The sequence below is a fragment of the Perognathus longimembris genome, chromosome 7 (assembly GCF_023159225.1).
Source record: "Perognathus longimembris pacificus isolate PPM17 chromosome 7, ASM2315922v1, whole genome shotgun sequence".
NCBI classification, from domain to species: Eukaryota; Metazoa; Chordata; class Mammalia; order Rodentia; family Heteromyidae; genus Perognathus; species Perognathus longimembris.
Genome location: NC_063167.1, coordinates 62,203,973 through 62,348,151, shown reverse-complemented (window position 1 = coordinate 62,348,151; position 144,179 = coordinate 62,203,973). Strand labels below are relative to the sequence as shown.

Below are 144,179 nucleotides of genomic sequence, written 5' to 3'. Positions count from 1 at the left end.
TTTTTTGCTCAAGACTAGCACTCTACCTCATGAGCCCTAACTCTCCTTATGGCTTTTTAGTAGGTAACTGAAGATACATGTCTCAAGGATTTTCTTTTCTTTTCTTTTTTTTTTTTTTTTTTTGGCCAGTCCTGGGCCTTGGACTCAGGGCCTGAGTGCTGTCCCTGGCCTCTTCTTGCTCAAGGCTAGCACTCTGCCACTTGAGCCACAGCACCACTTCTGGCTGTTTTCTATATATGTGGTGCTGGGGAATTGAACCCAGGGCTTTATGTATATGAGGCAAGAACTCTTGCCACTAGGCCATATCCCCAGCCCCAAGGATTTTCTTTTCTTTTCTTTCTTTCTTTGTTTTTTTTTTTTGTTTGTTTGTTTTTTTGTTTTTTTTTGCCAGTCCTGGGCCTTGAACTCAGGGTCTGAGCACTGTCCTGGCTTCTTTTTGCTCAATGCTAGCACTCTGCCACTTGAGCCACAGTGTTACTTCTGGCCTTTTCTATATATGTGGTGCTGAGGAATCGAACGTAGGGCTTCATGTATACAAGGCAAGAACTCTTGCTACTAGGCCATATTCCCAGTCATCTCAGGGATTTTCCTGCCTGGTAAGCTTCATTGGATAGTGATTCTCAGATCTCAGCCTCCTGAGTAGCTAGCATTACAGGCATGAAGCACTAGCACCCTACATAGTTCATTGACTATTTGTCACCATCTGGGCACAGAAAGAACAATATTTGAACTGAAACTTGAAAACTAAGTTCGCTTCTATCTAGTTTTAGTCTAACTCCCTCACCTTCCCTTTTAGAGATCACAGCCTAGTGGGAGAGATAGACAGTAAACAAGTAAAATACATCAATAAAGAAGACAATTATAGTTCGCAATGTGTATTTTAACCAGAAACTCTTTGCCACAGTGACATTTGTGTTGCTACATGAAAGATGAAGAGCTTGTCCTGAATTCTCTGTAGAGGAATTTTTGTGCAAAGTCCCTGAACAGGAAATGCCCTGGCGGAACTGAGCAATGGAAAAGGTATCCAGTGTGTTTAGAGGATGAGGGGAATGCAATGAATGCTAAGATCTGTCTGTGTATCTATCTCCCCTTAATCCCTATGATGAAATCCCCTAAAATGATGATGGTACTAGGGAGGTGGGACTTCAGAATAGGATCACAGTCCTTAGAAAAGGAGGACCAAAGGCCAGGCATGATGGTACATGCATAGAATTCCAACACTCAGGAGGCTGAAGATGAGGCTCATGAATCTGATGCCAACCTAGGATACAGAGGAAGACCATGTCTCAAGAAAGGGCCTTACCCTATCCACCATGTGAAGACATAGGAAGAAAACACCATTTTGAGCCAGAAACTAGTCCTTTAACCAAACACAAATCTACTGCCACTTTGATAATGGACTTATAGCCCCCAGAATCATGAGAAATAAAATTGCTGTTGTTTATAAGCCACCAACTAATGACATTTCATTATAGCAACTAGAATAGATTAAAGCTATGAGGATGATAAGACAGACAAAAGTCCTGTCATATAACCCCTTGTAGGCTGAAAAAGGGAGTTTCAAAAAATATACAAGAAACAAGACCCAAAGGTCTTGAACTAGGGAGTTTGGGTGAATCTGGAAAGAAGTGTTCAAGATCAAATGACACCAGAACTAAAGGTGTGGAACTCAAAGTATGGAAAAACTGGCAAAATTCACCAACCCCCCCCCCCACAATCCAGGTACAGAGTTTTGTACAGAAATAGATAAGCAACTCAAATAGCTTTTTGACAAAAAAAAATCTGTTGCTAATTACAAATTAAATCACAGCCCCTGATGGCTAACATTTTGGAACATTATACTATGCCAGTGAATTCAAGAACATATTTTCAAAAGGGATTTTAAGTGATCTAAGTGAATAACTTGTAAACTGTGTGCATGCACATGTGTGTGTGCTTGTATGTGAGTGTGCTGGTATTGTGGTTTTAACTCAGGGCTTCTCACTTTCGCTTGGCATTTCATGCAAGGTTGGTGCTCTACCACCTGAGCCACAGCTCCACCTCTAGAGTTTTGCTGGTTAATTTGAGATTTGTATTTTCTTTTTCTTTTTTTTTGCCAGTCCTGGGGCTTGGACTCAGGGCCTGAGCACTGTCCCTGGCTTCTTTTTGCTCAAGGCTAGCACTCTGCCACTTGAGCCACAGTGCCCCTTCTGGCCATTTTCTATATATGTGGTGCTGGGGAATTGAACCCAGGGCCTCATGTATACAAGGCAAGCACTCTTGCCACTAGGCCATATCCCCAGCCCTAATTTGAGATTTGTTTGCCCAGTCTGGCTTCCAACTGTAATCCTCAGATTTCAGCATTCTGAGTAGCTGCAATTACAGGCCTGAGCCACCAGTTCCAGGCTGGTTGCTTCCTTAAAGGACTCCATGCAATACAATTCCTTTCTTTTTCTCTGGTCATGGGGAATCAAGACTCATTAGTGATTATTATTTTTGTTTTTCAGAGGTTTAAAACTGACTTGCTGTATAAAAGAAATAATAAATATATGGTGAAAGTAATATTTGCATGTGTAGGCACTGTCCCTGAGGTTTATTACTCAGGGCTGCGCTCTACCACTTAAGCCACAGATCCACTTCTACCTTTTTGGTGGTTAGTCAGAGATAAGAGACTTCCCTGCGTGGTCTGGCTTCGAACTTTCATGTTTGGATTTCAGCTTCCCGAATAGCTTAAGATTACAGTCATGAGCCACTGCTACTTAGTGAATGTAATACTTTATAGTGTAATTGCTCATTTCTATGTATCAAAATTATTTTTATTTTTTATTTTTTTATTTTTTTTTGGCCAGTCCTGGGCCTTGGACTCAGGGCCTGAGCACTGTCCCTGGCTTCTTCCCGCTCAAGGCTAGCACTCTGCCACTTGAGCCACAGCGCCGCTTCTGGCCGTTTTCTGTATATGTGGTGCTGGGGAATCGAACCTAGGGCCTCGTGTATCCGAGGCAGGCACTCTTGCCACTAGGCTATATCCCCAGCCCCTCAAAATTATTTTTAAAGGATGAAATTTTATATATTTTTAGGATTTTTAAGTAAATAGATAACTACGATATATTTCTAGAGACCTTACATTAAAATAGGAGTTGAATTTCAATTGCTTCTGCAGTTAATCTTGCTCAGGATTTCCGTGAGCGCCTGCTCCATATTTTCTGGAGGGGAGGAAGAGTTCTGTTGGACTCCTCTGGTGGCCTTTGTAGATACAACTCATCTTCCTACCTCCACTTTATATTTCTTGGGTGGCCCGTGATTGACCTCGTTCATATATTTTCCCAAGTCTTTTAGCATACCAAGCTCTGTTTCTCCAAGAGCAGTTTTGGAATGTTTACACGGAGAATTAGTTTATACTTTGGCTCATTCTTTTGTTAACATAATACGATGGAATGAAATCCTTGCATCTCTTCAGCCTTGACAGGTCTTGGCAGTAATTGTAGCTACTTACTACACTGTGATTTCCATTACAGGAAAAAGAACTCGCTCCTATTTTCATACACAGTCTTGTTCGGCTATTCTTCCTAGCCAGAGAATAAGCCTCCTCTTTTTCTCCCTCTTACCCAACAGTCCAACAGTTGCCCCCCTGTGATTGCTTGAGCAGACCCTTGGACATTCCTAAGCCTATTCTGTATTTTTCCACCTCTGTGCCTTTGCTAATGCTCTAGAGTGGAACTAATGTGGAACTTCCCACTCATCTCTACTCAGCCAACGTTTTGTTCTTGTGTTCACCAAGTCTTTTTGGAACCCTTTAATTAGAAATCTTTGTTTGCTTTTCATTGGGCATTTTTCCTAACATGATGATGTAACCTCTTCAGACTTTCTGAAGTCCACAGCTAGGTGCCAAGATTTGATAAAGGGTTCAGCCTATGGCTGGAATGGGGAGAAAGTCTGCTATTTGGGGAAGAAGTAGGATATAGACAGAAAGACAAAAGTTTAGAAAGCAATTGTAGTTTCTGATTGACATGAATTCTTTTTGTTGTTGTTGCAGTGTTAGGACCTGAACTCAGGACGTAGGTGCTATCTCTTAACTTTAGTTCTCAAGGATGGTGCACTGCCACTTGTGTTATACCTCTACTTCCTTTTTTTGCTGGTTAATTGGAGAGGAGTTTAATCACAGACTATCTTCCCAGAGTGGCTTTGAGCTGTGAATCTTCAGATCTCAAACTCCTAAGTAGCTAGCATTACAGGCATGAGCCACTGGCATGACATAATTTGTGTGTGTGTATGTGTGCCAATCCTGGGACTCAAACTCAGGGCCTGGGTGCTGTGTCTGAGCTTTTTATGCTTAAGGCTAATGCTCTATCACTTGAGCCACAGTCTCACTTCCAGCTTTTCTGGTGATTCACTGGAGATAAGAGTCTCAAAAACTTAGCCTTGGCTGCCTTCAGATTTCAGCCTCCTGAGTAACTAAGATTATAGGTGTATGCTATCAATGCCCAGCTTGACATGAATTCTAAAAGTCACTTACCAGTTCTGTGACATTCTATGCAGAACCTCAGGTTTCTCTTCTTTGAAGTGGGACAAGTCTTATTTCTTACATTTATAAGATTAAAGGATATGATAAAGAATGCTTGTTATAAGAGTAGAACCTCCAAAGAACAGTAGTTTTCCTCCATTGCTTTGGAAGGGAAATCAGGATTGTTCTAGCTTTCCTAGTTACAAGCACAAACCTACATGAGAGTCCAGTGTGTGTAAGGTGGGGAACAATACAGCAGATCAGGTAGTAGGAGAAGTGTGGAAACACTTCCACGTTTTGCAACTGTCCAAGGGAATTCAGAATACCAGGCAATATAAAATACAGATAATAGAATCTGATGAAGACTAAAAGCAGGACAGTTAATGGAAACTAATAACAAAAATTCAAAGCATAGGGATTCAAAAGGTTGAATATGTGTGTCCTTGGTCTTGGCCTTGACATTTCTCTTGGTCAATGGAGTGTGGACAGAAATAACATGACAGGTTCAAGCTTTGGCCTCAAGAAGCATGCTACACTATACTAGGCACTGTGTCTATTGTCAAGCAGCAGAATGGGGCATAGATAACAAAGATGACTTATAGCCTGCTAGCAAAGCTGCCCAACTGATCTTCAGACTAGGGAGTGAAAAGTATTCATTGTTGCACACTCCTAAGATTTTATGATTGTTCATTATTCAGTCTTATGGCAGCAACAGCTGACTGCTACACTTCTTTTCTTATCTCTCCTTCTGTGGCATAAGGAGCCCCAAATTGTTAGGCAGTAATTTTAAATTACAATTCAATGCAGCTCCAATAAATGACCTTGATGGATATAGTCTTCTCATTTGGACTAAACTCTCTAAGCCAATTGAGCTCTAACAAACAAGAATTTTGTGAGGCTATCATTAGACAAAACAATAAAAAGACAGCCCTTCCTCCATAAATCTATTCTTATATTCCGAGACTTATATTTTTCTATCAAATAAACAAGATCATCTATTGGCTGCTGATACAAAGTATATGTAAGATAGACCATTATCCTTTCTTACAGTGTGGTCTCCCAGTTGGCATCACAATTGGAATACAAGTGAGCCACTCCTCCATCTAACAGGCAACTTCTGCTTAATGGGATAAGAGCAGAAACTATAAAACTGAGAATGTATTTCATGTATTCTATGTCACATTCTTATGATTTTAATCCCTTTCTTACCATGTCTATTGCTGTACAATAAATTTCCTATGTGGAATCAAAGTTTAGATAGAGAATAAGGTATTCTGTAAGCCCATGGATAATGGTACTGGCAGAATTTTTGTTAGACTTTCATTGCTTTGACAAAATACCTGAGAGAAGGGGGCTAGGAATATGGCCTACTGGTAGAGCGCTTGCCTTGTATACATGAAGCCCTGGGTTTGATTCCTCAGCACCACGTATATAGAAAAAGCCAGAAGTGGTGCTGTGGCTCAAGTGGTAGAGTGCTAGCCTGAGCAAAAGGAAGTCAGGGCCAGTGCTCAGGCACTGAGTTAAAGCCCCAGAGCTGGCACAAAACAAAACAAAAAGTACTAGAGACCATAAAAGAAGTACTGCAGGAAGGGAAGGCAAGTTCACGTGAACAATCTTGACTTGAGCCAGTGCTGGTGGCTCATTCCTATAATCTTTGTTTGGAGTCCTTTAAAAGAAACAACCAGCCGAGCCTAGTGCTGGTGGCTTAGGCCTGTAATCATAGCTATGAGGAAGCTTAGATATAAAGATTGCAGTTCAAAGTCAGCAGGTGTGTGTGTGTGTGTGTGTGTGTGTGTGTGTGTGTGTGTGTGTGTGTGTGATCTCCAATTAACCAGCAAAAGCCCAGAAGTGGAGGTGTGGCTCAAGTGGTAGAGGGCCAGACTTGGGTGAAAAAAGCCAAGAGAGAGCATGTGGCCCTGAGTTCAAGCTTGGGTACTGGTTAAACTGCTTGCTATGGTTTGATGGTATTTTTCTCCATTAAAATACATGCCAAGAATGGAAGGTGAACTTGAATCAATCTGGCATTCAGTAGGTGATAACAAATAAACACAAGCCATACAAAAAAGGGCCATACTAAAATACTTGCCAAGGGCTGGGAATGTGGCTTAGTGGCAGAGTGCTTGCCTAGCATGCATGAAGCCCTGGGTTCAATTCCTCAGTACCACATACACATAAAAAGCCTGTGACTCAAGTGGTAAAGCACTAGCCTTGAGCAAAAGAAGCTTAGGGACAATGCCCAGGCCCTGATTTCAAGCCCCAGGACAAAAACAAAACACATGCCAAGCTTAACTCTTCAATGAAGCAGTATTAGAAGAGATAGGGGCAGCTAGTGAGAGGTATATGAACGACAGAATGGAGCCCTCATGATAAATGCCATTTTGCAAATGTGAATGAATTCTTCTTCTCAGAGGATTAGCTTGGTTACCATAAGAGTTGGGTGTTCTGAAACAAGCTCAACTTCCTTGGCTTTCTCATGCTGCTTTCCACTTGCTCCTCTACTTTCCCTTACCAGAAGCAGAGAAAATAAGTCTTCTAGTCCTGATAACAACTATAAATAAGCACATTTAAGGCCAAACATCAGAGAATGAAGAGAGAGAGGTGGGAAGGGAGGGAGGGAGAGGGAGAGGGAGAGAGGGAGATAGAGGGAGGGAAGGATGGAGAGAGAGAGAGAGAGAGAGAGAGAGAGAGAGAGGCAGGCCTGACATGGGTTAATTGTACCCTCTCGATGACACAGCCTCCCCTCTTGGACCCTTGCTTCCTATAAATTCACTTTACTATCACCTTAGGACTTGATTGGAATGCAGAGCCTAAGAGAACAGGGAAAAGAAAACCCCTGTGGGGCTCTGCATTTTCTCTGAGCATCAGGAGTTCCAATGGAAAGAACTGTGAGAAAAAGTTTGAGAACTTCCCTGGGAGCATCACCTTTGGGGACACTAGTGTCTATTTCCAGATTTGCAGCATTATTGCATTTAGATCAGGGGCTACTGAAAGAAAAAGGTCCTTTAGACTCTGGTTTTCCCCAAGCTACTATTCTTTTTAATTCAGAGTCTGCACAGAGGGGCTGCATGCAACCTGCCTCTGTTTTGTAACTGAGAGATTGAGAGAATCAGATCATTCTGAAACAGAGCCTGCATTTTGACTTCACAGTTATTTCATATTGTGCTTCTGTGACTGCATTTTGAAGGGAAGAACCTAAATCTGTGGGTGTATATTCAGTTTTCATTAATACATTTCTATCTAAGAAAGAATTCACTTCTTTCATCCCATCTGTAGTATATGAACTAAATATAACTGTGATTCACATTTTAAATATGCATCCATTTAATTTACTCCTGGAATAAACAAAGACATAAAACTTCTTATATCCCCAGGCAGTCTTGACTTCAGCATTGAACTTGGTTAGAAGCTTTGTTCCCTTTTTATTTGAACAATCTTTGGTCATGTAATTAGGAGGTTGCTGACTGGTATGCTTGGAAAAGAAAAAAAAAGTTTTATGATTTAGTCTTCTTCATTTAAAGAAAAACACCCCCAACAATGTAATGTCACGGAGATTTTGTTAGAAAAACATCCCTAGTGGGTCCTTTGAAATCCTTGTAAAGTAAGTTATTTTCCTTACTTTTTCTATCTCAGACATACTAGAGCAAATATACTAGCAAATACTATGCAGATGCCAGGTGCTGGTAGCTCACACATGTAATCTTAGGTACTCAGGAGGCTAAGATATGAGGATCAAGGTTTGAAGCCAGCTAGAGCAGAAAATGAGACTCATCTCCAATTAACCACTCCCAAACTGGAAGTGGAGCTTTGGCTCGAACTGGTAGAGCACTAGCATTGTCCATAGAAGCTCAGAGACAGCACCTAAGCCCCGAGTTCAAGCCCCAAACTTATTTGGAAAAAAATGCAGATGTTTATAATAAAATATTATGTTGGAAGATAATTGTTCTGTATTACCAGATTATTATTTCAATACTGCTAGTGAACTAATGATGTTGTTGAAACACTAAAAATCATGGTCTCCCCACAGCCACTATTCATAGGAACCAGAGCACTGAATTCACTTTAATATCTGTGTATGTGTCTGGGGTGGGGAGGTTATATAAGATTTTTTTGTGTTATCTATGACTTTAAAGGAAACATCACTTTATCAGATGATGCTTGCACAAATGATGGAATGTGTACTGGAAACTTGGAAAAATTTGCATTATCATTGTCTGCTTTCTTTCTTTCTTTTTCTTGATAAGATCCCTTCTGTAGCCCAGGCTGGGGTTCCTTCTGCTTTAGCCTCCCAAGTACTGGAATTGTAGATGTGTATTACCATATCCAGCCTCCAAAATGGGCTAGATCTTCTTCAAGCCTGAAGAGCCATCCCAAATTGGCTTCGCCCTCTCTCCAAGACTCAGCGGTCTGATCTCAATGCCATTACAACAATCTCTGATCTACTTATTGACTCCAAAAGCTTGTCAATGAGAATTACAAGAGGAAGTAAAAATGGTTTATTTGTTCATAAAATTCTGTGCATATGTGAACATCATACTGATACAAATATTATAACGAATAAAATAAGACAAAGAAAATTTGATAGTCACCATAGATGCTTAGCTCTGTGGTCTGAGGAAGACATATTATTAAAAATTATATGTAATTGGCTAGAATCATTTATTATTTATTATTTTATTTTGATGCCAGTACTAGAGTTTGAATTCAGGGACTCATGCTTTCTCTTGGCTTTTCTGCTCAAGGCTGATACTCTACCACTTGATTCACAGCTCCACTTTCAGCTTTTTGCTGATTAGTTGGAGAGAAGAGTTTCATGGAGCCAGAAACTGCTGGTTCTTGCCTGTAACCCTAGCTACTTGGGAGACTGAGATCTGATGATCACGGTTGGAAGCTAGCCCAAGCAGGAAAGTCTATAAGACTCTTATCTCTAATTAATCACAGAAAGAGTTGGAAATAGAGCTGTGGCTCAGAGGTAGAATGCTAGCCTTGAGAAAAAGGAGCTCAGGGACAGTGGGCAGGCTCAGCATTCAAGCCCCAGGACCCACACACACACACAAAAAGTCTCATGGACTTTAATGCCAACCTGGCTTCAGAATGAGATCCTCAGATTTCCATCTCCTAAGTAGTTAGGATTGTAGCCATGAGCCACCACCAGTGCTCAGCCCTATACATCACTTTAAAAAATGTAAAGCATGTTCTTAGCAAAAGGGTAATGAAGGAATGTAGGGTAAGGTTGAGCTGGCTTTTGGTAGTTGTGCCTTTCTTTGGCTGAGGAAGCCGAGTATCTTTCATTGCTCCCTCAAGTTACTACACCTGGACTTGGACACTTACTGGCTCTGGCCCCAGTAGGCATAGACTTTGGGATCCTCTTATAGATATGTAAATCAAGTTGTGCTTGTTTTTTGTCTGGCTGCTTTTCAGGGCAAATGCTGAGTTTCCATAAGGCTCTTGACCTTTCTCTTGCCTATCACAGTGTCATTCTGTAGGCTCTCATTGACTTAATTAAGAAGACTGTATTTGTTGAATATGTAGAATTGAAGGTTCTATTGAAAAACCCAGCAATTCTGAAAGCGATTGCCCAATGAAGCATACTTTGAAAATTGTTATTCCCATCTCTAAGTGTCTCTTGGAAAACTGTCATCATGCTTCATCTTAAGTGAGTCACTAGAGATGGTGATTTTTATCTACCTAGATGACAAAATCATCTTATTTTTCATTCTGGATTCACTCCTAATGTGTGAAAGAGTCCTGGATGAACTTGCTAGTAGAAATGGTTAAGAAGGTATATTTTATGAACAGGTATATTTTATGTGACTTGAGACTGGTTTCCAGAGTTCAAAAGATAGGCAAAAAGTGGAGTACTAAGCCCATACTTTGTTATTCTAAAATGATAGGTAATATGCAGATCTTTACTCTCATCTTAGAGAAAATCCTCCAGTGAAAGAATATAATATGCTAAAGATGTAGTTATTTCTGTATCTCTTTCAGTGTTATTATGGTTTTTCACCATAGTTTCTGGCTTATAAGAATGATGCACTTCAGTTTTGTTTAACTATGTATTTCTAGCAGTAAGTGAATGGAAGGTCTGCCTAGCTGTCTGTCTGTCTGTCTCTTTTTTTCCTGTTTTGGGACAGGTTGTCCTGGAACCCTGTCTTCCTGCCTCTGTCTCAAGTGCATGCCACATATTCAGAGAAAGTTTTTCTTTTCTTTCTTTTGTACTAGTTCTGAGGCTTGTACTCAGGGTCTGGGTGCTCCCCCTGAACTTTGTTGTTCAAGGCTTGTGCTGTACCACTTGAACCACAGCTCCACTTCCAGCTTTTTGGTGGTTGATATGAGATAAGAATCTCAGACTTTTCTGCCTGCTTGGGCTGGCTTTGAACTGCAATCCTCAGATCTTAGACTCCTGAGTAGATAAGTTTCCAGGTATGAGCCACCTGTGCCCAATTTTAGGTTTTTATTTCTAAATGCAGAATGCTTTTGCTGTTGTTTGGTGGTGAAAGTGAGTCTGAAATATCTTGTTTATTTAATTTTGGAAGCTGATATTTGAATTCTTTGGTAACTGGTAGAAAAAAACATTTTTAGATGCTATTGGTATGTACTTGTTGAAAATTAACTGCTTATGTAAAAACTAGGATTTAAGATTTAGAAGCATTTCTGACAGCCACTGCTCAAAGTTGCTTTTTAGCTACTCATGATTGCAACTGAAGTCCTAAAGTTTCTTTTAAAACATTTTTATATTGAAATTCTAATGAATACTAGTATAGCTAAGGATAAAGAGGCAAGAAAATCATCCTTAAATTGAGATTATAATATACTATAAAATTCACCATTCTAGTATATTTACTATGATTACCTAAATCTAATTCCACTATATTTTTCATCACCCTGAAAAGAAACTATGCCCTTTAGCGATCGTTCTCCATTTCCCCATTCTTCTAAACCCTGGAAACTACTAATTAACTTTATTTTTCTGGTGCCAGTATTGGGGCTTGAACTCATGGCCTCAAACTTTAGCTTGGCTTTTTCACTCAAGGCTGATATCTTACCACTTGAGCCCCACCTTCATTTCCAGCTTTTTACTGGTTAATTGGCAACAAGAGTCTCTTAGATTTGTCTGCCTGGGCCTTTCAACCTTGATTCTCAGATCACAGCCTTTTGAGGAGCTAGGACTACAGGTGTGAGTCACTAGTGTGCAACCTAAGTATTTTTTATATTATTGTGGTGAACTTGAGCACATATATATGTATATGTGTAAAATATCAGTAAATGTTCTAAAACTATATATTTCCAAATGTCAGAAAATACATTTGCATTTAGTGAAAGTCTTCTTTATATTACTTTGGCTGATGGTGAGGTGAGAGAAGGAAGGTTACAAACTGCCAGACATTTAATTACAAAACAGTAAAACCTGTTGCATAAAGATTCTGTTATTTATGAGACTGGAGCAGTGTGTATGAGGTCAGCTTTAGGCTGAAGTGCTTTGTACTCAATCCTGATGCAGCTGCATGGCAGACCAGTCAGCTGAACACCACAGGATTCCTACCAGGCAGTTCAGGGAAGAGACAACTGGGCAAATGCCAGAGCTAAATTTGCCTTTGGTTCCACTAAGAGTATAATGGAAGAGTGAGCACCAGTGAGACAGAAACATACTCCAAATCGAGTAGAAAATAACTGTAACATACATACTTTCCTTCTAGTACTGTTCAACTTAGCCCTTTGCCTCAACCTGTCCTGCTTTTCCCCTTCTCCCAGATTGAGTCAGTGCTACCCCATTCCTACTTTGGCTCCCTGCCTTTCTGGAGACCTATCTTCTCATAGTTGTATCTTTTGTGACAGTGCCAACACATAGTTGTTAATTCATGGGGCACCAAAATGATTTCCAAGCCACTGAGAAACAAGTATAAACACTGAAAGAGGCATCAGCCTGATTTCCATGTGAATCTATAGAGATACAAAAGTTGAGATAAAGGTATATGGTCTACACTTAACACACACACACACACACACACACACACACACACCAACACACACAAAATAGCTTATCATTATATCTTGTTACTGCAAACTACATTCTTTGTAAGTTCTGTGAGCATTATCATCTTACAATTACACTCTACAAATTTATTTTGTGTAGTCCTGCAGCTTAAACTCTGGACCTGGGTGCTGTTGCTAAATTTCTTTTGCTTAAGGCTAGTGAGGCACAGCTCTACTTCTGGCTTTTTACAAGGTACTTTACTGGAGATAAGAGTCTCACAAACTTTCCTGCATAGGCAGGCTTCAAACCATGATCCTCACATCTCAGCCTCCTGAGTAACTAGGATTGCCGATGTGAGCCACCAGCACCTGGCCTGGAAATGTTTTCTCTGTGCTGGCAGTGGGGCTTGATCTCAGTGCTTGGAAATTATCTCTTCTCATTTCACTCAAGGCTGGCACTATACCACTTGAGCCACAACTCCACTTCTGGCTTTTTAATGGCTAGAGACGAGTCTCCTGTATTTTTCTGCCCCAGCTGGATTTTAACCCTGATTCTTCTGAGTAGCTAGGACTCAATATGAGCTACTGGCACCAGACTCATTTTTACTGTTTATGTGTGTGTGTGTGTGTGCGTGTGCCTGCACTCACCAGTACTGGGACTTGAACTCAGGGTCTGGGTACTGTCCCTGAGCTTTTGTGCTCAGCTAGCACTCTACCACTGGAGCTACAGCTCCATATATATATATATATGTATAAATATTTGGTAGTTAACTGGAGGTAAGAGTCTCAAGGACCTTCTTGCCTGGGCTGGTTTCCAACCAAGATTCTCAGATCTCAGCCTTCTGCCTATTTAGGATTGTAGGTGTGAGCTACTGGTACTTGGCCAAACTTTTAATCAAATATAATAAAAAACTTTTTTATTAAGAAAAAAGTTATTTTAAGGGGCTGGGAATGTGGCTTACTAGTAGAGTGCTTGCCTGGCATGCATGAAGCCCTGGGTTTGATTCCTCAACACCACAAGAGAAAAAGCCAGAAGTAGTACTGTGGCTCAAGAGGCAGAGTGCTAGCCTTGAGCAAAAACGAAGCCAGGGACAGTGCTCAGGTTCTGCATTAAAGCCCCAGGACTGGCAAAAAAAAAAAAAAAAAGTTATTTAAAAAAGCTTAATAAGCTTTCTATTTAAATGTAGCATAAATAGAAAAAAAAACATGATTTACTTTATTTAAGGTGATTAAACAGTATCACATGGCCATGACTGTCTTAGTCTTGATTTCTTTTGTTAGCCCCAATATAATTAAAATTGTGAATTGCTAGAATATACTATTTTAAAGTATTCTACTGTGGTGTTCCACATCAGACTTAATTCTGAATAATAAATAGAACAATGCTTAGTATTTTGTATTGACCGACTGTCTTATATCCCCTGAACAAGAGTGAATTAAGGATGAAATTCAACCTTGACTTACTCATAAATATATAAACAGATGCAGCATATGCTGTTCTTAACAACTCTGCTTACTACAAAGAATAAAAAGATTTTGCAACAGAGTTGGAATGGAAACAATTTCTGAGATAAAGATCAAGTTGTGTTTATAGACACCATTATTGGCAGCTTGCTATCAGTCATTTCCTGTGGGAATATTTCACTGGGAAATAATTTTATGCCTTGAGTACTCATTAAATAGCCTTGGGTCTATGGAATGAAAATATGGTATAAATATTAATGAATGCACACCATAATGTAGCAATTCGTAGTAAGAATTGATTACTTAACTTTTGATTAATCATGGGAAGTATTTTAAAACAACACTAATATAGTATGGTCTAGTGGAGAGTGAGGCAATGGACTGGAAATTAAAACCATTTGCTTTGTCTAAATTAAAATTACTATAAGAGTGCTTGCCTCATGTACATGAAGTCCTGGGTTAGATTCCTCTGCACCACATATATAGAAAAGACCAGAAGTAGCGATGTGGCTCAAATGGCAGAGTGCTAGCCTTGAGCAAAAAAGAAGCCAGGGACAGTGCTCAGGCCCTGAGTCCAAGCCCCAGGGCTGGCAAAAAAACAAAATTCATATGCAATATTTAAGGTGATACACATATGGAGAATGCGTGGTCTCTGCTTTTAAGGAGGTGTGTATGTGTGTGTGTGTGTGTGCACGTGCGTGTGAGTACTGGGGCTTGAACTCAGGGCCTAGGCACTGTCCCTTCTTCTTCTTTAAAGGTTAGCACTTTACCACAGTTCATTTATGGCTTATTGGTGGTTAATTAGATGAGACTCATGGATTTTCCTATCCAGGTTGGCTTCTGTCTTAATCCTCAGATCTCAGACTCCTGAATAGCTAGGATTACAAGTGTGAGCCACTAGCACTCAGTTTATAAACTGTCTTATAAGGGAGATAGAGTATACAGGCAAACTGTATAAAACAACAATAAAAAACCCCAACAAAACCCCAATAAATGTAAGTAAAAATACACTACTGACGAGTGCGCGCACACACCTTTTGTGGGGTTGCTGGAATTTGAAAGAATTTGAGATCATGGCTATCTGGGAGATGACTTCATAGTGAAGAAGGCAATTGAATATAACGAATGGGCAAGAGTTCTACAAATGTAGATAGATGTAGGATAAATTATTCCAGAATGCAGAGAGATTAGGTACTAAAAGGTAGTACAAATCAAAGCAAATTTTGACTAAAGTCTTTGATGCAAACTGAACCACATCTTTCACAGGGAAATACCACTGGAAATTAGTTTAGGGCTAAGCTGTTTCCTTTTGTTCAGCAAATACTTTTTCTGCATTTGAGTACCTACTAAGTGCAGATACTGAGCTAGTTGTTGGTTCATTATGAATAGTTCACAGGTCCTTTTAATATAGGAAAAAGTAAAAAAAGTAGTGTAACTATGAAACCAGACAGGTTTTTTTTTTTTTTGTCAGTCATGTGGCTTGAACTCTGAGCCTGGGCAACTGTCAGCTCAAGGACAGTGCTCTAACACTTGAGCCACAGCACCACTTCAGAGATGGTTCTTATACCAATTCACATCGGTCAGTGACATACCAATTAAAAAGTGACAAGATAGCTTTTTTTTTTTTTACTGCTATAAAGAACATAGGATTTAATATTTTTGGAAGAGACTTGGTATTTCCAAATTACAGTTTCTTTTATTAATTTTAGTGCCAGTGTTGGGGCTTGACCTCTGGGCCTGGGCTTGATCTGGTAGCTCAAGCCTGGCACTCTAGCACTTGAGTCACATCTTCACTGCTGTATTTTGGATAGTGAATTGTCCTGTCTCAGGGACTTTCCTGCCCTGACTAGTTTTGTACTTCGATCCTAGATCTCACCCCCCTCCATCCCTCCCCTCGTCCTGGGCTCTGTTTCTCAATTTCAATTCACGAGTTAACATTTATATTCGAAAGCTGCAAACTTGTATTTTTAATTTAGCAGTTTTATGGGCAGGCTTATGAGAGACACTGTTGTTTCAGGCTCTCTTTCGCAAGTGTTGGTGTTAACATAAACTGAGTGTACAGCAGAGGGGTAAAAAGACTTTCTTTTTAAAAATAAGCAGTGGTTTCTGCACAAAAGAATTCTTCCTTCTTGAAAAGGAATCGCAGCAAATTTCCTTTTAGTTTTGCGTGCGGTTAAAATGATTGGAACACTTCTAGAACACATTCACTACTGAGATTCCACCTGCACTCACACTCCGTCCGTCAAAACAATGTTTTCCCTCAAGCTAGGACTCGCCGTACCGGTGGCCCCGGGGAGGAGTTGAAGGTGCTAGGGTGGCGGCCCAGAGGACCCTTTCCCTTTCTCCCACTGTTTAATCACAGCCCTGCAGCCGCTAAGCCCAGGCTCACTTTCCAGCTCCGTCCCTTTCCCGCGCACCCCAGCGCCTCTCAGCCCCCCGCCCCCCTCCCCCCCCCCCCCGCCTCTACCTGAGCCGCGCGCCCACCTCCGGCACGCACCCGGCAGGCGGCCCGGGTCTGCGGGGCATGCGCACTGCGGCACCGCCCCCCCCCCCCACCACACCAGACGCCTTCCCGCGGTAGAGTTATGCCAAGTATGTGAGGAGCCGGCGAGGGCCAGCACCCGTCATGGGGAGCCGGAGCCGCCGCCGCCAGCGCCGCTCTCTCCGCCGCCGGGCTCCGACCTCTCCCCGCGGCCCGGCCCAGCTTAGGTGCTGAGGCCGTGGGCGATGGCGGACCCTCTGAGGAGGACGCTATCCAAACTCCGGGAGAAGCGGGGTCTCCGTGGCGCTGCGGAGCTCGGGCTCCCGGCGGCCGCTGCCACGACGGCGGCGGCCTCCTTCGGGGCTGAGGGAGACCCCCGGGGCTCCTCGCAGTCCCCGCCGCGCGAGCTCGCGTGCGGAGCGACGCCGAGCCTGCTGCGGGCCCCGCCGTCACCTGGGGCTCCGGGCCGCGGAGGGCGCGCCGCGCAGTCGGGGGCGCTGGGGCCTGGGCCGCGTGGAGGGCGGGAGGCCGCCCCGCCGGGTCCCGAAGGCTGTGGGATGGAGGACGACGACCGCGTCGACGCCGACTACTACGAGAACCTGCCCGGCGGCGGCTCCAGGCGGGCGGCCGAGCCGGAGGGGGCGGAGGCGGAGCGGCGGCCCCCGCCCTCCCCGGACGCGGGCTCCTCCCCGGGGGCGGAGGGCGGACGCCGGGAGACCGGCAGGCTGCAGACCCAGTTGCGGGAGGCCTATTATCTGCTGATCCAGGCCATGCAGGACCTGCCCCCGGACTCGGGCACGCGGCCGGGCGACGGGGGATCGGCGTTGCGCAGCTGCCCCGCGGGCGCTCCGGCGCGCGGCCTGGCACCGTCCCCCTGCCGCGCGGCTGGCCGCCGAGCCTGCCCCGGAGGCTGGGAGCGGGGCGGCAGCGACCGCCCTTCGCAGCAGGTGTCCCCGCCCTGGACGCCTCCTAGGGAGTCTGGGGGAGGCCGTTTGCCGACTCCACGGAGGCAGCTCCCCTGCAGCAGAAGCCTCGAGAATCTTGAGGTGGGCGCCAAGCCACCTCCGTTCCAGCGGTGGCCGAGCGACAGCTGGATCAGGTGCAGCGTGCGCGGGGACCCGCACGAGCCCTCGCCACGTGGAGGCGGGATGGACGGCCCCAGCCGCGCCGCCGCGGCCACCAGCCGCCTGCCTCTCGGCCCCAAGGACCCCATCTGCTCCTCCGGTAGCTCTTTCGGGACTCCTGCGGGCTCAATGGTTAGGCGCGGCGGCAGAGATCGCCAGGAGGACCCCCACTTCCTCAAGCCACCTGCGGTGACCGTGAAAAAGCTGCAGAAGTGGATGTACAAAGGGCGCTTGCTGTCCCTGGGAACGAAGGGTCGTGCCCACGGGGGAGCCCCCAAAGTCCCGGGCGCACAGGCAGCCTCTCCAAATCTGGGCACTTTGAAAATTCATGAAAACCACGTCCTGTCGGTGCTTCCGGACCAGAGAATCACACTGACAGGTAGGTGGTTTTGCAGGCAATATGCTACCCGCCAGCTTCGGCGTCTACCGGCGCAGAAGCAGAGGGTGAGGCGTGTTTTTGCGGATAGATAACGCGACAAAGTGTCAGGTCGGTGGCAGTTGAAAACTATTTCTTGATAGAATGCATTTGTATTCCGTCGTTTTCCTTTCTCTCGGTTAGGATAACGGCTTGAAGAATTGTTTTTGCTTTAATTTTACTTTTCATTTAGCACGGACGTGCTGGCTTCCTTAGCACAACAGTGGGTAAAGGTTAAGTTCACTGAGCGTTGTTTTGGTAAGGTTTGAGATGGGCGGTGCTGCCTTGATTAGTTTCTGTAGCTTTAGGCAAATCCGGAGACTTTTAGTTGAGTTTGTGAATTTGAATTTGATCCAAGGTAGATTTTACGGGCTTCATAAACTGTCATTTACTCATTATACCTTTTTTTTTCTTCTTTTTCCCGGATGCTCACATACACAGATGCTCACACATGCTGTACACAACACAGACAAATCAAAGATGTAATTTTTTTTCTTATGGAAAACCAAAGGTAGTGGTATTTTAATCAAAAGAAACAGGTCCCTCGTGTGCTTTCTTAAAAAGTACAGTTACCTAAGGTCATTTGTAAATTTGAAGAAATTATTTGTAATAGAACTAAATTAAATTAGCTTTAAAAAGTTAATTTCCTCTTATAGTTATGTTCCTTATTTTATATGTGCATGATTCTTAATCATTGGATGTTTAGGCTCTCGATTTTTGAAATCTCTTGATTGTTTTGTAGATATCAAAAATTCTTTGTGAAAGAAACTGAGCCCAAACAATGTGCTCTTTGAACTACATTCTTAAATATAAAATCTTTTAGCGAATATAAAGACTTCCATGGACCTCTCTGTACATCAGTTTGAAAAAAAAAAAGACTTCCATGGTAGTAGTTTAAAAATATTAAATGATAAAATATAAAAAGGACGTGGTGACATCTCTTGCCAGAACTACAAATCTCACTGGATCTGTTAATACTAACTTGTTTAGCTAACAGACTCTACAACAGTTTGGAGAAACAAAAGTTCACAAAACATCTAATCAAATGATGAAGATGAATCAATGATTCATATGAAGCATATGCAAAGTGTTTTGAAAAGTTTCAAAGCATGTGAAATTATTTTTTTGAATCTGTAAATCTCTAATATATACTTGCCAAGTTTTGTCCTCAGGTTCATTCTGTTTCTCTTGAGAAAAAGAAAGTAGAATGCCTATATGAAGAGATTGTATCTTGTATTAAGATGTTAAAAATATGTTTTTACAGGAGTAAGGTGCTTGTAATTCTTTACTGTATTTATTGTTACAATATTTTATTTCTTTTGAGCTAGGTTAATTTAACTCTTTGAAAATAGCTGAATTTCAGCCACAATAACTTCTGTATACAACTTTAACCCATTTCTTTTGCCCATTTGCCATCCAATGGCTTTTAATGCCCTCAGTTATAGTGTAAATATCCAAGGATTTAACATACAATAATAATTCTCTGAGACTGAAATTATTAATTTTTCCATTATGACATCAACTATGAAACTTCTAACAACTTTAAAAGAAATTAAAATAGGGGTTATAGTTACTATGTGGTAGTTTATTGTAGAAAACATCTAATCAAAAGCTACCATGTCTTTGATCTAAGCAACATTTCCCTATATTACTTCCTTTTATATCATAAATTCATGTTTCCAAAAATAATTTGTGGAGTGTTTATGTATGTAGTGTATAGATTTGGAGAAAACTTTAAAATTTTTCACAAAGGCTAGTTGGTTTGGCAAAGACCATTCTGGATATCTTTTGTGTTTCTTTTTTTTTGGCCAGTCCTGATGACTGGACTCAGGGCCTGAGCACTGTCCCTGGCTTCTTTTTGCTCAAGGCTAACACTCTGCCACTTGAGCCATAGCGCCACTTCTGGCCATTTTCTATATATGTGGTGCTGAGGAATCTTCATGTATAGGAGGCAAGCACTCTTGCCACTAGGCCATATTCCCAGCTGCCTCTTACCTGTTTCTTAAGAGATAATTATCCTCCTCTATGTGACAACTGACAGTTAACAACAAAAGTAACATAGTTCTTAAGTAGTTTGTGTGAGGTCTCTCAGCTGATCTATGGACACAGACTACTTTATAGATTTAACCTTAGGTCTCATGATTCCCAAATCCCTACTCATCTAGGTCAAAGAGAACCCAAAGTTCTTTAGAGGTTTGATCCAAGTACTTCTGTTTGAATGGTTGGACTGAGATGGATAAAGTTTGAACAAGATTTTGTGTGTGTGTGTCTGTGTGTGTATGTGCGCGCACACACGCGCCGGTAGGCTTGAACTCAGAATCAAAGTGCTGTCCCTGAGCTTTTTTGTTCAAATCTAGTATTCTACTACTTGAGCCACAGCTCTACTTCCAGTTTGTTTTGGTAGTTAATTGGGAAATTAGAGTCTCATGGAAAAAAAACAACCTAAAAACAAACAAAAAACAAAAAAGATTCTCATGGACTTTCCTGCCCAGGCAGTCCTCAAATCTCAGCATCCTGAGTAGTTAGGATTGCAGACATGAGCCACTGGCACCCAGCTCAACCAAGTTTTGTTTGAGAGGTAAAAATCTTCCTTAAAGCTAGAGCACAAAGGGCAAATCCTAGAATAGATTTGAACACTTAATAAATTTAATTGCTATACTTACTTTAGATTTAAATGTTTACTTCAAATTTGTGTTACTTGGGTAATACTTTTATATTACTCTTGGGGTAAGGGGTATCACTGGGGTTTGAACTCAGGATCGCATGCTTGCTAGGAATACATTTTACTATTTGAGCCACATCCCTAGCTTCTGGGCTGCTAGTATAGTACAGTGGTGGAGTGTATAATAGCATACTCAAGGCTCTGAGTTTATCCCAGCATTGAGAGAAAAATCATTGGCAAGGCCTCAGGTGAAACAATTCATTCTTGGTCGTGAAAAAGTTAAATGTCCTAAAAAAGGTTTGTATCACATTTTATGAATTATTATTCTCTCAAAGTAAACTTGTATTTGAAATTTATTATATAGAACACCTATAGAATGAGATAGAGATACCTACTATAGTTAGGAATTTACATTTTTTGAGACTTTATGACAAATGAAAGTGAAATGATTATTTTGATATCTGGCTCCTATTAAGAACAATTAAAACTCTTGATGGCAGTGATTTGATGCACTTAAGTACCTCATGTGCACAGATTGGCCAATTTGTTCTTAATTGAGATGATTATTTAAGAAATCTAAAGTCATTACCATAATAAATATTATCAAGTTTCTGCAAGCCTTAAAATTATGAAGGAATCATAATTTATTTGCCAACTGTACTTCATTATAAATCTTCCTAAGTTTTAATTAGCATATACTTCTCAAAAATATATTCAAGACACCAGATTGAGCTATCTAAGCCTTTTATTTAAGCCTCTTTTTTAAAATTTAATTTTAAAACATAGCCTCTTTTGACCCTTGGATGTGACCTATGAAAGAAAAATATTAGGTTGTATAATCTGTTACCATTTTATTGAAAATTAAGACAATTTTTAAGGTAGTGTTAATTAGCTGGTATGATCTTAAACCATCTTCAGTGAAAAGGACAATCATGCAAATTGCCCTATTCTGCTTTTCTTAAGTGTTTGAAGCTCCGATTTCTTTATGAAATGCAGTATATTTTCTGGATTAGCCCCCTTCAATAGTAAAAGCAATAGTGCAAACTCTCAGAGATTTCGAGTTTACTATTCTAGAAGCAAAAATAGTTGCTTCTTTTGGTTTGTTTTTGAAATGTGCCATGAAAAATTGGAGTGTTTGGTAGCTGGAAAAACTTTGAAAATTTCAAGTTCAGCAGAAAATTGTTGATTTGGAAGTAGTTGTTCTAGATCAGTAATTCCCAAAAGATACCTATTTTTTTTTTTGAGAACTATTTATACTGTTTTCTAGATCCTTGCCACTGAAAGAGTGCTTCACTGTTTTAGAGCAGTGTTTTTTGAATGCCTAGGGATTTCCAAAAATCTTGTTGAAATGCAGATTCAATAAATGGGGACTGGGCTTGAGATTCTGCCTTCTGATAGTCAGTGTAGATAGGTACTGCTGTTAGGCAGACTGCACTTTAGTGAGTAACATGGTCCTAGAGTGCTCACATTCTGAACGTTTTCAACAATTCTCTACCTTATTCTAATACTTGTTAGACTAACTCCTGTTGGAACATAGCATTTGAATTTTCCCCTTCAGTTTTTAATCTATGAATTTATATTTGCTGAGTTTCAGCTGTTCGATCATATTTGTTTTATCTTGTACCAATGAATATTAGTGAAATTTTAGAATCTGCAAGAGAGGAGGCCATGTAGTTTTTGGTGGCAAATAGAATAGAGATTCTGGATTTCTGGTCAGACTATCACTTACATTGTGACCCACCCTGGACAAGTTACTCAACCTCAGTCCTCAGGTTATTGTAGGGATAAAAAAAAGATAATCAGTTTAGTTCCCTGCCTGGTGTTTAGCTGAGTACTGCCTTGAACAGGCCATTAGAATTCTGGATGGGGAATGAGAAGATCCAGAAGTTTGAGGAGTGCTGCTTTGTGGAGCCTTGGGAATTGAGCTAGAGAACTATGTATTCTGCTCATCTTTTGTGCTTCTTTCGCTTGCTCCTTCCAGTCACTTTTGTGGAATTGAAAACAGACTCAAAGTTTTCTTTCTACATTCCTGTCTCAAAAGCAAGTACAAAGCTTGCTTAAGCGTTTTTATTGGTAGTCACAATGGAAGAAAAAGAAAAGAGAGAAAAAGTGCTTCTTTCCTTTTCATTCTATCCCCTACCACCTCCTTTTAGATTTATCTGGGAGATGAATATATGTGTATATATGTATATGATACATGTATAATTTTTATATAATTTATATATAATATGAAACTAAAAATTAAAACAAATTAAAATATCAAATGCACTATTCATTAGAATATTATTTTATACTTCAAAAGAGAGGTAGGAAAAGTAGTAGCTTATTTCTGCAATAGTTTTTAAATAATGAAAAAGTATAAATCATTTGCTGATGTTTTTTAGCTCAAGGCAGTAGTTAAATGCTCAGTAACAATAAGTCATATAAGTCTATTACTAAAAAAAAGAAAAAGATTGGTTTTTTGTTTTTTTTTGCCAGTCCTGAGGCTTGAACTCAGGGCCTGAGCAGTGTCCCTGGCTTCTTTTTGCTCAAGGCTAGCACTCTACCACTTGAGCCAAAGTGCCACTTCCGGCTTTTTCTATATATGTGGTGCTGAGGAATCAAACCCAGGGCTTCATGTATACAAGGCGAACATTTTACCACTAGGCCATATTCCCAGCACCCCGCCCCCCCCAAAAAACCCCAAAAGATTGAAAAAACAAAATTGCCCCGAGTAATTCGCTATGTAGAATATTTTTCTCAGTGAAGATCCTTGCAAAAACAGCCACTTCTGCCTTGTTTTATAGATTTTCAAAATATGACTTTAATTAGAATCCAAAAATTGTAACATGTGCAGCTACAAGACAATAAGCACTTTCTTGCTTTGCAGCTTTGCATATTTATTTTTTGGCATTATGGTACTGGTGTTTGAAGTTAGGGAACTTACAAGGCAGGTGTTCTGCTATTTCAGCTATGTCTCTATTCTTTTTTTTTTTTTTTTCTGGTCCTGGGGCTTGAACTCAGGGCCTAGGTGTACTGTCCCTGAGTTTTTGTGTTCAAGGCTAGCACTCTGCTAGTTAGTTGAGCCATAACTCCACTTTCAGCTTTTTTGGTGCTTAATTGGATATTAGGAGTCTTATCTGTTTTCATAACTGGGCTGGCTTGGAACTAAAATCCTCAGATCTCAGCCCCCTAAGTAGTTAGGTGTGAGCTAGTGGTACTTGGCTTGCTTGATTTTTGGGGGGGGGCGGGGGTGTGGATAGGGAGAGGTAGAGTTTCACTTTTTGCATGCATATACCAGTCCAGACCATAATTTTAGTATTGATGCTTCCTGACCTAGCTAGGATGAGAGAATAGTGCCACTTTGCTCAATATTTTTCTTTCTTTCTTCTTTTTTTTTTTTTTGGCCAGTCCTGGGGCTTGGACTCAGGGCCTGAGCACTGTCCCTGGTTTCTTTTTGCTCAAGGCTAGCACTCTGCCACTTGAGCCACAGCGCCACTTCTGTCCGTTTTCTATGTATGTGGTGCTGGGGAATTGAACCCAGGGCCTCATGTATACGAGACAAGCACTCTTGCCACTAGGCCATATCCCCAGCCCTCAATTTTTTTCTTTACACATGGGGCATTGTGACTTTTTTGCCTAAGATTTGGCCTTGAACTGATTTTCCTGATCATGGTCTCCTCAGTAGCTAGGATTACAGATATGAGCCACTATGTCTGCCTTATTTTTGTATTGCTTATGCCTTCAACACACACACACACATACACACACACACACACACGAAAAGTTAACTCAAATTTATGTAAAATGTGATAAGTAAGATGAGTATTAATTTTAGCATAAAAAGGGAGGAAAAGATTTGCAAATAGTTGTCCATTCATGTGAATTTATATTCACAGAATTTGCATTTACATCTGTCAGGTTAGCTGAGATAAAAATTCAATGATTGATAAGTAATTATTTCCAATAAAGTTTACTGCATTGAATAATGTGCTAATTCTATTTCAGTAACAATTTGGCCTTTAATCCGAAATGATAGTATAATGATTCATAAGTTTAAACTTCAACATTAAATCTTTTTTTTTTTTTGGCCAGTCCTGGGCCTTGGACTCAGGGCCTGAGCACTGTCCCTGGCTTCTTCCTGCTCAAGGCTAGCACTCTGCCACTTGAGCCACAGTGCCACTTCTGGCCGTTTTCTGTATATGTGGTGCTGGGGAATCGAACCTAGGGCCTCGTGTATCCGAGGCAGGCACTCTTGCCACTAGGCTATATCCCCAGCCCTCAACATTAAATCTTGAAATATAACAATAGTAATCAGAATATACATTTAGAAATTAAATCACTTCCTTGAAATGTAGTATAATAGAAACACGTTTCAAGAATCATTTATAGGAAGTGGCGCTGTTGCTCAAGGTACAGTGCTAGCCTTGAGCAGAAGAGCTCAGGAATAATACCTAGGCTCGGATTTCAAGCCCCTATGACTGACAAAAAACCCAAAGAAACTATGTTTTCAGAGCTGGACATTAGTGGCTCACACATATATTCCTAGGTACTCAGGAGGGTGAGATCTTAGCATCACATTTTGAAGCCAGCTGGGGCAAGAAAGTCAGTGAGATTCTTATGTCCAGTTAATCACCAGAAAACTGGAAGTGGCACCGTGGCTCTTAGTGGTAGAGTGCTAGCCTCATACAAAAGACCTCTCAGGGACAGTGTCCAGGCCATGAGTTTGAGCCCCACAACTGACAAAAATAAACAAAGAAATAAATAAAATTTGGGTGTTCCGAGAGACTGGGAATAAGATACAACATGACTCAGTCATCATGAATTACATAATTTTATACTTTTGCTTCACATTTATAACTGTGTTAAAACTATATTGTCCTATATGAAATGCTATTAAATAATATGAAAATTGGAATTAAATGTAAAATAGGAGTTTCAGTGCCCTTAGCAAATGCTGTTGTCACTAAGAGTCCAGAAGTCCCAGTGATTGCAGAGCATGTGGTTGATTTTTCAGTTGTTAACTTTAAATGTAAAGGAGATAAAGAAAGACTCTTGAATCTTTAGGTTCTTTAGTGAAATGAAATAAATGCAAGCTATTTATATAGTATTTGTTACATGTTCACATGGTAAATCCTGGAAAGAAGATATAATAAGTAATATGATTTAGGTATATACCTACACAGTTTGGAGTTGGAAGAGTTTGAGTCCTGCCTCTTCTAGTTACTAATAATGTGTCTTAGGAAATTATTTTACTTTTCTGTGTAGGACTTCATAGTTTCCAATGTATCACCAGTCACCTTATAGGATAAAATGGGATGATACTATTCTAAATTCAGAGGGAGGTGCCTATTCCCTATTCAATGGTAGCATCATCTGGGACAGTGCTAAGTGTTTTTTTTTTATGATTATAAACAATTAATTTTGAGTACTAAATCCTTGGCCACATACTTTTTTGTGCCTCATGATGATAATCATACATGCCTGGGACTGTTGAAGAGCTTAAATGAAGTTAGGGGCTTCCTTACTGCTTTGTGTCTCCTGATTGGCCACTCACTTACTAAGTAAATAAATATCTGGCTTAGTAGGAGTTCATAAGAGTTTCATTCTCTCCTGAACTAATTAAACAATGAACTCAATCTACATTTTAGATACATACTTGTCTCAATACTGGGGTTAAAAGTCAGGGCTTCTCCAGGTGCCTGTGGTAGAGTACCAGCTTTGAACTGAAGAGCTCATAGGACATCACTCAGGCCCAGAGTTCAAGTCCTTGAGCCACAGCACCACTTCTGGTTTTCTGGTGGTTCATTGGAGATAACTTCTGGTTTTCTGGTGGTTCATGGACTTTCTTGCCTGGGCTGGCTTCAAATTGTGATCCTCATCTCAGCCTCTTGAGTAGCTAGGATTACAGACATAAACCACTGGCTAGCAGGATGCCTGTTTTATTTTTATTTTATTTTTATTTTTTGTCAGTTGTAGGGCTTGAACTCTTGGCCTGGGTGCTGTCCTATGAGCTCTTCAGCTCAAGGCTAGTGCTCTACCACTTGAGCCACAGCTGATGGTTAATTGGAGATAAGGATCTCATGGACTTTCCTGCCCAGGCTGGCTTTGAACAGTGATCCTCAGCTCTCAGCCTCCTGAGTAGGTAGGAGCATGAGCTACCGATGCCTGACTTTTTTGTTTTTTTTTTTGACCAGTTCTAGGCCGTGAACTCAGGGCCTGAGCACTGTCCCTGGCTTCTTTTTTGCTCAAGGCTAGCACTCTGCCACTTGAGCCACAGCGCCACTTCTGGCCATTTTCTGTATATGTGGTGCTGAGGAATCGAACCCAGGGCCTCATGTATACGAGGCAAGCACTCTTGCTACTAGGCCATATTCCCAGCCCTGCCTGACTATTTTTAAAAAGGATTTTTTTGGGATTGGGAATGTGACTTAGTGGTAGAGTGTTTACTTAGAATGCATGAGGCCCTGGGTTCAATTCCTCAGTACCACACAAGTGAAAAAATAAATTAAAAGGATTTTCTTAAAAAACAAATTTATACTTTTCAAAGTTTTTTTTTATTACAGGGAGGGTATGGAAAAGCTTAACTATACACGAACCTAATATTTTGTTTGACGTTAAGCTTCTCATAGCTTAATGTGTTCCATCATAACATGTTGCATCATTTTTTTATTTGCTGTAACACTAAGATGAATCAACCCACCCACACTCAAATTTATAAACATGACGTGATTTCTATAAATATGGTTTTATTTTAATTATGTATGTATACTAAGTTATTATAGGTACATATGTAGCTTATTCACTGCCATTGAAGCCTATTTAATTCACTTCTTTGGAAGCATAAAACTTTTCTACTTAGATGAAGTAATGTTATATGTACATTCTTAAGAATTTTATCACATTGTATTAACAAGTACATTTATGTAAGTGTCTTCCAGTGGACTTTGAATTTATAATAGTTGTGTTATACTTACTGTGAAATAGAATGCTCCTGCTTAGGAAATTTCTTACTTTTGTTTATGTCTTAGATATTTATAACTCAAATTCTTCATAAGCTAATAAACTGTATGATTAGAAAACGGGTTATCATGAAATTTTATTAATTACTAAGAAGTGGCATTTTTGTTACATTGTTACAAATATATTTGAAAAGAGTCCAACATTATTTGTGCTTTCTAATGATTTCTGGAGCTTTGTAGGGGGCAGGGGAAAGAGGCTGGAGCTGGGCTTGAGCTTTTTTGCTCAAGTCTAGCTCACTGCCACTTGAACCACAGCTCCACTTCTGTCCTTTTGGGTGCTTAATTGGAGATAGAGTTTTTCAGACTTTCCCACCTGGACTAGATTCGAAACCATGAGCCTCAGATCTCAACTACCAGAGTACCTAGGATTGCAGGTGTGAGCTACCAGCACCCAGCATGGTCCTTTTAATAGTGAGTTGAAAACAAAATGGGCAGACTATAAAAAAGCATTCTATTGACTTTTTATAAAGCCTGTTTTGCCTTAGGTTAAGCAGTAAAGTTTTTCTTTGTAAAGACTGTCCATATATTCTTTTTAGAATTCTATGACACTTTAGCAGTCTGATCGCTAACTAATGGGAATCATATTCACATGGAAAATCCAAAATGTTTTCTGGTTTGGGTTTGTTCTCCAAATGTGATAAATATTATTTTTCTTTTTAGATATTTAAATAACTGGTGTGAAGTGACATGGTTTTCCTGTTATTCTAGGCATTGCATTCCATTTTGTTTTGGTCTCCAAATGTGATGAATATTACTTTTCTTTTTCTTCTTTTTAGGATTTTAATAACTGGTATGAAGTGACATGGTTTTCCTGTGATACCAGACATTATATTCCATTTTATTTTCTTTTTGAAGCAGATTTATTTGAAAATGTCTATGGGTCATCGATGAAGAGAAGAGAAATTGAAGACCTGAAGGATAATATTGAGTTCAGGGATGCTAGGCCGCTTAACAGCATTACTGTTTCAAAGAAACGCAATTGGCTGTATCAGAGTACTCTGAGATCTCTTAATCTAGAAGAAAATAAGAAATTCCAGCATAGAAATCCTTTTTCCATCCCTCCTGTGTCTCTACCTAAACATCAGCTATTGCAGCATTCCCTCAAGTCATCTGAGGAGTACTGTACATACATGGTTTGTGATACTACCACCCCTTCATTATCAAGAAACTGTTCTCTTGACTCTAATGAGGAAAACGATGCAGATGATGAAGGAGAAATCTGGTACAACCCTATTCCTGAGGATGATGATGCCAGTGCCTTGAATTTCCGTGAGGCAAATCCTACTGTCCTGAAGCTTCCTGCTCTCAGACTGAGCATATTGTCTGACAGTGACCCAATGAAAGCAGAACAACATACTGAAGACTTGCTATGCTCTGTGGAATACACAGGTGATACTCAGAGCTTGCAGTCAAATGGAATGAGTTCCAGAAATTCCACCCATTCTACAGAATTTATGCAGCAGTACAAGCAAAGGCTAGGACGCAAAACCCAAGAAAATATAATGGCAGAGAACAGTCTCATGTTGAAATCTGCTTTTTCAGGTAAAATAATTCTAGGCCTGCCGTTTCTTTCTTTTTCCAAGTCTTTGATAATTGCTGAAGCTAAATTTAGATGTCTGTTGTATTTTGTATACTTCTCAAGTTTGTTTTCTTTATAAAGAATTTGTTTTCATAAAAATAAAACTCAAGTTTATATCGATCTTTTTCTCTCCTCCCTCTCTTTTTCCCTTTCTCTTCTCCCCCCTTCCATCCTTGCATTCTTTTCTCCCTTTCCCTTTTGTGCTCCTGTAGATTGAATCCCTGGGCTTTGTTAGGCAAGCACTCTACCACTGAGCTACACCATTAATATTGTACTGTACTGTATTGTACTGTAAATATTTTTATATACATGGTGTTTTTTTTTAATCACAGACTTAGTTTTATAAGTGTCCTCTAGTATGTAGATTCTTTCTTTGAGACAAGAGTTGATTTTCTCTTGGTTTTAAGATTCTCATTATGTTATCTAAGCTGGGCTAGAACTTGAGAGACTCTTCCTCAGCCTCTCAACTACTGGGATTATAGATGTGAATCAGAATTCTCAAGTAGATATGTTTTTTATGTAAATGTTGTTTTGCTTCATATATTCAGTGTATCTTCAGTATACTAAGTCATTTGCCTAAGTTTCCTCATGAGCAAAGTAAAGGGAGAAAGAGAAATGTGTAGTAGAAGTAAAACAAAAGAAAATTTAAAAAACTTTGCAAATAGTAAGTACTACAATAGTTACAGAACCATAAAGGAAGCGATTGAAGTTTAATCATTATGTTGAACTATATGAAACTGCTTATAGTGAAGTTCCCCCCCTCCTTTATTTTTCTTTGTTGAAACAGTGTTTGGCTGTGTAGCACAGGCCAACCTCAAACTTTTCTTCCTCCTACTTCAGCCCTCTGAGTATTTGGATTACAGATAATCAGCAGGTTTTTGTTTTGTTTTAAATCCTTTTATTTTTTTAAACTCAGGCACTAGGTACTGTCCCTTAGCTTTTTTGCTCAAGGCTAGTGTTCTACCACTCGAGCCACAGCTCCACTCCTGGGATGGGGCTAAGAAAATAGAAACGTTATAAAGATGAGCTAAGTTAGTTAATTGGAGATAAAGAGTCTTAGGAACTTTGCTGCCCTGGCTGGCCTTGCACCATTATCCTTAGATGTCAGTCTTCTGAGTAGCTAGGATTACAGACATGAGTGAGCCATTGGTACCTGGCAGCAACAGTGTTTTTTTTTTTTTTTTCTGTTAAGGAAAAAAAAAAGAACAATTTGTGTACTTTTATTTTGTTTTTCCTTGTTTTCAGATATGCTTATGTCCCAGGAAACAGAAAAGGGCACATTTGGTAGTACAAAACACACGTAGAACAGAAATCAATTCTGTTTTATAGCACTGTAATTTATAGAACTTCAAATGATGTGGAATATCCAGATATGAGGTGCAGCATATGCTGTCAGTGGGTTTTATTACCTACTGCTTAAATGGAGGATGGAGGAAGCCCATTTCTACAGTCCAGTATCAGTATCTCTGCTGAAGATGGTCTCTGAAGTCAGGGAATCTCTGCAAGGCAACCTAGGTATGCCCCGTAATCAGTTACTTGCAGGAGCTAGTAGTATATGACTGTCTTCTCCATTGTTTTTGAGAGTTTTCTCTTTAGTTAAATTTTCCATAAGTGGGAACAGGTTTTGAATTTTGAATTTTCCCCTGAAGTTTTGTAATTTGTTGTTGGCATTTCTGTACTTTGCAGATAAATGATTTGAATTTAAATCAATTTATAAGAGATACTGGCAAGTAGAGTAAATATTAGATTAAGAGAAATAGTATCAGGCTTGGTGGTACATGCATGTAGTCCCAGCACTGAGGAAACTGAAGCAGGAGGACTTCAAGATTGAAGGCAGCTTGTGTTACCTAACCTGAATCAAGAAAAGAAAAAAACAAATGATGGTGCTACTTGCTCACTGGTAGGACACTTGTCTAGTATTTTTAAGGCCTTAGATTGGGTCCCATTGTCTGAAACAGTTTGTACTATATGATGCCAATTTTGAAGGAAATGCTGAAAACTATGTTTTTGTTTTCTTGGGAATGAAAGTCATTAAAACGTTTTTCTTTGTGCTGTTTAATTGTAGACATAATTTCTTTTATAATCTGGATAAGGAAAAACATAGTATATCATATGGTGGTTTGGCTGGGTACCAGTGGCTCATGCCTTGTAATCCTAGCTACTCAAGAGGCTGAGATCTGAGGATCGAAATTCAAAGCCAGTCTGGGCAGGAAAGTCGGTGAGATTCTTGTCTCTAACCACCAGAAAACCAGAGGTGGCATTGTACCTTGAAGTGGTACAGCACTAGGCTTAAGTGAAAGCTCAGTGACAGCACCCAGGCCCTGAGTTCAAGCCCCACAACTGATAAAAAACAAAACAAGCCCCCAAACTCCCTTGGTTTAGAGATGGTAATCAGGAGAATGATACAGAAGCCATCACAAATAGGGATGAATATGGGATGGGGCTGAGAAAATAGGAACGTTATAAAGGTGAGCTAAGTTAGAAAGTGAACATCTCCAAGTGACATTTTGGTTTAAATTACTTTCATTAAACGTACTGTTTTTTATTTGGGGTCAATTGTGAATCTAATAAGATTAACAAACATTTTAATTTTTTTTAAAGTATAGAATGACTATCTCTGTGTCTCTGTTTCTCCCCTTCTTATTTGGAGACAGGATCTGTTACATAGCTCAAGCTGGCCTCAAACTCAGAATACTCCTGCTTTAGCTTCCCTAGTGCTAGGATTACAGCAGTATACCACCAGGTATACCTCCTTTTGTCTCCTTTCTTATTCTCTTAATAAGTATATAATAAGTGTAATCCTGAAGTGACCAAAGGAAATATAGTTTATTTGTATGTGCTTTTGTGTTATTTATTGCTTTTCATTTGTTTCACTAGTTTTTTTCTTTTCTCTTTTTGTAGAAAGTAATTGATAATTCCTATACTGTATTTCCTAAAAGGTCTACCAGTTTATGGGGCAACTAACAATTGTTTGGTTCATTTGTGCAACAAATGTCAGGGTGCTGCAAATATGCTATTTACTGTTTTACGTGTTACAGTTTTATTTGACTTTAATCTGGTACATACATAAATTTGTATTTAAGGATTTTTGTTTCTTTCTTGACTTATTACAACTATTACATAATTTGATTAGTGTAGTTCATTTTAATTAGTGTAGTTTAATTTTAAACGATTGTGAAATTTGGTAATATTTCATTTCTTGCATCTAATAGAAACAAACATTTTTGTTTGAATAAATTCACTCTTGTCTTCATTAGCATTACAAACATACACAATATTTAATTTTAGGGACTGGGAATGTGGCCTAGTGGCAAGAGTGCTCGCCTCGTATACATGAAGTCCTAGGTTCGATTCCTCAGCACCACATACATAGAAAAGGCCAGAAGTGGCGCTGTGGCTCAAGTTGGCAGAGTGCTAGCCTTGAGCAAAAAGAAGCCAGGGACAGTGCTCAGGCCCTGAGTTCAAGCCCCAAGACTGGCCAAAAAAAAAAAAAAAAAGAAACAATATTTAATTTTAACAGTTTGACTTCAGAGGAGATTATTTAGTTACAGTGTATAAAAATAGTCATCATGTCAAATTTAGTAATGATTTAATGAAACTAAGAACAGTTTAATACATGGGTAGCTTTTCTTGGCTGTGGCAAAATAGATCATTTGTACACTCAAGCAGTCACTGGTATAAAATGTTTTTGACTGGTAAGCTAGAGGAATTGTACTATGATTTGCAAGACAAGGCGATGCTTTGTCCAGTTCATCCAGCATTCCATTACTTATTAGTTGTTTCCAAGAAAAGCCTAGTATACATACTCCCTCTATAAAATAAATACTTCTTTGTCATTAGGACACATAGAAATGGGTGGAGGGAGAGTACTATATTAATACTTTAAAGAAAAGTCATTTAATCTACTGATTTAACAATGAATGCAAATATTTTTCATTTAAATTGTGAAATGTAGTTTTACATAGACTGGTTTCGGCACTTTTTCCCTTCCTTAAGCTATTTATATTCTTAAGAGAACTGTCCAATTCACTTGCCCTTTTATTGATTGGGTTATTTGTTCTCTTGCTATTTAATATTTTGAGCTCTTCCTAAATAGTAATCCTTCATCTGTTAGCTAAAATTTGCTCTCATTCTATGGGTTGTTTTGTTGTTCTGGTGATTGTTTTGTTGTGCAGAAACTCCTTAATTTGCTATAGTTCTCTTTCTCACTTATTGCTCCCAATCTTTTGGGTAGTTGGAATCCTAATCAGAAAAAAATTACCTCTGCCTATAACTTCCAAGGGTTTCCCTACATTTTCCTATAGTAAATTTTAAGTTTCAGGTCTTACTTTGAGCTCTTTGATTCAGCTTTTGTGGTTTTTGTCCAGGGTGAGATTTCACTCTCTTGTAGGTACTCTCAGTTTCCCACCACCATTTGTTGAAGAGACTGTCTTTTGTCCACTACATGTGCTTGGCTCCTTTGTCAAAGATTAGCTTAATTGAAATGTGACATTCTGTGTAACTATTCTGTACAAACTATACAGGAAAGAAGTACATTAACATCTCTGAAAATTATCAGTTTGATTTATGATATTCAATATTCAGTTATTCTTGATTGACTAGAATTCAGCCTGTTTTGGGTGGTATTATATTACAGTAGAATTTTAGAGCAAGGAGGGGCTATTCGTTGCCAAAATTATAAACAAATTTATTTTTTTAACTTGCTTTAAAACCAGCAGTTCTATGTGATAAGAGGATGATAAGCATGGAAGAAAAAGTCTTACAATTAGTGTTTTTAATTAGAATAAACATATTAAGGTGGAAAGCTTTCCTCATTTTTTGGAGAGTAAACCACTGTTTTAAGGTTATAATATAACATACTCACTAGAGTATATTTCACTGGTAAATGTTAAAAATGGGACCTTCATTACCCTGTCACATGGAATAGCACATGGAGATCTTTCTTTTTACTATATACCTGCTGGAGATTTTTGATACTCTGAACATGGAAAAAGATTGGCCTAAACTTCTAGCTAAATCTCCCCATTTAAATGAAACAAGGGAACTATTGCTGTCCGTTTGAGAAATGGATAGTTTATAAAAATAGGAGTAAAAGAAGAAATCAATATGTGCATATCATTTTATAACCTTTCTTTTTTTTTTTTTTTTTAAAGGTCCCAAGATGTTAACTACTACAAATAGAACTGAGCTGGGGGTTGTGGAACCTTCCTCTCCAAGCCCTGTGAAAAAAGGCAGTTCAATTAATTGGTCTTTGCCAGATAAAATAAAATCTCCACGAACTGTAAGAAAACTCTCTAAGAAAATGAAAAGGTTGCCAGAATTTAGCCGAAAGCTGGGTGTTAAAGGAACCTTGAATTATATAAATGGTCCAGATAATTCCCCTTCCTTGTCAAAATGTAACTGTCAAGAAATTCATCACACTGTTATTCTACCTTCTGGGAACACAACCACAGCTGCTAAGAGGAATGTTATAAGTCGATACCATCTTGATACTACAGTATCTTCTCAGCACAGCTACCGGAAGAAAGCTTCTATGAGTTCAAAGTATTCCTGCAAAGGTGGTTACCTCAGTGATGGAGACTCACCTGAACTTATAACTAAATCTACCAAACATGGATCTGAAAACAAATTTGGAAAATCAAAAGAAATACTTCCTAACAGTTGTAGCAAAAATGAAATAGACATTGATGCTTTTAGACACTATAGCTTTTCTGATCAACCCAAATGTTCACAGTACATATCTGGGCTTATGAGTGTGCATTTCTATGGTGCAGAGGACTTAAAGCCGCCCCGAATAGATTCAAAGGATGTTTTCTGTGCAATTCAGGTAGATTCAGTAAACAAAGCAAGAACAGCATTGCTTACATGTCGGACAACATTTTTAGATATGGATCATACTTTCAATATAGAAATTGAAAATGCACAACATCTGAAACTCGTAGTGTTCAGTTGGGAGCCCACTCCGAGAAAGAATCGAGTATGTTGTCATGGAACTGTTGTTCTCCCCACCTTATTCAGAGTAACAAAGACACACCAGCTGGCTGTCAAACTTGAACCTCGAGGTCTTATTTATGTAAAAGTGACTCTTATGGAACAGTGGGAGAATTCTCTCCATGGACTAGATAAGAATGAAGAATCAGTGATATTTGGTGTTGACATTCAAAAAGTTGTAGAAAAAGAAAATGTAGGATTGATGGTACCACTCCTGATACAGAAATGTATTATGGAAATTGAAAAGAGAGGCTGTCAGGTATTATTTCACTGTGTTTCTCTACTACCTCCTTTATTCATTGGTTAATTGATTGAATGTAAGTCTTGGGAGAAAGAATTCAAGGTAAGGTAGATATTTTCCCATTCCTATTCTATTTTTATTCCATTACTCTTTAGGGCATAATTCATACCTTAACCTATGTTGCCCATGACTTGATCCCATGATTGATAGTTTTACCATCTATGTGGTAAAGGAGACTGCATGGGATTTATAACTAGAGATCAAGGTTGATTTACAATGGCATTCCATAGAAAAGCAGATCAAGTAGGCAAAGGCTAATTGATCTAAAGAATGTTTCTTCATGCTTTGACATCCTATGTGATTCCTGTAGCTCTGTTTCACTTTCAGAATGAACTCCCTGTCTCTCTGTCTCCCTGTCATGAGCTAACCTATCTCTACTCTGGGATAGCATGTTGAATGAGGAGAGGTACAATTAATAAAGTATCTCATTCCCTTTTAGATTAGAAGGCAAAGGCAATTATATTTTGTTTGGTTTTGTTTTTGTTGCCAGTCCTGGGGCCTGAACTCAGGGCCTGAGCACTGTCCCTGGCTTCTTTTTGCTCAAGGCTAGCACTCTGCCACTTGAGCCACAGCGCCACTTCCAGCTTTTTCTATACATGTGGTGCTAAGGAATCAAACCCAGGGCTTCATGTATACGAGGCGAGCACTTTACCACTAGGCCATTTTCCTAGCCCAGCAAAGGCAATTATAACAAACAAAAATCCTGGTGTTATTTGTAATAAGATATGTGCTTGTTGACCAGTCATTAGACCTTATCTTTTTTATTATGATTAATACACGTAGATTATGATAATGAAAAACAGCATATCACTGAGGAAAATATAGAGATATAACATGTGCTATACTCATTCTTCTAACATATAATAGGCCTAAAACTCATTGTACTCTGTGCATTTCTGTTTTGGTGCTGTCGGATTTGCAACATTGATTTAAAAAGACAAAAGAAAATGTGAGTAAATATCACAAAATGTGTAGTATTTGCTAATTTAAATATTTTACTTTGAATTTAATGAAGAAACTATAGAAAGAGTGTAGGTTAATGGAATTTTACATTAAGATCTAGAAACCTGGACACAGATGTCTTCTCTTTTACTACTTATTTATGTGATGTTGGATAAATCTAAATGTGTCCAGTAGCTTCCTAAAGCTACAAGTTAACACATCTAAACCACCAGCTCAGACATGTGATTTGGTGTCTAGTTTATGTTGTGTTGAGTGAGGCCTTTGCTTCCAGTCAACTTGTTTGGTGAGTTACTTTTCTTTATTAAGTTTCTGTTTTTTGTGTGTGCCAGTCCCGTGGCTTGAACTGTGGCACTGTCTCATATAGCTTTTGTGCTCGAAGCTAGCACTCTACCATTTGAATGCCTTTTGGGTAGTTAATTGGAGATAAGAGTCTCACAGACTTTCCTGCCTGCACTAGTTTTGAATCATAATCCTCAAATCTCAGACTTCTGAGTAGCCAAAATTACAAGCATAAGCCCTTCTAGCACCTGGTTTAAATTTCTCCATCTTTCTTCCATTTTAACTTAAAAAAAATTTAAGATAGTGTGTAGAGACTTCAGGGATTAAGAAACTTTAAAGCTAATTACTAAATGGAAACTTTTATAGTTGAATACTCAAGTATCTCAAATGGCACTGTCATGTTTATTTTTTGAAATATTTAAATTATTATGCAAAGACTTAATTATTTAAACATTTAATATTTAATGTCAATATTTAAACATTAAAACTTCAATAGTAACTACTTAAATATTTCACTTATGTAAAGGCTGTTAATCAGTTTAGTGGAGTGTCAAGAAAACATTTTTCAGCATTGTTTTTTGTTGGTATACTTAAAGCTTAGGACTGTTTAAGAAAGATCTCCTGCAGGGCTGGGGATATAGCCTAGTGGCAAGAGTGCCTGCCTCGGATACACGAGGCCCGGCCAGAAGCGGCGCTGTGGCTCAAGACTGGCCAAAAAAGACTGGCCAAAAAAAAAAAAAAGAAAGATCTCCTGCAAACTAAAAAGATTTACAGTAGTGTACTTGGGATTGTTCTTTTTGGAAACCTTTGCTGTTTTGTCTTATTTGTTCCCTCCTCTACTTATACATGCACAAATATTTCATTTGTGTTTTCTATCTTCTAGGATATTTATAACATATTGAAATGATTCACAGTTCAAACTTTTTTTGCCAGTCCTGGGGCTTGGGACTCAGGGCCTGAGCACTGTCCCTGGCTTCTTTTTGCTCAAGGCTAGCACTCTACCACTTGAGCCACAGCACTACTTCTGGCCTTTTTGTATATATGTGGTGCTGAGGAATCAAACCCACGGCTTCATGTATACGAGGCAAACATTCTTGCCACTAGGCCATATTCCCAGCCCCTAGTTCAAACTTTTGAGTATTGTTTTTGCCTGCCCGCCCTCCCTCCCTCCCTCCCTCCCTCCCTCCCTCCCTCCCTCCCTCCCTCCCTCCCTCCCTCCCTTCCTTCCTTCCTTCCTTCCTTCCTTCCTTCCTTCCTTCCTTCCTTCCTTCCTTCTTCCTTCCTTCCTTCCCTCTTTCTCTCTTCCCTCCCCCCTCCTTCCCCCTCCCCCTCCCCCTCCCTTTCTCCCTCCCCCCTCCCCCTCCCTTTCTCCCTCCCCCACCTCTCTTTCCTTTCTTTCTCCAGGCCTGGGGCTTAAAATCAGGGCCTGGGCACTGTCCCTGAGCTTCTTTTGCTCAAGGCTTGCACTTTACCACTTCAGCCACAGCACCATTTCTGACTTTTCCTGTTTATGTGGTACTTAGGAATCGAACCCATTACCCTGTTTCTGACTCTATGATTTTTGTACTCAATGTGACTGAACTTCCCAAATAGTCCTTGATTTGGAAGTAGAGGTGACATATTTTATTCTCCTAAATTTTCTGGTTTGTCCTTTGAAAGGACTCTGACAGGTTAATAAGGTATTGTGTTTTTTTTTTTTCTTCCCAGAGACCATCTTGGTTTCTTTCTGTGAACTTATTTAAAGTGAGCTTATTAAGACTAATAATTTAGAACCTTTATGTACTAGTAATATTTAATTTCATTGTAGGTAGTTGGATACTTAATTTCATTGTAGTAGCAGTGAGTATGTGACATTTAATTTTCAAATAGAGGCTTTATTTTTACTCTTGGTATAGCATTTTAAATAGAACTCTTTTATAACTTTACAACTATTTGCTTTTATTTCTTCCTCAGAATCTTTTTTCTCCTAAGGAGTTTTATGAAAATCATATGCAGGGTCCTTGTTTCCACTCTGCTTATTTTATGGATAAACTAATTGAGGGTGTTTTTTGTTTGTTTGTTTTGTTTTTGTTTGTTTTTGCCTGTCACGAGGCTTGAACTCAGGGCCTGGGAGTTTTCCCTGAACTCTTTTTGCTCAGAGTTAGTGCTCTACCAATTTGAACCACAGCTCCACTTTCAGTTTCCTGGTAAGAGTCTCATGGACTATCCTGCCTGCGCTGGCTTTGAACCACATTCCTCAGATCTCAGCCTCCTGAATAACTAGGATTACAGGCATGAGTCACCAGTGCCCGGGCAGTAATTGTGTGTGTGTGTGTGTGTGTGTGTGTGTGTGTGTGTGTATGTGTGTGTGTGTGTAAGAGATTAAAAAACTTGCTAAAATTTACCAAGTTTACCAAATTTACTCTCACACACAGAGAGAGTTTATGATTCAAATGCTTGCTTAATTACTGTGACATACTACCTCTAAGAAATGTTAGGTTCATTTTAGGACAAAAGATGTGATGACATAATCTTAGGTATGGAGATACTGATTAAACATATAAATATAAAGAGAAGGGATTCTGTCTTTTTCTTATGAGAGCCAAGACTATGGAAATTATATTGTATTGTTTGAATTGAAATGAAATACTCGGGTATTTTATTAAACTAATCAATTTAGTCTATAGTGAGACTTCAAAAGCTGTGTTTGAGGTATTGTCATTAGATGCCATTAGAACATATTTGATTGCCAAGTTCATATGATTTATATTGTACTCTTTGTCAAATTTATCATAATGTGCCTATTTACTTCTAGGTAGTAGGCCTATATCGATTGTGTGGTTCAGCTGCAGTCAAGAAAGAACTTCGAGAAGCTTTTGAAAAGGATAGCAAGACGGTTGGTCTGTGTGAAAACCAATATCCAGATGTAAATGTAATAACAGGTAATAAATAGATTTTGTTTTATATACTCATTTTGGAAAGGTAACATCTATAGAAAGTAGAATTGAAACACTATTTTATAACCTTGATTTAATTTTATTTGAGTCTTGTCTAACTTTCCTTCCTTCAAAAAACCTCTTTTGCTATTTTATATAGGGAGATAAGATATGATCCTTGCAGTTAACAGATAACAAATGATGAGAGAAGTAAGGCCTGCCACTAAATTAGCTATAGTAGCTCACAGAGAGAGAGATTAATATAATGCTATGAGAGTTCAATTTGTGTCTTAGGTTATGAGAAGGGCATTGACTGTTTGACTAGAGAATTTAGACTATTTACTAGGCAAAATGACTCCATTAAAGATTTTTGAGTAAGGAAGTCATTAAGATTGTTTTTAGGAATATTAATCTGGCAACTCTATTTGATAGATTTGAATAGAAGAGACCAGAGAAAGGAATCTCTCTCTCTCTTTATCTATTTCCTATCTATCTGTCTGTCTGTCTGTCTGTCTGTCTGTCTAGCATTCCATCATGCCAAGCCTGCTTTTTTGTTTCATTTGCACCATGGGCCTTTTGCTCAGCTTTTTCACTCCCAGCTTGTGTTCTATTTGAGCCACACCATTTCACTTCTGACTTTTTACTGGTTAATTAGAGATAAAGAGTCTCTTGGACTTGTCTGTCCAGACTGGCTTCAAACCTGGATGCTCAGGTCTCAGACTCCTGAATAGGCATGAGCCATCAGGGAATTGCTGACTTTTTGCCCCAGGGTGATTTCAAACTGGGATCTCTTGCCTTTGCCTCTCTGTGATAATGCTTTTTAGTTGTTGCCTTATTGTTTTCAGATTACTGAAAATGCACTGCAGTACATTAAAAACATTTACTATAGTTTATTTCACTTTGAAATATGATTAACTTGTTTCTGATTTGTTTTCTAAAGGTGTTCTTAAGGATTTTTTAAGAGAACTTCCTTCTCCTCTGATATCAAAACAGCTCTATGAAGCTGTGTTAGATGCAATGATAAAAAGTCCTTTGAAAATGTCAGCACATGGTTGTGAGAATGACCCAAGTGATTCTAAGTATACTGTTGACCTGTTGAATTGTCTGCCAGATGTGGAGAAGGTAAGCACAATTGCAATACATTTCCTGAAAGCTAATAAATGAAATATATGTTTAGTTCCAGAGCTATAAACTATTCTTACGTCTTTGTAATTTGTGGCACTAATGAGTTTAAGCTCTGCCTTTATCACTGAAATAAATTATCTTCAAATAATTGTAACAAGGGGATTTTAATCTAGTATGTCCATTTATGTGTATTATGTACCTTGATCAGTCACACAAGCCATCATTCCTGCTCCATCGCTATAAGGTTTGCTGGAAAGGAAACTTGCCACATGCTTCAGGCAGAAGAGTTTATTAGGGGGGAGAGCAAACTGCCAGCTTGCACAAAATTGAGGTATATGGAGAGAGAGGGGAAGGAAGAGGAGAAAGAGAGCAAGGACTCACATTGATTATATAGGGAAAGGCAGGAGACTGGACCACAGTGGATAGGAAATGATCTCAGAGACTGGAGAGACTCAGAGACTGTCCAAGGAAGGTGTGACCAGTACGGGCCAGGATGTGACCTCAGTAGATGAGGAAGTGATCCCAGAGTCTGGGGTCCTTTGTTGACTCACAGGTGATTGTCTGTCAGTCAGTCAGGTGATTGACTGGTTTCAGGCAGGTAAAGAAGGGGGGAAGGGCTGTTGTCAGGGCAGACCTAACATTCCAGGCTTCTGATAGTTACAGATAGGTGATGATTCTCTTTGGCTACTTCCTGCTGGCAAGGGGCATGGACATTAGGGGTAGAGGCAGAGTTGTTGTCTGGTCGGGGAGAGGGCAGCAAGTAACAACTGTTCCTTGGTGGTGAACATGTATATGTGTCCTTGGATAAAATCTGAAAGAAATCTTACAAGGCAGAGACTAAGCAATAAGAAAAAAATTAACTGGCACACAGACAGCAGAAGGATGGTTCAGGGAAGAAAATTAGAAATTGGATGATTTGGCTAGTTCCTATCTCTTACATTTCAGGCAGTACTGAAGTTGGTTGAAAATGTCACACATATATTCACATTTTCTGCTACAAATTGGCCCTTGTATTTGCCTCAGTATGAATATATTAAGTGAGATTTCATTTAATGTAGGCAACTCTAAAGATGTTGTTGGATCATTTAAAATTGGTGGCTTCTTACCATGAAGTGAACAAGATGACCTGCCAGAATTTGGCAGTGTGCTTTGGACCAGTATTATTAAGTCAGAGGCAAGAGACTTCTACCCATAACAACAGAGTCTTCACTGATTCTGAAGAACTTGCAAGTGCTTTGGATTTTAAAAAACATATTGAAGTTCTTCATTACTTGCTCCAGCTCTGGCCAGGTAAGTGATTCTCTGGAAATTGTTTTCAGTGATGAGCTGTCTGAATTAGCCTAAATATGCCCTTATATGAATGAAGAAAATTGTTTCTAGATGTTTTGCCTTTTCAAATAGTTATGAAATTGATACCTTCCCTTTGGGTTTTTCCATTTGCGTTTTCTGCCTTTGCTGATAACATTGTGTGTGTGTGTGTGTGTGTGTGTGTGTGTGTGTGTGTGTGTGTGTGTCAATGTACATATTTTTAATTTAATCAGCTCTGGGTCACAATCCCTTAGCAATCTGACCTTAGGCAAATTTCTTAACATTGTAGACAGGATTTTCTTTTTTTTTTTTTTTTTTTTTTTGGCCAGCCTGGGGCTTGGACTCAGGGCCTGAGCACTGTCCCTGGCTTCTTCCTGCTCAAGGCTAGCACTCTGCCACTTGAGCCACAGCGCCACTTCTGGCCATTTTCTGTGTATGTGGTGCTGGGGAATTGAACCCAGGGCCTCATGTATACGAGGCAAATACTTTTGCCACTAGGCCGTATCCCCAGCCCCACAGGATTTTATTTTGATGAACTTAATGAGTTTATCAACCTTATATAAGGACAAAATAAAAACTTACCTAGGTTAGGTGCTATCTTTTTGTGTGTGTGTGCCTGTATTGGAGCTTGAATTCAGAGCCTGGACACTGTCCTTGAACTTTTGTGCTCAAGGCTACTACTCTACCACTTAAGTCATAGCTCCACTTCTGGCTTTTTTGTGGTTAGTTGGAGGTAAGAGCCTCACAGACCTTCCTGTGTTGGCTGGCTTTGAATCGTGATCCTCACATCTTAGCCTCCTGAGTAGCTAGGATTATAGGCAATGAGCCACTGGTACTTGGCTCAGCACTACTTTTAATTAATACTCAGTTAATAGCTTTACATGGTTATTCAAATTATCCCCACTTAAGTATTTTTGAGGTTAGCCTCTTTCTTATCCATTCATTATTACACTAAATGACCAAAGGCCAGCATTCGTTTCCCAGTATATCTCTTACCTATTTCAGAGGTCAAAGAAATTTATATTTAATTAGGTGTTTTTAAAAAAATGAATCCTGTTTTTAAGTTCCAGATTAAAAAATAATCTCATCCCATACTGCATAGGCATACACAGAACCGTTCTTAGATGCTTAGAATCTCACACAGGGGTGAAAATGCCTGGGCCCACAGTTAGACCAGATTCACATCTGGTCTATGGCACTCGCTTGCAGGGTGGTCTCAGGCAACCACTATAATTTCTCTAAGTCTCAGTTTGTTTCTTTACGCTTAGCACTGACCTTGCATTTGTTAATTATGAAGTTTGAGGCAATTATGAAGTTTAAGGCAATGAGCAAATTGGTAGTATAAAGTGATCCCTCAGTAAGTGTTCTTTGATTCTTTGTTACTCTTATTAAAATACTGTAAATCAGAATGATCAAAGCACAAAGGAATGTTCTAGTCTTTTTTCAATAAATTAATTTTTAAAATTAATTTTAAAATTAATAAAAATTTCCGTTTTTAAATTTACCAAGTTAGAATTTTATACAGACCTAAAATTATTTCCAATTTATATTTTACTTACCATTGTAATGCAAATTGTTTTTAATTTGTAGTTTTTATTTTACTGTAAATTAGTATTTTTAAAAAGTTGACTCACAAGTCTTTGATAAATGACCTAATTTCTCATTTTGGAGCCCAAACTCATGTCAGAATTTTTTTTTTTTTTTTTTTTTTTTGCCAGTCCTGGGCCTTGGACTCAGGGCCTGAGCACTGTCCCTGGCTTCTTTTTGCTCAAGGCTAGCACTCTGCCACTTGAGCCACAGCACCACTTCTGGCCATTTTCTGTATATGTGGTGCTGGGGAATCGAACCCAGGGCCTCATGTATATGAGGCAGGCACTCTTGCCACTAGGCCATATCCCCAGCCCTCATGTCAGAATTTTAAATGTGTGTTTCTTAATTTTTTTCTAGAACTTATTTAATTCTAATAAACATCAGTAATTGGGAAAATGTTCTTATCATAATCACAAATGAAAATTAGCCTCCCTTGAAGCAATTTAGTTCCTGAGTTTTTGTTATTAAATATATATCAGAAATTCATTTCATTTCATTGTTATGGCATAGGAGGCAGAAATTTAAATTATATTCTCTACCATAGGAAAAGCAGATTCAGATTTCATATTGACTGTTTCAATGATGAACCTTAAACAACTCATTCATTCTGGATAGCTTCTTATTGCAAAGATTTGTGTGTTGTTGGTTTAGAAAACAACTACATTTACTGCAATCTTGTTTTTTTTTTTCTTTAAAGTATCTCAGATAAAGAACAGAAAAGGGCAAAAAGATGAGAGGAAGCAATAGCATTACCTTCTAAGTTACCTGCTACTAGATTTAAGAAAAGGAAGAAATTGCCAGGTGCTGGTGGCTGAAACTTGTAATCCTAGCTACTCAAGAGGATAAGAACTGAGGATCCAGGTTTAAAGCCCTCCCAGACAAGAAAATCTGTGAGACTTTTATTAAGCACCAAAAAAGCTGGAAGTGGAGCTGTAGCTCAAATGGAAGAGTTCTAGTCTTGAGCAAAAACCCTCAAGAACAGTACCCAGGCCCTGAATGCAAGCCCCAGACTGGCACAAGAAAGAAAGAAAAAAGAAAAGAAAGACAGGGAGAAAGGGGGGGAGGGGAGGGAGGGAGGGAGGGAGGGAGGGAGGGAGGGAGGGAGGGAGGGAAGGAAGGAAGGAAGGAAGGAAGGAAGGAAGGAAGGAAGGAAGGAAGGAAGGAAGGAAGGAAAGAAAGAAATCAAGCAGTTACTAGATGAAAGAATTGATGGTGACTTGGAGAGTGTATGTGTTGGGGCCACGGCATGTTAACTCTGAATGCACATCCCAGGTAGTCACAGAACAGATTTCCTTTCTACACACATCTTTTTTTATTTTTTTTTTTATCTCCAGAGTTGTAAAGAAGCATAATTTTCCCCTCTTCCTTTCTACTGTCTAAACTTTCATGTATTTATTTTTTTTTCATTTTGGGCAAGAAGATGATTTGTACTTGAAATATCATGCCTTCAAAGTTAGAATCCTACCATATCAACATTAGCAGGTCCTGCTAGATTACCACCCACCAAGCACTAAGGTTGTCTGGAAGTAGCTTTGGGGATGACAGATTGGCAAGGGCCCGATTGAGGAACAATGGAAATGTACTTCCCTTTTGTCTTGAGATTTCACAGAACTTTTTCCTTTAAAAATAGTTTGCTGTGTAAAGAAAAGTTACTTTATAGATGGGGAACTAAGTATAGAGTGAGTGCAAGTCCTAGTTCTTTGTTATATAATGAATGGAGTTGAGGCAGATTTGCTTTTTTTTTTTTTTTTTTTGGCCAGTCCTGGGCCTTGGACTCAGGGCCTGAGCACTGTCCCTGGCTTCTTCCCGCTCAAGGCTAGCACTCTGCCCACTTGAGCCACAGCGCCGCTTCTGGCCGTTTTCTGTATATGTGGTACTGGGGAATCGAACCTAGGGCCTCGTGTATCCGAGGCAGGCACTCTTGCCACTAGGCTATATCCCCAGCCCCAGATTTGCTTTTTTATTCTCTCTCTACACTCTATTCTTAGGATTGAATTCAGGACCCTCTAGCTTGCTAGGCAAGTGCTCTACCACTGAAGCCACACCCTCAGCCCTTAAGTCTTTTTTTTTTTTTTTTTTGGTACTGGTGCTTGAACTCTACCTGGGCATTGTCCCTGAGTGCTAGCTCAAGGCTAGCACTCTTACCACTTGATCTACAGTTCCACTTCTGGCTTTTTGGGGGCTTCTTTAGTTCAATAAGTTGGGATCTAAACAAAGATAAGAATGAAATATTCTAACTACCAGATGTTAATTAATACAGATTATAATAGAGACAACATTATGATCTTGTAAGCTATGTTCCTCAAATAGAAGGATCTCTACCCCCTCTCTCTTTGGTGCTAGTACTGGGGCTTGAACTCAAAGCCCAGGCACTGTCCCTTAGCTTTGTCACTGAAGGCTAGACCTCTACCACTTGAGCCACAGCTCCACTTCCAGCTTTTTTTGGTGCTTAATTGGAGACAAGAGTCTCATGGACTTTCCTGCCTGTGGCTTTGAACCATAATCCTTAGATCTCAGCCTCCTAAGTAGTTAGTTAGCATTGCAGATGTGAGTCATTGGTACCTGGCAGCAATAGGTTTTTATGAGTCACAGGCCCACTTTTGACCTTTTGGTGGGAACTGGAGATGAGTCTTACTGACTTTCCTTCTGGCTTCACACCACAATTCTCAAATCTTAACCTTGCTGAGTAGATAGGATTACAGGTGCCAGCTACTAACACCCAGCTTTTAGTTTGTTTCCGAGACAGGGCCTCATACTAACTTTGCCCAGGCTGGCCGCATACCTGAATCCTTCTATGTTCACCTCCTGAGTAGCTGGGATTACAGTGTTTGAAATACCTCAGTGCACATACTAAAACATGAAATTTAAGTTAAAAAAAGATATAAGTAAAAATTATGTCTTTGAAAAATGTAGTAAATATTGTTATTCACTGAATATCACTTTGTCTTCTTTTGTGAGAAAGACCAGCATTCATCTTATAAGGTCTGCATGTTATTACTGATTTGTATCCTTTATCTTAGAGTAGGAAGTATAAAAAGAGAGACATTAATTAACATAATAAACAATAGAAAGAAAAAGGAATTATGGATAATCTTTACTACCTTTGTCTCAGTGTTTTAAATGAAGCCTATTTTATATACAGAAGGACCTTAGACAATATTTAGTAATAAGCAGGAAAACCTTGATCTGCTATGAATTTCTGTGGTAATCTTCTACATGATCACTATAATACCAAAAGATATGATATGTTTTATCTGAGAAGAATATAACTGCCAGGCACTGGTGGCTCATGCCTGTAATTCTAGCTACTAGGAGGCTGAGATCGGAGGATCAAGGGTCAAAGCCAGCCAGGGCAAGAAATTTCATGAGATTCTTATCTCCAGCTAACCACTAGGAAACCAGAAGTGGCACTGTGGCTCAAGTGGTAGAGTGCTAGCCTTGAGCACAAAAGCTCAGGGACAGCACCCAGGCCCTGAGTTCAAGCCCCATGACTGACTTTAAAAGGGGGGCACTGGGAATTGGCTTAGTGGTAGAGTGCTTGCCTAGTATGCATGAAGCCCTGCATTCGATTCCTCAGCACCACATAAACAGAAAAAGCCAGAAATGGCGCTGTGGCTCACGAGGTAGAGTGCTAGCCTTGAGAGAAAAAAAAAAGCCAGGGATAGTGCTCAGGCCCTGAATACAAGCCCCAGGACTGCCCCCCACACACAATGAATATAAATAACATGAGGAATATTATTGGGGTTTTAAAATATGTAACCAGAATGGGAAAATAAAATATCTGTACTATTTCCAGGCAATAAATGAAGACTTAGTAGCTAATGCTGTATAATCAAACTCAGGTAACGACAAATGGTAAACTAGTATTTATGCATTTTATCAAAGTGAAATTTGGGCTGCTTAGTAAATTATGACACTGCTGCTAATTGCAAAAAGCCCACTAAGATCAGAACTTTAGAGTAATCCCTTTAGATGTATTTGCTTCATTTAGATGTTTGCAGACAAATGGAACTGTTTGTTTTCTTTTGTTTGTACACAAACATGCCTTGCCTGCTTTTTGCTCTAGCCTTTAATTTAGGAGAAGCTACTAGCTTAGCTGTTTGAATTATAGCTAGATAATAATTAACTTGCACAGAAAGTTAATCAACATTGAAATTTCTTTTTATTTGGGGATGTTATGATGCAGCATGAATTAGCACCACTGAACATTCTTCTAGCTTTTATTCCTAATCTTAATTATGTCTGATGACAGAAAAATAATTATGGAATGCTGACCTTTGATAGTGTGCATGTTCTGTTTTAATGCATGTTTGTAGTTGATTATTAAATGGCTTATCTTTAACTTTGTTTTTTTAAAGACCATTTAGATCACTATCACTAAAGTCAATTTATTGTTCATTTCTAGTGCAAGGTGTAACTATCAAAGAATCAACAGACAGTTTGTTCCCAGAGCAGTCATCTTCCCTGAATTATCTGAGGCGGAAGAAAGAACGACCTTACATGTTAAATTTTCATAGTACTGATTCCCCAGGAATACTTAGACCAAAGCAGACCAAATTAGATAGTCCACTTAGCAATCGGTATGCAGGCGATTGGAGCAGCTGTGGAGAAAACTACTTTGTAAATACAAAAGAAAATTTAAATGATGTGGATTATGATGATGTACCTTCAGAAGACATAGAAGATGGAGAAGATTATAGCAAAATGGATGCAACAGAAATGATGATTGAACAGCCAGTTCCCATGTCCAAAGAGTGCACATTTCAGACATATTTGACGGTGCAGACAATTGAGTCTACAGTCAATCAAAAAGTTAATCTCAGAGATCTACAAGAAAGCATTGACACTTTAATTGGCAACCTGGAGCGGGAGCTTAACAAAAACAAGCTTAATATGAGTGTTTGAGACTGAAGGGTTTTCTTTTTTCTTTTTCAAAAATAATGTCAAAGTTTCAAATTAGCCTTCATTTTCTTCCTCAGGCCTCTTAAAGTTTTTTTTTTACTCTTGAAACCTTCATTTAATTTTTAATAAGTTCATATGATTCAATTTAAAACATTGTTCATTAATATAATTTTGACTAATTTTGTTACCAAACTTGTAGGGGTGAAGGTAACTTGAACATTTGGGGATGTTATAAGGAACCTTGCCAGTTTTGTGGTGGTGACTTTCACATGCACTTAGAAGGTTCAGGGAGGTCATTTGTTCCTCCAGGTTTCATGCTGTATTGAGCACTCTCGTGTAGCTAGGGAAAGATGTCTCTTTTAGAGGAACATTGAGCTGCTCAGACTGATTTGCAGTAGCAATCTTGTACACTGCAACATTATTTGGTCATATTTCATTTGCAATGCAAATGCTGCTATAAGAAAACCTTTTTATAAAAAGTAAAATTATACAAATCTTAATGTATTCTGTATTAACATTCAGTAACTATTTAAACTTCAAAGTTAAATATTTTTATAATCCTGAAAAATCTGTATATATTTATAAGTGCATATATGTATAGGTACTAGAGTTGGGGGGAGAAGGGGAATTAGACAATCACACACATTTTCTTTTTTTTTTTTTTTTTTGGCCAGTCCTGGGGCTTGGACTCAGGGCCTGAGCACTGTCCCTGGCTTCCTTTTTGCTCAAGGCTAGCACTCTGCCACTTGAGCCACAGCGCCACTTCTGGCCGTTTTCTATATATGTGGTGCTGGGGAATCGAACCCAGGGCTTCATGTATACGAGACGAGCTCTCTTGCCACTAGGCCATATTCCCAGCCCTAATCACACACATTTTCTAAGGCATATATGTCAGCAGGCTAAAATGATTAGCTTGCAGATGGCTTTTTCAGGGAAAGAACATATAGTTAAAGGAGAAGTTACACAAAACCACTTGAGTAGAAACACTTTAGAAACATCTGAGTAGAAAGAATAGATTTTCCTTTTTGATTAATAGTCATGATATCCTCTGTGAAAATTAGTCATTTAAATTGAAATCCTCTAACTCCTTAAGAGATATCAAGTGCCTTCTTCTGCACTAATGACTTGGATATTTAAAATTTGGTCTGTGCATTTTTTTTGTGTGTTCTGTGATGTTGTATTCATTTGTAATAGCACAGTTAGAACATTGACTTTATAATGACCCCTACTTGTTTTGAAAGAAAATATCTGGGCTGGGAATATGGCCTAGTGGCAAGAATGCTTGCCTCATATACATGAAGCCCTGGATTCGATTCCTCAGCACCACATATATAGAAAAGGCCAGAAGTGACACTGTGGCTCAAGTGGCAGAGTGCCAGCCTTGAGCAAAAAGAAGCCAGGGACAGTGCTCAGGCCCTGAGTCCAAGCTCCAGGACTGGCAAAAAAAAAAATTGAAAGAAAATATCTTGCCAGCATACTACATTATTGATTTTTAAAAATTAACTTATTTTGGCTAAGTATATGTATAAGCTAGCTATTATAACAATTGTAGTAGTGTTTGAAAATGTAAATTTAGAAGGTTTTTAAAAATTAAATTGAATATTTAAAAAAATTTATGCCTGCAGAATGTATACTTTAAATTTTTTATAAAAATTGACTTACCAACTTTTAGGTATGGCAGCCATTAAAAACTGGCTTTCTTTCTGGGGCTGGGGATATGGCCTAGTGGCAAGAGAGCTTGCCTCGTATGCATGAGGCCCTGGGTTCGATTCCCCAGCACCACATATACAGAAAACGGCCAGAAGTGGCGCTGTGGCTCAAGTGGCAGAGTGCTAGCCTTGAGCAAAAGGAAGCCAGGGACAGTGCTCAGGCCCTGAGTCCACCGCCCAGGACTGCCCCCCCCAAAAAAAAACCCCAAAAAACTGGCTTTCTAATAAAGTATTTAATGTAACTACTTCTATGCAATATACATTGGCACACAGAACAGTCATCTAATTTGAGAACCCTGATTTTTAAAAAGCCAAGTTTTTATAGGAAGCATTTTTTTTAAGGCTTTGTGTAACAATTTAGAATACCAAAAGAATGTAACAGGTATCTGTCATGAATAAACAATGAGAACAAAGTACTTTTAGGTGTTTTGTAAGGAAGCTGCCTATAATCTTCCCTTTGCTGTCATGTAAACTATGTATTATTGAATGAACTGTTCCAGAAATGTAAAAATTGTATTAAAAGATTATAACTTTTAGTGTCCTGCTATTATAATGATTTTAGGGGTCACTTACTTTAATATTCTTACATGTATTATCCGTAAATATGTATAATAGCATTTATTTATCCCAAATTTAATTTTCTAGAATCTGAATTACTTTAAAGACCATGCTTATTTTATTTTGGATGAGAATTGTTTTAAAGTTCATCTCTGCAACCTTAAGCAGAATATTCTGTAGACCTATGTTGTCTAAAGTACTGAGTCATAGCTACAAACTTTCTTGAGTGTGTTGATACAATTCAGGGCCTGGTCTTGTGCATGCTAGACAAGTGTTCTACCACTGAACTACATTTGCAGCCACTACACTTTTTATTGAATCTTCTGCTTCCAGAAGTGTGGAATAAATTCAAGTGCCTTTACTTTTAGTGGCCTGTTACTTCAAATCAATAATTAGAAGTGGTACTAGACAATTTAAAAGTATTTACAGGTAAGTCAGGAGAGTTTCCTCATCTGCCTATCCAAGTTACATCTTTAAAGAAAATAGTCCAAGCAACAAGGAATGGATTTTTTTTCTCATAGCTATAATTCCCTAAATCATGTTATGTGCTATTTGCTTTGAAATTGGCTCATAGCTTTTGTAGATTTTTATTATTTTTCCTGTAATGTGTAATTGCTTTAATACTTGACAGAAGAGAATTTAGTACTATGACTTTTAAAATCATACTTTTGAAATGCCACACTTGTTTAGGGTACTTGTACTTCTCATCCAAGGATTCTTAATGTATATTCATTATTTTCCTTTAATAATAAAAATGTCTTCATTATAACTCATCATTTTATATGCTTCTTAATTAGTTTTATCAAATTAGACTAAGTTTTAGCAGTCATCTTGGGATGATAAGCCTGCCTTGTTTGTGGATTTATTGTGTGCAGTTTTGACCAAGGATAGTCCAAAGTAAATTAATAAATCAAAAAAATTCAAAAAGGAAAAGGTTTAACTTTCTGCATGTACATCATGCAATTCTATAGGTACTAAGGGTCTACTGTATTTTCTTGGTATTTCTGTGTTCTACATTTTTCTGATCCTGTTCTTTCTTAACTTTGTTGTCTCTGCTGAGGTATTTTTTGCAAATGCTTCCCATTTACACTTTTCCCTCCTCAAAAAAGTACATGTAGATAAACTTCAAGGCCTTACAGGTCTGACCAGTCAGTCCTTCATTTCATCTCCATTCTTCAGTTTAATTGGGCCTGTGTTTAATTGCAGTCCTATGTTGAAACTCATTATCCTTTAAAATTTGAAGACATTTCACTATTAGATGATAATGTATATAGAAATGCCTTCATTCAGATCAGAGAAGCAATTAGAGGTATGGGAAGTAGTTGGACTCCCAGTGGACTGCAAAGAATAAGATGTGATTAGTGCAAGGGAGTGGCCATCAAATGAGATTCAAAAGAGTTCTTCATATTTATGAAATGAATTCCTTGTATTAGTTGCTGTTATGAACACTGCAGTTATCAAAATGCTTTACGGTGTTCTGCTCACTGGCAGTAGAATTACTCTGTGTTGGGTGATGATACTTGTAGAGTCACTACTAAAGACAAAGCAGAAAGACTTGATTACATTATCTATCAAAGTAATACCATGTACCAGATTATAAATCTTTGGGACATTTCATTTTTATTAATTAATTAATTAATTTTTTGCCAATCCTGGGCCTTGAACTCAGGGCCTGAGCACTGTCCCTGGTTTCTTTTTGCTCAAGGCTAGCACTCTGCCACTTGAGCCACAGCGCCACTTCTGGCCATTTTCTATATATGTGGTGCTGGGGAATCGAACCCTGAGCTTCATGTATACAAGGCAAGCATTCTTGCCACTAGGCCAGATTCCCAGCCTATCTTTGGTCTTTGGGACATTTCAGATTGTATCACTTTGAATTATGAGCCCTAAAGAATCAGTACAATGGTTCCTTAAAGCAATTTAATTTTCAAACCAAGGGTGACTTTGAAGGTTGGAATTTTTTTTTTTTTTTGCCAGTCCTGGGCCTTGAACTCAGGGCCTAGGCACTGTTCCTGAGCTTCTTTTGCTCAAGGCTAGCACTCTGCCACTTGAGCTGCAGCACCACTTCCAGCTTTTTCTGTTCATGTGGTACTGAGAAATCGAACCAAGGCCTTCATGCACGCTAGGCAAGCACTGTACCACCAAGGCACATTCTCAGCCCCTTGAAGGTTAGAACTTTATGACTTAAAATCCTATTTTTTTAGGTACATTGAAGTGATAAAGTTGTATTATGTTTCAGAATGACAAGTTCTAATTTAAATCTTGCTTACCTGGTTACTCTGGTATATGGAGAAATGCTCTTTTATCCTTTCTATCCAATTTTGAATCCATTAAAGTTTATTTGTTGAAAAATGAAGTAATACAGGGAGTTCTTGACTGCATTCTGACAGTGAAAAACTGGCTAACTTGGACTAAAAAGTGATGTCAGAGAGAAGGGGGCATCTTGATCAGGGGATGGTTTCACGGGTGATTATTATGTTTCATAGTTAAGATCTGTGGCTTTTTATAGTAATGCCTCAGGTTTTTGTTTGTTTGCCTTTTTGTTTTTTCCCTGTAGGTTGTGGGGTTTGAACTCTGGGCCTGGGCCCGTGTCCCTGAGCTCTTTAGCTCAAGGCTAGCACTCTACCACTTGAGTCACAGCACCACTTCTGGTTTTCTAGTGGTTAATTGAAGAGTCTCACAGACTTTGCTGCCCAGGTTGGCTTTGTGCAATCCTCAGATCTCAACCTCCTGAGTTGCTAGGATTACAGGTGTGAGCCTTAGTGTTTGTTTTGTTTTGTTTTTTTGTATTTTTTTAAAAGTTGGCAAGCTGAAGAAGTAGACTTGGAAAACAGTTTAGGTGATCAGAATGGTAGCCAAAGAGACCTATAAAGACAGACCACATTATTTTCTAGGCACTCTCTCGTCCTCTTTTCTGACCCTGGAACCTTCCATCTGAATATCTTTGCACTTGCCACCTGTTTGGAAAGCTCTTTATCCACATATTACTGAAAATGTTTTTTGTTTTGGTCCTTCACTTTTCTGCTTAAATACCACTTCTAATAGGCCAATCATAAGCCAATCATAAACTTGTTCATAATTGGGGAAAGAAGATGATTATTTTGTTGTTGTTTCTTGTATCCAGAACTAAATAGCTATGATACTGTTTGACTAAGCTGTAGACATAATTTGGTAAATGTTTACATTTAAGCTAAAATTAAGAAAACCTTAAAAACCATCTCTATACCCATTGTCACAATTTGTCAGCTTGTCTTAGCGCATTTTCATGGAGGTTTTATTTGTTTATTGTATCCACATATTTAGAATGTCAGCCCCAGGAACCTTGTTTATTTGGCTTGTCATGTGTAGGTAACTATCACATAAAAGATTCAACTAGCTGCTAAAAAATGAATGAGTGTAAAGAGATACTTGGAAAATAGGAAGACTGAAGGCAATAAGATACAATATGTGATTTGCAAAATAATCACCCCGAATAATAAACTATTAAGAAAGTAATCTTAATGATTTATCTTTCTTTTGGCACTAGAGTGGTCTTGTGGAAATAATTAACTTAAATAGTTGGTGACTTGGTAAGTTTGGGGTTGATTTTTAGTAAGTTTTTGCTCAAGTACAAATAATTAGCTAAATGATACCAGGATGAAAATATATACCTTGCCATAAGAAAGGAAGGTATCAAGAAAGATTTTACTAAGATGTATAATTTATTTCTTTATAGAAATTGTGAACAGAAAAAGTCCTCTTAATTTTAACTTGGTTAACTTCATTATCCATTTTTTCTAGAACTAGAAAACTTTTTCATTTTATTAAAAGAAACACCTGAAAACAAACCCTGAAAGCATTCTTTGTTAGTCAGTTTCAGACAAGTGACATTGGGATGGGTACTACATTTAATGTTTGTATTTTTCTTGTTGCTCCTGGGTTGGATTAAATTCATCCTTATTTGTTTGGTAAGGTCACCTGACATACTTTTAGATAATTTGTAGTAATCTACAAAGATTTTTTTTTTCCCTGCTTAGTGAAGGGAGAAGTATATATATGTGAAATCTTGGTGTTAATTTCAATAGTCTATATACTTTGGAAATTCCATTCCAAAATAAATTCTTCCATAGAAGTTTCAAAGTTCAGCTTATTGGGTACAATGGGTGTTAAATCAAGAAGGGAAAAATCCTTCGACTTTTTTTTTTTTTTTTTGGCCAGTCCTGGGCCTTGGACTCAGGGCCTGAGCACTGTCCCTGGCTTCTTCCCGCTCAAGGCTAGCACTCTGCCACTTGAGCCACAGCGCGCTTCTGGCCGTTTTCTGTATATGTGGTGCTGGGGAATCGAACCTAGGGCCTCGTGTATCCGAGGCAGGCACTCTTGCCACTAGGCTATATCCCCAGCCCCGACCTTTTTTTTTTTTTTTTTTTTTTTTTTGGTAGAGGTCATGAGCATGCCTGCAGCTTGTTTTTTCTCATAGCTTCTGATATTGAAACATGACCTCTTGTTCTTTACCTTACTTAGCTCAAGCAACAGATAGTTTTTTCTTTCGTGAATTTTTTTAACATACAGTTTTTTCAGCCTGTTTCCATCTGTTCTTGCCTTTTCCCACCCACTCTAGCCATTGTAAAACTTTAAGAGCACACTTGAGTAAGCTCATTTGAATAAGATAACTGAAAATGGCTTGTCTAACTGGTAGATTATGTCAGCCCAAACTGTGTCCAAGGTATGAATCTGTTCGGTCTGTGTTGTGCATCACCTCTTACTGAAAACTAAGCAAACTTTACCTAATAAAGCAACTGCATTAGTCTTTTTCTCTTAGCATTTTACTATAGACATTTTCAGATATGAGGTTAAGCATGTTGTGCCAAGTCGCGAAAACACCACCAAGAAGACCACCGAGACTCAGACATTCCGAAATGCAAAAGCAAGGCAAGGCTTTATTTAAGCGAGCTGCAACTCGGGCCTCGTCCTACCCACCGACACAGCGGAGGTTAGGAGGGAGCCCTGAGCTGTGATTACACAGGGCTTATAAAGGCAAAGAACAAAGTTACAACAATTAGGTGTTCAAGCAAGCAAGATTAGGATACAGGTACAAATCTGATTGGCTCAGGGTTCGATTCTAGGGCTGGTCAGAGTTAAGCATTCCCAGCGGTTAGAGTTCTAGACCGACTGGGCCCTAATGGGCTTGTCCTGGGTCTGCTTACAGGGCCTGCTTATCTCAGGTTCGCGTGGTAAAGTGGGGTTCGCATGGTAAAATGGGGTTCACGTGGTAAAATAGGGCCTGACTTCAAAGTCTGGCACCTCAGCACTCAACACACTATTGCATCTACCACCTAGAAATGTCTTTTCTATATTTGCTTAATCAAATGCTTTCCCACTATCTGTTGTGGTTAATCCTGACCATCAATTTTATTGGACCCAGACTCACTTAGTAGTACAGCACATGCCTGGGTGTATTTGTGAGGGCATTGTGAGGGCATTTCCACAGATGATTAGATTATGAGGGATGTGACCCAATCCCTTGATGGATTCAAAAATATTGGGAGGTGGTGAAAAATAGCACCTGCTACCTTTGAGGAAATGACTGGGTGTGTGTCCTTGGGAGTTATGTCTTGCCTTGTCCCCCTCTGTATTATCTTTCTCTGCTTCCTCTGCACCCTATGGTGAAGAAGCTCATCCACTACACAGTCCCTGTCACCATGGTGTTCTAAGCACATGAAGTCAAGCAGTGGGCTGAAACCTCTGACCATGAGCAAAAAAACCCTCTGCCCTCCCTTAGGCTGTTCTTTCGGTTATTTTGGTCATTGTGATGGGAAAAATAACTAATACATGATCTTAATTTTTGGTGTGTGTGCATGTGTGTATGCTAGCCCTGGGCTTGAACTCAGGGCCTGGGCACTGTTGCTGAGCTTTTTTTGCTCCAGGCTAGTGATGGTTAGAGATAAGCATTTTATGGACTTTCCTGTCCAGGCTGGTTTTGAGCCATGGTTTTCAGATCTTAGCCTCCTGAATAGCTAGGATTACTGGCATGAGCCACCAACATCCAGCCATATCTTAAGTAAACTCTAGGCATCAGTATACATGATAAGTCTCATTGGAAACAAATAATATTTAGTAATTTTTGTTGATGGTGACTACTCTCTAGGGCTGGGATATAGCTTAGGGGCAAAGCACTTGACTAGCAAGTGCAATGTCCTGTGTTCAAACCCCAGTACCAAAAAAAAAAAAAAAAAAAAGACACTTAAAAAAATCACAAATGGGCTGGGAATATGGCCTCGTGGCAAGAGTGCTTGCCTGGTATACATGAAGATTCCTCAGCACCACATATATAGAAAAGGCCAGAAGTGGCACTGTGGCTCAAGTGGCAGAGGGTTAGCTTTGAGCAAAAAGAAGGGACAGTGCTCAGGCCTTGAGTCCAAGCCCCAGGACAGGCAAAAAAAAAAAAAAAAAAAAACAAAAAACAAAATCACAATAACCTCTAAAAAAAGTTGCATAGTAAACTTACCATAATTTTAGAATTCATTGCTGTTAGAAAGATCCAGTGTTGCTATTTTCTTTCTTTTTTTTTTTTTTCTTGCCAGTCCTGGGCCTTGGTCTCAGGGCCTGAACACTGTTTCTGGCTTCTTTTTGCTCAAGGCTAGTACTCTGCCACTTGAGCCACAGCGCCACTTCTGGCCGTTTTCTATATATGTGGTGCTGGGGAATTGAACCCAGGGCTTCATGTATATGAGGCAAGCACTCTTGCCACTAGGCCATATTCCCAGCCCTAGTGTTGCTATTTTCAGACGAGATCAGGCGCGTTCAGGAGGTATGGCCATAGACACTATTGCTATTTTCAGTATCTCTCAAAACGAATTAGTGTTTGGGGAATTCTGTGGTTCTTTGTGTTAATCACAACTCAGTAACACTTAAAAGTTTGTGCATGTGTGTGTTACACCTATGAGATTTCTGTAGGAGCATAATGTGGCAGATGAGGATATGTACCTGTGACACACAGCTTTGGCTTAGGCTCTGCTCTATAATTTAAAGACATTGCAGTCTTGAGCATGTAACTCATTTTTTCTGTGCTTGAGTTTTTTAAAAGTAAGATAGTAAGATGGGGTAATCACAGTACTTCAAAGAATTGTTGAGTTGGTTGAAAGAGTTAATATGTTTAAGGCATTTAGAATAGTGCCCTCTAAGTGCAAATGAAATGTTAACTAATGTCATCTGCTAAGAGATTCTAGCATGGAGCCAGGCATGGTGCTTGCAGCTTGTAATCCTAGCTTCTAGGGAGAAGCTTGAAGATTGTAGAATTTATCTGAGGCCAGCACTCCCCTTCTTCACTTTCTCAGAGGAAGCATAATTCACATGTTGATGGCTTTACCTCCAAATACAGAGAAATATCTACACATGAGCAAGCACACAGTTTTACACAACTGAGGTCTTAGCACACATACACAGAAAAAGTCCATGATTTTTTTTTTTTTTTTGGTTGTGGGACATGAACTGTGGACTGGGCATTGTCCCGGAGCTCTTCAGCTCAAGGCTAGCACTCTACCACTTGAACCATGGCACCACTTCTGGTTTTCTGGTGGTTAATTGGAGATAAGAGTCTCACGGACTTTCTTGCCAGGGTTGGCTTTGAACCTCGAACCTCAGATCTCAGCCTCCTGAGTGGCTAGGATTACAGGTGTGATTCACTGATGCCCAGCTACGTCCATGATTTTTTTTTCCCTGGATACATTGTGGGACTTCCCTGTCATAATGGACATTGCTCACCACAGCTCGAGTAGTTCCCTTTCTGAATGAACATAATGCATTTGGCTTCTTTCCTGTTAATGATGACACATGATTTTGTTCTGAGTAATATTTACTCTCTAGTACCAGAAATCAGCCTTTCCTTCACACTGTCTACTCACTGCTTCCTTTGATGCTCTGAAGACCAATGTGTCCTTCCAATCCATGAGCATGACCTGAATGCAATTAAAGTAAGTTTCTCCTAGTATTATGTTTAACTTAGATTGGGAATATGGCCTAATGGTAGAGTACTTGCCTCCTATGTTTAACTTACTGTGCAAGCAGTTTTCACTTGAGCATAGGTAGATCAAGGAATATATTTTCAAGTAGAAACTTCAACACACAACAACTTCAGTTCCTCCCCCACCCACCCCCACTGCTTTCTAAATCATACTTTTTATTTCTTTAGAGGTAGACTTCCTATGTGACCTTTTACTTCTGGTTTAGCCTTTCTTTCAGGTAAGGTAGCAAATTAATATTTAAATTCTGTTAGAATTCCCCTCCAACTTTAGGATCTTTTAATGAGTTTGAGGTAGGCTAAATAATGGTTCTAAAGCTACCACCCACACCCTAATCCCTGGTGCCTACGACTATTTATTTAGCAAATAAAAAGATTTGATAGATTTAATGAGGGACCTAGTTAGTGATGAAGAGCTTTCCCTTCATTATCTGAGCAGGCACATGACCACATTGCTGGTTTCTGTGGTATGTGTGGACAGATCAATACATTTCACCTGGGATAGTCACAGGTACTCTTCTGCTTTCCTTCAAGACCCCATGGTGCTCCGGAGGACATCTACAGGGCTTCTGGGTGCCTTGCATGCACTCTCGGCCAGGGAGTTTTTCTCCTGTTAGGCCAGGCGCTCCTGCTAGAGAAGGATCCGGAGCCGTGAGGCGTGTGCCTCTCTCTAGCTTGCACATCCGGACTCACCTCAGCACATCAGGTTCCCAGAGCCCAAGGCATGGGGCCAAACAGGGAATCAGCCCCCACCCCATGGCGCCAGCCAGAAGGTCTCTGAGCACAGCTCTAAAATGGCCTTTTGTGATATAAATTGGGAGTCGATTATACTCTAAACTCACCTCCTCCCTATCTGTACCCAACGCCCAGGTCTTTGCTTGGCCATGGTTCTAGGTTCCTGCAGTGTGGCTCTCCCTCCCAGGGGATTATCATTCCATCCCAGTGGTTCTCGGAAGTGAGGGGAGGAATTTTGTCCCCACAATGTCTGAAGGCTTTGCTGTTATAACTGAGGAAGTGCTTCTGGCATGAAGCAAATAGAGGCCACTGCAAAGAATTAGGCAGTTTCAAAGATCAAAAGTACAGAGGTTAAGGAACCCTGGCTCATCTCCATCTCCAGCTCTGCTTCACCAGACTGACTCCGGCCTCCAGCCTGAAGACTCTCCCTAAGAAAGCAAGTTAATAGCCACCTTGGAATTGTTTGTTCTCTCTGCCTCCCCCTTCTGACCAATGATTCTTTTTTTTTAATTTTATTTATTAATTGAACACTAATTTTTTGACAAGTTGTTGTACAAAAAGGGTACAGTTACATAGAAGGGCAGTGTGTACATTTCTTGTGATATCTTACACCCTGTTTTTCTTTCCCTTCCCTAGGTCAGGTAGACGTATATACAATACACAATGTATCAAGAACATATACAGTATCCACGTGGCCAAGCCCAAGAAAATTCACCTAGGGCTTTAAATGTAATGTCAGTATTAGACAATATGTCAACAGTAGTCTTATATGAACATACATACATAGGTTTTGGGCTATTGTATTTCACTGAGAGGTCAATTTTTGACCTTTATATGTTGAGTAGTTGTTTGGTTTTAGTTACGTACTGTTGGGTCGCTGCCCCAATCCTGTGGGAAATACCATTTGACAAGCAGATTTTGGTTTCACAGACCTGGTCTCTACTGTCTCTCCGTCTCCCTTTCTTAACAGTCATATATTAGGGAGATCATGCCCCTTTGTTTTCTGTGTTCTAGGCTTGTCTCGCTCAACATTATTTGTTCTAGTTCTGACCATTTCCCTGTGAATAACAATATTTCACCATTCCTAATCGCTATGTAGTATTCCATTGTGTACAGGTACCATATTTTTTGGATCCATTTGTCTGTGGAGGGGCATCTGGGTTGTTTCCATATTTTGGCTATTGTGAATTGTGCCACGATAAACATGGAAGTACAAATGTCTTTTTGATGTCTTGGGGTTTGCTGTTTAGGGTAGATGCCTAAGAGTGGTATGGCTGGGTCATAGGGTAGGTCTATATTGAGCTTTTTGAGAAACCTCCATACTGTTCTCCAAAGTGGTTGTACTAATTTGCACTCCCACCAACAATGGAGAAGGGTTCCTCTTTCCCCGCACGCCCTCCAGCATTTGTTGTTTCCTGAGTTCAGAGTATAGGCCATTCTAACTGGAGTGAGGTGTTATCTCAGGGTTGTTTTTATTTGCATTTCCTTTACTACCAGGGATGTTGAACATTTCCTCATATGTTTCTTTGCCATTTTTATTTCTTCTCTTGTGAAGTCTCTCTTTAGCTCCTTTGCCCATTTCCTAATAGGTTTATTGGGTTTGGAGGGGCTTAGTTTTTTGAGTTCTCTGTAGATGATAGATATTAGGCCTTTGTCTGTTGCTGTGCTGGTAAAGATCCTTCCCCATATGGTTGGCTGTCTTTCTAGTTTGGTGGCTATGTTCTTAGCTGTGCAGAAACTTTTTAATTTGTAGTAGTCCCATTTGTCGAGTCTCTCCCCTATTTGTTGAGTCTCTCCCCTATTTGTTGTGCCCCTGGGACTCTATTCAGGAAGTTCCTTCCTGTGCCTATAAGTTCTAGCGTCTTTCCTACTCTGTCCTTCAGTAGTTTCAAGGATTCAGGTCTTGATATTGAGGTCCTTGATCCATTTTGAGTTGATCTTGGTGCATGGTGATAGGCTTGGGTCTACTTTGAGTTTTCTGCATATGGCTGCCCAGTTCTCCCAGCACCAGTAGTTGAAGAGGCTATGTTTATTCCATTGTATGTCTTTAGCTCCTTTGTCCAATATCAGCTGACTGTAAGAGTGCAGTTTTATTTCTGGGTCTTCAATTCTAATCCAATGGTCTTCCAATCTGTTTTTATACCAATACCAGGCTGTTTTTGTTATGATGGCCTTGTAGTAGAGCTTGAAGTCTGGTATCGTGATACCTCGTGCACTGCTTTTTTTGCCTAGAATTGCTTTGGCTATTCTAGGTCTTTTGCTGTTCCATATGAATTTATGGATTGCTTTCTCTATTTCAGTGAAGAATGTGACTGGGATTTTGATAGGGATTGCATTGAACTTGTATAACAATTTGGGCAATATGGCCATTTTCACTATATTGATTCTGCCTACCCATGAGCATGGGAGGTCTTTCCATCTCCTGTGTCTTTGATTTCCCTTATTAGATTTTTATAGTTCTCATTAAATAGGTCCATCACGTCATTGGTTAAGTTGATCCCTAGGTACTTTATTCTTTTTTTGGCTACTGTAAATGGAATTGTTTCCATAATTTCCTTATCTGTTTGTACATTGCTGGTGTACAGAAAAGCTGCTGTCTTTTGTGGATTGATTTTGTATCCTGCTACGTTGCCAAAAAGGTTTATTAGGTGTAGGAGTTTGGGGACTGAGTTTTTCGGGCCCTTCAGATATAAGATCATGTCATCTGCGAATAGGGATAACTTGATTTCTTCCTTGCCGATGTGGATCCCTTTGATGTCCTCCTCTTGCCTTATTGCTATGGCTAGGGATTCCAGCACTACGTTGAAAAGAAGTGGGGAGAGTGGGCATCCTTGTCTTGTTCCTGAGTTTAGGGGGAATGATTTAAGTTTCTCCCCATTTAATATGATGTTAGCAGTTGGTCTGTTGTATATGGCTTTTATTGTTTTGAGGAATGTTCCATCTATTCCTGTTTTCTCCAGTGCTTTTAATAAGTATGGGTGTTGTACTTTGTCAAAGGCTTTTTGGGCATTGACTGAGATAACAATGTGATTCTTGATTTTAGTTCTGTTTATGTGGTGAATTACGTTGATTGATTTACAGATGTTGAACCATCCTTGTGACTGTGGGATGAAGCCTACTTGGTCATGATGTATAATTTTCTTGATCAGTTTCTGGATCCTGTTAGCTAATATTTTATTGAGGAGCTTTGCATCTGTGTTCATTAGTGATATTGGTCTGTAGTTCTCTTTTTTGTTGGGTCTTTGCCTGGTTTGGGAATGAGTATGATATTAGCTTCATAGAATGAATTTGGGATTTCTCCCTCTGTTTCTATTTCACGGAAGAGTTTGAGGAGTATTGGTATTAGCTCCTGACTAAAGGTTTTATAGAATTCGTTGGTGAATCCATCTGGGCCTGGGCTTTTCTTTGTTGGGAGGTTCTTGATTACCCCCTGTATCTCACTGTAAGTTATTGGTTTATTTAGTTGATTTATTTCTTCTTGGTTCAGTTTGGGCAGTTTATACTTCTCTAAGAATTGATCCATTTCTGTAAAATTATTGTTTTTTACTGAGTAGAGGGTCTGGAAATAGCTCCTTACGATTGTTTGAATATTGTGTGTACTTGTTGTAATTTTTCCGGTGGGGTCCCTGATTTTACGTATATGAGTCTCTTCTCTTCTCTTCTCTTCTTTTCTTTCTTTTTTTTTTTTTTGGCCAGTCCTGGGCCTTGGACTCAGGGCCTGAGCACTGTCCCTGACTTCTTCTTGCTCAAGGCTAGCACTCTGCCACTTGAGCCACAGCGCCACTTCTGGCCATTTTCTGTGTATGTGGTGCTGGGGAATCGAACCCAGGGCCTCATGTATAGGAGGCAAGCACTCTTGCCACTAGGCCATATCCCCAGCCCCTCTTCTTTTTTTTGTAAGTCTTGTGAGTGGTCTGTCAATTTTATTTATTTTCTCAAAGAACCAGCTTTTAGTCTTATTTATTTGTTGAATGGTCTTTCTATATTCAGATTTATCTCTTCTTTAATCTTTGTGATATCTCTCCTCCTAGTCATTTTAGATTCGATCATTTCTTGTTTCTCCAGTTGTTTTAGTTTCATCGTGAGGTTATTCACCTGCTCTGCTTCCATTCTTTTAATGTGAGTGCTGAGGGCAATGATCTTGCCCCTCAGTACTGCCTTAGCTGACCATGATTCTTGACCTGGGTTGTGCTTTTCATTTTCAGTCACTATTCTCACATGCAGCCAAGATCAAGGATTCTGCTCCAAGGTTCTTTGAGGGTTGTTAATGGCCCAAGTAAAGCAACCTAGGTGCCTTCAAGTTTAAGACACTGTTATGCTTTCCCATTTTCAGTCCTTGCCAAGGGACCTATACTTTAACATGAGTTATAATGGCATAAAATGCCCAAATCCATCAGAAATATTTCTCTATTATCATTTACTTGGTATTTGCATTGTATTTACCTGTCTCTAATGAATTTTTATTAGTAGTAAAGAGCTTTAAACTCAGGACCTCACACTTTGTAGGCAGGTGTTCCACCACTGGAACCACCCTACCCATCCACCACTCCCCTCCTTTTCCTACTTACTGTATGCTGCCCTTGTAGCTTTTTTTTTTCTCAAATTTTTATTATCAAACTGATGTACAGAGAGGTTACAGTTTCATACGTTGGGCATTGGATACATTTCTTGTACTGTTTGTTACCTTGTCCCTCATGTCCCCGCCCTCCCCCCCTTTCCCTCCCCCCCCCAGGTGTTCAGTTCACTTACACCAAACAGTTTTGCAAGTATTGCTTTTGTAGTTATTTCTCTTTTTTTACCCTGTGTCTCTCAAATTTGGTATTCCCTTTGAATTTCCTACTTCCAATACCAGTAAACACGTTTTCCAATATACTCAGATAAGATGCTTTTTTTTTAAAGTAATTTTTATTTGGTTTTGGAATGTTTCAGTACATAGAGTGTAATATGGGTGGCTAGTAATCTATATAAAATTACAAACTTCAAACAAAATAATGTACTATGAAGAGTTAAGAAATTGTCAGCTGTTCTCAATATTAAATTTATTCCTTAGTCTTTGTTGTTGGGCACTTGAGAAAAGATGCTTTCATATGCACTTGGAATTTTTCTCTTGTCCTTTATGTCTAATGTCTTTCCTAAATCAGGAGCATATTTTATTTTAAATTAATATGTATAGGTATTTTATTTAAATTTCACATTAGATTACAGAATGAATAGAAAAATTAAGCTAAACAAAGAGCCAACCTACAGTAACCCCACAACACACATCACAGTGCTGGTTTATGTACTATCACTTTCCACAAACTATTAAACATGTTGAGGACTATGACCTATCCTAGTACCTAAACAAAACTTGACTGAATGCATGAATAAATGATATGAGTCAAAGTGGAAAACAAAACTTAAGAGAACTTTGATTACTGCAAAATCTCAAAAGAGATTTAAGTCATAAAATGTGTATTCAAACTTATATCATCATAGCAAATTATGCAATTTTGAACTCTACCTCAATGAGGCTGTTTTTTATTTGAATAAAAGGGAACACCTGACATTTTATATTTCACCGTATCTGTAAAGGTAACTTGAGATGACATATTCTCAAGGTCTTTGTAAGCTCCTAGCAGATGTACACTGTATATACATGTAGAAAATGTGTCTATAAAAAATTTTAAGGCACAATGTGACAACTGCCATTGAAAACATATGCCACTTTCTCCAAGTTATATATAGCTTAACTTTTTTTCTCATTAGCTTCCAGAAAATATAGAAACTTTGATCCAAAAAAAAAAAATCACTACTTTCCGTAGATAGCCCCCAGACTTTTCTCAAGAAAATACCATCAAAAAGCCAACACCTGTTCATTGTTTTCTTTTTTTAAATTAAATTTTATTGACAAGGTGTTGTACAAAGGGGGGTACAGTTACATAATAAGGCAGTGAGTAGCCCTTGTAGCTTTGATTACAGCTGCATGCAAGCACTTTAGGCTTGTTTGTTGAGATAGAATGTCATTATCTTGTTGCATGGTATAGCTTTAGTTCTAAGTCCCCACTCATTCCCCCCGCCCCTTTTTTTTTGTTTTTGGTCATGGAGCTTGAATATAGGGCTTGGGCACTGACCCTGAGCTTTTGTACTCAAGGCAAGAGCTGTAGTACTTTGAGCCACAGCACTTCCAGTTTTCTGGGGGTTAATTAGAAACAAGAGTTTCCATGGACTTTCCTGCCCTGGCTGGCTTGAAACTGTGATCTTCAGATCTCAGCCTCCTTAATAGCTAGAATTATAGGCATGAGCCATCAGCACCCAGTCTGCAGTCCTTTTGATTTTGGTCTGCTAAATAGTTGGGATTACAGATTTGTACCACTATGCCTAGTTTGTAATGGATGTGTGTGTGTGTGTGTGTGTGTGTGTGTGTGTGCATGGGTGTGTGTATACCACTCCTGGGGCTTGAACTAAGGGCCTGAGTACTGCCCCTGAGCTTTTGTGCTCAAGGGTAGCACTCTATCACTTGAGGCGCAGCTCTACTTCTGGCTTTTTGGTTGTTAATTGTCAATAAGAGTCTCATGGACTTTCTTGCTTGAGCTAGCTTTGAATGGGGATCTTTAGATCTCAGCCTCCTAAGTAGCTAGGGTTGCAGGCATGAGCCACCAGTGCCTGGATCTATTGTTCTATTATTATTATTATTAACATTAAATAGTTGTATAAAGGGCTTGCCATTCAACATAATAGTTTATGAATACAGTGCATCTTGATCAGTGTGACCCCTTTTTATCATTTTCCCCATCTCAACCCTACTCTTTTTTTTTCTTCAAATTTTTATTATCAAACTGATGTACAGAGAGGTTACAGTTTCATACGTTAGGCATTGGATACATTTCTTGTACTGTTTGTTACCTTGTCCCTCATACCCCCCTCTCTCCTCCCCCTTTCCCTTCCCCCCCCCCCCCCCGGAGTTCAGTTCACTTACACCAAACAGTTTTGCAAGTATTGCTTTTGTAGTTGTTTGTCTTTTTTTACCCTGTGTCTCTCAAATTTGGTATTCCCTTTCAATTTCCTAGTTCCAATACCGTTATACACGGTTTCCAATATACTCAGATAAGATTACAGAGATAGTGTAGGTACAACCACAGGAAGGTGATACAAGAACATCATCAACAATAGAATCTACATATACACATGGGATGTTGAAAGTAGTTACAACTGTGATATAACAATTGTTTCCATAACATGGAGTTCATTTCACTTAGCATCATCTTATGTGTCCATAAGGGTATAGCTATTGGGCCTTGTGATGCTCTGCTATGACTTGCCTAAACCTGTACTAATTATTCCCAATAAGGGAGGCCATAGAGTCCATGTTTCTTTGGGTCTGGCTCACTTCACTTAGTATAATTTTTTCCAAGTCCTTCCATTTCCTTACAAATGGGGCAATGTCATTCTTTCTGATAGAGGCATAAAATTCCATTGTGTATATGTACCACATTTTCCTGATCCATTCGTCTACTGAGGGGCATCTCACTATGACAAATTGTGCTGCGATGAACATTGTTGTGCTGGTGGCATTACTGTGATTTTGTTTGTGGGCTTTTGGATAGATACCCAAAAGTGGGGCTGCTGGGTCATAGGGGAGTTCTATATTTAGCCTTCTGAGGAATCTCCATACTGCTTGCCAGAGTGGCTGAACCAGTTTACATTCCCACCAACAATGAAGTAGGGTTCCCTTTTGGCCACATCCCCTCCAACAATTGTTATTGTTAGTTTTCTTGATATATGACATTCTTACTGGGGTGAGATGGAATCTCAATGTTGTTTTGATTTGCATTTCTTTTATGGCCAGTGATGTAGAGCATTTTTTCATATGTCTCTTGGCCATTCTCATTTCCTCATCAGAGAAGTCTCTTTGTAAATCTTTAGCCCACTTGATGAGGGGGCTATTGGTTCTTTGCGGTTTTGTTTTGGAAAAAGGTAATTTTTTTAGTTCTGCATATATTTTAGATATGAAGCCTTTGTCTGTTGAATGGCCAGTAAAGATCTTCTCCCAGTCTGTGGGCTTTCTGTTTATCTTATGAGCTATGTCCTTTGCCATGCAGAAGCTCTGCAGTTTGATGCAGTCCCATTTGTCCAACCTTTCTTTGATTTGTAGCCTTTCTGGGTCTTTGTTAAGGAAGTTCCGTCCTGCGTGTTTCTCCTACTCCTTCCTTTAGTGTTTTCAGGGTGTCTGTTTTGATTTCGAGGTCTTTAATCCATTTGGAATTGATTTTGGTGCATGGTGATATATGAGGATCTAGTTTTAGTTTGTTGCATGTGTTGAGCCAGTTTTGCCAGCACCACTTATTAAAGAAGCTATCTTTCTGCCAGACTATTGTTTTAGCTCCTTTATCAAAGATTAAGTATGCGTAGTTCTGTGGGTTCATTTCTGGGTCTTCAATTCTGTTCCATTGGTCTTCAGGCCTATTCCGGTGCCAATACCAAGCTGTTTTTATTACTATAGCTTTATAATACAGCTTAAAGTTGGGTATTGTAATTCCTCCAGCACTGTTCTTTCTGCTTAGGATTGTTTTTGCTATTCTAGGTCTTTTATTGTTCCATATGAATTTCTGGATTGCTTTCTCTATTTCATTAAAAAATGTCAACTCTACTCTTATCTCAATTTTGTAGTATATGCATTGAAGTTTATGACAAAGTGCAAGGTAAAAGTAACAACTAATGAAAATAATTGATAAGATTACATGTTGGTAACACTCTTCAGACATTTCACAGATGATATTTATGTACTTGTAGGGATGACATCTTTAAAATGAGATCACATTTGTACTGTTCTGAAATTCACTTTCTAAAACAACACTATATCTTAATGTCTACACAGATCTACATCATCGGCTTAATAATAAATCAGCAGTATTGCCTTTTATATCCCTCTAATGCGCAACACAATCAGTTCCCATTGATGGACGTTTAGGTGGTTTCCAAACATTCATAATCACTTTGTTCAGAAACTCAAGTGTGGCATTTCTAGGCAGGGATAGCTTGTCTCTGCTCCACTCAACATTGGCTGGGAGTATTTGAAAGCTCAGGGCTGAATCATCTGATCCACATGAACTTATATGTCAGGTGATTGACACTGGCCATCAACTGAAGCCTTAGCTGGCCTTTTGACCAGGATACCTACACCTACTTTCAAACAGCGACTAGTGCCAAGGAAGGGAGAGATAGAGAGAGAAGGAAGAAGCTATGTCACCCTCAATGTTCTGTCCTCAGAAGTGATGCAGGGCTATTTTTACTATATTCTGCTTCTCGAGGAAACCACAAAACATGGCCAAATTTCCAGGAAAGGAGGACCAGTGTTATGCCTTGGTGATCCTGTGGTCATAAGAGCTACTGAACTTCTCTAGCCATCATTGAGAAGTTTTTCAGCTTCAGCAAAATCATGTCCTGGTTTAATTACTAAAGCTTGTAAGTGGCTGAGTACTCAAAAGGTTCAGCTCCAAAGCTCTATGATCTAGCTAAGATCTTTACAATGATGAACATTTTCATTTTTTAGTATCCTCTAAACAAATTCTTAGAAACACCAGTTTTGCATAGGAAGGCTATAAATAAATTAAGATTTTCCAAATGTATACAGAAAATTGTGCTGCATTAGGTCCTAAGTCATTTTTAGAGCATTCTTGAATTCTTAGTTTCTTGTTATATAAGGAAAGGGATTCACATGTCCCTGGAAGCAGAGGTAAGAGAGCACTGTGTGGACAACAGTTGGAGCCAAAGTAGGGGAGGACAAAGTGGCCACATGAGTTGAACGCTCTAGGGAAGGAGAGCCCACTGAAAGGTAAGAGAAAAAGAGATGAACTCAAATTTTGAATTGTATTTATTTTTATTTTTTCTCAAATTTGAGGGTTCTTTTTTTGGGAGGGGGATTAGTTGTGGGGCTTGAACTCAGCATCTGGGTGCTATCCAGATTTATGTTCAAATTTGAATTTTAAGCAATCACTTCAGCTTTAGTGTTGAGATTCAAAATGTTTATATTCTGCTTCACCTAGTTACTAACTGTATTATTTGGAATTTGCTTAGAATATTATATACTCCTTCAAATTGTAGACACAACTTGTAATTTTCAATTTAGGAAAGGATTTTGTATTTTTCTGCTTTTGATATCTTTGTCTTTGCGGTGTTTTGTTTTGTTTTTTTCCTGATGTATTATTGTGAATAGGTTTGAGTCTAATTCCTCGTTTGTATATGTGTTTGTGTGTGTATGCACACATATGCATGTGCACACATGCATGTGCACCAGTACTGGGGCTTGAACACTTGACTCTTGCTCTTACATGACTTTTTTTTTTTTTTGCTCAAAGCTGGCTGACTGCCACTTGAGCCACACAGCCACTTACAGCTTTTTGGTGGTTAATTGAAGATATGAGTCTCAAGGACTTTTCTGCTTGGGCTGACTTTACATCTCAATCCTCAAAGCTCAGCCTTCAGAGTAGCTGATTACAATTCCCCTAACCTCCAGCTTTAGTTCTTGGTTGTTGTTATATTATTTATTTTGTTTTTGTGCCAGTCCTAGGGCTTGAACTCAGGGTACTGTATTAGAGCTGTTTTTGCTCAAGGCTAGTGCTTTATCACTTGAGCCACAGCTTTGGGCTTTTCAGTGATTCAGTCAAGGTAAGAGTCTCAATATACTTTACTGTACCCCCTGGCTTTGAGCTCCAATCTCAGATCTCAGCCCCCTGAGTAACTAGGATTACAGGCATGAGTCACTGGCTGGGGTGGGGGGGAGGGAAGAGAAGAGCAGGAGGAGGAGAGAGGAGGGGAGTGAAGCAGAGAGGAGGGGAGTGGAGCTGAACTAGATGGGCAGGAGGAGCTGAGTGGTGAGCCGAACCTGGCTGGCGGGAAGAATGGGGTGGAGCCGAACTGGAGCCTGAGGCCTAAGTGAGAGTCCGGAGCCTTAGACCCTAGGAGGAGTCTTAGGCCTGAGGCCTGAGGAGGAGTTTTAGGCCTGAGGCCTGCAGAGAGGCCTAAAGCCTAAAGGCTTGAGGCTTAAAACTTGAGGAGAGGCGAGGCATACAGGAAGGAAGCTTGCTCCTCTGGAGGCTTGGAGATTTGGAGGACGGGAGGCTGAGGTGGTTAGAAATTAAGGTGGAGATTCCGGAGTTCAAGTCAAGACAGGTCTCAGGTCTGGGTTCTGGGTAATTAACCCAGGACAAGGTAGTCGCAGGCAAGCATTAGGAGGTGGAGGGTAGCTCTGGTTCTAAGATCCCTTTGTAAATAAAACCTCTTCCCACCTTAAAGTTGTGCCTTGATGGATTATTCTCCGTCTTGGAATACAACATGGTGCTGAGGAATTGAACCCAGGGCTTCATGCATGCTAGGCAAGCACTCTACCACTAAGCCATATTCCTAGCCCGAGTTCCTGTTTTTTAACTGAGAGTTCTTCATGTGTATTTGAATGAAGTGGAATTTTCTTTAATCTACCTGAAAGCATGAGGGTGGGATTAGCTACGATGTAACAAATAATAGATAGCTTAATGTGATAAAGAGTACCTTCCATTTCTGAGAAGTCTGATACAAACTGAGAAACTTACTTTTGTTTCTTTGTGCTCTGTGGAACCCATGGAAGGTACATTAAAGTTTGAGGATTCCAGGAGGCCTGGAGTGGCTTATGTCATTTCCACACTATCCAGATGGCTAGATACCATGGGGAGGCTGTAGTGTAATTGCTGAGGGCAAAAAAATACAGAAGCACAAAGGAATGGTTCATTTCTGCCACCTTATTTTTTACCCAGTAAAACCAGGATTCTCAGAATGAATGCCTCAATGCAGAGGCTTTCTGAGGATGAGGCTACTCACCAGTTTTCCCCGTTAAGCCTGAGTGTGGGTTTGCATTTCCCTAATGTTGTGCTAAAATTACTTCCTGGAGAAACACAAAATTTCAGTCTCAAAACATAAAATATGGACTAGGAATGTGGCTTAGTGGTCAAGTGCTTGCCTAGCATGCATGAAGCCCTGGGTTGGATTTTTTTTTTTAATAGAAATGTACCATTTTACTACAAAGAGTCACAAAAATGAAAATGGTATCTCAAAAAGAAAGCTAGACTACCAACCACCTACAGAATTGGGGAAGACAGGGCAATATGAGATTGGATTCTTCAGTACCACATCAACAGAAAAAGCTGGAAGTGGAGCTGTGGCTCAAGTGGTAGAGTGCTAGCCTTGAGCAAAAGGAAGCCAGAGACAGTGCCCAGGCCCTGAGGTCAAGCCCCAGGACTGGCAAAAAGAAAGAATAAAGGAAGGAAGGGAGGAAGGAAGGAAGGAAAGAAAAAGAAAAAAAATACAATTGATAGTTATAGAGTTCCCTGTGGACAGCAAAATGTCTTCATACCTTTTAAATATGTGGCTCTTTTTTGTGGTTTTAATAAGATGTTTCATCCCCCCCTTTTTCTTAATTTCAGACTTCAGAATCTGAAATCTTTAGTACTTTTTAAACTACTAACAAATGTAAAGTATTTATTTGTCCAGTGGGATAAAAGGTGGGACCATTTTGATAACTTGCTTATCAGGAATTTCACTACTGTATATAAATTATAGCCAGGTGTCAGTGGCTCATGCCTGCAATCCTAGCTACTCAGGAGGTTGAGATCTAAGGATCTCAGTTCAAAGCCAGCCCAAGCAGGCAAGTCCTTGCAATTCTTATCTTCAATTAATTACCAAAAAAAAAAAAAAAAGAAAAAAAAAGCCAGAAGCAATAGAGTGCTAAAGCCTTGAGTGAAAATACAGCTCAGGGACAGTGCCCAAGTCCTGAGTTCAAGCCCCAGAACAGACAGACAGACAGACAGACAGACAGACACACACACACACTATGCTACAGTATATATGTCAACTTACTTTGATGATGTAAGTCCACTCAGAATCTATAGTAGTTCAGTGTTTGCTATTATTATTACCTATGAATAAATAAACAAACAAACAAACAAACAAACAAATAAATATTTTTGGCCAGTCCATGCAGGGGCTTGAACTTGAGCATCTTTTGTTCAAGGTTAGCACTCTATCACTTGAGCCACAGCTCCACTTTCTGGCCTTCTCTGTTTATGTGGTGCTGAGGAATCGAACCCAGGGCTTCATGCATGTTAGGCAAGCACTCTACCACTAAGCCGCATTCCTAGCTTCATATTATCCATGAATATATATTCTATGATTTTCTAGACTCACTGTGCATTTTTTTTCAAATTGTGTTTGTGAACAAAAAAATTATTTGAAAGCAATCGTACTTAAAAATAAAAAAACAAATATATTTTCCTCAATAAACTTCCATTGTTGGTTTGATTGGTGTGTGGATTTTTTTTAAGTTTCTTTGTTTTGTTATAAAGGTGATGTACAGAGGGGTTACAGTTCAGAATTCTACTATGATAGTGTGCAGTTGTTTTCCACCAGCCTATGACCCTCACACAACTCATCAGCCATGCAAGGAGTGAATTTGTCAGATAGGCTTTAATCTGCCTTTCACTGAGAGATTTAATTTCCTGGTGGGGACCTAGCTGTTACATGATGTCTGGTTTGCTAATGGCAGCCTAGCAACCAGGTAGATGTGCCTGTCCTAGGCAGTGCTCTGGGGTACAAGGGCACTGGGAGATGTTAATTATTTACAGTGGCAGATTAGCAGAGCTGTGGAAGAGCACATGGGCCCCTGTCCTGGGGAATGAATTGCTTTCTCTGCTCAAGTGCCCACAGATGATGTGTTTATCTGACGACTTGAAAATAGGATGGTTCAATTATGCATTTCTTGGTGAGTCAAAAGCAATTTGTAGAGCTGGATGAATGATCATTAAATTTAATCCAAGTAGTCAAACATGACTAGAACTTTTTGAGTAGTATTTTGAATTCTGTAAACAAGAAAGCACTAATTCAAATTTTAAACACTGCATCCAACATTTGTAGATTAAAACAACCAGAGCCCTAATACTAAGCCAGGTATTCAAAGTCTTTATGCCACAATGAAGAGTAGAAGATGTTCCCATTGTTAATGGTAACAAAAGTATTAACAACACTGACAGTGACCATAGGGCAGAGAAAATACTATGGTTTCTCTGGTTGAGTGTAGATGTATCTGGGAAAGAAATGGAGGCAACATTTAATAAGTGTTAACCTTGCCAGGTATACACACTGGATTGGCATGAGGTTGGGTAGGTATAATTAGCCCCATTTTCCACACAAAATAACTGAGAGAAGACAGTGCAGCTTGCCCAGAGTGATGAACTTTGAACTCAGGTCTACTAGGATCTAAAGCTCCTTTTCTTCTTACTAGTCTGGCTTGAGGCTAGACTAAAGGACTGACAGTAAAAGATGGAACTGATGCACAGTACAGCTGAAGAGGAAAGGGCAGTAGGGAGAAGGGGCAGGGCTGTGGAGATTGGAAGGAGGCCCAACAGCTAACTCCATTTTTCTTCTTGTTCAACATGCCTACAGTTTCTATTACAAGTGGTTCACTTCCTAGTGTGATGGGGAAACTGAGTCACAGCCATCCGTTGCCTGGCCAGGTGCTGGGAGCTGTTGCTTTCATAGACATCCTGGAGCCTACCAGGAGATGGGGGGCTCTTCACCCAGCTCCAAGGCCTAGAGGTAAGACAAACCCATTTTCAATTGCAGATGCCTGGTTCAAAGGGTAGGGTCAAGAGGGCCCAGCTTTGGGAAATAGTAGATACACTGTTGTTTAGCAAAGGTGGGCTCAGCTCCTGTGCTGTGTTTATGTATAATGCTTTGCTAAGGCTTGATTTCCACCCAACATGTGACTTTTGTCTTTAAAAGCTTGGTGGCCTGCAGACTACTAGTGTCTCCATAAAAACTCCAAAAATTACAACTCTCCAAGTGTGGCTTCTCTATTTTCTCATGACTGGTTTTGTATCTGATTTAAGGTATTTACCACATAACACTAGCTTGGTCTCAGATGGGTTTTTGCTGGGATTCTTATCTGTCAAATGGAGAAAGGGATGTCAGCTTGCTGGTCGAAGAGCCTCAGAGAAAACTCATCCCATGGGAGGAGTTTTTTGAATTTGTGGGATTTCCGAAGTCCTGGTGTTAAAGAGAAGTACAATGTGTAATTAAAGCCATGCTGACTGGCTTGAAGCCATCCTTCAGCTCCCTTATATCCTGTGTCCTTTGCCAGGTCCAAGTCTGCATGAGATCATGAGGTTCTCCTTTATGTCTCCTGCTCTCTGCCCCCTACAGAAAACTTCTTGGACATTTAGTCTTACTTGGGAATTGCTTCTTTCTAGACTTGAATCCAGAGCATCAACCCAGCACCATTCTCCCAGGATAAGCAGCTCTAGCATTCGAGTGCTTGGTGGTCGTTAGCTTGCTTTTGAACATAGGAGTCTCTACCTTTATCCCAGGTAGTCCTGGACTACCTACAGGCACTTTACACAAGTCTGAGATACCTGATAAGCAAGAGAGGCAAGATTCAACATAATGGGCTCTGGCTGTCAGTGGTACCCCAGCAGTGGCTGGCCACAGGGTGGTCAGATGATAAGATCTAGTAAAACCAAGGTTATGACACAAGGAAACAATATATTATTCCTTGACAATTAGTACATAAGAAACATGACAAACCCTATGTTTAGTTTCTACAGCAAGAATGTTATAATCATTTTGTATTTGTAAATTAGGCAAGATAATAACACATTTACTGCTTGCTCTATGCCAGTCACTATACTAAGGGCTTTTCTTAGTAACCCCGAGCCAGACACTTACTCAGTACCCTTTGTGGTTAACAGAACCTTGCTTTTGCAGTTGAGGCCACAGTGTATTCAGCCACAGGTAGTGTTCATGGTTCACAGTCACAACACACCTCTTCTCTTGTATCCCAGCCACTGCACCAAGGGGTGTGAGACTGGATCATGAAACACACTTCTAGAAAACTACAGGAGAGGGCTGGGAATATGGCCTAGTGGCAAGAATGCTCGCCTCGTATACATGAAGCCCTGGGTTTGATTCCTCAGCACCACATCAACAGAAAACTATAGGAGAAACCCCTCACTCCCTCTCCCTTCAGCTCTTTGCTCCCTGATCACCCCTAGCACATAGCAGGTACATAATATATTCCTGTGAGTGAACACACACCAATAGGAAAGCCCTACAGAAAGTGCAGAACAGCAAGCGTGAATGCCCTCAGGTGGGAGGTTGCCTGGCATGTTTGGTGAATAGGAAGCCAGTGTAACTGGGCCAGCATGATAAGAAGATGCATGATAACAAGACCAGATGACTAGTGGGAGCCTGGGCTCAGGAGGATTTGCAGGGCATAGAAAAGCCTTTGGCTCAGACGAGTGATCCAGGAAGCTGGGAAAGGACGGTGTGCAGAAGAATGGCAGCCTCTCTGTTTAAAACTACTGTGTGGGAGCCAGGTGTCCAGTGGCTCACAACTATAATCCTAGCTACTCAGGAGGCTGAGTTCTGAGGATCATGGTTCAAAAAGAGTCTGGGCTAGAAAGTCTGTGAGACTCTTACCTCTCCAATTAATCAACAAAAACCTGGAAGTAAAACTGGATCAATCGATAGAGTGTTATCTTCGAGCATAAAAGCTCAGGGACAGTGCATAGGCCCTGAGTTCAAGCCCCAAATAACAACAAAAGCCCAAACCAACTACTAGCTTGATGCCGTTGAAAGACACTGAAGAGAGAAACATAAAAGAAGAGAGAACAGGAGGGAACTGCAGATCTCCAAGCTATTGATGATGGTGGCTTGGTCGATAGCTCAGACCATCAAAGAGGGAGGAGAAAGGTGATCAGGTTTTGAATGCATTAGATGATGTAGTCAAGAGGCTTTGCTGACAGATGATATGGATTGTGAGAGAAATAATGGGTGATGGACGGACTTGAAGCCTTTGCCTCTAGCAGATGGGAGCAGGATGGCTGGCAGGAATGTGAAGGAAGGTGTGTTGGGGATCAAGGCAGATACTCAGTGTTGGACATGTTGGAAATGCCTGTTAAACATCCAAATGAAAGGTCTGGTCAAATAGATATATATCTATATCTATCTATCTATCTATCTATCTATCTATCTATCTATCTATCTATCTACCTACCTACCTACCTACCTATGTAACTATGTATGTATGTATGTATGTATGTATGTATCTATCTATCTATCTATCTATCTATGTTATGAGAGAAGTCCAGGTCAGAAATATAGGTAGTATTTGAAGCCATAAGACTTGGTCAACTCACCCAATATATGTGTAGAAAAAGTAACAAAGAAAAAGATTCAATTACAAGAATGAGCTTGAAGATACCCCCAAAATGATAATATATATCTGGGTACCAGATCTTACATGTAGGTGCTCATTTATGCCTTATATAAATGCTACATGGCCAGCTACGGGGATGTCTGCCTATAATCCCAGCACACCACAAGCAGAGGCATGGGGATAAAGAGTTCAAAGCCAGCCTAGACAACATTAGCAATACCCTGTCTCAAAACAAAAAACCATGAACACGAGTGCTGAGAGGTAAGTGCTTCCAGACTTCTTTGCTGCAGGGGAATCTGAAGTCTTTCTATGGCCTAGTGTACACAGGTGTCTGACTGCATGTTTCTTTCTTCTACAAACCTAATTAGCAGACTTTGTATTCATGCCCTCTGTCCTCCCTTTTTCTTTTTATCACATAAAGTTTAATGCACACAACATTCTACTCTTTTCATCTTAAACTATTATCATTGCCTCCTAATAGAATTTCCTGCCAGGAGGCTCTTTGAATTATTATTTTTTGCCAGTCTTGGGGCTTGAACTCAGGGCCTGAGCACTGTCCCTGGCTTCTTTTTGCTCAAGGCTAGCACTCTACCACTTGAACCACAGTGCCACTTCTGGCCTTTTTTTCTATATATGTGGTGTTGGGGTCAGCTGTGCCTTTAAGAGGCCACAGCTGGCCTTGGCCTGTCCCTCCCCTTCCTCCTTTAACAGGAAGAGAAGCCCCAGGCTCCAGGGGCGAGCACGTGTGCAATGGCAGAGGGCACCCCAGGAACACAATCCTTGGGGGGCTGGGCCTCCGCCCACAAGGGAGGTCCCGTGACATCAGTTGATGGACAGTTCTCGTGGCCAATCTGTTCTCCCTTTCCTGTGCCCGCCTTTGGGGTATAGCTTTGTGGCTTCTTATCTGAATAAATTAGAATCGTCCCAGAGACGGTCTCTGAGACCCCACGCGCCCGTGTCTTCCTTGGGCTGGTGGGCAAGGAGTTCTCGCACCCACACGTGAACCGAGGCACCTGGGACCCCACTCCGGCGTCTGTGCCCTACCGGCCAGGGGGACATGAGAGAGTGAGTAGGAATCCCACGCGGAAGAGGTAGATAAGCCCAGGACCCCTCCCCACGTGGATGGGGAGGAGTAGAGCGAAGCCCGGCAATTTAAAGCCCAACCAGCACCTAGCTTGTATTCCATTTTTTATCTTCCTACAAATAAAGCTGACTGGGTCACTTTCCTGCCTAGCCCTTCTAGGAATTCTCCATATATTATAATCCAGCTTCCTTAGTAGGGTTTATGGAAACCTTCACAATGTGTCTTTATTCTGTTCTGCAACTTGGTTTCCTGTGTTGATGCTTCCTTTTTGTGCCTAAGTTGTTGACCACCCCCCCCCCCGAAGTATACTATATATATTTTTTAAATAATTAATTTTTTATTTTTTGCTGGTATGAACTCAAGGTCCTAGGATTACTGGGCTTGCTTGCCTGGCTGGTGTTCTACCACTTGGGGCACACATCCAGCCCTGCTTTTTTTATTGTTATTTTGGAAATGGCATTTCATAGACTTTATCTCCATGGCCTGGCCTTGAACCTTGATCCTATGGATCTCAGCCTCCTGCGTAGCTAGGATTACAGGTGTGAGCTACTGGCACCCATTTGACTGACTTCCAACAGTATTGCTTAGAAGATGTGATGGTAGGCACCAGATTCACTGGCATATCTCAAAGGAAAGTTTATAAACCAAGTCAGATAAAAGAATTTCTCTTCTTTATGTAGTTGCTACGAATTTCTTGCTATATTAGTGAATGTTCAATCTTATCAAACATTTTTCTGAATCTACCTGGTATCATAATGTCTCTCTTTAGTCAATTGTTGGTTTATTTTCTTTATTTTTAATTGTGATTATTAAAATTATTTATTTTATTGTTTTTATAAAAGCGATGTACAAGTGATTAATTTTCTACTGTTAAATTAACCTTCTAGTTCATAGATAAGCCTACTTTGGTCTTTATGTTTTATTCTTTTTTATTTTATTTTTTATTATTATTACATTTTATTGATAAGATGATGTGCAGAGAGGGTATAGTTACATAATAAGGTAGTGAGTACATTTCTTGTTATATTTGTTACACCCGCCTTCATTTTTCTTTCCCTTCCCCAGTTCAGATAAGCATATATACAATATCCAGTGTACCAGAATCATATACAGTGACCACAGGGGGTACGTCAAAGGAAATTCACCTAGTACATTAAACATTGACAACAGTAAAATCCTCCTGTTTCCATCTCTTGGAGTTCATTTTGCTTAGTCTCATCTTATATATATGTATGTAGCTGTTGAGACCTTTTTATGTTTATTTAGTAATTGTTTGGTTTTAGAGAGATGATGTAAAGTCGCTGACCAAAATATGTAGAAATACCATTTGAAAAGAAGTTTATTGCTTTACAGACATGATCTCTACTGTTCTCCCCTCCCCCTCCAACAACCACATATCAGGGAGACCATGCGCCTTTGTCCTCTGTGCTCTAGGCTTGTCTCGCTCAATATTATTCGTTCAAGATCTGATCATTTCCCTGTGAATGCCATTATTTTATCATTTTTTTGCCATTAAGATTACCTTTAAGTACACATTAAACAAGAGATTGATTATCTAAAGTCAAATGTAACACTTTTGAAAAAGACATATTCTAAAATAACTGATTTCAATGACAAATTAAAAATTTACTGAGTAGTCTGATTTCTAAGCTTATCTTGCTGTTAATTTCATTAAACATATTGACTATTTTTTCAGTAGGCAGACAATTATGTTTACTTTAGAGACAATGTTTTTTGTTGATTATTCAGTAGAATTCATTATGTTACCTAATATTCACAGAATGGACTTTTCAATGAAATTATGTAGGATGTCTTGTTATCTTCTCCATATTAATAACCTAATTGTATTTTCATATGTGCAAGTAAACTTTATGAGCAATATTCTTTGTTAGCTCTCTCTAGTTGCTGCTCACCACACAATCTGAGCCTGTTTTAAGAGTTCTTTTTTAAAAAATGGATTTACATTCACAAGGCTTTTATCCTGTTTGGGTTCTCCAATGCAAACTGAGTTTTCTTCCAGGTGAAAGACATTCCATATCTATTACATTCCTAACGTTTCTCACATGTGTGAATTCTCTTAGGCCTGCTAAAGTGAGTTTTGGTTGAAAGACTTTCTATGTTGACAAGGTTTCTCACCTGTGTGAATTCTATTGTCCATGCCAAGGTCTGTCCACATTTGTTGTATGCATAAGGTTTCTCTCCTGTGTGTTCTCTGATGAACATGAAGGTCTGTCCCACTTCTAGGTGAAAGAATTTCCTCATTTGTTACCTTCAAACTTGCCGCTTGTGGTCCATCGTTCCTCCTCCAGGCTGGGAATCGGCTGAAATGATCCCAGGGGATCGCAGACACCAGAAATCTAGGCCTTATGGGTAATGATAATATTATCCCATGAGCTCCGTGTGCACTTTGGACATGCCATAGATGGTCCTGGGCCTCCGAACACAGAGGTCCGGGGTTGATTTCCGGGGAGACCCCCCCAGACGGCCAGCTGGGGTCCCCAAATGACCTGCGGGTGCAGCTGCCCGGGTCGCGGAGCCGGGTCTCGGGAGCCGGGAGCGAGAGCGAGAGCGAGAGCCAGGGCGCGGGAGCCAGGACGCTAGGCCAGGACATGGAGCCGGGGCGCGGGAGTCCTGGCGCAGGAGCCAGGACACGGAGCCCGGACATGGGACTCGAGGTGCGGGAGCCAGGATGTGGAGCCGGGCCATGAGGTTTGTTTTCATAAGTTCCAGTCATAGGTTTGAACTTGAGGTGTTTTTCTAATGGCTACAGCTCTATTACTTTCTGTTTGCTGGTGGTTAATTAGAGATAAGAGTCTCAGGGACTTTCCTGCCCAGGCTGGTTTGTACCAGGATGCTCAGATTTCAAGCTTTCTGTGTAACACTCCGGTTTTCCATGGGACACTTATCTCCTGGATTGAGTAGATAGGCCATTACAAGGCAGAGGATCTAAACTGGAAATGAGAATGAGAAAGAGAAAGAGAAAAAGAAAGAGAGAGACAGAGAGACAGAGAAAGAGGAGAGAGAGGGGAGGGAGAGAGGGCGGAGGGAGAGAGGGCGGAGGGAGGGGGAGGGAGAGGGGAGGGGGAAGAGAGAGAGGAGAGGGGGAGAGAGGGGAGAGAGAGGGAGAGAGGGAGAGAGGGGAGAGAGGCTATGTTTCTATCAGGCTGGTTGCCTGTGATTTTCACTCAGGAGGCTGAGATCTGAAGGTCATGGTTCAAAGCCAGCCCTGGCAGATGGCTCTGTGAGATCCTTAGCTCCAGTTAACCACCAAAAAGCCAGAAGAAGAGCTCTGGCTCAAGTAGTAGTCAGCCTTGAGCAAAAAAAAAAAAGCTCAGTGACAGTGCCTAGGTCCTGAGTTCAAGCCCCCAGTACTGAGGCTGTCTATCTGGATTTGGCTTACTAATAGTGTGTTTAGAACAAGGCTCTACAATTTTTCACCGGCTCAGGGGAAGCACACTTTTTGATAGTTGACCAAAAACAACATGTTGGTCAGAGTAAAGTTTGATGTCCACTTCTGCCTGGGATTAGGGTTTCTGCATGAGCGACAAGGACCAGAGTGGAAGAAATGTCAAAATTTCTGTAGTACTGTAGGACAAGGAAATCTTATTAAAAACTTTCACATTTGACACAAAATCCAGTAAATAGTCAGTATAAAACAAAACCATACTGTTACAATTCAAATCTTTTATGAATAGTGAAATAAACAACTACACTTACAAATAAACTTACATATGTTGAGTTTGATAGTTCATCTTACATGAAAAATAACGAATGAAGAGAGAAGATCTTTGTAGTCTCTCAAACGTCCCAATCAGAAATACTGTTACATGTCTATGTATGACACCTTCTCTGTGACTTTGATTAGGCCGAGATTGACAAGGACCGCCTTTTCCAATTCCAAATAACTCTCATAATCCAATTTCAGTTCAGCTTCCATTTGTTCTTTTGACTTCTGATATATTTTCTAGGGAGAAATAAAGTAAGACATCCCTATAAATCAATGATAGCTGATATACATATATATGTATAACATGTGCACATGTATATGTATACATATATATATACAGAGAAAGAGAGAGAGAGAGAGAGAGAGAGAGAGAGAGAGAGAGGCTATGAGAGGCTAGGAATGTTAGGAAGGCAGTCTGTTGTGCCTGGAAGTGGCTATCTCTTATACTTCTCACCAGGAGAAAGGGAAGGCAAAAGAGAGAAAGGGAGAGAGGGAGGGAAGGAAGGAAGATTCAGTCTTCTTCTCTATAGCTTTGCCTTCCTTATGTGTCCTGAAGGGTGAGTAACTGACTTGAGGTTGTAGAATTGTTTTGTTATTCTTTTTTTGTCAGTCCTGGGGCTTGAACTCATGGCCTGAGCACTATCCCTGAGCTTTTTACTCAAGGCTAGCACGTTACCATTTGAGCCACAATGCCACTTCAGCCTTTTCTGTTTATGTGATGCTGAACAATCGAACCCAGGGCTTCAGCATGCTAGGCAAGCACTCTACCAGTAAGCCACATTCCCAGCCCCTGTAGAACTGTTTTGAAGCCCACTCTCCTTGGTCCCACGTAGATGGGTTCATAAGGCAATGACTAGCTTCTCTAGCTTTGGTTTTCAGGTATAATTCCACTTAGAAGCTTTTCTATCCTCTGTGCTGTTTGAGCTGTAATTACTGTTATCCTCTTATTAAGAGATGAGCTGCATCCAGATGTGATGTTTATAAGGGGCGGGGTTATGATTTCCCTGGGGTCTGTGGGTGAACGCCTTAGCCCAAGCACCTGCAGGTTGGTCATAAAAACCAACCTTAATGGAGGGCTGTGTAATCCTCCCAGCCACTGCAATCACTCTAATAATGAACCCTTGCTAGCATTTTCCATGTGCTAGTTACCTATGAAGTGCTGTAAATATTTCGACTCACTTAATCCCTACCACAATCCTCTGAGGTTCTAAAAGTTATTGTTCTCCTTTCCCCTTTATATGGAGACATTTTTGATTAATGTTAATTGTTTTTCCTTAGTGACCTTTCTCATGTTCCAAATGTAACAGAGGAGCTCTTTTCAATCCAATCATTTACCCATGGTTTAGTTCCAGGAGAAATTATGTAAGTAGCAGCTGTACTTAAAAGAAGGTATTGTGTTCAATGGAAATGACGTGACAACAAGGAGCTGGAAAGTTTTGGAAAGTAAAAAGCATGACATAGTTTTAAGACAGGACTATTGTAATTCTCAGTCATCTGAAAAAGTGCTTCATATAAAATTCTTTTTTAGCTTATTCACAATCCCACATGAATCCACTGAGAACAATAGCTAGGAGCTGTTGCTATGTATGGGATTTAACATCTGTAACCATTGTGGATAAATTCCTGGAAGGCAAGGGTGTACCTCCTGATACAGAATTTCAGCCATAGTTTGTAAGTGTGGAAAACAAAGCCCTCCACTCTCCAAACTCCAAAACCAAGACCAATTTGTTTGTGGCAGAGTGACACAATGAAAATTAATTGAACAATGCTTTTGAAAAGAGTGTTCTTGCTTTTACTGCAGTGATAATGTTAATCTATTTGTGAACTTCGCATGTTACACTATTTCTATACATTGATGCTTTTAATGGAGCTCTAGTGTCTTGCGTAATCATTGGGGGTGTATTTGTAGATCAGAAGGGTTCTGGGATAGAACAATGAAGACAGGTGGGCAAAGGAGAAGTGAACAGAAGAGAAATAGAAACATAACTGACATAACTCCAGTGAGAAGGCGAGAACTAAACTCACAGAATATTCAAAGCCAAATTGTAGCGGGCAAGAGAACACAACACCACCCTAGGACTTACATATATTAAATAGCAAGAGGGCAGAGAAAAAGGAAGTTACAGGCTTCAGAGGTTCAGGCTCCTTTTTGGTTGAATTGAAAGTTCATGTTTCTTGACCCCAGCTCTCCTCTTTCACCCGCCACAGTGCCAGTACGTTACCTTGTGCTAAGACTCATCTCTCTGACCCACAGAGCATTACAGTTATGCTAGCTAGCTCCCATTTGGTGATAGTTGACTATTTGTCATGTTTTCTAGCTTCACAGTTGTCATCAATGGTAGCTCCTAAAGCTCAGCCAAGATTGGGATATTATTATGGGTCTCATAGCCTCTAAGTGGCAGAGTAGGGCTTTGATCCCCATAGTACTAGTCTGCATAAATGCATTATTCATTAGCTATAAAATTTCTATAGAATGCAGACACAGCTTTTGAATTACTATAGGCATATTAAAGAACTTTGAGTTAACAATAATTTATTGGAACTAGAATAGAGTTGAATTTCATTAAACTGGTAGTTCTCACAGTTGGTGAGCTAGGAAATCACTCTCTTCACTCTCATAAAAATAGGAGAAAAGCTGGGCATCGGTGGCTTATGCCTGTAATCCTAGCTGAGGAGGTTGAGGTCTGACCAAAGTTCACAGTCAGCCCGGGGAAGGAAAGTACATAATATTCTCCGATTAATCACCAAAAGGCTGGAGCTGTGGCTCCTAAGTGACAGAGCACTAGCCTTGAGCACAAAAGCTCAGAGATAATGCTTAAACCCAGGGGAAGGATGTGAACACGTACAAACTCATAGGCTAAGACAGACAGGCACATGACATGGGGAAGGCGAGATAGCACATTGCTTTGCTGAACGTTGAACTTACAACTTTTTTCTTCTCCATTTCTAACTCCATTTCAATCTTTTCTTTCTCGCGAATACTTTTGCGCTGCTGCACATATTCCAGATGCTTCAGTTCTCTTTCAAAGTAGTAGTTAACACTTGATAACTGTTAGAAACAGAGGCAGGATGACCTACAAGGATGCCTTTCCATTCCACCCCATTCCTAATGGTCTTCATGAGGCTCTGTTTGAATCCCTGCTGCTTGTAATTAGGCAGGTTACCACTTTCCCAGTCCACAGAGTGTTACTTACTGACCTTTCCTATCTTGAGGTAACTTCACCTACTTGAAGTAATTTTTTTTTTGTTGTTGTTCCTTTTGCCAGTCTTGGGGCTTGAACTCAGGGCCTGGATGCTGTCTCTGAGCTTTTGTGCTCAAAGTTAGTGCTCTACCACTTACAGCCACAGCTTCACTTTCAGTTTTCTGGTGGCTAATGGGAAATAAGAGTCTCGTGGCCTTTCTTGCCTGGGCTGGCTTCAAACTGAGATTTTTAGATCTCAGCCTGCTGAGTAGCTAGGCACCTGGCTTGCTTGCAGTATTTCTCTCTCTCTCTCTCTCTCTCTCTCTCTTTCTCTCTCTCTCTCGTGTGTGTGTGTATGTGTGTGTGTGTGTGTGAGAGAGAGAGAGAGAGAGAGAGAAAGAGAGAGAGAGATTTGGAAACTCCATCCACAGGCCCCACTTCCTGAGAAACTAGCTCCATTTGGGAAGTGGGAAAAGCACTGTGCTTAAATGTAGTTGTGACTTGGAGATTTCCAGGAAGGAAGGACAACTGGTAGTAGAAAGCTAGAAAAGCCCTGTAATTTTGAAGTCAAAATATGGCCCCTCCCTACACTTTTCTTTCTTCCTCCTTCTTCAGCTGAACTTGGGAAACCTCAACTAAGAATATCTATGAAGATCCCAAAGGCATTAGCAGAGCTGGGTTTCTGAACCCCTGGAGGGCCTAGTACACAGGCATAAGAATAGAAGCCAGGAGCCAGCCAGCCACCTTGGGGGAAGGCATCTAGAGATTTGGGAGGAAAACATGTTGCTTGCCAGTAACTGGGCTGACGTTGAGATTTGAAAGAGATTACAATGTATATATTTAATGTGGGTTGTATATATGCCTAGGTATTTCTATTCATTGATCTTTTTCTAACATTATTTACATTACTTGAACACTTGGGCCGGAGGAAATGGGGGTGGGAGGATGGTAGAAAGAAGTAGAAAAATCTTAACTGGACCCTCAGGGAGAGACCCTGGAACTATGGCTCTATAATTCAGTTACACTCTAAAAATAACATGTTATAATTATGAATCCCCAAATGGATTCTTTTCTCGGAATCTGGGCTTCATTTATTGGCTTTCTTCCCAGTTTATGTTTGACATATCTTCTAGCTTCAAACTATTTAATTCACACAACAAATACAAATACATCTCATTCCCCCTCCACATCCCTTTTGTAGTACTGTGGATTGAACTCAGGGCCTCAAAAGTGCCCTACCACGTGAGGCACACCCTCTTTGCTTTAGTCTCATAGACTTTCCTACCTGGGCTGTCTTCAAACTGTGATTCTCAGATGTCAACTTCCTGAGTAGCTGGAATTACAAGCTTGAGCCACTGGCATAAACACACTTTTAAAGACATTATCTAGATGACATACATCCTCAAAACCAAAAATTACTGACCTCATTGGTAGATGGGCGACTTAATGTCCAAGGAATTTCGAATATATGCAATGTTCCGTAATAATCAGCGATGGCTAGAAAGTGTTGCTTAGCTGAAAGAGTTAAAAAACGGGGAGAAAATTCAGCAAACATTTCATAAGTGCAATATGAAACGTAATGTGTTTTGTTGTTTCCCGAAGGACTTGCTGTGGTTACAATGCTTTTGGCAAGTTGGTCCCCGGCATATGATTGGCCCATGGAAACATTTAAGTCATCATTTTTTTCCAGGGGATGAGATGAAGCCTAGGGCTCTGAGCCTTAGTCACTGTCCCTGCCATTCAAACCAGGCACTGTTGGTGTCTGTCTAAGGAAGTGGTGGAGAGCTCAGCCTCTCAGTGGCTGGGCCTACTGGCTGGCCTTGAGAAGAAGCCAGAACATACAGAAAGATTTTCTTCTTTTATGCCAGTCCTGGGTCCTGAACTCAAGGCCTTAGCAATTTCCATGGCTTCTTTTTGCTCAAGGCTAGCACTCTACCACTTGAGCTACAGCGCCACTTCTGGATCTTTCTGTTTATGTGGTGCTGAGGAAGTGAACCCAGGGCTTCATGCATGCTAGGCAAGCACTCTGTAGCTAAGCCACCTTCCCAGCCACAGAAAGATTTTCTAAGACACTTCATGAGACACACTTTACCAGTGCAGCCAGAGATACTAATTACATTATGCACATGCTGCTGAGGCCCACAGGACCACAGTTTTCAAATGGGAAAATACACAAAGCCCTTCAGAATTGTAATTTTCTCTCTCATCCTAGAAGATGATATGTTCCCATTTTCAATTTTGGAGGGTTCAAACTGATGAAACCTGAACTATAGGTACAAAGACTGTGTTTTGTAGCAGAGATTAAAAAGAGACACTTCGATGACACATATAACTAGGCATTCACTAGAATGTGACACTCTAGAAACCTTCAAGACAGAACTTCCACATCTAATATTTCTTTTTGTTGTTGGGGGGCTTGAACTCAGGGCCTGGAGGCTGTCCCTGATCTCTTTTGCTCAAGGTTAGTGCTCTACCACTTTGAACCACAGCTGCACTTGAAGTTTTGAGAGGTTAATTGGAGATAAGAGTCTCATGGGGACTTTTCTTCCTGGGTTGCCTCCAAACTGTGATTCTTAGATCTCAGCCTCCTAAGTAGCTAGGATTATAGGTATGAGCCACCGGTGCCTGGCCACATCTAATATTTCTAATGAAGAGAATGACAGTTTCGCATCTGGAAGCAAAGAATAACCTCTTTAAGAAAAAGCAGAAATTTTGGGGTTGACAGTGGAGAAACAATTTGGGAAAAATAGAAAAATGGAAACCTAAGAAGTAATGTTTCCATCACATCTGTGAATGAATGCTGTATTGTCATGCCATACTTACTCTTCTCCTTAATCAAGATAATTAAATTTTAGATAGCTATAGAACCCCAGAGAACCACCTGTCTCATGAGGAGAATTGTTTGATATGCCACTAGAGGAGCTACAAAGTGAGGGAATATTGAAAAAAGTTGACTTACAATGAAAAGCTAAAGAAATAAAAATGGTTCTTTATGGAAAAGAAACAGCAAAGATTTAGGTGTCCCTCTGACTTGGAGATGGTAAGAAAGATGTTAGCAGTGTGTGGCTCAAGCTCAGCCTCTGCCCTACACACTAAACATGCTCCATGTTTAGTCAAAACAGAGAGAGAAGCTCAGGGTATAGCCAAGATTTGAGAGCAAGGAAGAAGAGGAAAGAACAGAAGTGAAGAAGAAAGGACAAGGAAGGGGAAGAGGAAGGAGAAAGAAAAAAAGAAGGAAAGGAAAGAAGAGAAAAGGGTGGGGGAAACACAAAACTCTCAGAAAGAAATATTGCAGTCTTTCTAGAAGATTGTCAAAATGTTCCCAAGTTACCCAAAATGATATAGTTCATTTGATTAGAATTAACATACGAGCATAGGTGCAGGGTTTGATGTACGTGATCATCGTTATGCAAATACTTTGTGACTGGGCGGGTTCATGAGTTTTCTCCAGTAGGTCCCAGATATCGACATTTCCATCTTCTCGGCCAATATAGAAAACTCCGGGCCTTGTCAGAGACCAATGTCCTGAAGTGTACCTTTTTGGAGCACAGCATGACTGAAGGAGGGGTCCGGTCTTTAAACAGAAAAATTAAAAGCTTTATTATTATCTGAAAGAAACTCTTGATGATTTTCTGTAAGTGTAACTCAGAAGGCCATGGTTATTTAACAACAAATTTATTCCTCTAGGAAGTCTTACCTCTATCTATCTATCTGTCATCTATCTACCATGCCAGTAGTGGAATTTGGAATTAAGGTCTTACACTCTTTCTCTCAAAGCTGACATTGTACCATGTGAGCCATACCTCCACTTCTGTGTTACAGGTTTTTTTTTTTGTTTGTTTGTTTGTTTTGGCCAGTCCTGGGGCTTGGACTCAGGGCCTGAGCACTGTCCCTGGCTTCTTTTTGCTCAAGGCTAGCACTCTGCCACTTGAGTCACAGTGTCACTTCTGGCCATTTTCTGTATATGTGGTGCTGGGGAATTGAACCCAGGGCTTCATGTATATGAAGCAGGCACTCTTGCCACTAGGCCATATCCCCAGCCCGTTACAGGGTTTTTTGATTCTATCTTTTTTTTCTTTTTCTTTTGCCAGTCCTGGGGCTTAGACTCAGGGCCTGAGCACTGTCCCTGGCTTCTTTTTGCTCAAGGCTAGCACTCTACCACTTGAGCCACAGCGCCATTTCTGGCCTTTTCTGTTTATGTGGTACTAAGGAATCGAATCCAGGGCTTATGCATGCTATGCAAGCACCCTACTGCTAAGCCACATTCCCATCTGGGGTTTTTATACAAGGAAAACTCCAATTTGTTTCCATAAGATATACACATTTTTTTTCTTGTTTTAGTTGCTTTGTTGAAAAGATAATCATCCCATTGAACTGGTAATGATACTAATGATCCAAATGCTTCTAAGTCAGTTGCTGGTTTTGTGATTCATGAACATTGAAAACAAGAAGATTATAAGGAAATTTCACTTACACTTTGCTTTCAAACATAAGTTTCCCACAGAAACAGCTATGTTTATCAATAAAGCTAAAAAGTTTGTCAGTTCCATCTATGAGTTATGTGTTGCAAATCCACTGCAATTCTCAACACATAACTTCAAGTGGGTGTATCCGATGGCTTCTAAATATATCTAACACCGTGTTGTTGGCTAACTTTGGGAGGTTCCCACTGAAAAAAAAGATTGGAGTTTGCTTTCAATCCAGTGTGCTTCCATCTACCCCCAGGGTGGGTCCAAGTGTCTGCTTACATCTGCAGCAACTTATCTAAACACTGGAGCTGGCTCCCTCCCTTCTCCCCGCAACTCCCATTAGAAAGGTGGAAACTTCCTTGTGGCAGAGAAGAGTTCTGGACTCATGAGAGGTGCCAGACAGACTTTCTGACCACTTCTCCTAACTCATTCAATTTCTACAAGGAACCAGGTTTTTGGCTACTGCATAGTCTTTGGACAAATTTACCTGAACTGATTTTTTTGTTTTCTTAACTACAAAGCTTGCTCCTCTCTCACATACAAAAGAACATACAGAAGCACATCGATAGTCTATTTCTTAAAGGGTATGTAATTTCCCAATTTTGCATGACACATATGTACTAATATTCACACACACACACACACACACACACACACACACATTTTTTTTTTTTTTGCCAGTCTTGGGGCTTAAACTCAGGGCCTGGGTGCTGTCTCCGAGCGTGTGTGCTCAAGGCTAATGCTCTAACACTTTGAGCCAAAGCGCCATATTCAGCTTTTTGGTAGTTAATTGAATATAAGAGTCTCAAAACCTTTCCTGCAGGGGCTGGCTTTGAATCATGATCCTCAGATCTCAGCCTCCTGAGTAGGTAGGATTACAGGTGTGAGCCACCAACACCTGGCCAATTCTTCTTCTTCTTCTTTTTTTTTTTTTTAAATCAGAGTAAGTTAGAGCTGCAGAGAGGAATGAGTATGTATATTCCAGCTGAGAAACATGTACATGCTTATATGCTTTAGCTTTTGATAATCTCAAATTTCTCACCAAAAGGATATAGCAGCTAATACTGCTATGGAAAGCACTGCTATTCCCACACCTTTGCTTCATTGGATTTTGCCATTCCTTCTTTCTGTTTTTTGGTAGTTTGGCTTTTATTTGCCTGGATGTAGGCCCTCTCCTAACTTTAACTGTTTCCTAGCTCTCCCTAAGCAGACTTTTCCTCCTGCTCTCTTTTCCCATGTACACATCTCCCCAGCTATGATCTACCTGGTGAGGAGGCTTCTCATTTCCTCTTTTTAACTCTGCAAACATGTTCCCAGTGTAGAAGAAAAGATGAAAGACCAGTGTTTCCTCTTGGATTGCATTTAGTAATCAGAATCCCATCTTGTATTTTAAAGGGAGGCAAAACAAACCCCACAAGTCAAGTCAACTGCCCACAATATTTATTTTCAAGAAAAGATTATGGGTTTAGAAAACAAGGGACTTCTAATGTTATTTACTTCCCTTAGGAAAGAAAAGCCAATGTTTGTGTTTTCTAGAGGCTTACACAGTGGTTCTGCTGTCAAGCTGGAGTCTAGACCATCTGTTCTAAATTCTCTTAAAAAAATATACCTGATGGCACTGTTCTATGGGGACACCCATTGTTCTTACAGTCTTTCTAAATAACAAAGGACCACACCTACTCCTTCGACTTGCAGTCCACGTACCATAACATCTTCTTTCCAGATGGCCAAGTTCCACCCTCCGACTGTGAGGATAATGTCATTGTAGAAAGGCGATCTCTGAACAGTGTGCACAGCTCCGTCATGGACAGCGTTCAGGCTCACTGGCTTCTTTGCTGTTGGAAAGGCCATGTTGGCATGAATGGATCTGTCAAGGGATGGCTCTTTTTCTTTCTATGGGGAGTCCAAGGCCACTTTTCAGGATTGGGATTGGAGGGCAGCTCAGGCAAAGAGCTCATGCAACCCTTTCTCAATTAATACCTGGGTGTCGTCCTAGCTCCATGGGAAGCACAAATAAGAGAATTATGGTCCAGGATGGCTGAGGCATAAATGTGAGATCCTATGTGAAAAATAAAGCCAAAAAGGTCTGGACATAGCTCAAGTCTTTCTGTGCCTGCCTAACAAATACAAGGTCCTAAGTTCAAACTCCAGTATTGAAAAAATAAAAATAAAAAAGGTTACAATTGTGAGTCTCATGTGTCTCTACCACAAAGTTTTGTTTTTAAAGCACCTAAGGCAAGAAAAATACATTAAAAAAGTTTAGCTCTTCTTGACTAAAAAAAAAAAAAAAAGTTAATTTTCCTTCCATCAGTTCCTCTCCTGGAAGAGAGCATAGAAAAATATACTTTGAAGATTTTCTTCAGTGATCCTGAAAGTTCCTGGTAAGGCACAAGGTTGCCCAGAAACCAGCAGCTCTCTTGCTGCTGCTGCTCCTGTTTCTCAGAGTCTAATGTTAACCTCGTGTCAGTGGCTTTCCAAAGACACCCCCTTAACTCAGCAAGCAGGGCTGCCTGGAGTTTAGAAGCCCTCTGTGAACTGTATGGGTTACCATTGATAGAAGTATGGACAACTATAAGGTTTATTCTGTAAAATAATAGCCCATAAGCTGGGTACCTGTGTCTCTTGCCTATAATCCTAGCTATCAGTCCTGAGATCTGAGTATTATGGCTTGAAGCTAGCTGAGGCAAGAAAGTGCATTAGACTCTTATCTCCCATCAACCACGAAAGCCAGAGGTACGGTTGTGGTGCATGTGGTAGAGTGCTATCCTTGAGCAAAATAAAGCTGGAGGACAGTGCCCAGGATCTGAGTTCAAGCCCCAGGATTAGTACAAAAGAAATAAAATTAGCACCCATAATAAGCTTTTCTTTACTTTGTCCTTTCAAAGATTTGTGTGCTATCCAGAAGTGAATGGAGCTTTCTTTATTAAATGGATTCCAAAGCATCTAGGCCAGATTGTTATAAGAAACTATGGTAACAGTCAGTTTGCCAGTCATTATTTAGTGCGGGCTTCAGCATGGGTGGCTAAGAGCACAGCCCTGGCGGCAGAGCGCCTGGGTTTAGCTGCCGGCATGGCTGCCTGTGATGATTCTACCACAGGAATTCTGTGAGAATCCGTGAGTTAGTCTACAGAAAGTGCTTGAAAGAGTACCTGACACGTGACATACCCTCATGTGAAGATTTGAGAAAAGATGAAATAATTGTTAACTGTCATCACTCAGACTGCATTTCTTGGCTTATCACTCAGATCATCTGGAAATGTTGATCTCAGCTAGGGTAATGTGTCTTTCAGAAGTTTCTCCTAAGAAGAAAAATGTCTCCTTCCTGCTTGGCTGATCTTCCTGGAGATCAGCCTACCACAAGGAGTCAGGTCATAGTGATTGCCTCTATGAAAGCCCCAGGGGCTGGGTGCTCCCAAAGGAGAACACTGCCAGCCCATGGGAAGTAAGCTGGCCATGAGGTCACAGTTCAGAACACTGACATTCCCTGAACTTCAACCATTACTCAGAAGCAATAACAGGGATGTTCAGCTTTTCATGCTATAAAATATATCTCTGTTGCTTTAAAGTATGATGATAATCAAGTAGCTATTAAAGCCATTTCTTTTCTTTCTCTTTTGTGGAATGAATTAAATGCCAAGCAATTAAAAGCAATTCTTGTTCATCCTGGCCACCAGCATCACATTGGCCATGAAGTCTGGGCCTACTGACTCCTATGTTTCTCATTCTTATGTTGAACTATACTCATCCTTGTTATTTTGCTGGTCTTTCGATTTCACCACCTTTCATCTGGGCGAGAGCAACTGCCATCCTTTCGCTACTATCAGTCCTATCAAGAGATGCCTCTGCCTCTGCTCCCCTGAAAGTGAGACTTTCTGATTAGGTGGACAGTTTGTGGAGAAAGTCTAAAGCTCTTCCTTCTTAGGGAACTCGTGACTCTGCCAACTGAACCAAATTGTCCTTCCCATCACTTTTTCTGCTGCTGCTGCTTTTCCTATTGCTTGATTTTCCGATGACTTTTCCTTGTTTCCTGATTGCTTACTGCTCTTTTGGGTTTCCCCCTTGTTATTCTGGTGTGTCTGACCCATCTGATGAATGCCAATCCACCCTACAGGGCCCAAATCAACTGTATGTTTTTTCCTCTTCAACACCACTTTCTGTTTCCTTACAGTCACAGCTTGGATAATATGCTATGATTGTTTATTTGTCTGACTTTTCCCTCATATCGTGGAAGGCCTTCGGAAATATGCTAATCATCTTCATATCATCATTGCTTGGTACACAATAGGTTCTTGATAATGATTTGTTGGATGAATGAAGGAGTGTAAGAAGAAATGAAAAAGCCAACATCTGTGAGTTTTAAACATAAAGTGCTTGGATTTTAAGATTATTGTCACTGGTTATCATATAAATGGAATAAAGTTCATCTTGTTTGTCATGGGCCTCCTCTTCTCCCATGAAAGCAGGTTAAGAAGCTGTCTATAGGAAGAGATGGAGCCTTAGGAAGATCTCAAGAGACGGAGAGGACATAAGAGTCTGCCTGTGGTGTAAGCAAGCTATGCTATCAGGTGCTCAGCTCATGTCCCAAAGGTGTTAGAAAGACAAATGTCGTGCTATGTAGTGCATAGCATCAAATAGTCATGGATTATTGAATAAATGACTTCATAAGTAAGCATAGAAGTTAGCTGTAATTCATCTTACCCAATATCTAATTGTGAGTTCAACTTTAAGTGATAGAATTGGAAAATGGAAAATCAGTCTCAATTCTGTGCATCCACGACCCTCCTTGGGAGTCATATCTATATTTCTTTTGACGTGGCCGTTGAGTTTGTAGCTAGTTTGTGTGTTTGCTTCCAGATTAAAATGGCTACCCTGAAGGTATGACTGACAAATTGTCTCACATCAAGGGCAGACTTTAGTCTCTGAAGCCAGGCTCAGTCAAGTGAGGCTGAAAGTGAAGAAGCCAGCCCCCACAGCTGTCTTTGTAAGGCTGTGGCTCTGGCCACAGATTCCTGTGGGCCATGTACTTTCCATTCATCCAATAACTCCCAGGCTGACTCGGTCCCTTCTGCAAACCAAGTGGATATGCATGCTTTCATGTGGTACTCTACTCCTGAATTCTTACAGCCTTGTCTGCCTGGCAGTTCCCAAAGCTACTTCTTTTTCTCATATGGGTATCCTGAACTTCAAACTGTAGTTAAATATATTTTCATGCCATGGTAAAATGGTTGTAACTGTTATGAACTCCAAGGCCTCAGAAGCTATTTTGCATACTGGAGTCTTGTGTTCCTGGGTATGACCCTGTATACATACAGTCAAGTGCCCAGATGCTGGGAGTAGATCTGTCAGTTATTTTGGAAAGAAATGTAAAGTGTCACATTGATTCAAACATCAGACAAGTTAGTGGCCATCAAAGTTTGGCGTGAAAATATATTAGCAGACTAATCATGTTTGTAGGTTTTTGTTATTATTGTTTTTTGATAGTACCAGGAATTGAACTTGGGGCCCTCACTCTCTTGCTTAAGCTCATGGCAGGCAGAGTACCAGCTGAGCCACATTCATTGCCATTTTGCTGGTTAATTGGAAATGAAGTTTCCCTGGGCATTTTTGGTTTGGGCTGTGATCATCCAGGTCTCAGACTCCTGAGTATCTAAAATTACAGGTGTGAGCCATGGGTACTTGCCTTACCTAGCTGATGTTATAATAAAAGCCAGAGTCAAGTTCAGTAGGATCCAGGATTTTTTTATGCATTTCTAGCAAGCTCACAGGTGACAAACATGCTGCTTAGTAAAAGCCCTCACATTTTTTCGGTCTGTGGTTGTGGGCTTGAACTCAGAGCCTGGGCACTATACCTGATTTGGTTTTCTTTCTTTCTTTTTTTTCCTCGCTCAAGGCTAGTGTTCTACCGTTGTAGCCCAGTGCCACTTCCTATATTCTGGAGGTTAATTGGAGATAAGAATTCCATAGACTTCCCTTCCTGGGATGGCTTTCTGAGTAGCTAAGATTACAGGCATGAGCCACTGGCACCCAGCAAAGCCCTCATGTTGTGTGAGTGTGTACTAGTTAGAGCCAAAGGTACTCTCCTTGCCACTAGCAGGACCAGGACCAAGACCAGAGCTATGTAGGGTCTTAAAAATTTCTTTTGGATGGTTTCAGTTAAAAGAAATATCTAGGGCCTGAGAATGTGGCTTAGCGGTAGAGTGCTTGCCTAGCATGCATGAAGCCCTGGGTTTGATTTCTCAGCACCACATAGATAGAAAAAGCTGCAAGTGGTGCTGAGGCTCAATTGGCAAAGTGCTAGCCTTAAGCAAAAGGAAGCCAGGAACAGTGCTCAGGCACTGAGTGCAAGCCCCAGGACTGGCAAAAAAGAAAAAAAATATCTAATTTTGTTTATTTATTTATTGTGCTAGTACTGGGGCTTGATTTCGGGCCCATAAGCTCTCACTTGACTTTTTCATTCAAGGTTGGCACTCTATTACTTGAGCTACCTTCACTTTTGACTATTTTAATTGCAGATAAGAATCTTACAGAGTTTTCTGCCTTGCTAGCTGCAAATCTTGATTCTCAGATATCAGCCCCTCTCTCTCTTTCTGGTCCTGGGACTTGAACTCAGGGCCTGGTCACTGTCCCTGAGCTTCTTTGTGTTCAGGGCTAGTGTTTTACCACTTGAGCCGTAGCACCACCTCCAGCTTTTTTCTTAGTAATTTATTGGAGGTAAGAGTCTCCCAGCCTTTCCTGTCCAGGTTGGCTTCGAACCGTGATCCTTAGATTTCAGCCTCTTGAGTAGCTAGGATTACAGGTGTGAGCCACCAGCACCTGGAAGAACATCTTATTAACAACACTTACATGCTTACTTCACAAGACTTACATATCAGTCGGCCAGTATCAGGATCTCTTTCCAATCTCCAGTCTGTATACATCACTTCGCCTTCCTGGAAATATTAGTTTTCAGGTGACTACAATGACAACTTCAGAGATAAAAGACCTCATGTCTTTTGACACAGTACAAAGCAACAGGTCAATTTAATCACATGATAATCTAATGTAACAGGATGAGAAAAGTCTCAGAAACATTACTTTACTTAATTTTATGCTGACTAAAAAAATGAAAGATGAGGAGTACATTGTTGGTTATGGTGATGGGACATGGTTATGCAAGGGCCCCAACTGATAGGACTTCAAAATGTTGATGCACAAGAGGGACCTGCCTCATCTCATTCAGTGATTTGTTCTCAGCATGGAACAATGTCAGGACTTGATAAAGACTGTAGGATTGGAGGAAGCATGAGAATGCATGTGTACTATGATAGTAGTTTTCTTTTAAAGTTGAGAACAGGAAACATGAAACTTCATCTCAGATAAACATGTACTATAAAGTCTGGTCCTGCCTTATGATCATTTTAGGGAAAGAGCAAGCAGAAAGATCTGATGTAAAGAAACAGAAGAGCAAGCCAGAGAAGGGGGTTAAAGATGGAACCAATGAATGACAGAGGTAGGAGAGGAAGCAGCCTCACATCATCATCTTAAACAGAACACAGAGACTCAGAAAGTTAAAGAACTGACTCAAAGTCACTCAGTAGTAGAGTCCTAATTCTCTTTCTCCCTTTATACCGCCTTGCCCCCCTCCCCCCCACTCCCAGTCAATAAGAGAAAAACATGAGATTGGGACCACAAGGAGGGAATGAAGCAGGATGTGAACATATGGAGGGGAGATGAGAACACACTGATTCATGAACAGTGAAAGATGAGCTCAGTGGTGGTGCCATGAGCCAGAGAAGTGAGAGAATAAGGAGTTGCTGTTCCAGTTAAGATGATAGAAAGTTCTGGACCTGGATGATCATAATACCTGCCTAACAATAGTCATGTACTTAATACCCCTGATTTTTTTTTTTTTTTTGCCAGTCCTGGGCCTTGAACTCAGGGCCTGAGCACTGTCCCTGTTTTCTTTTTCCTCAAGGCTTGCACTCTGCCACTTGAGCTACAGTGCCACTTCTGGCCATTTTCTATGTATGTAGTGCTGAGGAATCAAACCCAGGGCTTCATGTATACGAGGTGAGCACTCTTGCCACTAGGCCATATTCCCAACCCCTACTTAATACCCCTGAATGGTATACTTGAGAATAAAAATGTTATGATTGGGCATTGGTAGCTTATATCTGCAATCCTAGCTACTCAGGAGGCTGTGATACAAGGATTGTAGTTTGAAGCCAATCCAGGCAGAAAAGTCCAAGAGTCTCTTATCTCCAATTAACCAGAAAAAAAAAGAAGATGGAAACAGAGTTATGGCTGAAGTGCCAGCCTTGAGCAGAAAAGTCAAGTAAGAATGTGAGGCTCAGAGTTCAAGCCTTAGCACTAGCAACAAAAAAGAAAAAAAAAAAAGGAGAATAAGGAGAAGGAGATAGAAGAGGAGAAGTAGGAAGAAAATGAGGACGAGGAGGAGGAGGAGGAGGAGTTTGTATATTGAAAAATATTCCAAAACCTCATTGTGAAGTCCAGGTTATAAAACATATCCATTTGAGGGCTGGGGATATAGCCTAGTGGCAAGAGTGCCTGCCTTGGATACACGAGGCCCTAGGTTCGATTCCCCAGCACCACATATACAGAAAACGGCCAGAAGCGGCGCTGTGGCTCAAGTGGCAGAGTGCTAGCCTTGAGCAAAAGGAAGCCAGGAACAGTGCCCAGGCCCTGAGTCCAAGGCCCACGACTGGCCAAAAAAAAAAAAAACACAAAAAAAAAACATATCCATTTGGTAGTGTCCTGTTGTTTACTAAATGACATTCTAATTGTCTAAAAGCTGATGGCAAAGGGTCTTCTGTATAGGCCTGTAACTCAGCACTAGGCATACCTTCTGCTTTGGGCTGGGCTCTTCCTTTATCTCTGGACAAATCCTCGACTTTCATAATTTCCAACTGTTGTTGAAGCTATTAGTAGTTCTGCTTGTAACTCTTCTCTCCCTCTGACTTTTCTAGTCTCATCTCAACTTCGAGTGTCCAGTCAACACATGGGTCAATTTTCCCAACCTCCCACTTCCTGTCCTACTACCATGCCAGTGTTGCCATTTATTATGCTGCTAATGTTTTGTTCCTTAGCTTGGGAAGAATGTGCCTTGAGAGTGAAGGGGTTGTGTTATTTGTCTCTCATGCCAGGGCTGAGTCCTGTGCATGGAAGGTCCTATGCTCTCCAGAGTTGTGGCATTGATCAATAGCAAAGGGAATAAACATTTTTTTCTACAGTTAATTTATTTGATAAATATTTTTAGATTGACTGATAAGTTATTAGTGGAAAGCATCACTCATTTTATAGCTTTTTCCGTATTTGTTAAAGAAGTATGTGAATCTATGAAGTAGTGTGGTGAAAACTGTTAAATGCAAATTTACCTTCCAATAGCAAGTATGAACAATAGATGTTATAACAATCTACTTTCATGTGAGGAAGTATTGATTTTAGAAGCAGATAATTCTGTTCACCTGTGTTCCCACAAAGAATTTTGTGCAGAATTCTTCTACTGGCTTGAGAATATTGGCCAATCCTGCTTCTAGATTTTGGTATGGCCTTGTTTCTTCTATCTTCATTATTTTACTCTGGGTTAACATTTTGTCTTTCAGAAGAGTATAGATTAAAAGAAGCATGTTATTTGCGGTAAAAGATCTTTCAAATATAAATTATATAGATTATGTACTTTCTGTGTACACACACACACACACACACACACACACACACACACACACACGCACCCTAGCCCATTCTTTTCCTTCCCAGTTTGGCCGGCTTAGATCCAAGCATTTTTTTTTTTTTTTGGCCAGTCCTGGGCCTTGGACTCAGGGCCTGAGCACTGTCCCTGGCTTCTTCCCGCTCAAGGCTAGCACTCTGCCACTTGAGCCACAGCGCCGCTTCTGGCCGTTTTCTGTATATGTGGTGCTGGGGAATCGAACCTAGGGCCTCTTGTATCCGAGGCAGGCACTCTTGCCACTAGGCTATATCCCCAGCCCGTGATCCAAGCATTTTTAAGCTCCAATCTAGCAGAACCCTTTTTTCAAATCTAACACAACATATATTTTAGCTAAACAAGCAGCACAGGAACATAGTTAATCTGGGTATGGGAATGCAAACACCTTCAGGAATTTGTTGATTTAAAAATATTTAATGTCACATTATCATTATTATTATTGTATTGTTCCTGTGGTGTGCATTCTGAGCCTGGGTGTTGTCCCTCAGACTTTTTGCTCAAGGCAAGCACTCTACTACTTGAGCCACAACTCCACTTCTGGCTTTACGGGTGCTTAATTGGAGATAAGAGTCTAACCAACTTTCCTGCCCAGGCTGGTTTCAAACCATGGTCCTGAGACCTTAGCCTCCTAAGAAGCTAGGATTACAGGTGTGAACCACCGGTGTCACTTTATTTTAACACGAAAGGTTTTGTGAACTAAAGTGAATAGACATTACTTATTTAAGCTTTGGAAAACAGAAAAAAGTATTAGTAAATGGAGTGTGTGTGTGTGTGTGTGTGTGTGTGTGTTGGTACTGGGGCTTGATCTCAGGGCTTGGTGCTGTCTCTGCTTTTTTTTTTTAATACTCAATGAACAAGCTAAAATGGAACTAGGGAAATTGAGGAAATGGGTAGGGTTGGGAGAGATGGGGGGAGAATAAGGAAATGGGTAACATTGATCAGGATGCTTTGTTTTCAGAGACCAACGTATTGAAATGAAACCCTTTTGTTCAACTACATAATAATAATAATAATAATAATAATAGCATGAGTAAAAGAGCACAAATGGCCAGGCACTGGTGTTTCATCCCTGTAGTCTTAGTCACATCAGAGGCCGAGATTGGCAGAATCAGTTTGAAACCAATTCAGACAGAAAAGTCCTCTAGACACCTTCTACAATTAGTTAGCAAAAAGCCAGCTTTGGAGGTGTGTTTTCTGTGGTAGAGCATCAGCTATGGAAGCAAACTGAGTGAGAGCTCTAAGCTCTCAGCAAACAATAAAATAAAATGATATCTCTCCCAGGGTAAAGTATTTTCCCTCTAGTGACTTATCTATGAATATGCATGAACGTATTTTATTTATTTTATTATTTAGAGAATGCTTTACTAGTTCCTGCAATCAAACCCATTTAGTAAGACCCTACATATTTAATATAGTGTATTTATCCCTGTACAAATGGAAAAAAATTAAGTTTAACGTTTCTAGACCAATATGGCTGTTAATTGCTGTACAATGCCAACTCAACATAGTAAACTAGGATACTTTTTCCAGAGTTAACAGCAGAGCTAAAGTTTCCAAAAATTCAAATTATATATAATTATAATGTATATCTATATTTATATGAAAAGACCAATAATAACAGTATTTTATGCATCAATAGCAGCAACAGCTTATCCAGGTTCTGCAGTCATCTGAACAAAACTAAAAACCTAGTACACTCCATTAATTTAAACAAATGGATAAAAAACAAAACCCCAATAAAATATGAAGTTCTATTTTTGTGGTGGTGGTACCTGGTACCAGTTTGTTTTTCTATTAGCTTCTCAATCATCATCTGGAAAGAAAACACTTTTGAGTAACATCATTAAAAAAAGATCTGATAAAGCACAGTCACTACTACTATCATAAAGCAGGTACAGTATTTTATATTCACAGAGAGATGATATAGTACTGCCCTATGTCTATAATAGTAGAGGATACAATTAAAAAGGCAATATTGAGACTTGATTCTACTTTTCCAGTAGAGGGCCAAAAGGATGATATGACACAGCTCTGTAAAGAAATGCACTTTCTTAGGATTTCCTTCCATCAGTGGCACAGCTCTGTGTGTGTGTGTGTGTGTGTGTGTGTGTGTGTGTGTGTGTGTTTGAGAGGAATCGGGAGTCTTTATTAGAAAGCCAGGGATTGCAAGCAGACACATCCCCAAGTAAACTTGCAGCCTTGAATATATTTAACACAGAAAACTGAGCCATGAGAGTAGTAAAGAGCAGAGAAACAATCCCAGCACACTGATCAACTCCAAAGGAGAGCCATGGTGATCTGAGGAGAGCCAGGAGAGCTGAGACATGGGCACAATTACATGAACATATTTTATAAAAATTAGATCAAATTCTATTACAGCTTTGTGCCCCTGCTCTTCTGCTCTTTTAAAGATATGTCTCAAAAATTTTTCCAGGTCACTTTACTAGTTTTCAAAAATGTGATAGACAATTTCTAGGAACAATAACAACTTTTGGGTACATTATCTATGGGAAAATGACAGGATACATACAAACCTGACCAAAACAGACAAGCAAAACCTCAAACAAAACAAGAAAATTTTAGTGAAGTTAGTAATATATGTTGCACTAAAAAAAACCCCCAAACAAAACAACTTTTAGCACGATACTGGACAGAAGCAAAAATGATTGTTATGATCTTTTTGTTATAGTCAACTAGTTGGGCACTGGTAGGTCATCCCTGTACTCAAGAGGCTGAGATCTGAGGATCAGGGTTCAAAGCCCGGGCAGAAAAGCCCATGAGATTATTTCAATTTAACCACCAGAAAACTGCAAGTGGACCTGTGGCTCAAAGTGGTAGAGCACTAGCCTTAAGTGAGAAAGCTCACCTTTTGGACAGCGCCCAGGCACTGAGTCCTTAACCCTACTAGGAAAGACATTAAAAACAAGTATCAAAACCAGCCAAACATGTAGCTTTTTTGTGGGAACTAGATTGATAAATAATGGTATTACAAGGTGTAAGTTGACATTTCAATGAATACCCAGACACATTCAGTCATACTACTTTTATGAAAAGATGTTATTTCCAATAAATTTAGGAAAAGCACACAAGAAACATATGCATCTACTATATGGAGCTAAAATCATTAAAATACTTAAGAATTTTCACTTGTTTCAATGTTTGCTTTTCTTTTTAAAAATAATGTAAGTAAATATAATAGTAGGATAGGGCACATAAATAAGCTATAAATAAATATATGTACACTGGGAATTTATACTGAAAAAAAGTCTACTCAAGAGGTTCAAGACCAGAAACTTTGGTGAGCTCTGGTTTAACAAGGGGAGACAAGACCCTGATCTATATACTCATCACAGAAAATGAAAAAGTACAATTGTAAGACACATTGTAAAGGAAGACATAATTATTCTGAGTGAGAAACTGCTGGTGGCTTTGAGATTTCAAACCAGATCATCAACTTCAGAACATACAGATTCACCCACGGTTCCACATCGCTAATAAGAATACATACAGATTCACCCACGGTTCCACATCGCTAATAAGAATACATATACCCCTCTATACTTCACTTTGACAATAAGGGGGGGGGGCGGAGAATGGGCCTGAAAGCTATTCGAAATTCTGAAATGATTAGAACAAAGACTTTCTCCTTAGAACAAATGCTTCTTAGAACCCTTGAGTACCTAATGAGGGCGCTAAACAATCATGGTGGTCCTAAAATGGCAGACAATGGATGCGTGGCCCTCTGCCACTAGATGGCGACAGAGCAATCGTTTGCAGTATATACTTCTGAACAAATGCAGATGCATCCTGCTAGTGTCTTAAAACTAGTGTTTCTAGGGATCTAAAAGCATGTCTATTCTTCTCATGAACCGATTGAGCCCAAGTGGCACTCTCTAGTAAACATTCAGAAAGTCATGTGGTCCAGAAAAATTAGCATTCATTTGATGGAGTGTATTCCTATTAGGTGACATGCTGCCAACTGCTTATTTTCTGTCTGTCCTTCCTTAAATGCATGTAAATATGTACTTTACATGCCTTAGTGTCTGTGCCATCAAAGTATTAGCGCCTCGAAAGTAGGGGTTTTGCTTCTCCACAGCTATATCCTTCAGAGGGACTTTGTAGGAGTTTAATAAATATGTGTTGAATGAGCTCAGTCATAAATATAGAGATAATATAAAATGATTTGTTCCTTTTCTTTTATTTCACTCTTATTCCAAGGCTGGGACTCAAACTTAGTTCCTGTATCTACCTTTGCTCACCGGCTAACGCTCTATCAAATGAGCCACACTTCCAACTCCAAATTATTATTTTTTAAGTGAAGGTTCAATATATCTATGTAATGCTTCTAGTCACATTTAGATATATGCATCTATTTTCCAGTGTAAGCCATGACAACAGCAAAATGAAATACGATTTCTGTTAGGAAAAACTAAAAAGCTTCCATACCTGAAAATGGTATATGCATTCCGCCTTCAGAAAGAGATACATTAGAAATCTAATATTTGTAAGGCTTTGAAAGATCAACAAAAATTACACTTTAGATTTATTATATATATTATTTTTTGGTGTACATATACTTAATTTTTTATTACATATACATACATACATACACACTTTATAAAGCCTTGCACTTGCTAGGCAGGTGTTCTACTGCTTTGCCTTTGCTATTTTTAGAGATCTTTATCCTGCTATATGTACTTCTTGAGTAGCTAGGACGAAAGTACATACCACCACATCTAGTTTTTTATTGGTTGAGTTGAGGAATCTCAGAAATATTTTGCCTTGCCTGGCTTGGAATCATAATCCTCCAGATCTCAGTCTTTTTAGTTGTTAACATTACAGATGTGAACTTTAAAACAAACAAACAAAGAACAACAACAACAACCACTTTAGAGGGATCTGCTTTGGGCCCAAATGGAGCAACTGGGACTGGATTTAAGTTCTCTCAGGTAAGACAACCACAAAAAAGTCAAACAACATATATTAGGTGATCATTTCCAAGAAAATAAATAGGCTTCACAACAAAAGAGAAAAAAAGGTTATATGTACGTATATACAGATAATATATATGTGTCTGTATACGCACACAAAAAAGAGAAAAAGAAGAAAATGTATTTATCTTAGACTTTAAAGAGTCTAATAATAGAGTTTCAAAATACTTGAAATCGAATAGAAGTGTAAAGTACACAAAGCCATAGTGCTAGCCAGAAGTGTCAATGCCATTCCCTCATCAACTGATATAACCTGTAGTCTAAAAACTAGGAAAGACAGAAGGTATAGTTACTTCTTATCTATAGTTTCTCTTTCTATAGCTCAATTACCTGTGGTCAACTGTGCTCAGAAATTAACAAACAAAAACTCTAGAAGCAAACAACTCCTAAGTTTTCAACTGCATGCCACTTTGAGTAGCAGGATGGCATCTTGCACCATCCTTCTTTATCCTGCCTAGGATATGAATTGTCTCTTTGCCCAAAAAATCAACAGTGCACAGGCTAAGGATCCATTAATCATTTGGTAGCCATCTTGGTTGTCAGATAGACTAGTGGGATGGATGACAATGCTTGTATAGCTCTTACTTTATTACTAATGTAACAAGTAGATATCTACTTTCAAGGTTAGTACTAGCTTGTCATGATTATTAGCACCTATTTTTACCTATCCCACAGCCTAGGTATGAATAAGCACTTCATCATTAGCTGTTAAACAACTGAGCACATGCACAATACTGTCACAGTTCCTGACCTATAGCTGAAATTCCACAAGCTATAATCAATAAATTGAATACAGAGAAGAAAGAGGAGGAGGAGAATGGGGAAAGGGAGCAGAAGGAAAAGAATGAGGAGGAGAAGGAGGAGAAAAAAGAAGAGGAGGAGAGGGAGGAAGAGAAGCAAACTTATTTCAGATTTCCTTTAGAATGAAGCAGGCCCAAGCAAATAAAAATGTGTCATGTTTAGTAATTTTTTTTGTTTTTTTCTTAACATTTGTTGAGGATTTTTGTTGCTTTATTAAAGCTGACATAAGTAAAAGACACAAAATTTCAGATTAAGCAGGCAATTTCATCTTTTCCATTGCAACAATGCCGTTTGACAATGTTTTTTAAAGTGTCTAGATCTTGATTCCATTTGTTTTAGCAGGTGCTTTTGTGTTATCTCAATAAAACATCAGGCTCCAAAGTATAACTTTTCCTTAAGCTACATATGAGGTACATGTAAAATGTTTTTCTTAGGTGTCCTATAGTTTAGCTTAATGCTGAAAAATTTTATAATAGAAATTCTTTGGATAAGATGTCTGGATACTACTGCAACTGCTAGTTATTTTTGTATATTTCCATTGTGCATACGTACCTTTAATAACTCTGATAGCTTTTGTGTTTATTTTCAATAACTTCAACAAGGAAGTATGGGCTGTGTTGACATAGATCTAAGTTTTCATGATATTGTATAAATACTAATTTAAAAAGTATATTCATGGAAATTTGTTTCTTTTTACTTCATTATTTTACTTTGTCTCACAGGGGTTCCATTCTATAGCTTATTCTTTGGGCCAGGAGTTGGTGGCTCACACCTATAATCCTTGCCACTCAAGAGGCTCAGATTTGGAGGATTACAATTTTTTTTGAGCAATTTTTTTTATTATCAAACTGAATTACAGAGAGGTTACAGTTTCATACATTAGGCATTGGATACGTTTTTTTGTACTGTTTGTTACCTGGTCCCTTATTCCCCCCTCCCTTACCCCCCTCCATGAGTTGTTCACTTCATTTACACCAAACAGTTTTGCTAGTATTGCTTTTGTAGTTGTCTGTCTTTTTTACCCTGTGTCTCTCGATTTTGGTATTCCCTTCTAATTTCCTAGTTCTAATAACAGTATACCTGGTTCCCAATATACTCAGATAAGATACAGAGATAGTGTAGGTACAACCATAGGAAGGTGATACAAGAAGATCATCAATAATAGAGGCTACAGTTACTTATGGCACGTTGAAAGTAGTTACAACTGTGATATAACAATCGTTTCCATAACATGGAGTTCATTTCACTTAGCATTATCTTATGTGTTCATAAGGGTATAGCTATTGGGCTCCTGTGATCCTCTGCTGTGACTTGCCTAAACCTGTGCTAATTATTCCCTATAAGGGAGACCATAGAGTCCATGTTTCTTTGGGTCTGGCTCACTTCACTTAGTATACTTTTTCCAAGTCCTTCCATTTCTTACAAATGGGGCAATATCATTCTTTCTGATAGATGCATAAAATTCCATGGTGTATATGTACCACATTTTCCTGATCCATTCTTCTACTGAGGGGCATCTGGGTTGGTTCCAGATTCTAGCTATGACAAATTGTGCTGCGATGAACATTGTTGTGCTGGTGGCTTTAGTGTGATTATGTTTGTGGTCTTTTGGATAGATACCCAAAAGTGGGGCTGCTGGGTCATAGGGGAGTTTTATGTTTAGCCTTCTGAGGAATCTGGAGGATTACAATTTGAAGCCAGTTTGGGCAGAAAAGCTCAAGAGACTCCATCTCCAAACGAATCAACAAAAGTTGGGCTGGTGGCATGGTTGAAGTGGTAGCAATCAAGCCAAGTCAGTGCAAGGCCCCAAATTCAAACTTTGGCATTAGAAAAAAATATTCCTTGATTATATACATTGTGACATTCTTTTGATTTCTTTAATGCAATGAATTAAAAAAAACAAACACAACCAAACAGACAGCACTGGGTATGATGGTACAAGGCTATAGACCTCAGCTTCAGATGCTTGAGTGCAGGAGTTCAAGGCCAGCCTAGGCAACAGAGTAAGACCTCTATTCTCAAATACACATACAACTTTGTATGAACAAAGTTACATATGTATTGAGCTGGGTACTGTTTGCTCATGACTGTAATTCTAGCTACTCAGAAGGCTGAGGTCTAAGGATCCTAGTTCAAACCCAGCCCAGGCAAGAAAGTCTGTGAGATTCATATATTTAATTAACTAGAAAAGAGCTGGAAGGGGCTGGAAATATGGCCCAGTGGCAAGAGTGCTTGCCTCATTCATATGCATGAAGTCCTAGGTTCAATTCCCCAGTACCACATATATAGAAAATGGCTAGAAGTGGCTCTGTGGCTCAAGTGGCAGAATGCTAGCCTTGAACAAAAAGAAGCCAGGGACAGTGCTCAGGCCCCCAGTCCAAGGCCCGGGATTGACAAAAAAAGAAAAAAAAAAGAAAAAAGCTGGAAGTAGAAGTGTGGCTCAAGTGGTAGAGCACCAGCCTTGAGTGAAAAGGCCAAGCAAGAGATTGATGCCCTGAGTTCAAGCCTCAGTAGTGGCATGCAAAAAACATGTGTATGTATTATATGATATGTGTATATTATATATCTGTATATATCAGATACACATATATGTGCTTAATAAATGTAAAACTGAATTCCATCCTAGAGAGACTGATTTTCTGTGTTCTTTTTATGAATTAGACTCTTGACAAGTGACTCACCTTAGACATAGACACAGCACTTAAATTATCAGGTACCTTTTGAAATAGGCAGTTGGTTATCTTGTGTTCTGAAAAGAATATGGTCTTCATTCATGCTGACCTTGGTTGGACAGTGGTCTAAGCTTGTTTCACCCTTAGACAATTTTATCTTTTGGAAGAACAGAAAAGATGCATCCTTAACTTTGCCTTATGAGGCTTATTTGTGCCTATCTTTTCTGCCCCCAGATTGCAGGAAGCCCACCTCCCTCTCTATCCCAGATTTCCAGTTGTTTTCCCCAGGGAAGGCATTAACCCCTATTTCTAAAGCCTTGTCACCAAAAGAAACATTCACAAATTCCAGTCTTATATGTTGTTTTCTTTCTGTGAATGTCTTATATTCAACTTGATTCCATAAGACATCTTTATAGGTTTTTGTTTTTGTTTTTGCCAGTCTTGGGCCTTGAACTCAAGTCCTGGGCACTGTCTCTGAGCTTCTTTTGCTCAAGGCTAGTACTCTACCACTTGAGCCACAGCACCATTTCCAGCCTTTTGTGGTTAATTGGCGATAAGAGTCTCACAAACTTTCCTTCCCAGGCTGGCTTGGAACCACAATCCTCAGATCTCAGCCTCCGGAATAGCTAGGATTACAGGCATGAGCCACTGGCACCAGGCCTATGCAATTATTCTTAAACATTTTTGTTTGTTTATTTTATTTATTCACAACTCAATAAATTCTACACTAGAAAATTTCTAATATACCTTTTATAATTCTTTCCCAGCCACTTTAGGAATATTCTTAGTGGTCTTTCTGCCAGTGGGAGGAAATACTACTTTGATGAGCAACTACATAACTTATCACTAGTATGATACCATAAATTCACAGGAAAGAAGAGTGTTAAGTTTGGAATTAAAATTCAGCATTTGAAAGAAAAAACAAATTACATTCTACACACATTCCATTCTTAACCAAATGGTTCTCTCAATAATTTGCTTTTCTTCAAGTTCTGTGATTCAAGTTAAAGACAAATTCTCAGTTCTTCATATTTTAAGTTCTGTTTGGTCAGAAGTATTGTAATTTCTTACCATTGATAAATAGCATATATGAACTTTTGAATACAGAAAAGACCAATTTTCCTGGGCTATCATGAGCACCAATCAATTTTCAAATAATCAAAGTGTAATTGACTAATTATACAAACCAATTGTAAAGTTTGGCTTGCTTATACATACAAGATTAATCTCAAGTTCACGATGATTTTGATTTCTGATTTGGTCTAGGCAGTATCAAAATAAATCCTCCAGTAAGAAATTTAGTCACTGATTAAACTATAAACAATTGCTATACTTTTAGGTGGGAATATATGTGTGGTATTTATGTTCAATGCATAATGCATGTCAGCAAACAGAGTCGAACAAATCTCATTTTGCTTACCCTAGCGAGGGGTTTCCAGGAAAGATCAAGATGCAAAAATGTAGATGGCACATCAAAAGGAATTTCAATACTTTCTTCTTTCTTTTTCTCTGTTGTCTGAGTGGTGGTTGTGGCGGGTTTCATTGGTCTAATATCCCAGAAACATATTGTGCTTAAAGAAAGTTTAGATCATTTTCTTTAGTATGAGTAAGAGTTCTAACTTCACCACTACCATTTATGCTGCTACACATTAACAGAGCTATCTTCCAATGTCTCTGAAATTAAGATTTGTATAAAATGGCATCTTTTCGAGTTTCATATTTTAGAGAATTGGAACTTTTAATTTTATTATGTATGAAAATTGAATTTGGAGGCTGACACAATCATTTTTTTTTTTTTTTTTTTTGGCCAGTCCTGGGGCTTGGACTCAGGGCCTGAGCACTGTCCCTGGCTTCTTCTTGCTTAAGGCTAGCACTCTGCCACTTGAGCCACAGCGCCTCTTCTGGCCATTTTCTATGTATGTGGTGCTGGGGAATCGAACCCAGGGCCTCATGTATATGAGGCAGGCACTCTTGCCACTAGGCCATATCCCCAGCCCCTGACACAATCATTTTTAAGTGTAGGAGATTTATTATAACCAAACTTACATGCTACACACTATCCATTTAAAGTATAGAGTTTAATGCATTAATTAGGTCTATGCTAGTCCCTCAGGGTCCCGCAATGCTACACTGCTTCTGCTGCTGTCAGCTTCTTTGACTTAAGCTGTCATTTCTATTAGGGTTAAAGCTGTTTGTCTTTTTTTTTAATTCAAAAGTTTTTTTTATTGCATAAAATAATGTGTTCCATATGACATTTTCATACTTGCATACTCTTTCCTTTGGTGATATTCAGCGCCACATCTCCCTCTGCTGTTTTCTTCTCCTCTCCTGCTGGGTGGGCCCCCTCCCTCTTCTCAACCAGTCCCCTTTTTCTTTCATGTCTTTCTTATTCTATTCTATTTATTTATTTTAAATTGCTGTGAGGCGTCTAATTTAATGGCATTAAGCACGGTCACATGGCTCTGCCACTGTCCACCATCCATCTCCAGAACTTCCCATTTCTCACACTGAAGCTCTGTGCCATTCAGCACTACCTCCCCTCTTGGCCGACAGGAGCCAGCTTTATGTGTATGTGAGCGCCAATACTGGGCTTGAACTTAGGGCTTTGCACTCTTTTTTTTTGCCAGTCCTGAGGCTTGAACTCAGGGCCTGGGCACTGTCCCTGAGCTGCTTTGTCTCATCGTATCTTTTTTTTATTAAAAAAATCTAGATTCTGCATATAAGAGAAAATGTGCAATATCTGTCTTTCTGAATGTGGCTTATTTCACTAACATAATGATCCAGTTCCATCCATTATGCATGTGACACAGTTTTGTTCTTTATGGCTGAATAATAATTGTGTAACTAGAGATACCATATCTCCTTTATCCTTCAACTGTTGATGGGAAGCTCAGCAGACTCCTTGGCTATTGGGAAGAGTATCAAAGTGCTTTTTCTTAGCATTTTGTCTAATATTTTGGGGGTTGGATAAATAATATTAGTGTCTACATTTCCTACATCATCACTAATTTATAGTTCTATGAAACTTTAGTTTCATCTAAATGAAAACTCAATGGGTTATAAAATTGTTTAAGTAAACCTTTTTATAATGTGCAATAAAAATGTAAAAATTCTTCTAAATTAAGTGTGAAAAATCTTATGAGATAAAATTGATTGTAAACAACATATACAGTGAATTTATAGTGTTTAGTATATGAAACAGAAAATAACTATGGTTAACACTAAACACTTTATCAACTCAGTTAATACTAAAAAATATCCTTTTTAATTTTTTTTTTCCAGTCCTGGGGCTTGGACTCAGGGCCTGAGCACTGTCCCTGGCTTCTCTTTTGCTCAGGGATAGCACTCTACCACTTAAGCCACAGCGCCCACTTCTGGCTTTTACTGTTTATGTGGTGCTGAGGAATTGAACCCAGGGCTTCATGCATGCAAGGCAAGCATTCTACCGCTAAGCCATTTCCCAGCTCCAACAGTAAAAATATCCTTATCAAAAAGATTTTTTTTTGTGGGTGCCCATGGCTTATGTCTGTAATCCTAGGTACTCAATAGGTTGAGATCTGAGGGTTGTGGTTCAAAGCCAGCCTAGGCAAGACAGCCTGTGAGACACTTACCTGCAATGAACAATCAAAAAGCTGGAAGTGGAGCTGTATCTTAAGTGGTAGAGTGCTAGCCTTGATCAGAAAAGCTCAGGTGTAGCACTGAGGCCCTGAGTTCTAACTTCAGGACTAGCATAAATAAAAAAAAAACAAAAACTTTTTTTAAATACCAGAAATAACCTATAACATTCTGTCCTGTTATATTAAGTCTAATTCATAAAGACTGTTTTTAGGAGCCTCTAAGAAAAAGGAACACACTATATTAAAGCATTTTAGGAAATGTTTGAGTATCATACCAATCTGCTGAGCATGTGATAAGCTGACAACATATTCCACTTCGATTCTCAAAGACATGACCCATTCTGTTAACCTACTAGGAAAAATGTAAGAAAGGTGAATTCCATGCATCTAAAATAAAGCAATGTTTTTTTTCTCACAGTTATTTCTTTTATACACTTTCTTCTGTCATTTTAAATTTTAGTAAAACAGCAAAATTCCATCACAGAAGTTTCAAGGAATAGAAAGGTTTAAAACCAAACACAATTCTGCCATCTATTCCAGTCCAATCTCGTCATGTTTGTATATAATTTTCATTAAAATGTATATGAATCTTTATCTTGAAGTTTTTTTTTACTTCATATAGTTTGAATACTACCTATATATTCATAAATCATTTAAAATATATACATGATATGCCACAACTTCATTCTCCACTATTATTAAAAACATCGCAAGTGCTCTTAGGCTTTTACTATTAATAGATGAGCCAAACATAGGAGTTTTTATGAAGTTGTTCGTAGGTAAAGCTTACTAGAATAAAAGGCTAAATGTTAAATGAAACACCGGTGGTGGTGTGTCTGACATGGCTGGCTCAACTCTCCAAGGGCACAGAGGATCTGCAGGTGGATCTATGGCTCTTCATGTCCACAGAAGGTCCCAGATACCAATCAACTAGTTGTCAAATGAGGCAAAGAGTTTAGGATTACAAGTGTTAGACACCAGGCACCTGGCTCCATTATGATTTTTAACATATTACTGCTCCATATCCAGTTTAATAATTTAATAGTGCTGTAATAACTCATAGCTAATTTCTTTGGATGTTCTTTGATGTTTTCATCTCTTAAGCCCTTTGTGTCCTGGGGAGAAAACGGTTGGCCAAGTTCATTACCAGGCAAAGACTGTGAAATTAGAGTCAAGTGCAGAACAGTCCAGGCTGTCAGAGGAGAGCCTTACCCCATAGCTAGTTTTCACTTAGTTGCTTCTTGGAGTGTTCAGTTCAAAACTACCTTGGCAAAACTGCCTATGACCATGCATCACCAATCTTAGGGATGCCTGCCCCTCAGTGGCCAAGATCACAAAATTTAAAGCTACAAATGTAAGGGAACAAAATACCTGTGCTTTATGTTTACATATTCAACCTCCTCCACTGTTGCATTATATCAATGTTAAAACCATATAACCACTTTAGTGATTGTAAACTTCATTAGTTGAATGATTAGCCTCATTCTTTTCTTCTAGTAGGGGCTTGAGGAAGAGTCTTTCTGAATAGCCCAGGCTGGCCTTGAACATGCTATCTTCCAATTACAGGCTGTAATTGGGATTACAGGCATGTTATCACCCTGTCTGGCTGAAATGTTCCTAGTTCACTACATTCTCACTGATCCTTTCAGGCCAATTTGAACGCAGGGTGTTAACATGCACCAGGCAAGTGCTCTAATATTCAGCTGCAGCCCAACCTGATCTCATTTTTATCCCCAAGTCTGATACTGATCTGCCAGCATTTTTAAATCTTTAGTGTCTGGTTATTTCACAATTCATATGTAAATGAATTAATGACTGGAAGCACATTTATTGGATGAGAGCTGAGATTTTACAATACTGCAGGCGAAAAGTATAAAGCATAAAGCACATTAAAACTCACCTCAAATGTGTCAGGCAGCCAGTGTATATCTGTAATTACCTTCCTATGCCCATGTTCAATGGAAGAGACTGCGCAGTGTCTGATATACATTACTTCTTTATTACTGTCTGGTTCAAGGAGAAACATAGGCTGAAGAAATGTTAAAAAATGGTTATGTTTCAGAGATCTGATGAGTGAGCTCCTCATACTGCATTCCCCATTCTAATTAAAATTTGGAGCTATACCAGTTCAAGGAAAAAAAACCTAAATTAGTGCTTTTGTATTGCATATGTTTAGGTAATAGGATTACCCATTTTCCTTTTGGTTAAGACTAAGATTTTTCTCTTTGAAGTTCACAACATATAGATGATATGCCATAACTTCATTCCCCATTAATATTGAAAAGTGCAATCTCTTTTAAGCTTCTACTATTAATAGATGAGCCAAATATAGGAGTTTTATGGGGTTGTTAGCAGATAAAGCTAACAACTATGTCCATTCCCTAAAGAACCATTGACCACAAGGTATTGTAAACTGACATGTTGAACTGAAACACTTGTATAAGGACTTAAAGAAAATAACAATAGTAATAATAATAATAATAAAGGACCTATGGGACATCCCATTCTTCTTGCAGGAGTGTTTCCATGGGTGGATAGAAGCTTGTATCCTACTATTCTTTGGGAAGAGAACTGTCATTATTAAGGCTGAGGGACTGGGGCTGGAAAGAATGTCCCATAGGACGAGTAAATACAGTTTGGAGCTGAGAAACTGCTCTAGTGCTCTCACAGTATCCACATGCTTACTCCACTTGCTCACAAAGTCCTAGCACATTTTAGTCAGGAAGGACTGTGACTCCTTGTTTTCTATATGAGAATTGGCTCCTGATGTGATGTGTGGTGGCATGTCCAAACTCACAGATGATGATACGGAACCTGGACACAAGGCCTTCTGTCCTCCAACAACATGGCTTTAGACAAGTCACTTAGCCTTTTCCCCGAACTTAACAATAAACACAACAATAAATACAACTTGTTGTGTTTTGTATAAAGAGCTCACATAAAAATGATTAGACTATGTCCACAAGCATATGGAAGTGATTTTGGTTTTTCTTCTTTTTCTTTTTGTGTTAGTATTGGGGCTGAAATTCAGGGCCTCTTGGCTTTTTTTTTCTTCTCAAGGCTGGCACTCTACCATGTGAGCCACAGCTCTACTTCTGGGTTTTTTGCTGGTTAATTGGAGGTAAGAGTCTCATGGACTTTTCTTCCCCAGGATGTTTTTGAACTGTGATTCCTTAGAGCTCAGCCTCCTAAGTAGCTAGGATTATAGGCCTGATCCACCAGCTTCTAGTAGGTGCTGAGTCTGTTCAAACTGACAGCTCTGTTATGCACTTTTCAATAAATACTTGAATGAAAAACCCCCCAAATTTGCAAGTGAAAAGTTACAGGAAGCCAACCTTGAGTGTGACTTTTTTACTTCGGTTGCCACCCGCCTTAATGTTTTCTATGCGATCTGCATGTGCCGTGATATCCCACATGATAACCTAAAACAGAAACGAGTTTTATTGCCACATTTTCCAGGTCATGGTTAATCAGGTCTTGAATAATTTTTTAGGAGATTATTGGTATGTAGCTTAATAAGTCAATCATCTTAAAGGATAAGTAAACCAAGCTTATATCTTAAGTAACTCAGCAACTTTTAGAGCAAATATATAAAAAGAAATTTATAAAATCCAAGAGAAATTTCATGCACTGTTCTTTTCATTGAGAGGAGTTCCTCTTCTGACCTTGGGAATGTGGTGTGATTCCAGGTGCAGCTGCTTTAGACCTGGGGGAAGTCAGAGTTTCCCAGAACTCTCTAGAACTAAGCTCTCCAGAATTAAGTACAACACACAATTCAAAAAGAAATAAGGGGGTGCTGATAAGTGATGATTTGAACTGAATATAATGTCCAACCTATATTTTTCAATACCATTAAAAAATAATAAGTGGGGAGCTGGATACTGGTGGCTCATGACTGTAATCCTAGCTACTCAGGAGGCTGAGAGCTGAAGATCGCAATTCAAAGCCAGCTAGAGCAGGAAAGTCCATGAGACTCTGATCTCCAATTAACTACCAGAAAACTGGAAGTGACACTGTGGCTCAAAGTGGTAGAGCACTAGCCTTGAGCAGAAAGCTCAGGGACACTTTCCAGATCCTGCGTTCAAGCACCATGACGGAGCAGGGAAAAAAAAAAGTGGGGATAAAAATAGAATACAAATCTCTGAAGACTAGTTTTCAACAACTTAACGTCTTTCAATTTACCAAAAACTCAATGTAAAATATCAAGTTCATTAGGGATGATCTTATTTTCATCATATGATTTTCAAAACAATTTTAAGATAAAGTATCATTTTTGTCATGCATAACAAAAGCATTTCAGCATTTTCAGGGCTTGGAGAATAGGCTGGCTCATCATCATGACCTTCAGTTAATGTTGAAGAAAAATTTGAGAGAAATTTGTTTTTCTGCTTTGTTTTTTTTGGTAAGTTCTGGATAAATGGACATGGGAGATACACATAGTTAAATGTTAACCACATAGATGTTTTTACACACACACACACACACACACACACACACACACACATCATATGCCCTTTTAATCATTAAACCCACTAGATAGAAATGAATTTAAAATTAGGTTATAAAGTTGCATTAGCAGTTTTTATTCTGATTCCTTAGTGAATAGAATATTGGAGGCTAGGATTTGAATTTTAAATAAATTAGATTACTTAAAAATGCCAGACTGCCAAATGCCTGTGGCTCACACCTATAATCCTAGCTCCTTAGCAGGCTGGGATATGAGGATCATGGTTTGAAGCCAATGTAGCAAGATAGTCTATGAGACTTAGCCCCGATTAACCAGCAAAAAGCCAAACGTAGAGGTGTGGTTCTAGTGGTAGAGAGACACTCTTGAACAGAAAAAGCTAAGGGACAGAGTTCAGGATCTGAATTCAAGCCCTAGTTTTGTTATTTTTATTTTTTATTTTTTGGCCAGTCTTGGGGCTTGGACTCAGGGCCTGAGCACTGTCCCTGGCTTCACTTTGCTCAAGGCTAGCACTCTGCCACTTGAGCCACAGCGCCACTTCTGGCCATTTTCTGTATATGTGGTGCTGGGGAATTGAACCCAGAGCTTCATGTATACGAGGCAAGCACTCTTGCCACTAGGCCATATCCCAGCCCTAGTTTTGTTATTTTTAAAGAGAAAAAAAGCAGACATAGTGTCATATACATGAGGTCAATGATGCATGTATCTTTTCCTGTGAATTCCTATTTCATTAATCCCTGACCTCTGATCACAAGGATGTTTCAGAAGGAGTCTCCTCAGGAAGTGGTAGCACATGTAGCCTGTCTTCTTCCATGGAAGCTGATACAACATGGGATTCTACCGTGGCAACTCCAATAGATTTGACTCAGACCTCATAACTGGGATATCCTAGGAATACCTCAGGTGCTGGGACCATGTCTAACACATCTTTACAACCTTGTTTCTGCAGGGCGACTACGTTGGCAAGTCCTTCCTCTGCTAAAGCGAATCCTTAAGTCCAAGACACTACTAAATCAAAACTTCTCATGAAACATTGTTTGCATTAATAAATGGTGAAAAAATTAATAAGTACCTGCCCATTTATACAGCCTCCAGCAATGATATTAGGGTCACTTGGACAGAACTTGAAGCAGAAGATGTCATCTGGGCTTTCCAGCATTAACTAAAGTAATCCCACAAATTCAAGGAAGAGTGAGAAAACATATGGAGATTTGGTTAGAAAATAGGATGATGATATTAAAACTCTAAGTGTATCACTATCTTTAAGTAATATGCACTTGAGTTCATGCTTAAGAGTTCTATCTCTGAGTTGAAGGCACTTTTGAGAATAGATGTACTTCCTGTGGAGCCCAGCTTTCCTGTCACCTACTTCAGAGAGTATGTCATTATTGGGTATATTATAATTGTGTGTGTGTGTGTGTGTGTGTGTGTATGTGTGTGTGTGTTGGTACTGGGGCTGGAATTCAGGGCCTAGGCACTGTGCTTTAGCTTTTCAGCTCAAGGATGGCATTTTACCATTTGGGACACAGCTCTACTTAGGGCTTTTTGGTCGTTAATTGGGAATAAGTCTTATGGACTTTCCTGCTGGGCTGGCTTTGAACTATAGTCCTCAGATCTCAGCTTCCTAAATAGCTAGGATTACAGGCATGAGCCACTGGTGCCCAACATATATATGTGGAAAAGGGCTGCAACTAGTGATTCTGTAAATTGTGGAAGATCAGCTTTGTGAAGAGTTTTGTCTTTGTTATCTGCTGTATACCTAGACTGTCATGTGACACTCAAAAATTTATTGAGTGAAATAAGGTGGAGTTACTGATGACAGTAACATTCCGCAAGTGTACACTTGAGTTTTGTTCAAGATGAATGATGTTCTGTAACCCAGAAATCCTAACTTTATATGTGCTTAGATATTATGGGATTATAAAGTCTTTTGCTATCTGGGTGGCTCACATCTGTAATCCTAGCTACTTAGGAAGCTAAATATCTATGAATCACAGTTCAAAACTAGCCTGGGCAGGAAAGTCTGTAAGACTCATCTCTAATTAACCACCAAAAATCCAGAAATGGAGCTGTGATTCAAGTGGCAGAGAGCTAGCCTCGAGTGGGATAGCATCCAGGCCCTGAATTCAAGCCCCAGGACTGGCATAAAAACAAAGTATTTTATAATAAAAATTGCTTAAGACCTTTGAGAAAATAATAGTTGGAAATTTTAGGCCATAGGAACATTTCTCATTAATTACCTGAGGATGTATGGGATCAGAGAAACTCCAGAAAAGAATCAATGATGGTTGCAACAATAATTTACCAGAGAAATGAACTCGGTCTTCATAGGAAAGTCGTGCAGCCACTGACACAGCTATTAGCCCTGAATGAGGCACAAGCAGAACAGAAATTTAACCCAGTCACAAATGAACATGAAAGAGCTGTGCTGCCAGCGTTGGCTGTGCTCTTGGCTTTTTTGTTATTTATTTTTATTTTGTTTGCTTTGCAGTAAGGCAGTAATGGTGTTTGAACTCTGAACCTTGACCTTGCCAGGCAGGCTTTCTAATACTTGAATCACACACCCAGCCCTTTTTGCTTTAGTTTTCAGATAGGGTTTTGCATTTACGCCTGGACTGTGGTCCTTCTATGTACACTTTCCCTGAAGTTAGGATGATAGGCATACACCACCATGCACAGCTTTTTATTGGTTACAATGGGGTTCCTTGAACTTTTTGCCTCTAACTACAATCCTCTGAATCTCCATTTCCTAAGGAGCCAGCGTTACAAACATGAACCACTGGGCCCGGCTACAGCTTCTGTTCTTTAATGTATTCAACATGGTCACCACTAGCCTCATGTCACTTACGTAGCACTTAAAATGTGGCTGGTATGAATTGAAATGGGCTGTTAGTAAAAAATAAACAATGGACTTCGAAGGTTTTAGTAACAACGAACATGTTTTACTTATTTTTTTTTAATGAGGAAAGACCCAGAGTGGAGAAAAAAGAAAGGCTTGAACCTCTCTCTTCTTCCTTACACCTCCAAACACTCCTGCTCTAAGATACTTGGCTCTTTGAAAGATGCATGTTTACCATCTTGTCCAGTAATCACACAGGAAGAGGGCTAGGAGGAGTTAATTCAGCCTGGGGAGTCCAGTAAGCCCAGCTGCATCCACATCCTGCATTTGTTGAGCTATGGGTGACCTACAAGTCACTTCCTAGAGAAGAAATCCTAGAGTAGAGATAATAATAAATATATTCTGCCCACAGGATTTCTGGGAAGACACATGACAAGGGAAGTGTGGGAGGTGCTTGTTCCAAACATGTCTGGCATCCAGCAAACAGAAGTGGTTTACTGAAAAAGATCTACTTGTTTTGCATAGAAGAACAGGACTATTTCGACGTCAGCTCAGAAAGGCATGCTGGCATTCTCTTCTCACCGTAGATGGTTGGATGCCAGCAGACACAGGTAATCATTTTCTCTGTGAGGCTGTGCAGGTCAGTAAAGGACTGGTACTCTTTCAGGTAGGTATCAGACTTGTCCCCAAAGGTGCTTTCTTCTTCCACCAGGTACTTCCAGTCATCGATAAACGTGTTCAGGAGTTCATTTTGTTGCAAGGCTATTTCAACACTGTTTCATTCAAAAAAGGAAAGTAAAAGATATTGGATTTTAGTTTTTAATGATATGATGATTTTTAACAGTTCTTTCATTTATATAAAACAAAGATAATCATAATAATTTAATATTTTAATAATTATATTAATCACCACCAACAACAATAATGATAATTCTCAATTATATTTGGCAATCGTGATGGACCCTATGTGAAATAAAGGACTTGGGAGAAAATAAAGTGTGGCAGTGTTCTACTTGGCTGGGCTAAGAAGCCTTCAGAATCTGTAAATCCCAGTGTCTTCTGACTGGCCATCAAGACATGACTGTGACTCCACCTGCAGCACTGGCCACAGAGACTGCACGTGGGTCACAGTACTTTGCTGCATCCCATTCTCAACCTACTAAAGTGTTACCTTGAAGGGCCTTGGTCTTTTTTGGCATATGTTTGGTGTTTTGCATGGTGTTTAGTTTGTGATTAGCATTCTGTACTCAAGTAATTTTCTTTTACTATTTATCTTATTTTTTCTTTTAGCATTGTCTATACTTTTATATTGTTCATTTTGCTTTCGTGTGTTCTGCAGTAAATGGATTATTTCTGGAATTATCTCTCTTTCACTTGACATTGGCTTTCACTTTGTCATTTAATGAAGAATGAAGACCCTATCCTTCCTGGTGGAATTATATTTCTTGAAGCTAAAATTGTTACTTATGAACTTGACCACCAGATTTTTTTAATTGAAACAAAGCTATTGAGCAAAACTAGTAGACCTGTCCACTGTTGTTTCTCTGAACTCTGATACCGGTTATATGAGACTTTGGTAAGCTCTTTCTGGCTTAGAACCCCGGGACTCTGCCCAGGGTCATTGTACCAACAAAAAAGGCTTTTATTTAAAAGACATCTCTTTTTCAGAGTCGCTAAGAATGGCAACAACCCAAGAATTAGTGACAGTATTTGCTTATCCAAAAATGCCTTTGAATTGAATCAGGTTCTCTATTGATGAAGATACTTTGGCTAATATTTTGATCATAATAGCTATTATTAACTGCCAAATGCATTTTCATAATCTTATAAAAGTCAACGAAGCTAAGAAGGAGACTAAAGAGTGAAGAAAAAAATGAGATTGAGCATCATTAATCCAAAAGTTGTATTGAACCATAGAAATGATACTAAGTAGAAAATTCCATACTATGAAGTTGTTTCATTCATAAAGTTATTTAAAATATTGTATAAAATGTTGTGCTTCTTTGTTACCTTGTGCACACACTGTTGAGAAAATCAGCTATAGACTTGGAGTGTCCCAGTGTTTCTTTTTCCTCTTCTGAGAATTCTCTTGGATAATATTGTGTAGTAGCATTTTTAGGATATGTCCTAAAATGTTAAAAGAAATTTGAATACCAAGACTTACATTTTTAAAAAGCAAGTAGAAGTCATAACAGGTTAAATTTGACTGTGGCAACAATATCATGGTATTTATGCTTAAATTTTATACCCTCATTTGATATTGACTACCAAAGTTGACATATCTTCTTACCAACCCAGTCAAAAAGATCTTATTTCGCACTAATTTGTTTCAGAAATCATTTAAAAAACACAGAAAAGTTGTAAGAAAACTTCTGCATATGCACTGCTCAGCCTTATCTATTATTTACATTTTCACATGTACTTTTTTTTTTTTTTGCTTTTCTGTTGTCATTCTGTTAAATTAGTGTTTCTTCACCAGCAACATCCATCCCAGGGAATAACTGGCAATGTCTGGAAAGAGTTTGGGTTGCTACAACTAGAAAATACCACTGGAGTCTAGTGGGCAGAGCCCAAATTTATTAAACACCTACAAAGCTCAAGAAAGCCTTCCCATGTAGAGAATTACCCAGTTTCAGTTGTGTTGAGGTGAGGACATCTTGCTTTAAGAATACAAAGCTAGGAGCAGCTGCGAGCAGCAATGGTGGTATTAAGTCTGAGATCATCCATTCCAGCCAGTCTGCCTCCAGCACTGGCCTGTGCTGTGAACTTGACCCATAGTATGACACCTCTGGGCTCACAACCAGTCTCACTAAACTGAGTGAGCCCTTGATCCCAGGCTATGGGATTGTGAAAGGGCAGATGGCTAAACCATTACCAACGTGGAACATGACAATAGGTTGCCGGATGCAGATACCTGGTTCTTACTAGCCACATGACCCTGAACTAATTATTTGACTTCTTTGTGTTTGCTTTCACTAAATGAAATTCTTAAAGCACCTAGCTCATAGGGCTATTGTGAGGCTAGGATATGTTATTATATACATAGCTTTAAAAATACTTAACACATTTGAAGTGCTCAATAAAGTGTTAGGTATTTAACCTGTGTTGGTTGAGCAAATGTCAGTAAATTGTCTCTGTGAGTGGCAAATATATTAAATAGAAAATAATCACACAGATGGTTAAAGAGACTTTGGGTTATATTTAAAAAACAACTCTTTTCTTGTTTGCCTAGATGGTATCCATGGCAAAAGGTAGAATGCTAATAAGAAAAGAATATTGGTATTAGAACCAGAGAGACTTGGGGTCATATCTTTATTTTCCTTTTATCTTCTATGTTCCAGGAAGGAACAAGTAAGAAATACATGGTACTTATGGTTTCCTTAAAGTAGCAATATAATGAAGAGTTGTTCTTGTTTTATAAAATCTAATTTATCTCATTGTTTCTTAGCAAAATTATTCATCAATTGAAATTATGTTTCTATATAAATTGTGTTCTAAACATTGAGCTTTTGTTTTTAATTTTTCTTTGTCTCTGTTTATTTGGAAAATGGATATAGTGCCTCCTTCAGGGAGCAGATGGAAGAATCAATTGAGTTATAAAGTTATATAAGTGCTTAGAATAACAATGGGAACCCTGAAAGCAGCTGCTGTCATTGTATTCTTTGAAGGTTATCATTGAGGTTCGGGACATCATCCATTACAATCATGGATTCTGTCTTCTTTCTCTTATACCAGCTACCTTTCCTAACTTCCTCATCTTAGAGAGGCAATACCAGCATTCTCCCAGTCTTCTAAGCTAGAAGCATTCAAATTAGTTTTGATTTTGGTTTCCATTTGGCAGGTCAAGACATGCCCTTACTTCTTTTCTGTTTGCTCCCCCTCTCTACAGAAACAGCTGTTGCTATTATTAGCCAACATTTATTGGAAGCCCACTATATCTAAAGTCCTATGGTTGTGTCCCTGTTATCAGAATCTTAGGGGCCCTTCTGAGTTTGTCAACTGATTCTACCCTGACTGACTACTCACTCTTGTGATTTGTCTATTCCCTGGTAGAAACATAGCTGAAAGCTTCACTTAGAAATCTGAAATTCCCAGGTCCATTGACATGAATATATCACCTCTGTCCTTCTTACCTTGGTCATGCCTTTTGGGGTTTATGGATCTCTGATGTCATTACCTCCAAGATTTGACTAGAATCCCTTCTTTTCTCTTTGCTTTCTCTGGTTCTAATCTGTCAAGTTGACATATTTCTTGGCTCAACCTTGAGTCTCTATGTCTATGTACCTTGAATATAACATTTAACACCACGTGTCCATGGTATCTGGTTTGTAATGTTTGTACTGCACCCCATGCTACCAACCCCCAGCTTTTCTGGTTGTGAGATCCCTGCTGTGTATATGTCATGGCTCTTCTCCTAGAACTAAACATTAGTACATCATCTCACACACAGTCATCCTTAACTTCATCCTTCTATTGCTTTCCTTGCTCTATTTTATTTTCTTCTCCATTTAAAAAGTACATACCAGCAATGGCCCTAGGATTTACAGATATAGCAGTTTTAAAAAGAAGGGATAAAATTCTTATGTCCCTGACTTTAAATTCTAGGCAGGGAAGGGAGATAGGAGAATGAAAAGTACATATGACATGAAGAAAAACAGAGTGAGAAGATGACTAGTAATGGAAGCTGTTGCTTTCATGTAGGACTGGCAGAGGATGCCTCATTTGAGCAGAAAATGGAATGAAGGTGGTCAGGAGCCCTAATGATATTTGGAGAAAGAGTCTATGTAAAGAAACTATGTTAACACACCACAGTCATTTATATGTATGGAGAACTCAAGAAACAGGGAAGTCAATGTGGCTGGACTGGGGAAGTAAGTGTGAGAAATGAGGTCAGAGACTCAAATGGGACATAGATTATATGCAGCCCATAATTTCTTTCAGGATGGGAAGCCACTAGAGGGCGTTGAGGAGACATTTTACAGCAGGATTACTCTGGCTCTGTTATGAAGAACCAAAAATTCAAAGATGAAGGAAGGATAATGGGAACTTGCTTAGAAGGAGTTCCATTGGATATTGTTTATATGTGTATTGGAACTAGGGAAGGGAAAGGGAAGACCAAGAGACAAAGGATAAAATCAAGAGACAAAAGATAAAAAGACAAACCAATGCAACAGCAATACTTAAAAAACCAGATGGTGTAAAACAATTGTACAACTCATGGGGGAGGGAGAAGGAAATTGGGAGGGGGTGGCAGGGGAAAATGAGGGAGGAGGTAACAAGTTGGATAAGAAGTGTGCTCACTGTCTTACATATGAAACTGTAACCGCTCTGTATTTCACTTTGATGAAGAAGAAGAAGAAGAAGAAGAAGAAGAAGAAGAAGAAGAAGAAGAAGAAGAAGAAGAAGAAGAAGAAGAAGAAGAGGAAGAGGAAGAGGAAGAGGAAGAGGAAGAGGAAGAGGAAGAAGAAGAAGAAGAAGAAGAAGAAGAAGAAGAAGAAGAAGAAGAAGAAGAAGAAGAAGAAGAAAAGGAGTTCTTGTAATCTAAACAGGAGGTATTGGTCTAATAGCAGTGGATATATTTTGAAGACAGATCCAACAAAATACAAGGTTTTAGATATGGGTAGTTAGGATAATTTCATTACAATTTATGGAGATGAGGATTATTTAGTAAGTTTCATGATTCTTGTTTTTGATTTAATTTTATTATCAAGGTGATATACAGAGGGGTTACAGTTACATACATAAAGTAGTGAGTACATTTCTTGTCAAACTTGTTACCTCTCCCTCACTTTTCTCCCTCCCTCTCCCCGAGTTGCACAGTTAATTTTCAACATGAAGTTTCATGTTTGGAGACAGAAAATCAAGTTTGCTGCTGGGCATTGGTGGCTCACACTTGTAACCCTAGCTACTTAGGAGACTGAGATCTGAAGCTTGCTGTTAAAAGCCATCCAGGGCAGGAAAGTCCATGAGACTCTTGTCTAATTAACCACCAGAAAACTGTATGTGGTGCTGTGGCTCAAAATGCTAGCCGTGAGCAAAAGAGCTCAGGGATATGCTCAGGCCCTGAGTTCAAGCCCCAGGATAGACAAAAAAAAATGTTATTTTATGTCAGGATTGGCAAATATGGAAAAAATATTTTAAATATATAATGAAGAGATTTATCTCATTGCTTCTTAGCAAAACTATTAGTCAATTGAAGTTATATTTCTATATAAATTGTGTTCTAAATTGAGCTTTTGTTTTTAATTTTTCTTTCTCTCCATTTCTTTGTTTGGAAAATGGAGACAGTGCCTCCATCAGGGAGCAGGCTGGAATCTGAGGATCATAGTTTAAAACCAGCCCAGGCAGAGTCTGAGATTCTGATCTTCATAAACTACCAACCCCCCCCCCCCAAACCCAAGCCAGAAGTGGAGCTGTGGCTCAAGTGGTAGAGTGCTATTCTTGGGCACTGAAGCTTAGGGACAGTGCCCATGTTGTGAGTTCAAGCCCCAGAACCAGCACACACACACACACACACACACACACACACACACACACACAGAGTCAGTTGAAAATTTGAAAATTAGTTAGGAAGTAATGGTAATATTCCAGGTGAGAGATGACCAGACCCAGAATTATTAACATTATCACTCACTTTCCCTATTATTTGTAATTGTATATTATTATTACAAATAAAAAAATCATTATTGAATAAAAGTATATTTTCCTAACTTCCTTTATGGGTTGGTGTCATTGTCAATGAATTAATGAATTTTTCTTTCTTGTTTTGTGCTGCATCTGGGGCTTGAATTCAAGTCTTGGTGCTGTTGCTCACCTGGTGCTTTTTGGCTCACTGCAGGCCCACTACCACTTGATCTATACCTCACTCCTTGCTTCCTGCTGGTTAACTGGAAATAAAGAGTACTGTAGATTTGTTTGCGAGACTGGCTTCAGACTCTAATCCTGAAATCCCTGATCCTGAGCAGCTAGGATTATAGGTATAAGGCATCAGCACCCAGCTCCATTTATTTTTTCCCTGCCTGAGCTAGCTTCAAACCTTGATCCTTACATCTCAGCCTCTTGAGTAACTAGGATTACAAGGGTGAGCCACCAGCATCTGGCTTCCATTTTTATTATAAACATCCCTCAAAATTATCATGGAAGTTGCTAGATTTTTATGGCAACTGTTCGCAAAATGCATACACCATCTCACACTCACCATTTTGTCTGAGTACTCATGTCCTTGACTTGGGGGATTACTTGCATGCCAACATCTCTCTCAAGTTGTTTCAGGGTAAAATTTTTGTCTGGGTAGGCTGTGCACTCAATGTAGGCATCTTTGACACTGGAGGCATTCTGGTCACTGAATGTAACTGGCGCACCAAATTCACATCGTTTTCGAGAAATCATATATGTAATCTGCAAACACATGTAAACGCATAACAGAGGTAAAGGAATCTCATGATGTCCGTGGAAGAAGTTGGATCTATATGTCCAGGTTCTTTCGAATTCTGTTGTAGATGCTGTGTGCCACTCCGGCTCCATGCGCTTTCCATTCCTATGGGCTACACCTGCCACTCCTCTTTGAAGGACTACTGGAATGCTACAGGGACTGGCTTGCCTGTAGGTACTATGGGAAGGTAGAGTAAGTGTCTGGAAGTTTACACCTTGACTACTGGTGGGCTGATAGGAAGCATGTAAATTCCATCTTTTGGGTTGCTTTTTGTATAATCTGAGGCATAGCACTCCACAGTTTCTCCATAAATTCAAGCTGAACCCTTCTCTCCAGAGGGTTTACTGAAGTGCTGCCATAACCAAATGCCACCCAGGAATTTGTTCTCTCATAGGTGCATAGGCAAGAAGTCTAAGATGTCTAAGGACATCTTGCTTTAAGAATACAAAGCTAGGGGCTGGGAATATGGCCTAGTGGCAAGAGTGCTTGTCTCCTACACATGAAGCTCTCGGTTCCATTCCCCAGCACCACATATATGGAAAACAGCCAGAAGGGGCGCTGTTGCTCAGGTGGCAGAGTGCTAGCCTTGAGCGGGAAGAAGCCAGGGACGGTGCTCAGGCCCTGAGTCCAAGGCCCAGGACTGGCCAAAAAAAAAAATAAAAATAAATAAATAAAATACAAAGCTAGGAGCAGCTGTGGGCAGCAATGGTGGTATTAAGTCTGAAATTATCCATTCCAACCAGTCTGCCTCCAGCACTGGCCTTTGATGTGATGTTGACACAGTATGACACCTCTGGGCTCACAACCAGTCTCAATAAATGAGTGAGCCTTGATCCCAGGCTGTGAGCTGTCAAAGGGCAGATGGCAAAATCATTTCCATTTGCCAATGTGGAGTGTGACAGGAGCATACTGGAGCGTTGGTTCCTATTAGAGCTGGAGACAATCTGTCCATGTTTATCTTCTAGCTTCCAGTGTCAACCAGCAATCCTTGGTGTTCCATGGATTGAAGTTACATTCCTACAGGATCTGCCTCCTTCTTCATATGATATTTCATATCTATGTGTATTTATGAGCATCTTATAAAGACACTAGTCTAATTGGATTAGAGGCTTAACCAGTTCCTCGTCTCTAACTAATTGTATAGGCAATAAACCTATTTCCAATTAGCATCACATTCTAAGTTACTGGGGTTATGACTTCAACATCTTTTTTTTTTTTTTTGGAGGGGAGAAAGCAATTAAATCTACACTACCCACTTAAGAAAATGACTATTATCCTACAAACGAACACACAAAACGGCCATATACTCATATCACAGGCAGCAAATTTTATAGATTCCTTGGGAATACAGCTATTGTGTTTTAATAACTAGAGATCATACTTAAGGCTCTCACCTGCCTTGTAGACTCTTTAACCGACTCTTCTTCTATTTCTTTTTCACTTCCCAAAGAAACCCATGGTTTAGAGACAGGTGGTTGGTAAACGTATAGATCTTCAGGGGAAAGTTCTTTATATTCATCCTGCTCTTCTGCTTCTTCTGGAGGCTAGAGTAAAATAAATAGCATCCTTAAATATATGACCAAATTGAAGTGTATATATTTTCCAATAAAATTTATTTTTTACAAGTTCATTAAACAATTCCTACTTGTCTTGCTGGTTTATGCTTTTGAATTATGGAAAGTAATAAAAAAGAGAAGGAGTAAAGAATGAATATGAAAGAGACATCAAGAATATAGAAAGAAGAAAACAATACATAATGAGGAGAAAGCATTGACTGCACATCTTTATGAATATAGACTGCTAAATTTGATGATGAAACAATATTTTCTTTGCTTTAATGCATGGTTCTTTTATAGATATAAATATGAACAAATCTGATGTCTCTTAAATACTAGGTATATATTTTTTTAAAAACTAAGATATTCACTGCTACTTTATTTGTAACACTGAAAAAGTTGGACAACTAAGTGCGTAGCATTAGGAAAATGTATGGGTAACAGTGTGATATAGTCACAAAACAAAATCCCATTAAGCAACTATAATGAACAAACTCAATGTACACATATATGATACCTAAATGTATCTATAGTTATAGATTTTAGAATTCTATAATTCAGTGAAAAACTAAAGTTGTGGAATGATTTTTATAAGTAGTGTAATTATATAAACTTTAAATTAATAAAACAACATTGTGGAGTATATATGTATAAAGCATAAAATCACAAACAGGAAGATTATACAAAACTATAGAGTAATGGTTCCTTATAGAGAAGAATGAAGAAAATCAAATAAAGGAGGACATAAAAATGAGCTTTCCATAATTAATTAACTTATAATATGGTCCTGGAGCTTGAACTCAGGGCCTGGGCACTGTTCCTGACATTCTGTGTTCAAGGTTAGGGCTCTACTATTTGAGCTAAAGTACCATTAGAAGTTCATTGGAGATAAGAGTCTCATGGACTTTTCCTGCCCAGATTGGCTTTGAACTGCAATCCTCAGATCTCAGCCTCCTGAGTAAACTAAGGATTACAGGTGTGAGACACTGACACCCAGTTTATATTTTATTTTTAAAAGTGTTTTAAAGTTCTGGGCATTATAGTACATGTCTGCAATCCTAGGATTGGGGGGGCTGAGGCAGATGCTCATGATCTCAAGGAAAGCCTGAACTACACAGTGAAATGGTCAAAATGTTTTTTTTTCCCTGAATAATTACTTATTTATAGTCAAAGTGATATACAGAGGGTTACAGTTTCATACGTAAGGCAGTGGGTGCATTTCTTGTACAATTTGTTACCTCCTCCCTCATTTTCCCCCTCTCCCTCACTCTTTCCCTCTCCCCCCATGAGTTGTTCAGTTGGTTTACACCAAATGGTTTTGTAAGTATTGCTTTTGGAGTCGTTTGTCTTTTTATCCTTTGTCTCTCGATTTTGATATTCCCTTTTCCTTCCATAGTTCTAATACCAGTATATATCGTATCCAGGGTACTTTGATGAGATGCAGTGATAGCGTGGGAACAACCACAGGCAGGGGATACAAGAGGATCATCAACAACAAAAAAAGCTATGGGGGTGGGAATATGGCCTACTGGTAAAGTGCTTGCCTTGTATGCATGAAGCCCTGGGTTCGATTCCTCAGCACCACATATATACAAAAAGACCAGAAGTAGTGCTGTGGCTCAAGTGTTACAGTGCTAGCCTTGAGCAAAAAAGAAGCCAGAAGCCAGGGATAGTGCTCAGGCCCTGAGTTCAAGCCCCAGGACTGGCAAAAAAATGCTACGCTTTCACATGTCATGTTGAAAGTAATTACAACAGTGATATAACACTCATTTCCATAACATGGAGTTCATTTCACTTAGCATCATCTTATGTGTTAATAAGGGCATAGCTATTTGGCTCTTGTGATCCTCTGCTGTGGCTAGCCTACACCTGTACTAATTATTCCCTATGAGGGAAACCATAGAGTCCATGTTTCTTTGGGTCTGGCTCACTTCACTTAGTATAATCAAAAAATGTTTTAATGTAATAAAATATGTAGTAAAATATTCATTTTCGGTGGTGATTGTGTACATATTTGTTATACAACTCTGTACTTTTCTATGTGTTTAAAATATTTTACAATAATAAAAATTGAAAGAGACAGAAGCTCAAATAAAAATGGAAAGACACTGTTCACAAAGAAATGTACTTATTACTTGACTTACATAACTGTAACTTCTCTGTACATCACCTTGACAATATAAATAATAAATAAATAAATCCTGAAAAAAGAAAGATTATGATCATATTTTTACTATAAAAATAAAACTGGCCAGGCACTGGTGGGCTCATGCCTATAATTCTAGCTACACAGGAGGCTAAGATCTGAGGATCATGGTTCAAAGCCAGCCAAGGCAAGAGACTCTTATTGCCAATAAACGACTTAGAAAAGGCCAGAAATGGCCAGAATGGCCAGAAATGTGGCTTAAGTGGTAGAGCACTAGCCTTGAGCACAAAGAGGCTCAGGGACAGCGCCCAAGCCTTGAGTTCAAGCCCCAGGACTGGCAAAAAATCAAAACTAAAACCAAAAAAGCAAAGCTGAAGCCAGGTGTTGGGGCTTCTCACATACAATTGAGATTGTATCCACTTGACATAACTAAAACACAAATAGAGCTAAGGGCATTGCTCAATTGATGAAAGAAACTCCCTAGTAAGCACAAGACTCTAAGAACCAGGTTGAAAGTATTCAGGTAAAATGAAAGGTTATTTCTTATTAGAAATTGTTAAGAGGGAGCAGGGTATTGAGAGGAGAGTAAAACAGAGTAATTGAAAGAGAAAATATGATAAAATTATATGTATATATGGAAATTTCACAATGAAACCTCTCACTTCGTACAGTTAATATACAATAATAAAGGAATGTGGCTAGGCAGTAGAGTGTTTGCCTTGCATGTATGAAGCCCTGGGTTTGATTACTCAGTATAACATAAACAGAAAAAGCCAGAAAAGGCGCTGTGGCTCAAGTGGTAGAGTGCTAGCCTTGAGCCAGAGACAGGGCTCAGGCCCTGAGTCCATGCCCCAGGACTGGCTAAAAAAAAAAAAATTAAAACCATTAGCTATTTTAAAATCCTATGGTTTTCTTTTTTTTAATTTGAATTTTATTGTAAAGGTGATGTACAGCAGAGTTACAGTTACATAAGCCAGGTTACAAGTACATTGCTTTTTGAAGTTTTACTTTCTTCTTTTTGGTGTGTTTTTCTTGCTTACTGGAGAAATATTCAAATCTTTGTGCCTTCCTCAAATGATGTGGCCATAACATCCCAAGTAAATAATTTCCCTCAGTTAACCCATGAGGTTGCAAGATAGGTGAATCTTGGTCATAAATCAGTTACCTTTCTCATCCATCTAAAACAAAGAGTTTTACCTGAATTAGCCCATTTCATCCTCACAACAGCCCTGGAAATAGGCACTATTGGTGCCACCATTTAACTTAACCCAAAGTCATTGAGCTGGCAAGAAGAGTAAAGCAAGGTCTGTCTTCTGGGAGAAGTATTCCTGGAGAAGGAGGTCGTCCACATTTGTTGTTTCCTCACTTACTGGGTTAATGATTAGTGTCTGCCACTCTGTGCTTCGTTTAGTTTATAGCTCACCTATTCTAGGTACCTGAATGTGGCCGGGGACCAGGGGACGCAGAGCTGGACAGGAGTCACCATACCATTTATAAGAATTGCCTAAAGTTACCACTTCCTTCTAACAACTAACAATTGCTAGGGCTAGGGATTTGCTTACATTTAAATAGTTTTCCTTGCCCTCTTCAGTTCCAATAATGTAAAAGTTAAGTCCATACTTGAATTCCTGGTCACAAACAAGTAAAATTTCATCTCCAGGATATTCCTGTAGGGATATAATCAGAAGAGAAGGTTACTGTTCAATGGTCACAGTCAGTTTATTCAGCTTCTAAATAAATAATTGATATTTTTCTCATCCAATCATAAAAGATAACCATGGGGCTAATTTATGGCTGGTAATTACAAACTACAAAATTATTTGATTAACTAAAAAGTTCCTTACAAGCACAATGGGCTCAAGGAAATTCATCATGTAGTTTTATTTCTAACAAGAAGATGGAAACTGGGCTGGGGATATGGCCTAGTGGCAAGAGTGCCTGCCTCATATACATGAGGCCCTGGGTTCGATTCCCCAGCACCACATATACAGAAAATGGCCAGAAGTGGCGCTGTGGCTCAAGTGGCAGAGTGCTAGCCTTGAGCAAAAAGAAGCCAGGGACAGTGCTCAGGCCCTGAGGCCAAGCCCCAGGACTGGCAAAAAAAAAAAAAAAGAAAGAAAGAAGATGGAAACTACTTTTTTTTCATTTCTTTATTGTCAGAGTGATGTACAGAGGGGTTACAGTTTTGTACATAGGGCAGTGCATACATTTCTTTCTTTTTTTTTTTTTTGTGGCCATCCCTGGAGCTTGCCTCAGGGCCTGAGCACTATCCCTGGCTTCTTTTTGCTCAAGGCTAGCATTCTACCACTTGAGCCATAGAGCCACTTCTGGAAGTTTTCTATATAAGTGGTGCTGGGGAATCGAACCCAGGGCTTCATGTATACGAGGCAAGCACTCTTGCCACTAGGCCATATTCCCAGTACCCAGTGCATACATTTCTTACCCAACTTGTTACCTCCTCCCTTGTTTTCCCCCTACCTTCTCCCCTTCCCACTTCTCTCTCCCCTGAGTTGTACAACTGGTTTACACCATATAGTTTTGTAAGTATTGCTGTTGCATTGGTTTATCCTTTGTTTCTTGGTTTTGATATTTCCTTTCTCTTCCCTAGTTCCAATACACATATATACAATATCCATTTCCAATACACGTATATACAAAATTAGTTACAGTGACATCAAGGGTTACACCACAGGAAAGACAAAAACAAAAAAACAAAACCAAGAGTCATATAAAGAAGTGCTCAACATTACTGGCCATAAAAGAAATGCAAATCAAAACAACACTGAGATTCTACCTCACTCCAGTAAGAATGGCCACAATATCAAGAAAACTAACAATAACAAATACTGGAGGGGATGTGGCCAAAAGGGAAACCTACTACACTGTTGGTGGAAGTGTAAACTTGTTCAACCACTCTGGATAGCAGTATGGCAGTTCCTCAAAAGGCTAAACATAGAGCTCCCCTATGACCCAGCAGCCCCACTTTTGGTCATCTACCCAAAAGATTACAAGCAAGACCATACCAAAGCCACCAGCACAAATATGTTCATCGCAGCACAATATGTCATTGCTAAAATATGGAACCAACCCAGATGCCCCTCAGTAGATGAGTGGATCAAGAAAATGTGGTACATATGCACAATGGAATTCTATGCCTTTATCAGAAAGAATGACATTGCCCCATTCATAAGGAAATGGAAGGACTTGGGAAAAAGCCATACTAAGTGAAGTGAGCCAGACCCAAAGAAACATAGACTTTATGGTTTCCCTCATTGGGAATAATTAGTACACATCTAGGATAGTCCTAGCAGAAAATCACAATAACTCAATAGCTATGTACATGTGAACACATAAGATGATGCTAAGTGAAATGAACTCCAAGTTATGGAAAGAAGTGTTTTTATCACTGTTGTTGTTATTTTCAACATACCATGGGAAACTACTTTTTATTTGGTGATATGCTTTATGCTATGTTTGGAGACAAATAAGGACCAAAGTTAGGGATTCAACAATTAAAGCAGTGCATGAAAATTAGGTAGACCCCTATTTTAGTAAAGAGTGAACAAGGATACACTTTTCAGAGTGTAGGATGAGGCTAGTTAGTGTTGAAACTTTGCTTTTCACAGACAATCACCAAATATGATTCTAGAGAGGGCTAGGCAGAGTAGCCTTTGCTTAAAGTGTGAGGTATGCCAGCTTGGAATAAAAAAAAAAAATCTCTGTAACTTGAGTATTATGTTCCAGGAACTTCTGGAGCAAGGCTGCAAAGAGAGAGCTTATTGTACTGACCCGGATAATTTTTTTGACTGGGTGAAAATCTGACACTGCAGCTCTGTTGCGCAAGTCCTCCAGAATATCGTCTTTTTTGATAAGCTTATAGGGTTCCTTATCTGTGAAGTCTTCATCTACTCGGCAGTTGAATATTTCCTGGGTCTTGGTAGTTAGTACTAATGGATAAATTTCTGGGTGTCCTAAAAAAGACAAAGCAGCATTTGGACATTAAATCTAACCACTTAAATATTAACACTAGGAAATAATAATTGTTGCCTTTAAAACTAAGGGCCCAAAGACTTTAAGTTAATTCTTCTTATATTTGAAACAAATGTAGCTACTACAAAAAAACCTGAACAAAATGAAAAAGGAGAAAAATTACAATTGCCCATAATGCCCTTTAAAAGAGAACTTACATTAATATTTTGCTTTATTTTCTTTTAGTCACTCCATATATATGTTATAAAAAATCCTAAATCTTGTTTTAAGGATTTACTGTTATGTCAGAGTATTTTATTATGACATTAAGATTCTCAAAATTATCATTATATATTCATATATGATGTGTGTGTATGTGTATGTGTGTGTGCATGCACAATAGTACTAGAGCTTGATCAAAGGGGCTGGTTGTTGTCCCTGGGCTTTTTGACTCGAGGCACTTTAACACTTGAGCTCCAGCTCCATTTACAGCTTTTTTTTTTTTTCTTTTTTCTGATCTTGGGGCTTGAACTCAGGGCCTGGGAACTGTCCCTAAGCCCTTTTGTGCTCAAGTCTAGCACTCTACCACCTGAGTCATAGCGCTACATCTGGCCTTTCTTCTGAGTTTTTTTATTGGCAATAAGAGTCTCACAGACTTTCTGCCTCTGCTGGCTTCAAACCATGATCCTTAGATCTCAGCCTCTTGAGTAGCTAGGAATACAGGTGTGAACCACTGGTGCTCAGCTCATTTGCAACTTTTTAGTGGTTAATTGGAGGTAAGAGTCTCATGGACTTTCCTTCCCAGGAATACAAGTGTGAGCCATCAGCATCTTGCTTGTATAGTAATATATCATCATATGATCATATTAGAATATATGAAAAAATATAATGTAATTAATAAACACTCTTAGGTTTATTATGTAGCATAATTTTAAACCATTCTTAGTAATCATTCTTACTTTAAAAATTGTTGCTGATAATTATAAATAAATCTACAAATAAATATCTAGTTTATACATTTTTATTGCATTTCAAATGATTTGCCTAGGATCAATTTTAAAAGTGAAACTATTGGTCAAAAGTGATGACAATTTTTCAGGTTCTTGTAGGCTCCCATTGCTTGCCTAATGCATCCCAGCCTAACTCTTTACCTGCTGCTTTTCTTCCTACATGACTGGCTTCCCATCCTGGAGGACCCAGGGTCCAGATGGCACCAAATCCTGCTCACCAGCTGATCAACACAGGTGCCACCTTACCCTTTCCCATACTCTGAAAACCACCCTCCCCCTCCATCCTCATGGTGTCTCTCAACTATTCTTTCAACCTTTCCTACCTATATGCTGTTTTCCATCAGTACTCTGATTTTCTCAGTAGCTTCCCATTTTAAAGAAACTTTCCCTCCTTGATTCAGTATTAGGACTTGGCTTTGACGCCCCCCCCCCCCACTCCCCACTTCTTGTTCTTCATTCTTCACATTTTAAAATCCCTTTCTAATGGGGTTTATGTTATTAAACCTTTAGACATAGAAGGAAAGTGGCTGGGGAATCCCATTTCCTCTTTGGCTCACCAGCTGCAGGACTGTCCTCAGTAGAGAGGGAGAAAGGTTGGAGGCCCTTCCCTCCCTCTGTGGGCCAGTCCCCAACACCAGCAAGCTCCTGCTTTCTTACCTTTATTACTGCCAGGCTCTACCCATTCAGACTTTCATCTATGCCAGAACTTTCTCCCTGTCCTAGGGTATTAGGTAATTTGGGGATTTTGAGCAACACTATGTACAACACTTGTGATACATTCAAATATATTCTAAATTGCAATAGGTTGGTAGAATCCTTTGAGATCATTTGGAATTCAAATTACTCACGAATTAGAGACAAACCTATGTTTTTCTCCCTCAAAATATGACTACAATAACACTTGGAATTTATAAGAGGTTTGATAAGTGATTATCAGGAATGAGCAGATGGTAATTCAAGTAATATGGAACACATACGGAAAGTTCTGTAATTTTGCCCTAGGAATCCACTAGGGGGAACTATGAGACTTTGTGTCAGGAAGTTGTGGTAGATAAACACAGGTGTTCAGAAGAAACTCCCAGAAATAGAAGTTGTGCTTTTAAAAAAATTGTACTGTTTGTAGTTATTTATTTTTTTCTCCCCTCATGTCACTGTTTTTTATTTAGTACCCTTTGTCTTGCATATAAATTTATCTGATTTGGGGAAGGAAGGGAGAATCACAGAACTAGTGGGACAAAAAGTGAACCAATTCAACTCACTAGACACTGTGTTGGGAATGAACTTTACAACTTGGGGGAAAGAGGGGCCAGGAGGAAAAAAAGTGGGAGAAAATGAGGGAAGGGGTAACACTGTTCAAAAAGAAATGTACTCATTACCTGACTTAGGTAACTGTAATCCCTCTGTATATCACCTTTACAATAAAATTTAAGTTAAAAAAAGAAACACCAGAAATCTATCAGCCATCCGAGAAAATGGAATGACAATGATAAATATTGTGTTCCGTGTTAGCTGACCCTACTAAACAAACATATGCTTCAATTTTTTTTCCAATAAAAATGATCCTTCTGGACAAACTTCCCATGTAGTTTAATATATTATTATTCCTTTATATGGATGTTAATATTTAAAAGAATTGGTGCTGGTCCTGACTCTTGAATTCAAGACCTGAACACTGTTCTTAAGGTTTTTTGTTCAAGGCTAATGCTTTACAACTTGAGCCACAAACCCACTTCCGACTTTCTGATGATTAGAGGTAAGAATCTTATGGACTTTCCTGACTAGGGGCTGGCTCCAAATCTTGATCCTCAGATCTCAGCCTCCTAAGTAGCTACAACTATGGGCATGGATCACCAGAATTTGGCAAAATGTTAATAAGCTTTAAAGACCATTTCTAGCTGGGGCTGGCAGTCAGTAATAATTTCAGTCAACCAACAGACCATTAAAAAACACAAGACATAAAACAGTCAACAACAACAAAACCTCTGTCATCCAGTGCCTTTAAGCATACCACCTTCATATCTATAGCATTCAGATGGAAAATAAGCAAAACCACAACTTCTGACACTTCAAAGTGTCTATGGTTAAATTTCACAAGAACTGCTACTGTTTAGGATTTGAGACACATGTTGATGACAGTTTCTCAAGCAATGAAGCTGTGGTGATTTGAAATGAGGTGGGCTCATAGGAGCCTGGAACAGAAAGGGATGTTAGTTGCTCCAAGGAGAGCAAGAAAGGTATTGGATCAAAGTGGGTGCAGTTTCAGGGCCTCCGGTGCTCTCTAGGGTCAGGAGTACCTGTCAGAGGACAAAATCTGCTAGATATGCGCTAAAATAAAAAGTTTTATCTCTATTAATTATCTCTAGTATTTGTTATAGTGATGGATTTGTAACAACACAACTGCAATTCTATTTCTTAGTTTGAAATTCTCTTTTCCACCCCTGTTTTATATTTGCTACTTAAATCACAGGGTATAATCTTATCCCTAGTAAATTTTGATCGACCACATCAATTTGTAGCATATTGCTCCATTACATATTAAAATATTATAAAACTGGAGACAAATTCTAAGTTATATTTCCACTTACCCATGCTCTCCATATTTACAGGTTCCTCTTCTTCAGCAACTAGAATATAATAAAATGATATCAAATTTACATTTTGGGTCAAATATATAATATCAGTTGATTAGTCTTTAACAAGGCCTCAAGAGACAAAATATAAATACAAATGCACAGTGAGGACTTAAGCTATCCTATGAATAATTAGAAAGTGACAAATCTGAAATATTGCCTTTCTCACAGTCATCCCTCTGGCATATTCATTATGGCACTTGTTACATGACATTCAATTGATATTGTAATCAAACAGGTAAAAAAATAATCCCCACATATTTAATTTTGAATGGGCTTGACTTTATGATAGCAAAACAATTATGCCCTAGAAATAAATCCAAGTTTCATTTTCAACGAAAATAATCATACCAGCTAATGTTGCCTTTTTGCCACGACCCTTTTTTTTTTCATTTTGGGCCTTTTTGGATGGTTTTGATTGCTTTGGTGGTTTTGGTGATGTTTTTGGACCCATGGTTCTGACAAAGGCTGCAGAAAGAGAAATCATTGATTAGTAAATCCCAGTTTGCATTTGCAAATATATCAAGCATTATCATTTAGTGGACATAACAATATGTATCTAGGTTTTGCCCTGGTTGTTAAATCAACATGCCATTTTAGTACAAATGAGGGTTCTGAGACAAAAAGTTTATTGCAGCAACTGATAAGATCTTGTTCCAGTGGAACCACTCAGCCAAAGCACAAGACTGTGATCTGCCAAAACTTCAAAGTTTCAGTACAGGCCTTGTTATGAAGTGTGACAGAGAGAGCTGTTCCCCCCAAACTCGCTGGAGTTGATAACCCCCATGTGGCCTTGTACTGTATTCCCCAACCGGTGCCCCACCCACAAAGACCAAGTTATAGTCTACCATCAGAATCAGGATTACAATATGCATATATGTACATACTTTTTAAATAGCTTAATAATTTAATAAATTTTGTTTTAGCATGTCAGTATGTAGTCTTCAAATTGTACTGTCAAATGAAGCCCTTGAAAGTTTTCAGTGAAATTGCTCTATTTTGACAGGAGGTAACACTGGCCACACGACAATGATAATGTCACCATGACAGCAAATCTTTATCTCCACTGTATCTACCTCTGTCCCATTCTATCAAGAAAGTAAGAGTATACTTTGAAAAATCTAGGCAACAAGGTTAAAAAGCAGTGTGTGTGTGTGTGTTTATGTAAGAGATAGGTATTGGCTTGAACTCAGGGCCTGGACACTCTCCTTTAGCTTTTTCATTCAAGGCTGGCACTCTACCACTTGAGGCACCCATCTATTTCTGGCTTTTTTTTTTTTTTTTTTGGCCAGTCCTGGGGCTTGGACTCAGGGCCTGAGCATTGTCCCTGGCTTCTCTTTGCTCAATGCTAGCACTCTGCCACTTGAGCCACAGCGCCACCTTTGGCCTTTTCTATATATGTGGTGCTGGGGAATTGAACCCAGGGCTTCATGTATAAGAGGCAAGCACTCTTGCCACTAGGCCATATTCCCAGCCCCTATTTCTGGCTTTTTGGTGGTTATTTGGAAGTAAGAGTCTCATAAGTGCTCTTTCTCAGGCTGGCTTTGAACTATGTTCCTGAGATCTCCGTTTCCTGAGCAGCTATGATTACAGGCTTACGCCAGTGGCACTTGGCCTGATTTAACTTTTTATTATTATTATTATTATTATTATTATGTTGTTGTTGTTGTTGTTGTTGTTGTTGTTGTTTTTACAGAACGTAACTTTGATATAAATGAGTATGGCTCACTTATTTTTTGATAGTCTGTGTAACTGTACTGGATAGTTCTCTCTTTTTTTTTTTTTCTTTGCCAGTCCTGGGGCTTGAACTCAGGGCCTGAGCACTGTCCCTGGCTTGTTTTTGCTCAAGGCTAGCACACTACCACTTGTGCCACAGTACCACTTCTGGCTTTTTTCTATATACATGGTGCTGAGGAATCAAACCCAGGGCTTCATGTATATGAGGCAAGCACTTTACCACTAGGCCATATTCCCAGCCCCAATTAGTGTGGTAAGCACTCTTTTTTTTGGCCAGTCCTGGGCCTTGGACTCAGGGCCTGAGCACTGTCCCTGGCTTCTTTTTGCTCAAGGCTAGCACTCTGCCACTTGAGCCACAGCGCCACTTCTGGCCGTTTTCTGTATATGTGGTTCTGGGGATTCGAACCCAGGGCTTCATGCATTTAGAGGCAAGCACTCTTGCCACTAGGCCATATCCCCAGCCCCCTGATTTAACTTTTTACCAGCAAGTGACTACCTTCTCAGTCCTAGAAAGGGGTTTAGTGGGGTTAGTAATAAAGTCTATTCCACAAGGTGACCATGAAGCCTTAATGAGATTAGTAAGTATTTTATTAATAACAGTTCTGCCATTCATGCTGGCTTCTCTCATTTTAATAAAATCAACCCAAACTGACTATTTTATAAGCTATGGTCAGAATATCATAAATTTTAGTTCTTCCTTAGTCCTTTGATTGCAGAATCTCCACTGAAGTACGTAGAGGCTTATATGTTTGCCTAGAAATATTTTTCTCTTCATGTGTTTTGTTTTGTTTTTTCAAATGGAAATGATAGCTTACCACTGTGAAGTACTTACTACATGCTGGACATAGTTCACAGAATCTTAACTACCCTTTATTATTACTGTTTTTCTCATCCTTCACTTTATGAGCAGATAAAAGAGACCCTGGGAGATCAGGTGAGTTTGCAGAGTGCAGTGGGCCACGGGCCAGGCTGTGAGTGCTCACAGTGTTCCCCGGGGCACCATCAGCCTTTGCACTGGACGGTCCCTCAGAATCAACAAGAGCTTGTGCGTTTCATTGGGAGCAAAGTGACTTAAAAATCATTGTCTGGAAAGGCATGCTTCCTGTTTTGTTTTTCACTCAAATTTTTGTGATTCTGATGATTTAACAACTTAGTCACAATTTTTTTTTTTTTTTTTTTTGGCCAGTCCTCGGCCTTGGACTCAGGGCCTGAGCACTGTCCCTGGCTTCTTCCCGCTCAAGGCTAGCACTCTGCCACTTGAGCCACAGCGCCGCTTCTGGCCGTTTTCTGTATATGTGGTGCTGGGGAATCGAACCTAGGGCCTCGTGTATCTGAGGCAGGCACTCTTGCCACTAGGCTATATCCCCAGCCCCTTAGTCACAATTTTTGATACTTAATTGTCTCTAACCCACTTCTTAGACTTAGTATAATTTCAAATCTTGAGCCTAGCCATTTTTTAGAAAAATTCCTTCTCAGTGTATCTTTCTTCATTTTTGGATTCATCTGCATTTGGCTTACAATACTAAAAAACACTGATACCACCGAACCTTCACACACACACACACACACACACACACACACACACACACACACACACACACACTGCTTATTGCACATACACTTATTTAGTGAATAAGCTGCACCAGTTGCCGTCCTGGTATTAGCAATAGAGCAATAAACAAAATATGCATTTTCAAAAGCATTTTCTCTGATAAAGCTTATATTATAGGAGAGGGAAATGATGAACAAAAAAAAAAAAGTAGCTCATACTAGATAGTGCTAACTGCCTAGAAGAAAATTAAGTGGGAAAGTAAGAGAATTTGTAAGAGGGAGGCATTGCAATTTTATACTCAATGGCCACAAAAAGCATCCCTAAGTGACAGTGGAGCAAAGGCAAGAGAATAGAGGAAGCCAGCAATGCAGACACCTGTGGGAGTAGAGTATTTATAGGCAGAAGGAATGGGAAGTGGAAAGTTTCAAGGGTCTGAGTATCTGTGGCTTACTTAATAAAGCAGAAAGTTATGAGGACTGAAGCAGAATGAAGATAAGAGCAAAGTTAGTTACAATGGTGGTGAGGGTGTATAAGTCAGTTTTGCTGCAATAACAAAAAACCCTAAACTTTAAATAACATATAAGATCAAAAAATTCTCTATACTAGAAATTGAATTTAGAGCTTATGCTTCCTAGTCAAGCACTCTATTGCGTATGCCATGCCCCCTTGTCCAACAACACACATTTATTTCTTCTCATTCTTCTTACTCTGGGATTCAGGCAAATCCTGGTTGATTCATGCCACTTTCATGGCAGAGAAGAAAGCAAGAGAATGAAAGGAATTTTATGAAGCTGCCTAAGTATTCTCTGTGTCAGAGGCACAGTGTCCCTTCTGCTCATACCCTATTGGCCAAACAAATTATATGATCAGTTTGATAATGGAGAAGGAATATTCTGCCAGCATGTCAGTGGGTAGGCTGTATGAACCTCTTGCAAAAAGGAGGTTCTAGATGGGAAGCATATATAATAGTATAATATACTATCTTATAATACACCACAGTGGACTTAAGGTCTATTATAATAGATCATGAATAAGGACTCTGGCTTTCCTGCTGAATGAGGTGGGAAGCTATTAGATGATTTCATCTGAGGAGTTATTTTTTCCACTCCAAGTTCCATTTTAATATGGCTGCTGTATTGAGGAAAGACTGCTTCAAGGTAAGGGCTGGAAGAGAATCCAGTTTGGAGACAACCGCTCATCTATGGGAGAGATGATGAAAGTCTAGATCAGGAAGGTGACAGTGAGATTGAAAAAGTTTGGATTCTGGGCATATAAAGACAATAGGATTTGCCAATGCTTTGGATGTAGAGCTTGAGAGAAAGGAAGAAATCAAGGATGACTTCAATGATTTTTGATTGACTTTGAGAGGCTGAAAATAGTCACTTCCCAAGGGAAGAACATATGAGAGGGAACATAAAGAGTGGTTCATGCCTTTAATGCTAGCCCCAATGTGATCTTAGCTACTCAGGATATTGACACCTGAAAGATCAGTGTTTGAATCCAGCATTGGTATAAAAGGCTGCAAGAGTCTATCTCCATTTAACCAGCAAAATACTTGACTGGAGGTGTGGCTCAAGTGGTAGAGCATCAGCTACTAGCCAAGAAAGTAGAGAGGGCAAGGCCATGAGTTCAAGCTACTCTATTGGCACACACAAAAAAGATGATTTAATGTTACCTCAAACGTATTGAACATTTTTCAAGATCTTTTGATACCAAATAGGAAAAATAAAATTAGGAAAGTATAATGAAGCATAATCAGTGTATAAAATAGAAAATTAATGTTCTGATTTTTTTCCATAATCCAGGCTATAATTTAAAAACAACCTATCTTTTGAGATGTGTGTGTGTATCTGTATCTCTGTGTATGTGTATGTCTGTGTGTGTGTGTATCTGTATCTCTGTGTATGTCTGTGTGTGTGCAAACGTGCACGTGATGATCTGGGGGCTTGAAATCAGGGCCTGGGCATCACCTCTGAGCTTTTTTGCTCAAGGTTAGCACTCTACCACTTGAGCCACATCCCTCTTTTTGGCTTTTTTGGTGATTAATTGGAGATAAGAGACTCCTACTTTCCTGCTGTGGCTTTGGACCTTGATCCTCAGACCTCAGCCTCCTGAACAGCTAGGATTTTAGGCATGGGCCATAGATACCCAGCTACAGAGCTTACCCTACCCTTCATCATACTTCTCTAATACTTTCTTTGAATCCTCCACACTGGTAAGTAACCAGAACCATGCCATTTTTATATTCATTTATTCACAAGCTCTCCTATGTGCCAGAGAATGTCAGAATAACTGAAGATGTACAAACTGTGAAGAAGACACTATCTACTCTCCAAGTTCTTCAATGGTCGTTAACGCATCCATCTGTCGTTAACTGCAGTTGTTATTTTTGTCTTCCTCATTAGGTTTTATCAGTTTTAATTGTTTTTGCAATGAGCTTAGGTTTCTAAAAGTGAATAATGCACTGAAATGTAGCTAGGTGGCAGAGAGCTTTCCCAGCAATGGCAAAGGCCCTGAGTTTGATTCCCAGAACCAGGAGGAGAGAGAGGGGGAAAAAAGTGACTATTTGATTTTTGCCCCACCCCTCCTTTCCCATTCAGAGCTGTCCTTACCTGATTGGCTAAACTGAAAGGAAAGAAGCTTCTTTGAAGTACAGTGGAGGAATGCTCTTTCGAGAGCTGGCGATTTGGTTTTGAGATTCCTCTCTTAACAAAGCTCGGGAGCAAAAGATCCGCAGCTCTTCCATAAAGTGTTACTAGGACACATCCGTTGCTAGGAGAAAACGAGGTCGCCCCCTGCTGAGATTGACAAAGTATCGCGGCCCGTACGGTGTCCCTTCCCCAACAGTCTCTTGCAAAGCAGGCTTTCGATTGGTTGCTATGATGTGACGCCATCAGCGTAAACTCCAGAAAGTTTGCAGGTTCCTGCCCCAGGAAATGGCTTAGCATTTTATGTGCAAATGACAACGTCTCAGCCTGACTCAAGGTCTGACAGGCAGGTCCAGCCTGGCATCCCCCACTGCCTCGCCAGAAGAATCCTGCGGGGATGCTGTTCCCAGCAGCGCGGTGGGGGAGGAGGGCGGTGCTTGTGCCAAAGGGGGACCTAGGGCACCATTTGGCCAAAGGGCGAGCTATGACCTACCTTAAATTCATGTATGAAGAAACTGTGTTCACTTGGGTTCCAGAAGTGCTCATGTGTTACATGTTCCTCTTACTAAAATAACTTTTGTATAGAATGACCTTAAACCAGAAGTAAAACTCTCAGCAGGAAAAGTCTGAATCCTTGAGTAATTTATTAGGATTGATCAAATGAAGCACATATCTCTGCACGGTTTTCTTCCTTTCCTTTCAAAAATAATTATAACTAATTTGTAAACTGGCAGAATTTAATAAAGCAGTGTCTGTGATATCTAAATTAATTTATACATTCAAACTTGAAAAGAGACATGGATTTTTAAAAATATATATGACAGTCCTACGTGGAGATAAAATTTAACACAGTATATAGAAAGATCATGCTGATTTCAGATTTTTGAAGAATTTCTGTTTGGCCATACACATAAACTTTACCATAGAAATTATGGGGTGAGAACAGACCTAGATGTCATGTCTAGAATCAGCACAACTTTCTCCTAAGCTCTTCTATCCTCTGACTCTGGATGGTTAACTTTTCCCTAGGTTCAGTCATGAGTCTTTCCTCTGTTCTTTGTGTTCAGCTTCAAACACCCCCTTTAAGTACATCATTGACTTTTATTTCTATATTCTAAGCCTAATGCATCTCCTAAATCCCAGATGTGCATTTCCAC

At 39.5% G+C, this 144,179-nt stretch overlaps 2 protein-coding genes across 4 annotated transcripts; one reads left to right on the top strand and one right to left on the bottom strand.

The window, feature by feature from the left end:
• The first annotated feature begins 16,511 nt into the window (after nt 1–16,511).
• On the top strand, nt 16,512–49,185 carry Syde2 (synapse defective Rho GTPase homolog 2). 3 transcript variants are annotated; one of them, XM_048351687.1, is made up of 8 exons: nt 16,512–17,900; nt 28,455–29,141; nt 34,332–35,428; nt 39,507–39,633; nt 40,568–40,749; nt 41,811–42,042; nt 47,447–47,492; nt 48,056–48,134. In XM_048351687.1, exons 1-7 carry the CDS (start codon nt 16,643–16,645, stop codon nt 47,455–47,457), a joined length of 3,594 nt encoding a protein of 1,197 aa, XP_048207644.1. In that variant the 5' UTR covers nt 16,512–16,642; the 3' UTR covers nt 47,458–47,492; nt 48,056–48,134. The 3 variants fall into 3 exon arrangements, with proteins under 3 accessions (XP_048207644.1, XP_048207643.1, XP_048207641.1); XM_048351686.1 differs by lacking the exon at nt 47,447–47,492 and having other exon boundaries at nt 28,458–29,141; nt 48,056–49,185; XM_048351684.1 differs by lacking the exon at nt 47,447–47,492 and having other exon boundaries at nt 48,056–49,185.
• Nucleotides 49,186–81,613: 32,428 nt separating this feature from the next.
• Nucleotides 81,614–143,268, bottom strand: Dnai3 (dynein axonemal intermediate chain 3). Its single transcript, XM_048352138.1, has 24 exons — nt 142,987–143,268; nt 139,703–139,847; nt 137,437–137,553; nt 137,041–137,079; nt 133,266–133,447; nt 131,039–131,143; nt 127,169–127,318; nt 125,541–125,740; nt 120,353–120,469; nt 118,925–119,115; nt 117,744–117,868; nt 116,576–116,665; nt 114,374–114,460; nt 112,939–113,067; nt 111,314–111,387; nt 108,842–108,992; nt 107,467–107,578; nt 98,698–98,828; nt 96,099–96,162; nt 90,938–91,068; nt 88,134–88,338; nt 86,188–86,279; nt 84,509–84,631; nt 81,614–81,819 (listed from the first exon to the last, which is right to left on the bottom strand). The coding sequence occupies exons 1-24, from the start codon at nt 143,266–143,268 to the stop codon at nt 81,679–81,681; spliced, it is 3,183 nt and encodes a 1,060-aa protein (XP_048208095.1). The 3' UTR covers nt 81,614–81,678.
• Between the last annotated feature and the right edge of the window lie 911 nt (nt 143,269–144,179).

Excerpts from the sequence above, each read along its gene's own strand:
- Syde2 (XM_048351684.1), top strand. The coding sequence starts at position 16,643 with ATGGCGGACCCTCTGAGGAGGACGCTATCCAAACTCCGGGAGAAGCGG. Across the intron at positions 39,634-40,567 it reads AGATGTAAATGTAATAACAG|GTGTTCTTAAGGATTTTTTA; the intron begins GTAATAAATAGA and ends TGTTTTCTAAAG. Across the intron at positions 40,750-41,810 it reads GTCTGCCAGATGTGGAGAAG|GCAACTCTAAAGATGTTGTT; the intron begins GTAAGCACAATT and ends CATTTAATGTAG.
- Dnai3 (XM_048352138.1), bottom strand. The coding sequence starts at position 143,268 with ATGGCGTCACATCATAGCAACCAATCGAAAGCCTGCTTTGCAAGAGAC. Across the intron at positions 107,579-108,841 it reads CCTGGAAACCCCTCGCTAGG|ATAAAATTGTCTAAGGGTGA; the intron begins GTAAGCAAAATG and ends TTCTTCCAAAAG. Across the intron at positions 84,632-86,187 it reads GTCGCCCATCTACCAATGAG|TTATCAAGTGTTAACTACTA; the intron begins GTCAGTAATTTT and ends TGTTTCTAACAG.